Raw genomic sequence first — 144,179 nt, forward strand, 5'->3', positions numbered from 1 at the left:
GTCCCGGATCGACACAGCCATCCGTTTAGAAATGAAATGGTGGTTTCTCCCTGTCGATGGCGGCTCGGAGCGCGGCGTGCCGTGCGTCATTGTGGGCCATCCTTAAAGCGGTAGTAACACTCCGTAATCTCTGTGAAGCCCATAAAATTTTCACCGAAAGCCATGTGAATTTTCCGAATGGTTTCCAGCTACCTGTCTCTAACAGTTTCTGAAAAAATTCTGATGGAACAAAGCCCAAATCACTCCGCCATTTCCTCGCAATGAAAAAATGACGAGAGGGGTGGACCAGTGCTCACTCCAAGTCTGCCCACAGGCGAATGACGCAACCGATAGGCGTGAAAAAACTCACGCATGCGCACGAAGGTTCAAGCTTGGCTGACGTAAAAACATATGAATCAAATCCATATATTTTTTGCATAAAATAAAAAGGTCAGATACTTTTCTCACAGACCTCGTGTGTATATATACACACACACACACACCTCTGTAGGGATCCTTTTCCAATTAAAGAAAACTTACATTTTTATGCCTTCAGTGGCAACAAGAAGGTGTTTTCTGTGCATTTTTGTTATGCAGCTGTTTGGCAGGTGACCGTGTTCGCATTCTAAATCAATAATGGAACAATTAAAACAAGTGAAAGTGAAAAGATGAACCCCAAAACATTTAAAACAAAGCCCGGGTTGAACCCCCTCCCCCCGAGTTGTCCTGTTGTGCACATCTTGTACATGCTGTATATTAGACATTTTAATTGGCCTTCCCTGCCGGGCAGCAGGACCTGAGGCAGCTGAAGGGTGCAGCAAACCTTTTGAGCACCACGTGGTAGGCCTGTCGAAACTGGCGATTCATCACAGCGTAGAGCACAGGGTTGATGCAGCTGTTGAGCCAGGTGAGATTTGCACAGAACATGTGCAGGATGTGGGGGGCGCGGTTGTTCTTATCAGCTATGTTGAGCAATATGAATGGTACAAAGCAGAACATAAAACACAGGAAAACTGTAAAACACATGCGAGTCACACGCTGAAACTCTGTGTTATCCCCTGAGGCAGCAGAGTGGGAGGAGGCAGCTGCCTTATTTGGAGCAGAGTGGAAAGAAGGAGGGCGCTTGGTTGGTGAGGTATTTGTGTCTTTGGAAGGGTTCTGTGTACTTTCTGACGCCTGGGTTTTTACATGAGATGTTTCACAGGTGGTCCCACGCTGGTTTGGAGCTACATCCACCTGGCTGCTCATGTCAGCACTACGCGTGTCGGCCACACCAGATGCGATACCGCTGTCGTCTGTGCCTTGCACTGAAGAAGCAGGCTTGTTCTTGGATGATCGGCGGCTCAGTCGGTATCGGAGCAGAGCTCGTGATGCTGTCTGGACACGTTTGTAAATCAGGAGGTAGAATAAACCAACACAGCCCAGGCCGACGAAGAAGTAGAAAAACAGCAAGATGGTGGTGTACGGGCGGCCTCTGGTCCGGTGGAAGCTGCATGTGCACACCTGGGGCACAAAAACGTAGACATGCCAGAGTGGTCCAAAGCTGGCCAGGCCAAGTCCCCACGCTGATACCAGGAGGAAAACCAGCCCACAATTTGAGAAGACTTTGTTAAACAGAGTTCTTTTTGTAACCAGGACATACCGACCTGCTGCGATCAGGCAGAGGGTGATAATAGAGACAGAGTTAGAGAGGAAGAGGAGGAAGCCAAAGGCCCTGCACCAGCTCTCACCGGTACGCCACCTGAGGTGGAGGTAGTTGTCTACTGAGATGGGCTGCAGTATGGTACAGTACAGGAGATCGGCTACAGCCAGGTTGACAATCAACACATTGAAGCGTGTCCTCAGGCGTGGATCCAAAGCAAAAGCTAGGATGGTCATCAGGTTCCCCAAGGTTCCAGTGATGGTCACCGCACACCCCCACAGCACAGCAAAGTACCGGTAGCCAACCACAGAAGGGCTGTAGCAGGAGAAGAGGTCACCCTCTGTTTGGTTTGTGTAGTTCAGTAGCATTCTGTGAACTAACATGAGCACAGGTCATGAACATGCCCAAAACTATTCAAAGAATTGAATGAAGGAATTTGTCACACAGACTCAACAACAACAACAACAACAAAATCATAAAAAGGACAATTTAATAGTACACCTGTGGGCAGAAGTGAAAGCTTATAAACGCCCAACCCTTTTACCACAAAAGTAAAATGTACATACGCACACACACACACACACACATACATATATATATATATATAAGGTTGGGTAGGATTACTTTAAAATGTAATCAGATTACAAGTAATCCAAATGTATGTAGATACATATATGTAATCCACATGTATTCTTTCAAAGTAATCCTACCCAACCTTGTGTATGTATGTATATATACAGGGCCGTATATAGAAATGTCAAAGGGGGGGTTCAAATTCTTGAGTTGGGGGTCCAGTGGGCCGCAGGGCCCCCGGTGGGGTCGAGGGGCAATGCCGTCGTGGGGGGCTCAGAGGGGCGAAGCCCCCCGAAGCAGAAGCTTTTTGAGGATTTCGAGGGGTAAAAAGCTACATAAATTTCATTTGAAACCCAAAATGTATCATTTTAGGAAATACATTTTTATATACAAATAGTCCTTGCTTGGGATTGGATCAGTTGCCATAAGAACCACCCAGGAAGAACCAAGATAACATTAATGCAAACTTTATACCTGCCTGTCGGTTGCGAATGACGCAAAAACTCACGCATGCGCACGAAGGTTCAAGCTTGTCTGATGCAAGCGCACATGATTCAAATCCATATAGTTTTTGCAAAAAATAAAAAGGTCGGATAGTTTTCTAACAGACCTCATATTTAGCGGTGTTAATATTCACGTTTACATTATGAATATGTACGTATATGTACGTTATGTATTAAAATAGCGGTATTTAATTTGGCGACCTTGTTTAACTCGTGAAATTCGCATAATAAATCCCACGCGAATATTTGCACCTTTACAGTATTTGCAACAGGAAGGAGAAGCTCCCTTTATTTCTCAGCTTATACATACAAACATGTTTTTACAAACCAGACAAGTGTAATTGTGTGTCTACATGGGTATTTACAAGCCTACTAATCTGTTTGATATCAGAGGAGGATAGGGACCAGGGAGCAAAAATTCTCAACCCCCATGGGAAAAGTTTATCTAGCAGTTTCCCCTTTCATCACTTAAGGCATTACTCTGGCAGAGGAAATTGAAACTTGAGGGTGTGTGATAATAGCTGTGTAACAGTTAGTGCTTGTTGCTTATTATCAATGAAAAGAAAATACACAACGTTGATATCCAGATCAGAAAAAAATCATCAGAATTCTCGGGGGGGGGGGGGGGGGTGTTCGGTTGAACCCCCTGAACCCCCTCTATATACGGGCATGTATATATATATATATTCACAACAGCAAATGCTGCAAATGCTATAAAAAAAATCAAAACATAATCAGACAAACACAGTGCACAAAACCCCAAAAACAATCACAAAAATCTATAACCCTAGTTCATCAGATTATAACAAGTAATTATATTGTTCTTACAGAGCCTTTTAAAGCCAACTAAGGCACCAGATAATTTGATGTTATCAGGACAGTTATTCCAAATATTATACCCTTTAACAGAAATGCAGTGACTTTTTACAGTAGTTTGAATCTTTGACTTCTCAAATACTAACGTTCCTCTCAAACTGTAACTGGACTCCCTCAATTTAAACAGATCCTGCACATGTTGAGGAAGAAGTTTGTGACTTTATACGTGATTTGAAAGTCTAATAGAGCTATATGACAACACAAATGACATTGTGTGGCGTCTTAAATTCTAAAGTGGTGAAGAAGAGCTTTTAAAACTGCACGTGAGTGACCTTAATGGTACATGTATGACATCTCTTGATTGTGAAATGCCTTCCAGTATTGAGCAGCATTTATTTATTTTCAGAATATGAACTTCTCACATGAGTGAACTTTGCTTAGTCATTTGCAATGTAGCATTTAAAAAAAAACCTAAACCGTCCACTTTGAACAGGGCTGTTATAAATCCGGGCAGTATCAGAGAAGTTCCCACTTCCCTATTGCACAAATACATTTCACTGAAACAGATATGTGGTTTCCATCTAATCTGTGTTATTTCCCTTTCGTATGGCTAGCATACTGGCATAGTATGTTACTATGCTTTTTATCCTTTTAAATTCATTTTATTAGTAAAGAGAGCATGCCGCGGCCTCTACTTTAACTAAAATCTGCGTCTTTTAGTGAAGTTTAGGGCTAGCGGCCGGTGATCACCTTAGTAGTTCTTCTGTCTTTCTTGTTGCTTAATGCAGACAAATTACACTGTATTTGTTGTCTTTCTGATGCCTGATTCTGTTTTTTTCCCTCTGTTTGAGGTGCGGCTCCATCCATCCTGTGCACCGGCAACATTTCCTATATATTTGTTTTGTAAATTGTGTCTGTAGGATGGCCCAAACAGATGGTCACCCCTTTGAGTCTGGTCTGCTTGAGGTTTCTTCCTCAAATCATCAGAGGGAGTTTTTCCTTACCCTGCTTAAAAAAATAAATAAAAAAAAAGACTCATTGGATGACCTCAGTTCAAATACGTGCAGGATTTCCATCTAATAAATATATTTAATTTAATTTAATTTAATTAGCTTATAATGCGCCAAATCACAGCAAAAGCCGTCTCAAGGCGCCTTACATAAAACAAGTCAACATAAAATTGAATAAATAATTAAAAATGAATAAAAAATTCAAATACATAAATAAAAACAGAAGTAAAAGAATAAAACAAATAAAAATAAAAACTATCCATAAGAAAGAGAATAAAAATAGGTTTTGAGTCTTGACTTAAAAATGTCACAGACTCAGACTGCCTCACGGTCACAGGAAGACTGTTCCATAGGGTGGGTGCACGATACGAAAAGGCTCTTTGACCTGCTGACTTCTTCTTCACCCTGGGAACACAGAGAAGTCCCCCATCCTGCGACCGCAAAGCCCGGGCTGGCACGTAGAGTTCCACCAGATCAGCCAGATAAGATGGCGCCAGTCCATGAACAACCTTATAAGTCAATAACTAAATATATGTAGCCTCAACTCAAAAAAAGCACATCCATGCAAGATAATTTAATTTAATTTAGTTGGGACTACATATATTTATTAGTTGGAAATCCAATGCAACGAGTTAGTTTTGAGTGGTCGCCTGTGTGTTGCTCTGGGGTTTGGTAAGGTTAGACCTTATTTGTGTGAAGCTCCTTGAGGCGAATTTGTTGTGATTTGGCGCTATATAAATGAAAATAAATTGGAAAAAAAAAAATTAGAAATATTTTATGGCAACATTTTTAAATATGACACCAAATCCATTATTCTGCACATTTAGGATTGTTTGCAGTTTCATTTAAAATTAGTTTCCAGTAACTGTACAGTAACATTAAATGTGGTCATTTTATTAAACCTTTCAGCATACAAATGTATCTTATGTTTTAAAAATAGCTATGAAAGTTTGCAGCCTAAACTACCACATAAAGGTGATGAACAAAAACAAGCTGCATTTGCTAAGCAGCATAAAAAACCCCTCTGATCAGGCCTTCACTTTAAACAGGGTTAGGTTATGAATCAACAGGAACTGTTTCTGTTGGGCAGAGAAGTTGCCACTTCCCTTCACACAAACACATCTTACTGAAATCACATGTTGTTTCCATCTAATCCTTGTCATCAGGTCATTTTATATGCTATTTTATTGCAACATTTTTAAATATGAGAAATTATCCATTATTTTGCACATACTGTTTCCAGTAGTACCATTTAACCTTAAAAGGGGTCATTTTATATGACCTTTCAGGATACAAACATACCTAACCATCTATCCTAAAGATAGGTATGAAAGTTTACAGCCAAAAATATGGCATAGGCATGGAAGTGATGCATCCAAAGAATGACTCATTTATGCAGCTGTTGCTGTAAAAGGCAAGATGCTGCTGCTCATTATGTTCTGTTGAAGGAAGGAGGAGCAGAAGGTCAGATATGAGCTCCTGAAGTCTGAAACGAGCCATTTGAGGCCTAAAATTTCCTTATAGTGGGGCAACTTCTACATGCACAGACCGACCAGAGGCTTTGAAAACCAAGTCATGTCCCCTTTAAAATGCAATAGCTTGCTAGATAGACCACAACATGGTAATTCTAAAATGACAAATGCTTTCATCTTACAAAGCGCTATCCTGAAAATGGGCAGACAGCGGAGGCAATCTCTTTCATATCTTGATGCTCCAGACCAAACACAAAGTTTTGTCTATGTAACATGTTCGCCACATGCAGATGACATGCACATGATGCCAAATTAATGATGGATTTGGAGCAGGTGTGGTTTTAACTGTTTCCATGGAGAAGTATTCTAAATTGAAGAGGGAAATGATTACTTTGATGGTTTTTCAGTGCTTATGTTCCAAAACTCAAATAACAGCCGTACCGCAACAAAATCCTGAAGGATTTTTGTATGAATTTTGTATGTTTTAGTTATCAGTTTGACTATGCATGTCAACTGGTCTGAACTGGTTTTATCTGATCAGAAAGTCCAGCAAACAATGGAGTTAGGTTCCATCAGGTACCAAACAACTGTGATGAAGACAAGGGCAGGGTTCCCCTCGGTCTATGTGAGCCAATAAGGTTAGGTGTTGTGGGAATAAAACCCGCCCACTCTACTGCCTACATTGTTTTGTTTGTTTATTTATTATTATATATTTATTTATTAATAAAAACACTTGTCGGCCATGTTCGGGGTCTTTTAGAAGATGGAGCCCTTGGGGACCCTGGCCTGTTTTTGTCAGTGTGACTTTCAATAAATTCAAACTGAGGAATATGTCAGTTTTGTTCTTTGTGAGTGACAGTATTACAATAAGAACCGGGTAGGGTTAACAGAGAGAAGGGCTGTTTCCACACATAAATTTAAATGAAAAAATAATTATTTTCTGATTTTTTTTTTTTTTTTTTTAACAGCAGTTATGTTCTAAGATTCAAAAAACACTAGTGCGTTGCCTGTGGGGATCCATGGGCTTTAGATTGGATAGTGTTTATAAAATAGGTAGCTGACATTTTTCAAGGGTGGTAATAAATTATGTAAAATTTCTATAATGATTTGGAATGGAGTGTGAGTCCAGAATGTAATTATCAATGTCTATTGTTCGCTGTTGTTAGCTAAAATATCTCTAGTTTCTCCAAAAATATTAGCCCTATCAACATTCCATTTTGGCAGCGTTCATCCTCGACCCAAAATAGATACAGCTGCTTGCACAAGTACACTCAACAAAAATATAAACGCAACACTTTTGGTTTTGCTCCCATTTTGTATGAGATGAACTCAAAGATCTAAAACTTTTTCCACATACACAATATCACCATTTCCCTCAAATATTGTTCACAAACCAGTCGAAATCTGTGATAGTGAGCACTTATCCTTTGCTGAGATAATCCATCCCACCTCACAGGTGTGCCATACCAAGATGCTGATTAGACACCATGATTAGTGCACAGGTGTGCCTTAGACTGCCCACAATAAAAGGCCACTCTGAAAGGTGCAGTTTTATCACACAGCACAATGCCACAGATGTCGCAAGATTTGAGGGAGCGTGCAGTTGGCATGCTGACAGCAGGAATGTCAACCAGAGCTGTTGCTCGTGTATTGAATGTTCATGTCTCTACCATAACCCGTCTCCAAAGTCGTTTCAGAGAATTTGGCAGTACATCCAACCAGCCTCACAACCGCAGACCACGTGTAACCACACCAGCCCAGGACCTCCACATCCAGCATGTTCACCTCCAAGATCGTCTGAGACCAGCCACTCGGACAGCTGCTGAAACAATCGGTTTGCATAACCAAAGAATTTCTGCACAAACTGTCAGAAACCGTCTCAGGGAAGCTCATCTGCATGCTCGTCGTCCTCATCGGGGTCTCGACCTGACTCCAGTTTGTCGTCGTAACCGACTTGAGTGGGCAAATGCTCACATTCGCTGGCGTTTGGCACGTTGGAGAGGTGTTCTCTTCACGGATGATGCCAAGGAGATGTGTTGCACTGCATGAGGCAAATGGTGGTCACACCAGATACTGACTGGTATCCCCCCCCAATAAAACAAAACTGCACCTTTCAGAGTGGCCTTTTATTGTGGGCAGTCTAAGGCACACCTGTGCACTAATCATGGTGTCTAATCAGCATCTTGGTATGGCACACCTGTGAGGTGGGATGGATTATCTCAGCAAAGGAAAAGTGCTCACTATCACAGATTTCGACTGGTTTGTGAACAATATTTGAGGGAAATGGTGATATTGTGTATGTGGAAAAAGTTTTAGATCTTTGAGTTCATCTCATACAAAATGGGAGCAAAACCAAAAGTGTTGCGTTTATATTTTTGTTGAGTATATTTGGCCCCTTGGTATTTCATGCATTTTAATTTATTTATGCCATTTCATATACAAAAAGTAAATCAGGTTTCTCAATATAAAAATTTGGAAAATTATGTTCCTTAAACTCAAAGTGAAAACAAATCTCTACAGCCTGTTATAAATTAATAAAAAAATATAAAAGCCAAGATGATGGAAGGCATCAGTAATGGGCCCCTTTGGTATAATACCCGTACATAATCAGCTTTATTGCCAGTTTTCTTCAGACAAGTCAGGGGATGGATACATAAACATTTCCAAGTCACTGAATATGTCTTGTACTTTATTTACTGCAATTATGAAGAAATACAAACAGTATGACACTCTGTGGTAAATTTGCATAGAGTAGACAGCTCTCAAAAACTGAGTGAGTCTGCAAGAAAGAGAAGAGTGAGGAAAGCCACCAAGACACCCAGACAACCCAGAAGAAGTTACAGGCTTCTGTGGCTGATTGGAGAAATTGTGCACAGTGCAAGTTTTGCATTTTGTATCACCAGTTATACAGCTTCATGATGAAGTGGTACAGAGGAGGATTTTCGTTTAAAAAAAAAGACCTGAAAGTTCAGCTACAATTTGCCAGAAGGTACATCTGAGATGCAAGCCTAGATTTGATGTTTTGGTGGAAGAAAACTGATTTACTTTTTGTATTTGAAATGGCATAAATAAATTAAAATTCATGAAATACCAAGGGGTCAAAGCCACTGTAAGCATACCAAACAGCAAATGGCAGCTCTCCCCAGTTTGTCCATGTTCGAAGGTACACGCACACATGCATAAAGAGGCCACTTGGCTTTTAATATGTAGATGATTTACCACCTGTGCTGGAATGCTGTGAAGTCCAGAATGTAATGATCAACATCCATTGTTCACTGTTGTTAGATAATATCCCTATTTTCTCCAAAAATATTTGTCCTATCAACTTTCCGTTTTCACTGGGTTCAGCCTTGACTCAAAATACATAAGCTTATCAAACGGAAAATGTCAGCCAATGAGTTCAAACAGGTACAGTTAATACAGGTAAAGAGGGCAGAATAGGAGGGGTTCTTAAAGAAAAACTAACAGGTCTGTAAGAGGCAGAATTCTTGTTGGTTGGTAGGTGATCAAATACTTATTTCATGGAATAAAATGCAAATTGTTTAAAATAATCATACAGTGTGATTTTCTGAATTAGTTTTTTAGATGCTGTTTCTAATAGCTGGAGTGTACCTATGATAAAAAAAAATTACAGACCACTCCATTCTTTGTAGGTGGAGAAACTTGCAAAATCGACAGTGGATCAAATATTTATTTTCATCACATTTCATCACATAGTATAAACTCAATTAAAATGAGTGAATGGAATGCACTGGAAATACATCACCAACACTTAAATGCCCCAAATTTTAAATGCACTTAAAGGAACTGAGTTGTTATGACAACAATTCATTTTTTAGGTAATTTAATTAATGGAGATGAGTAACTATATACTTTTTCAAAGTTTGAGTTACATTTACTTAATTATTGTATTAAAATGGAGTGTTTGGTTTAACAGTGTGAGTAACAACTGAGCAAACTATTGAGCTGATTTATACATCAGTGAAAAATATTTAATATGGTTGAAATGTTGCATAAAGAGATTTAAAATAAAAGATTGGTAACAGCTTTAACTTTTAAAATGCAATGCAATTTAAGAACATAGCCAAGCTGAGTGGAGCAGTCAGTTTCTCACCTTCACGTTTGTTGTGGTGTGTCTCTTCATGGAGCTGGCACACTGAGCGTCTGTCTGGCTTCCTCCCGTCATTTCATTTTAAAGAGTCTCTGTTGCTTAACTACCACTCATGTTGTGACATGTACTGAAGTGGGAAGTTTCCAGCTCACGTCTTACTTAATTCCTTAACAAAATACTACTTTTCTTTTAAAAAAAAGTTGCTTTAAACCCCAATCTATATGTCAGTTATAATTCAACATAAAACTACCTGATAAAAATTTTTGTGACTTTTGTTCAGTATTTTTATTATATAATTATTTATTTTAAAATGATCACAGTACTAGAATATATCTGCAACTAAAGCATTGTTAATGTTATGTTTCATTGAATTTTGAATTAAAAGTGCATTAATTGAAGTCAGTGTCTGATAAGCACTATTCTGGATTAGGCCTAACCCTTTTATCACATTTCATAAATTTTATTTCAGCAAAATAAATAATAGGTTCAGTTCGGTCTGTGAGCATGCACCAGTGCTGTACGTCCATGCATTCCTCAGACTATGGAACTACCGTAAGTCCTAGATGGCAACCACCCAGGCAGACAATGGGTCCATCTCCACATCTTGAAGGTGACCATTTGCCTGTCACAGTCAGATGATGTGGGTAACTGACGGTCACTCACCATGCAAGTGATATTCCTCATCCGAAAATCTCTAGGTAACTGTTCATTTGACACGCAATCAGACATCTAGTCGTCACCTTGGTCACTGGTGTGTCCAAGTCTCAACAATACAAGATAGGAAACACCAGGACCCTAAAGACTCAGACTTTTGTTCTCGTCTTGTCAAAGATATCAGCATCGGCAAACACCTCTGTCCACCGCCCTTATGACTCCATAAGCTCTTCCCAGGTGTCTCTCGATCTCAAAGGCAAAGGACCCAGAGACGTGACTGTTCCTGGGACAAGTAAATGTCTCTTCAAGTTCAACACTTTCACCACATGCAGATACTCTTCTGATGACCAAGTCCAGGAAGTCATTAAAAACCTGGATCTTCATCTTGATCCAGGACAATCACCATATCGTCCATGTAGTCAAAGTCTGTAAACCTTCCCTCGCTAGCAAACACACCTAAGTCACTTGACTCCACAACCCTACCCAACACCCAGTCCATGCAAACACTGAACAGTGCTGGAGCGAGAACCAATAAAAAAACATCCACATAAGATTCAGCATTTACATCCATAAACTCTGTTTAATGATTTATGTCTGACTTTGCTTTTCTTTAACAATGAGAAAGCCCCAACATTTACTGCTCGTCTCTTTGTTTTAGAATCTACATATACAATTATATTACAATACACTTTTCCTAACAACATTTAATACAGTTGTAGACATTTTTATTGCAGCTGACAAGAAGAGTTAGCAGGACTGTTAAAAGTATTGCTACAGTTTCCACTTCCTAAAATTTTCCCACTAATGACTCACAAATTATGACATACATGAGATGACACCACAGTTTTCACAGGGCTACATACGTCAGGGCCAGGAAAGGCCGCAGTTAGGTCAGTTACGACATGTTTTGCCTTACTACGGGCCCACAGCAATTATATACTTCTTATATATATATAGATATATATATATATCTATATATATATATATATATATATATATATATATATATATATATATATATATAAGTATCCAACGAATGAAGCATTGGAGTTGTCATTTTCTGGCGAGGTGTTGTGAACGTTCTTGCGCATGCATGAATTTTTCCACCTGCAGAGCGCATCAGTCGTTAGGAATTATCCTTAGAGTGAACACATGTAGTGAGCACCTGTTGGATTCTCATTTACCATAGCATGAAGGAACATCTTGATCAAAGGTATTGCATCAAATTTGGCCAAAACCTTGGAGATACTCAAGCAGAAACTATTCACAAGATTCAGCAGGCTTTTGCTGATAGTTCCATGAGCACAATAGAGTGGTGTAACTACTTCAGTGGGGAACGAAGCACACTCCGATCAGCCAGCCACCAGCCGAAATAGCCAAGTGATTGTCAGAATACAGATTTTGGTCATGGATGACTGTCATGTCACCATCTAAGAATTGTGGACGAGGTGGGGATAAGATACAAGGTTCGGCACATTCCATTTTGACAGAGGATTTGGGCATGCAGAGACTCAGTAAAATTTGTGCCAAAGGTTCCACCGGCCGAGTAGAAGAATCCATTGGGAAGTCTCGCAGGGTATGGTGGAATGTGAAAACAGTGGCCCTGACTTCCTTGAACACCATCATCACTGGTGATGAGACAAGGGAACCCAGAAACCAAATGTCAGTCATCGTAATCCAACATCACAGAAGCCAAAGAATACACGGCAGGTGCACAGCAATGTCATGCAGACCATTTCCTTTGACTTCCGGGGGGGGATGCATCATGAGTTCAAGGTCCTATGTGACCTTCGTGATGCTGTGTGCCCTAAATTACTGGATCTGTGGGTGGCAAAACGTTGTCAGCTCCATTATGACAATGCAGCTGCCTATTTTGCTAAGCTGATTCAGGCTTTCTTTGCCAAATACAACACTCCTGTGATTCGTCAAGCTCCCTACTCTGCCGACATGGCTCGGATTTTTGGCTGTTACCCAAGATCGAAAAGAAACTATGAGGGTCTCGATTTGAGTTGTGAGAAGACTTCATGCAGAATGCGATGGCCCAGCTGGACACCATTCAAAAAGAGGCCTTCTAGAAATGCTTCCAACAATGGCAGAACTGCTGGGAGCAGTGTGTGCAATGCCAAGGAGACTACTTTGAAGGCGATTAGGGTTGGAGACCCCAGGTAATTAATTGTATTTTTCACTACCAGTGGTTTTGTGTGTGTATATATGTATGTATGTATGCGTATATATATTAGGGATGTCCTGATCCGATCACGTGATCGGAAATCTGGCCGATCACGTGGTTTCAGACTTGATCTAAATCGGACGTTGCATCCCGATCAGGAATCCCATATAGATTTTATTCTCATTATTTTGATCAGCGTTATTTCAGACTCATGATTGCAGATTAATGGGCCTTTCACGTGTCGGAAGCGACAGAGGCGTGAGATGCGTTGCTTTTTACGCTTCTGACGGGAGCGCGCATTGCCGCTTGTCGGCAGGCTGACGCGGTCAAAGTTCAACCCAATCTTTTTTCTTTTTTTTTAATTGAACAAAAGAAAAAACACAAGTTCACCCGGACATTCTCGCACACGCGTGCGGCTGAAATCGATTCCAGAGGAGAAAAGGGAACGAGAGTTGCACAGTGAATTTGGGAAGAAGAGATGGAATTGTAACCCGGACAGAGGTGGTGGGAGTTACGCGCGCAAAGTTTCTTTCGCAGAACTGCTGTTGGTGTGTTTACGTGCTCAGCCTGACGCCTCGATGGAATGACAAGAGGATGATGGACACTTTCCCACTGAAACTCTTGCTCAGTCATCCTTCCGTGCGCAGCAGGATCCGGTGCTGACCAAGTCCCCAGGACGACGATCTGTCATCTGATTAACAAAAAGAAAAAAACAAACAAATTGTCTTGTGATCGTTTGTCTGCAAAACGGAGTGAGAGATGGTGTAATATTTGTGTTTCAATATTATATATATATATATATATATATATATATATATATATATATATATATATATATATATATATATATATATATATATATATATATATATATATATATATATATATATAGGTGGGGTAAACCTAAAAACTGCCAGTGTATTGCAGGGCTGACAGACAAACTCATTCACAATCTCATTCATACCTACAGTGTGGGAGGAAGCTGGAGCACCCAGAGGGGACCCACTTGAACACAGGTAGAACATGCAAAGTCCATATGGAAAGGACCAAGTCAGAAGCAAACCTGAGACCTTCTTGCTGTAAGGCAACAGCGCTAACTCCCAAGCCACTGTGCTAATGAAAGTGGGTAAGATGAATGGCAGTCTAAATAAAATGTGGGGCACTCTGATGTAAAAGTAAAAAAAAAAAAAAAAAAAATATTAGTAGAATGAAGAAAAAGCCAAATGCCACTATGTTTGAACTCACCAGAGTCTTGACTGGGGCATCAAGAAAAAATGAAAACAGGTGTCTGTTATGCATATTAACAACTAATCAGGAGGTCATGTGACCTGCTGTCCTAACATACCAGTTAAGCTATCTCAAAAAATAAAATACTCACCACAAAGTGAACAGAAAATATATATATCACTATTTTGTCACCCCCATCCCTTTCTTCTATTATATGAGTGCCTTGGATTTTTTTTTTTTTTTTTTTTTTGTGGATAAATATTCATTTTATCCACTACCATTTTTAATGAGCTGGACAGTCATCGGGTAATTTAATTTCCGTTCTGAGTGAAACATTCTGAGTGAAACATCTAAAAATAGAGCCCTGGTTGAAAAATGTTGAACGTCCCCTTTAATCACCACTGAGAACTGAAGAATTTTGTTCATGTACTTTGTCATAGTAGTTTACTATTCTAAGAAAAAAAAAAAGTAAATTGCTATATTTATCTAATCATTTCATTTTTTAGAGTGCTGGGTATCATCAGATAAACTATGTTTGGGGTAAAATCTACTGTTTTATGGTTAGAAGTGAACAAAATTTAATTCCTTCCTTAAAAATGTGATGGTGCAACAGTAACTGTGTGTGTGTTAACACACACAGTTATTGCTGTGTTTTATGATGACTTCCTCTTTTGGACCCACAGCGATAAATACAGACCATAGAGGGCAACTTTCCGAATGTAGACACACTGGGCAGGAAACATTTGGTACACAAGTTTCACTTTGTCTAAAAAAACCCCATAAGTCATCAGTACTCAGATCCACTGTCCCAGCAGCAGTTTGGCATGTTAACATGACGCGCACATCCTCACCAACCCAATCAGCCAGCATGGTGTTCGTTTGTTTATTTGTTTTGGATAAAATAGTCACTCCTGATATGTAAGGAACGATCACAGGAAACAAATGAAAGAGGTAGGGTTTGACGCTGGATGGAGATATTCAGCCAGCCGTAGACTGTAGATCGATGTTCTTCTTGGAGTCGCTGTCGATTTCGTCTGATGATTGTGTTGAAATTGCACACAGTCTCCCGCAGATGTCTTCATCCACTGCTCATTCTCACCAAAACAGCAGAGGTCTGCAGCTACAGTGTGCACGAAGAGTGGCTACGGTGAAACACAATCTACAGATATACACTTTTTGTCCCAATAGTACACATTATTGCAGGTCGCCGCATCACAGTGTGCTTGTGGGTGTGTCCTCATTCTGTCTCCATCAGTACGGCGTGAAGAGGATTGGCCCACGCGTGGTGCGAATCGGTCCCGGGGCTGGCCTCAGCAGGTTGAGGGGTGTTCCCTGAAAGAGGTGGTGATGAGGGTGAGCATGGGAGGTGGGACCAGGGCCGCGTAAGGCCAGCTGATTGGAGGAGGCTGCAGCTGCCATGGCAGCAGCAACAGCCAGAGGGTTTGGTAAGAGTCCAGCCGCCAGAGATTTTGGAAATTCCTTTAAGTAAAATCAGAGGAGATTGTAAGAACATGTGAGAAGGACGTGTTAAAGTGAGAAAAGATAATGATGGTTCAGATAACTGAGGGTGGAACTAGACTTAATTTAATCACACTTTATTTTGAGCAATGCCTGTCTTTCTGTTTGTTCCCTTCTTCTCCCAAATCTTTTGACCGACTTCCCTCAAACTTGATGTATGTGGATGATGGTCAAGCCAAGAATTTCCAGTAAAGGGCTAGTTTGGGCAAACGTCAAAGCCACTGGGTCAAAGGTCTTTTGATTTTTCACTGCGATTTGCACCAGACAAACGTACATATGAAGGTACATTCTGGAATTGGCCAGGAGAAATTTGCCAAAGGCCAATCATTGGGGTCAAGGTCTGGTTGTTGGCTTACTCCTCCAGGACCTTATGCTGATTTCTACTAGACTTGGCACAGATTAGAACAAAACTGTTAGCTCCCCTTTGAAATTGACCATTTTCTTAAAAAAAAACAAAAATAAATAAATAAATAAAATAAAAAATAAAATCCCAAATGCTTTTTTAACAGAGCAAAGAATTTCCAACACAGCAGGTCTAAACATCCTAGTTTTATTTTGGGTGCTTACATTATTTTACTTTGCACACAGAAACAAAAATTATTTCACAAAAGCTAAAAACTACCAGGATCAAAATTATTAGCCTCTCTGATGTTAATAGTCAGTTGTGTGTCCTTTTTTTCTGGATAACAGCCTGCAGTCATTTGTTGTAGTTTTCAACACGTCTCCTGAGGAATCCCAGCACATTCTTCTTTGGTGAATCTCTCAAGTTCCTCTAGATTTGATGGTCTTCTGGCATGGACTTCGGTCTTCAGTTTACCTCATAGATTTTCAATGTGATTCAAGTCAGGGCTTTGTGCAGACCAGACGGTAATGTTCACTTTGGTCTTCTGGAGGTAGATCTTCACCAGGAGTAAGGGACACATATTTTGGGTTGTTGTCTTGTTGGAAGACAAAGTGACGCCCAGATCCAGTTTTGCTGTTGACTGCTTGAGGTTTTTCTTTCAAATCCTTCACATATCCTTGTTTCTTCATGATTCCTTCCACCTTGAGGTGATTCCCAGTTCCAGATGCATGAAGCATCTCCACAGCATAATACTCCCACCACTGTGTTTCACTGTGGGGTTGGTGTTCTTTGGGTTACACACCTCTCACTTCTTTCTCCAAACATAAGCAGCATCCCTATGGCTGTACTTTTGTCTAATCTGACCAAAGGAGACACTTCCATGATGCATAATCTTTCTCCAAGTTGTCTTTAGCATACTTCAGTCTGGCTAGAACGTGTTTGTTCTACAGAAGTGGAGTTTTTCTTGATCTGCACCCCCATAGTCCATTCCTGTCCAGGGCTCTAGTGATTGTCTTCTTTGAGACTGCAATTCCAGACTTGGCTAAGTCATTCACTAGTGTCTTGGCAGTTGTTCTGAGGTCTTTAGATCCATCTCTCACTAGTTTTTCTTTCAAGAGTCTTTGAAATCTTTCGCTTCCTACCTCTGCCAGGCTTGTTATGTACTGTGTGGCTCTTTGAATTTCTTAATGAGACGTCTCACTCCAATTCTTGATATTTGGAAGTGCTGTGATAACTGCTTCAACTGCTCTGTGAGCATCAACAGTTCTTTTTCTCAAGCTTAAACTGCTTTCTTTTGATGCTTTCTAAAGTGACAGCTCAAAACCTTACTGAAGTTTTTGTGCTCTGTGTACAATGGAAGATAACCCTCAGCTTTAACTTAATTTTACAAGCTTTGAGCATTACGAAGTTAAAGCACATCACTGCATAAGAGTGGTTTGTGCTATAGTTCAACAGAAAGGTCAGTTCTTAAGGGAGCTAATAAATTTGCCCCTTTTAGTTTTTGGTTTTTGTGAAATAATTGTTTGTGTGCAAAGTAAAATAATGTAAGCAAATAATAATACCAATGATAATATAATAATGTGTAATGTAACCAATCTAAAATAAAACTAGGATGTTTAGAAATGTGTTGAAAATTCCTTGCTCTGTTATGAAAGTACTTCTGAAAATTTAGAAGAAAATGTTCAATTCATAGGGGGCTAATAGTTTTGTCCTCATCTGTACGTTAATGAGGGGTGAACCCAAAATTGTCCTTAAAGTTCAATGGGAGTCTGTCAGATGTCCTCATGTAAATTCTTGGCTCTGTATAATTTGTAACTGCCCAGGACGAGATTTATTAGCTTCAAATGTGTGTCCATGGGGAAAACAAAGAAACAAACCCGAAACAAAACAAAACATAAAACAGTCTTTGGAACCACTGGCCTAAACAGTGACGAAATATGGAGAATATGTAGACAGACAAAGGCTAGATCTGTACCACAAAGTCTGTCCGCTTCTTGTGCCTACTGAGAAGAGGATTTGGTTTTCCTGCAACCCCATCACGATGTCTCCGGCTGGATATATGCTGAAAGGTAAAATGGGACAGGGTATAAGAAATGCTTTGACAATCGAAAGTACTTATTGAGCTTATTCTTCTACCAAGACCCAATAGCTGTTTGTCCATCAGCAGGATACTCAAGCAGTAATGACTAATGTGGTAAATAGCAGAGGTGGGATGAAATCACTGTCAACTCATCAATCTGCAAGTCCCAAGTCAAAGCTCAAGTCAGCTTGCAAACAATTGGTGGTCATTATGACTTGAGGCTTGACTTGGGACTTTGCTGATTCATGACTTGAGAGTGACTTGATGGTGACTTCGTCCCACCTCTGTTAATAGTGAAATTTTGTGGCTTGGTGGGTTTTCACTCAAATACATGTTGGTGAGATTTAAAGACACCCCCCCGCCCCATGTTCCATCAGGCCAGGTTTAGGAGCATGACTTGTTGCAGTGGATTGCCGCATTCATCATGCCATGATACTGACAGGGGCCTTCAACTGGCAATCACTCAGGGTGGAACAATGGTATAGTTCTATCTCCTAAAAGCAGCCGTCCATGTGCTTTAGCTAGGTGACGTATGGGCATTCCCTTTTCCTGGTTCAGGTGCTGAGTCCTGAACAGTGAGGCACCTGTGTGAGACAAATGCTCAGGGAAATGTGCCAGATGGCCATCTTGCCATGACTGATGTTCACTCACAATACAAGTAGTATTCCTCATCTGCCTCCCTATGTTATAGCTCATTTGAGACAAAGTCATTCCAGGTCCTCAAGGATTGTCCAGAGGGACCAAACACATTCAGCGGTCATCTCACTGATTAGTGACCAGCTCTCACAACTAAGACCAAGACTGGAAACACCAGACTTGGACCTTCATCCTCTTGCAAAAATGTATTAGCATGTCTGTACAACCCTGTCCAAAGACCTCATGACTACATAAGAACTTCCACAATGTCCCAACCTCATAAGCTGAGCTCCCTGAGACACAAATGTCACTGCTGAGATAAGAGAATCACTCACGTTCAATCACCTATGGACATGCTGATGGCTGAGTCTAGGAAGTCACTGAAAGCCTGGCTCTCAGTCTCAATCCAGCACAGATGCAAACCCACCCCTCCACAAACTTTCACTATGAATGAATGAATGAATTTATTTGGCACACAGACTCAACAATAACAAAAAACTCATACACAAGACAATTCCACAGTGACATATGTGACCAAAAGGGGGTGAGCAGAAGCAAAGCTTATAAACGCCCACCCTTTATTTACATACATACATATATACTCATCACTAAATCACATTCATAGGTTATTCAGATATCCTACAGAAAAAAAAAAACAGGCACAGTATTCTCATATATGGCACAGTGTTGGTTCCTCACCTGTTTAAGCTGTACCTCTGAGTTGACTCTAACATTGCAGATCTCACAGTGGAAGGTTCGTTCCTGAGTGTTGGGGTCAGATGTTTGATCACCTCCCTGCTCTGAGCTGGATTTTGGACCCAGACGTGGATATGCTTTAATAGGTCCCAATCCACTTCGTGCCTCCAGAATTGTTTTATGTTTGGTACCTGGAAGAAAGGATGTTTGTAATGTGCCGTTCTTGCCACTAAGTGTCAGTAACAGACTTTTTTTAGTTCCTCTAAAAGCAACTTAAGAGCAATGGTAGACTTTCTTGGAAACACCTATAATGCTACAGTGCAGTGTGTCAAGATTTCATCAGCAAAGTTTGGGTTTGGTCACCTTACCTTTATTATGTGCCTCCAGCTGTGAGAGAGAATTAACAGCTATTTTGCAGGAGGAGCAATAGAGAAGCTTTTTGGCTTTCTCCTCCTCCGACTCTCCTGAAGAAGGGCTTGGTGCTGGAGACGGAGTGTCAGGGAGGCTGGCCACGGCTGGATCTGCAGAAGGGACACTGAGGGCCGAGATTGGGGAGAAAGAGGCCGGCAAAGGTAAGTGGGGGCACTCAGCATCTGTTGACATCAGTGTGGGTGTTGGAAGTTGGATAGGGGTCAGAGGTGACTCATTAGCGATGATACAGGATTGCATGTCATCTGTAAACAGCAGGAAATTGGTTTATTATTTCAGCGGCCTGTTGGACACAATGTAACAGAAAATTTTCCACATAAATATACTGATCTTCAGCTTTTGTTGTTGCACGATTATAGAATTCACAGATTCTGCTCCTAACATGATCACAAACAGTTATTCAGACTATTTTAGAAGATCAGATTCTTATTTCTCTCAACAATGAACTTCTGATGTAAAATATTTGTATACAGTTCCAGACATAAGTTTGTCTGCCTGGATGGTAACCATCCAGGACCCAAGGTGGACCCAATGTGTGGTGGGTGCGTGACACCAATGCTTACTTACAAACCTGAACTGTGTCAGGTTTCAGCCCGGATCTGGGGTTTGGAGTCCCTTTTTGCCTCCGTTCTTTTACTCACCGACTGTCCTGGCTTTGATTTATTAGCTGTTTATTGTTGTCACGTGTTTATTCTCTGTTCTGTTTTCCTTTGTCACTTTGTTTCTTTGTCACTTTTCATACTTTGGCAATGGCTCAGTTCTGTTCTTGTTTGTTCAGTCTGTCTGTGTTTTTAATGTTTATCATTAGGTCGTCATTTGTTTATTTTGTTATTCTCTTTTCTGATATCATCTGTTGTGCTTTAGTATCGGGTTTTGTTAATCACTTAGTCTCTGTTTTACTTATAGTTTATTTCTTAGTCAGTTCCAGTTTAGTTTTGTCTTAGTGTTTATTTTCTTATTGTTCTCTGATCTGTTCCTATGTAGTTTTCTTCTGTACTTTTTATCTGATGGTTTGTGTTTCAGTTCTCATGTTCTTGCTCTGTTCAGGTCCTGGTCATAGTAGTATTGTATTCTGCCCTCTGGTTTTGATTTATGTGTTCTTTCTAGTCCTCATTCCATTTGTTTGTGTTCACTCCATGTCCCTGCACCTATCATTGTGTCTTTGTCTCTCACTCTGATTCTTTCTGTTTTGTGTTTCTATTCACTCAAGCTCTTGGCACCTGTTCTCATGTCTTTGTCTTTTTCATCACTCCACCTTGTGTAGTCCTTCCTCACTATCTTGCACCATGTATAAGTTTTGTCCTCCATGACTGGATTTTTGCCTAGCCCTGTTTCTGCTCCGCTGATTGATCACCTGTGTACCGTACCTGAGCCTGGATTAAAGACTATGATTTCTTTTACACTAAAGCCTAGTCTGGGATTCTGCATTGCGGGTCCAGCTGCTTCGGGTGCCTGGCACCCTCACATCATTACAAACTGGTCTTTCAAATTTCACAAAACAGACAAAATTTAATTCTTACTGAAATCCAAGCATTATAATGTCAGTTTTTTGCCTCCAGCAATGAAGTTGGGTAGAGGTTATGTTTTTGCCCTTGTTTGCTTGCTTGTTTCTTTGTTTGTGAACAGCCTGGAGCCCACAATTCAATTTTCAAGGTCACAGGTCAAATGTCAAAGTCAGGAAAATTCTTGGAAAATTCTCTATCCTTTAATGAACAAATTTTCAAAAATTCATAACTCTGTCAAAAAAGATCCAATTTCTTTCATATTTGAGAATCAGCTCTCGTCATGATTCATGTGCATCTATCTATCTCTTTATCTATCTATTAGAAGGGCATGCGTAGGATTAGTTAAGTCATTCATTCATTGAATAGGTATTCAAAATGCCTGTAAGTAAGTGTAACAACTACTGCGCATTCAACTCTGAAATTTTGGGTTCCGATCAGTTCAGGTAAAGACCACCGAATTTCCTATTTTGAGTCATATTGATGTCTGTTAAGCTGCAGAATGCCCGTAACATAAAATAAAGGCTGAGAGACCGATCAAGTTGCTTGTGAAGCCTTATTGGTCATGTAAAGTAGGCCTTTTGTTCGCATGTAGCTTATAAATCCTTGATGTTAAATTGCAAAGTTCTGGTGGCCTCTACGGCCACTGTTGCTTACACACACACACACACACACACACACACACACACACACACACACACACACACACACACACACACACACACACACACACACACACACACACACACACACACACACACACACACACAGTCCTGTTGCAGTGAGCAAATGTAATATCATCCAATCCATTGCAGAGCAACTCCACCTGTTATTTTGGTTAGTTTCAGTTCTGACTTTGCACACAACATTTGTCCTGAATTCAATGACAAATTTTCTCTCCCTGCAGGGAACAAAGCATGCACTGTGTGTTATTTCCTGTTTGTTTGTGTAGTTGCAGGTGATGCTCACCCTGCTTATTAAGGTTGGGTGAGGGGCTGGAGGGCAAAGGACCTGGTGGGGAGGGTGAAGCCGTCATAGGACTTTGTTGCTTGTCACGATTTTGGACTCGAGGTGTCTTTGACGTCTCGATCCCCTTCAGTCTTCGAGCATGGCGGTTCCCTTTGTAGTGGGCCTCAGCCTGGCTCTAGCAGGAAGATGAGACATTGGAGACTTTTACAGTGAATCATAGGTTTTAATGAGACTTTCTGCCAACGAACACTAATCCTACAATTGCTCACAAATTGTGAACTGGGAGCTGATAGTTTAGGGGGCTGCTGCCCCAATGAGATTGTCAGAGAAGATTATCTTCCAGAACGTTCTTGTCTCATTTTACGACTGCGGAAACGACGGCTGAGTTGATGATTGACTGAGTGGTGGGATTTTGACAGCTGTACTGAGTCCAAACAGAGAGTGCCCCTGGGCCTGTTCTTGAACTGCAGAGGATCAGTTTGAATTCAGCAACTTTAAAGTTACAGTGTGTATTATTTCAGCCCAGTCTCACTTTTTCGTGCTCCTGTCACAAAATGAGTTATATTTTCGTGATGTGTTTTTTTTTATTATTATTATTTTGCTATTTCTATCCATACCCCTAACCATAATTAGAATAAGAATTGATTTTATTGCCAAGTAAGTTCTCACACACAAGGAATTTGATCTGGTGTAAACAGATCTGAGGTTGCAGATTGCTGCAACCTCATTCTGTTGTCTATCAGGATTTTGTTTCTCTTCATATTTTTGCTTCTTGGACAATGGGAATTCATGCCTTCTCTTTTGAAAAGCAATATGTGTGAGCCTCCCTTTAACAAAAATGAGGGTTCTTGATCTTGTTAGGCTGCACTAGCAACCAGGTAACAGTGTAACATTACTCTGCAATATTTTCCTTCGGTGGGGGGCTCCCAACGTAGATATGAAAGGCTCATTCTAAGCTTATGACAACATATTGATTAGTTGTTTAGTGTAATTATACACTATTAAACAGATGGCTGTGAATGCTATATTCCATTTTTGCTAATAAAAACTCCTGAACCCTACACACTTTAGTTTTAAAATGCACTTGACAATGTATGGACATTCATGTAAGACCTGAACATGAGTTTACAGTTTTTATATAATGGCTGAGTGGATCCTTGTCATTTGATTGGTGCTTTGTATGTCACATGAAAAGGATTATTCGTTCCATTTAAGCCCCTGGCGCAAACGCAAAGCTGCGTATTGTGGCGTACTGTCTACGGCGAGTTGAGCAGCTCTACACCAAGTTTTTGATCCCTACTCAGCAGTATGCTGAGGACTATGTGTGTAGCACAGAAGAACTTAAACATGTCTCATTTTTTAGTGTGCAATTTGGTTCCATATATTTTGTACCATTGCATGCTGCGAACCCTGCCCACGCACACACTATTGGGGTGGCGTTTAGCTAAACATGGTGAAGTTTGTTTTGCGGACAGAGGACAATATAAGCAAGCTAATTGACGGTGCTAATTCTTCTAACACACACACACACACACACACACACACACACACACACACACACACACACACACACACACACACACACACACACACACACACACACACACACACACACACACACACAAAACAAATCCACTACGCAGTAAGCCACCTGGAGGCATGAAGACCTGTTAAGAGGATGAAGTTAGAATGGAAGCTGGAGAAATTTTTGATGTGATTTTTCACTGGACTGAGAAACTGCACAGTATTTTTTTTTTTTTTTTTTTTGAAGTACACAAAGTCAGTGCACGGCATCATGGACTACACTGTCGCAATTTTGGACTCCAATTTAAAATTCATGTTGGACTGTTAAGCACTAGTGGAACACCAAAATGTAAGTCCTTTTTCACTTGTTTATAAATTAATAAAATATCCAATGACAAGGATCTATTTTAGCTGTTATATAAAACAAATAATGAATGTTTTTTCATTCTTTCAATGGAACAAATATTTAATTCAGTGAAAGCTGGAACATACCATTCAACTCTGCTTTGCCTCATTGAATGGAACATTCCATCTTTCGGCTCATGAAATAGTCGTACTATTGAACTCATAAAGATTCATTTTTTGTATAATGTTGCAGTTTTCATGTAGGATACAATTATATAAATTTAGTCTGTTTCTCCAGGTCTCTGCCACTGTAACATTTCTGTTATTGCACATCCTGATAATCTTTTGTTGGAAATTTTGTTAAGCCTTGTCCGAATGACCATAGCAAATGGTTACCCCCCCCCCCCCCCCCCCAAGGGTGGTCTGCTTGAGGTTTATCCCTGTAAACAAAAGAAACAAAACAAAACCAATGAGGGAGTTTTTCTTTACCACTGTGCTCACTTATTGGGCTGTTCAAAATATTGCATTAGTGAGATCTGGAATTTTCAGACACGATGCTAATACAAACCATGTCAGAGTAGGGATACAATACAACGTTTTAACCATTAGACAGTGTCACATGACTTCAAAAAGACAGAGTGAGCCATTATAATACAAACATAGCTCCTGAAAACCTGAAATAATCTAATAATACAAGATGTGTGTGTGTGTGTGTGTGTCTGTGTTCATTACTTGCTCAACAGAAAATCTTATTTGAAATGTGCTAACAATAATATTCCAACAAAAATTAAATGTGTGAAAGCTAATCAGTTGTCAGTGATCACTCAGCCCTAACAATATTGCCAAATCCTGACTAAATACACCTCAGTGATCTTATAAATGAAAGTTGTATTTTTTAAAAGTGACCATACATACAATAATAATAATTAATAATAATAATAATAATAATAATTATTATTATTAATTATTATTACGTCTGCCAAGGACATAATAAAATCATTTGCTGCCTTTTAGCAGGATTATGTCAAAACTACTGCACAGATTTTGACGGAATTTTTACCACAGATACATATTGGGCCAAGAAAAAATCCATAAAATTTTCTAGGTGATCCAGATTTGTATTCTGGATCAAGATTTCACTTTATATAAGTTTTGAAGGATTACGTCAAAACCACTTCACAGATCCTCACCAAATTTGCACCACAGATTGATATTAGGGCATGGAAGACTCCACTGAATTTTGGAGGTGACCCGGTGTCAGACTGAACGGTCCGCTCCTAATAATCGGTTCGCCTTTTGCTTCTGTGCATGCGTCTTTTCAGACCACAGCAGCACGTCTGAAATGGAGTCTCTTCACCCAAAGCAATCAAAAGGATTAATGGGATTATTAGTCACCAGATGATAAAGGTAAAACCTCTTAAATCATTCTAAACTCTGCTTTAAGCAGAAATGTGGCTGTTTTAAGCAGAAACTCAATGAATTTCTGTGACACTTTGAAATGACTGACGCGCAGTGAATGCATCAGCTAGCAGCTCGTTTAGCCCCGGCGCTCTGATTACTTCCGCCACCTCTTATGATGAAATAATGTTGAATTTATGTGGCAATGATTGTTATACCAAAGCTTCAGATATCTGTTACTGAGATAGATGATGACTGGAGTGCTGTTTGAAGCAGAAACAAGGTGTTAATCTGTGAACCGCGGCATCGGGGGACCGATTTTTAGGACCATTCGGTCGGTGACACTGGATTGGCAGACATCAGAAATCTCAGATTGCTCTTGTTATTAATATTTATGGAATATATAGACATACAGGATGATTCCTATATACCCCCAAACTTTGTTTATGCGGATATATTTCTCTTCAAACATTTAGACATGTTAAGTTCCTTAAGTGTTATACACAGCACTATAATTGTGTAATTTTAACTTTGTTGAAATACCATGTAAATAACCGTGAAGCTACAGCACATGTTGGACGGGACCTTGGAGGCACAGTGGGGCTTTTATAAGCTGCAGGCCTTAACTACCACTGACAGTTTCTCATTCTGATTGGTGATGACAGAAAGGCAGATATAGTTCTGCCTGTGTAACCTTACGCTGTTGACCGCTGCTTCCCAAAGCCCCACGATTAGACATGAAGATGAAGCCTGACAAGTCTCTGAAGGAACAGCAGCAGCAAGCATGAAATAATCAGTCATCCTTCTTTGAGTCTTTGTGTGTGTTTCCTCTCCTTCTGTGTTGCTGCTGAGCTTTGACATGTTCACTTTCCCCACGACCTTCACTCCAGATCTTAAAGAAGTGACTTGATAGAGCGACACAGACAAGAGTTTCGGCATCAAATCAGTGGGGAAAAGTTGAAATGAATGAAGATAAAATGTAAATGATGCTCAAAGGAACAGGTGAAATGGACTGAGAGAAAGAGGTTCTGGGAAAAGGAGGATTAAGATATAGAAGCAGAGATGGGATTTAAGAGAGAGAAAACGAGAGCGAGACTGTTCCTGAAAGCCTTTTTCTCCCTAAGCCGGATGCACTTTGATGTTTTATCTATAAAGCAACAAAGGCACAGAAAGCAGAAAGAGTGGGTCTAGAAGCCAAAATCTACTGTAGGAGCCAGGAAGAGGAGGAGGACAGAGGGAGAACACAGACACCTGATGAGGAAAACCTGAGCAAACTAATCTGCCCGGAGCGATGCCTAAGACGGGACACGCTGTGGCCCTGAACAGGGGACCAGAAAGATAGAGGGTGAGACGGGGGAAAGAGAGACAGAGAGAGAGGTGTCCAGTGTGGTACTGCAGTGGTGACAATAGCTAATGCAGCATGACGTGACGTCAGCCTTGCAGCAGAGCTGAGCTCAATGCTGCCAAGCTAATCTGTCCTCTGTCGCCTGAAATGAATTGCAATAATTACAAAGCGTGAGTGCAGCCTGCCCATCGGTCCCTCTTGTGTGCCTGTCACATCGACACTCACACCTCTCACACATGCAGTTTGTTGATACTGTTGGTAGGCTTGGACCTGTAGGACACTCGATGAAGACTGTTTTTACCCCCCTGCTTTTGAAGTGCAGCTTGTGCCAGCCAGAGTAAGCCAAGAAGAGTCCCGTAAGCAGAGCAGTGCTTCATTATTAAAGAATGTCCACTGTGCTTTCAGCTCCCACTCGCTCATGTTACTGTGGAAAGTGCTGTAAAGCTGCAGTGGAGCAGATGCACGCTGCAGCACACAAGCCAAACAGGTGCCTCGGTTTACGGCCATCACGACGTGCAGCGTGTCAACCACAGACACGCACACAAACATTTGTGCACACATATGCACGCTTAGTGGACAGTTGGTGAACACGAATAAAAGGAATTGTGCACACATGGTTGCATCCTTTGCATACTGCTGGAGTTACAATATGCAACACTGCATCACTGTACTTTTAGGCAAGTGTTATATACAAACACACTCTTCATTTTATTAGGCAAACATCGCTACATCGTTGGACCCCCTTTTGCCTTCAGAACAGCCTTCGTGGCATAGATTCAACAAAGTGTTCAATAAAGTGTCCTCAGAGATGTTGGTCCATATTGACATGCAAGCATCACACAGTCACCCATTCAACCAGTCTGCACATTCTCCTCTGACACCAACAAGGCATTTTCGTCCACACTGCCACTCACTGGATCTTCTCTTTATTACACCATTCTCTGTAAACCATAGAGATGGTTGTGCATGAAAATCCTAGTAGATCAGCAGTTTCTGATATACTCAGATCAGCCTGTTTGGCACCAACAACCACGCCACGTTCAAAGTCACTTAAAGGTATAGTGTCACTGTTTTTTTTTTAAGATTTAGGTCCTAAAAATAATTTTCTTTGGCACCACTATAATTATATTCCTTAGCATTTACATAATGGGTCCATAATATGATATTGCCAGTATGATCAAAATTCATGCTGTCTGGAAATAATTTAGAATTTCAACCCCTGAGGGGGAGAAACTCAAGGGATCAGATGCTATGACCAACATTTGGTAGATTTGGAAGTGATTTACAAGAAATTTTATGGATGTTAATGCATTATGGGTCACAGGTAATCTCAAAATGTCACATATGCGCACACGTGCTTCCTCCTGTAGTTAGTCTGCATGATGATGATCAAGGAAAAGACAATATTCACTGTGGAATTCCCCCCCGAGTAAATATGTCCTCTTAATTAAAATGAGCTGTAATTTTGCAACTTGTTACAAAAATGAACCTACGTTATAATGCTTGGACTTCGGTAGGCTGCGCAACTTTTAATCCCCTTTCTTCCCCATTCTGATGCTCAGTTTGAACTTCAGCATGTTGTCTTCACCGCATCTAGATGACAAAATGGAGTGCTAAATGAGTTCTTGCCATATAATTGGCTGGTTAGCCATTTGTGGTAAGAAGCAATTGAACAGTTGTACCCAATAAACTGGCAGATGAGTGTGTGTGTGTGTATATACAGTAGTGTTCAGAATAATAGTAGTGCTATGTGACTAAAAAGATTAATCCAGGTTTTGAGTATATTTCTTATTGTTACATGGGAAACAAGTTACCAGTAGATTCAGTAGATTCTCACAAATCCAACAAGACCAAGCATTCATGATATGCACACTCTTAAGGCTATGAAATTGGGCTATTAGTAAAAAAAAAGTAGAAAAGGGGGTGTTCAAAATAATAGTAGCATCTGCTGTTGATGCTACAAACTCAAACCTATTATGTTCAAACTGCTTTTTTGGCAATCCTGTGAATCACTAAACTAGTATTTAGTTGTATAACCACAGTTTTTCATGATTTCTTCACATCTGCGAGGCATGGAGTCATCCAACTTGTGGCACCTTTCAGCTGTTATTCCACTCCAAGATTCTTTAACAGCATTCCACAATTCATTCACATTTCTTGGTTTTGCTTCAGAAACAGCTTTTTTGATGTCACCCCACAAGTTCTCAATTGGATTTAGGTCCGGGGATTGGGCAGGCCACTCCAAAACATTAATTTTGTTGGTTTTGAACCAAGATTTTGCTCTTTTACTAGTGTGCTTGGGGTCATTGTCTTGTTGAAACACCCATTTCAAGGGCATGTCCTCTTCAGCATAAGGCAACATGACCTCTTCAAGTATTTTGACATATCCAAACTGATCCATGATACCTGGTATGTGATATATAGGCCCAACACCATAGTAGGAGAAACATGCCATATCATGATGCTTGCACCACCATTCTTCACTGTCTTCACTGTGAACTGTGGCTTGAATTCAGAATTTGGGGGTCATCTCACAAACTGTCTATGGCCCTTGGACCCAAAAGGAACAATTTTACTCTCATCAGTCCACAAAATAGTCCTCCATTTCTCTTTAGGCCAGTTGATGTGTTCTTTGGCAAATTGTAACCTCTTCTGCACGTCTTTTATTTAACAGAGGGACTTTGCGGGGGATTCTTGCACATAAATTAGCTTCACACAGGCGTCTTCTAACTGTCACAGCACTTACAGGTAACTCCAGACTGTCTTTGATCATCCTGGAGCTGATGAGTGGGTGAGCCTTTGCCATTCTGGTTATTCTTCTATCCATTTTGATGGTTGTTTTCCATTTTCTTCCACGCGTCTCTGGTTTTTTTTGTCCATTTTAAAGCACTGGAGATCATTGTAGATGAACAGCCTATAATGTTTTGCACCTGCATATAAGTTTCCCCCTCTCCAATCAACTTTGTAATCAAACTACGCTGTTCATTTGAACAATGTCTTGAACGTCCCATTTTCCTCAGGCTTTCAAAGAGAAAAGCATGTTCAACAGGTGCTGGCTTCATCCTTAAATAGGGGACACCTGATTCACACCTGTTTGTTCCACAAAACTGACGAACTCACTGACTGAATGCCAAACTACTATTATTGTGAACACCCCCTTTTCTACTTTTTTTTTTACTAATAGACCAATTTCATAGCCTTAAGAGTGTGCATATCATGAATGCTTGGTCTTGTTGGATTTGTGAGAATCTACTGAATCTACTGGTAACTTGTTTCCCATGTAACAATAAGAAATATACTCAAAACCTGAATTCATCTTTTTAGTCACATAGCACTACTATTATTCTGAACACTGTAAGTCCCTTCGGCTGCTCCCTTGTTTGCACTCGGGGTCGCCACAGCAAATCCAAGGTGGATCTGCATGTTGAATTGGCACAGGTTTTACGCCGGATGCCCTTCCTGACGTAACTCCACATTACATGGAGAAATGTGGCAGGGGTGGGATTCTGAACACTACTGTATATATATATATATATACGAGGTCTATTAGAAAAGTATCCGACCTTATTATTTTTTTCAAAACCCATATGGATTTGAATCACGTGTGATTACATCAGACATGCTTGAACCCTCGTGGGCATGCAAGAGTTTTTTCACGCCTGTCGGTTACGTCATTTGCCTGTGGGCAGTCTTTGAGTGAGGAGTGGCCCACCCTCTCGTCGTTTTTTCATTGTTTAGGAATGGCTCAGAGACTGCTGCTTTGTTTGATCAAAATTTTTTCAAACCTGTAAGGCACAACTGAGTGGACACCATTCGATAAATTCAGCTGGTTTTCAGTAAAAATTTTAATGGCTGATGAGAGATTTTGGTCTGTAAGTGTCGCTTTAAGGACGGCCCACGGCGCCTGACGGCGATCTGTGCTCCGAGGCGGCGTCGTCTCGCTGTTTCAAGCTGAAAACTTCCACATTTCAGGCTCTGATCACCCAGGTCGTCGTCAGAGAACAGAGAAGTTTCAGAAGAAGTCGGCATGAGGAGTTTATCCAGACATTCCACTGTTAAAGGAGATTTTGTAATGAAAGAACGTGCAGCAGATTTGCATGTCGGGCCAGACCCGACCGCAGGGAGTCGCGACACCTTGGAAACCTTAACGGACAAGTTGGAACATGCCCAGCTGTTAAACAATTTCTCAGATACTCACTTGTTGAAAGCCATCAAAAGCCGCCTGAATTTTACAAATGGTTTTCAACACGGAGGTGTTTTTCCTGTCGCGGCGCAGACGGATTTGTGGCGTCATCACAGAACCGACTCGGCGAATTTGCCCGCACGTTCTTTCATTACAAAATCTCCTTTAACAGTGGAATGTCCGCATAAACTCCTCATGCCGACTTCTTCTGAAACTTCTCTGTTCTCTGATGACGACCTGTGTGAACAGAGCCTTAAATTAGGATGTTTTCAGCTTGAAACAGCCAGACGGACGCCACCTCCGACCGTGCCGCGCCAATCTGCTTTGTGAGCTGTCCTTAAAGCGAAAGAAACTCCACAATCTCTCATCAGCCATTAAACTTTTCACCGAGAACCAGCTGAATTTCTTGAATAGTGTCCACTCGGATATCCCTCACAGGTCCTGAAAAAATTTTGATAAAGCAACGCGCGCCGTCTCCAGTAGCATCTCAGACAAAGGATTTCAGCCGAGAGGGCTGGACCAGTGCTCACTCAAAGCCTGCACACAGGCGGATGATGTCACCGACACGCGTGAAAAAACTCACGCATGCGCACGAGGGTTCAAGCATGTCTGGTGTAATCGCACGTGATTCAAATCCATATAGTTTTTTTTTATAAAACTGCCGGTTAGTTTTCTAATAAACCTCATATATATATATATATATATATATATATATATATATATATATATATATATATATATATATATATATATATATATATAGTACATACATACAGTGAGGAAAATAAGTATTTGAACACCCTGTGGTTTTGCAAGTTCTCCCACTTAGAAATAATGGAGGGGTCTGAAATTTTCATCTTAGGTGCATGTCCACTGTGAGAGACATAATCTAAAAAAAAAAAAAAAATCCGGAAATCACAATGTATGATTTTTTAAAAATAATTTATTTGTATGTTACTTTTGCAAATAAGTATTTGAACACCTACCAACCAGCAAGAATTCTGGCTCACACAGACCTGTTAATTTTTCTTTAAGAAGCCCTCTTATTCTGCAGTCTTTACCTGAATTAATTGCACCTGTTTGAACTTGTTACCTGTATAAAAGATACCTGTTCACACACTCAGTCAATCACACTCCAACTTGTCCACCATAGCCAAGACCAAAGAGCTGTCTAAGGACACCAGGGACAAAACTGTAGACCTGCACAAGGCTGGGATGGACTACAGGACAACAGGTAAGCAGCTTGGTAGAAGACAACAACTGTTATGATTATTTATTAGAAAGTGGAAGAAACACAAGATGACTGTCAATCTCCCTCAGTCTGGGATTCCATGCAAGATCTCACTTTGTGGGGTAAGGATGATTCTGAGAAAGCTCAGAACTACACAGGAGGACCTGATCAATGACCTGAAGAGAGCTGGGACCACACTCACAAAGATTACATTTGTAACACATGATGCTGTCATGGTTTAAAATCCTGCAGGGCAGCAAGGTCCCCCTGTTCAAGCCTGCAAATGTCCAGGCCCGTTTGAAGTTCACCAGTGACCGTCTGGATGATCCAGAGGAGGCATGGAGAAGATCATGTGGTCAGATGAGACCAGAATAGAGCTTTTTGGAATCAACTCCACTTACCATATTTAGAGGATGAGAACACAAGAAAACCATCCCAACCGTGAAGCTTGGGGGTGGAAACATCATACTCTGGGAGTGCTCTTCTGCAAAGGGGAGAGGATGACTGCACCGTATTGAAGAGAGGATGGATGGGGTCATGTATTACGAGATTTTGGCAAACAACCTCCTTCCCCCAGTAAGAGCATTGAAGATGGGTCATGGCTGGGTCTTCCAGCATGACAATGACCCCAAACACACAGCCAGGGCAGCTAAGGAGGGGCTCCATAAGAAGCATTTCAAGGGCCTGGAGTGGCCTGGCCAGTCTCCAGACCTGAACTCAATAGAAAATCTTTGGAGGGAGCTGAAACTCCAAACCTGAAAGATCTAGAGAAGATCTGTATGGAGGAGTGGACCAAAATCCCTGCTGCAGTGTGTGCAAACCTGGTGAAAAACTACAGGAAACGTTTGACCTCTGTAATTGCAAACAAAGGCTACTGTACCAAATATTAACATTGATTTTCACAGGTGTTCAAATACTTATTTGCAGCAGTAAGATACAAATAAATTATTAAAAAATCATACGAGGTCTGTTAGAAAAGTATCCGACCTTTTTATTTTTTTCAAAAACCTGATGGATTTGAATCACGTGTGCTTGCATGAGCCAACCTTGAACCTTCGTGCGCATGCTTCCAATTGTGGAAGAGGTGGACATCAGCACTTTTTCGGTACATTCCACTGTGAAAGAAGATTTGCCATGAAAAGAGTTGCAGCGAAATTCATCGGCACGAAGCTGATGGCGCAGCAACAGCGCCTCCGTGATGAAGCCTCACAGGACATGTTGTGACATGCTCACCTCAGGTTCAGGTTCAGGTTCAGGTAACTTTATTTGTACCCATAGGTAGATTTGGCTTGCAGCAAACAGAAAACAGAAAAAAGGTGTCCATGTTAGTCAACACAACAACAACAACAATAAAAAACACTAAAAATACTAACAAAGAACATACACAAAACAAGTTAACAAACACCACCTCGTCCACAATTCGGAAGATTCAGACGGCTTTTGGTGGCTTTTCAGTTGTGTGACTATCCGAGAAATTGTGGACGAGCTGGGCATGTTACAACATGTCCTGTGAGGCTTCATCACGGGGGCGCTGTTGCTGCGCCATCAGCTTTGTGCCGATGAATTTCGCTGCAACTCTTTTCATGGCAAATCTTCTTTCACAGTGGAATGTACCAAAAAAGTGCTGACGTCCACCTCTTCCACAATTTCTCGGATAATCACACGATGGTCCCACATCACCACAGAGTTCACTTTGGAAATGATCCGGTCATTTCAGCATGTTGATGCCAACCGGAGTGTGGTCGTCTTTAAACCGGTTGTACCGTTCCTTAATCTGTGTGATGCCCAGAGGATCGTCACCGAAAGCCGTCTGAATAATCTGAATGGGTTCCACCTGGCTGTCGCCCAGTTTCTAGCAAAATTTGATGCAGTCGCGCTGCTCCAGTCGTTCCGCCAATTCCTTGCAAAGAAAAAATGACGAGAGACTATACCCATCCTCATACAAAGGCTGCTTACAAGCAAATGACGCAATCAATAGGTGTGAAAAAATCACACATGCGCATGAAGGTTCAAGGTTGGCTCATGCAAGCACACGTGATTCAAATCCATCAGGTTTTTGAAAAAAATAAAAAGGTCGGATACTTTTCTAACAGACCTCGCATATTGTGATTTCCTGATTTTTTTTTTTTAGATTATGTTACTGGGGCCTATTATACCTCCCTTTAGTGACAACTGTGAGAGAAAATAAAGCAGAAGTTGCGTGGAATGCTCCAACGAGGTGTTCTGTTTCACCAGGACAATGCTCTGGTCCACACGTCGGTCATTGCAGTGCCTGCCCGCCATGAATGTGGCCTCAAACTTGTTCTGCACCCAACTTGTTGTCCTGATTTGGCTCCTTTGGATCTGTTTCCCAACATGAAAAGGCATCTTGCCGGAGCTCACTGTAATACTGACAATGATGTCATATCTGGAGTGGATGTCTTCCCTGATCTCCACGATAAGAACTTCTATGAGAATGGTATTAAGGCATTGCAGTGACACTGGAAAAAGTGTGTGAACTCACACTGGGATTATGTTGAAAATAAAGCATTCCCTTAATTCAGTTGTGGTTCCTTCTTGGTCGGGCTCAAAACTTTTCAGTCACCCCTCATAAATGTGGTACTTAAAATTCTCTTTTGTATCATACGAGTATATTTAAAAAGACTGCACTTCCATTGCGCTCTCTCTCACTCACTCACTCACACACACACACACACACACACACACACACACACACACACACACACACACACACACACACAGGGAAACAGTAAAAGTGTCAGTGCCCCACTCACACCACATCAATCATGACAGCAGCTGGTTTTGGATGTCCACATTATGAGTTGTTTTTCAGCTATTGCTGCCTCTTTAATGACACACTAAAGTTTCAACACTTCCATCCTCTTATTTCAGTCCCTCATGTTAGTTTTCTGTATGTGCCAAAGAGTGATGACTAAAAATGTGCTTGATCAGCTGTAACGTGGGTTTATGGACAAGCTTGTGTTGCTAAATGCTCCTTTAATAAAAAGTCACATTAGGAACCGAACACACCTGTAATAAACAAATAAATAAAGAAATAATCACCAGACAATCTGTCATTCAAGCGGGAAATTTCTGTGTTTTCATCTTTCCCGAAATCAGATCCTTTTTATGTTCAGTCTTTAGGAATAATTCATTCATTCATTAATTTTGTATATCTGCTCACTTCAGTCAAGGACCACGGTCAGATATCTATTGATAGATCATATCTTTACACAGTATACTACACAAATACATGTCTCTGTTCTGAACATTTTGATATGTAACACATAGCAGTCCCATGTATATATAAAGCACCCAACGTACATGTATCTGCCTGGGTGTGTGTGTGTGTGTGTGTGTGTGTGTGTGTGTGTGTGTATCTGTCATCGGGGTGAATGTGAGGCATAATTGTAAAGCGCTTTGAGCGTCTGATTCAGATGGAAAAGTGCTATATAAATGCAGTCCATTTACCATTTACCATTTTATCTGCAGGGCCAACACATATATGGGTAAAGAGGTGGAATATTGGTGAGACTGTGACTTGGGCAGGACAAATGAAGTCTGAACACCAAGACGCTCAGCTAACAGGCTAACCTTGGTTTGGGTGTATATTACAACATATTTTCAGGGGCTGAGAGGTGGTTATAACAGTTGTACTTTGGTGCATTAAAAATTATGAACTGCTTATTTCTTCAGCAGTCGAAGATTAATGATCTAATGTCATGAAGCTGCTACAAATGCTAACACCATTAACATCCAAAATTCCATTGTGCGATAATTTAACTCGACACAAATACTGGCATACATGCATCTTAATTGATCCATTCGGGAAATTAACCACACAAGAAGACATACTATTACAAATATTTGTAATAAAATGTTTGAAAAAAGGATGGGCCTTTGCAACAGCAGCCTCTGATCAACCACAACGTCAACACACAAGCTGTCACTCAAAGCAGCCACACCCCTACTGTGTTAGGATAACTGGGCTTTATTGAATGTGATAATGAACATGATGATGATGATATGTCTCAAACATAATAAATAGATAATGTAAATTGTGTCACTGGTTTTGATCTTAGATGTATTTTGATCTAAGTTTTTTGATTTCTTCAACTTGCTTAAGCAGAGAACTGAGCATTTTCCACCATCTGTTTATTTTGTTCACGTGAGCAACCAGCTCGTCACGCTTCCTGTATACTCAGATTGGCAGTCGCTATGTCACAGTGTTTACAGAAATTAGACTTTTGGTCAATTTTGGCCCCTCCTAGCCGGTGGCAGAGTGACAGTTGCCTTGTCACTACAAAATGCCCACTCTGATTGAAACTGAATGGCAAGTTGCTTGTAGTTAATGTGACGGTAGGGTAACAGTTAATGTTACAGGACAGTAATAGTCGTGTAAAGTAAATGAACAGGATTACTCTGTCTGTCATCTAGCCTCCTACTTTCCTTTCTGGAGTGGCTAAAAGTGGAGCAGAGAAACTGTGAGCCATGTTCTCACCTGCTGCAGCTGCACAGTCAGTCACCAACTCTAACTTTGTTTCAGGTCATGATTTAATGTTCTCAGAGAGCTTCCCGGTCCTCCACAGTGTCTTTACAAGATGACTTTCCTTTAGCATGCAGTCTGAACTCTTTTCTGTGTTTTCATACCTCTGAATTGAAGCGTATTTGACAGACATTGCAGGAGATAATTGGCCGCTTTGTCTTCACTATGGGTGGACCAAAGGTGTGGGTCATCACAGCCTTCTGGACCAGGTCCATCTGATGAGAGAGGTCACATTAAGAATTAGAAGGTCCTGGCCTTAAATCACTTCATTCTGCACTTGCAGTGGGTGACAATGACCAGCAGGGTATTAAGGATAAGATCAGGTGAATGACTGACTGAGGTGAAGTAAAGTCTGATGATGGAAAGCAGTAAACGAGTGTGGAAAAAGTGAGAGAAGAGAAGGCAGATACAGACAGGAGGAAGTGTGTTTTCTCAGCAGCAGTCTGCGTCGGAGTTGTTAACAGTGATATCAAAAGAGTGGCTTCAGGACAACTCTGTGAATGTCCTTGAGTGGCCCAGCCAGAGCCCAGACCTGAATCCGATTGAACATCTCTGGAGAGATCTGAAAATGGCTGTGCATTGATGCTCCCCATCCAACCTGATGGAGCTTGAGAGGTGCTGCAAAGAGGAATGGGCAAAACTGCACAAAGATAGGTGCACCAAGTTTGTGGCATCATATTCAAGAAGACTTGAGACTATAATTTCTGCCAAAGGAGCATCGACAAAGTATTGAGCAAAGTGTGCAAATACTGTACGTGATTTCTTAGTTTTTTATTTTTAATAAATTTGCAAAAATTAAAAAACATTTGTTTTACCGCAAATGTTTCGTTTCTTCCATATAAATCAACCGTTTCTGCAGCACGGCTTTGCTTTGAACCTTGAACCAATCGAAGCAGTGATTCGCAGATCGAAGCAGTGCTTCGATCTGATGCTTTGTTGATTCAGTGTTTTATTTCGCTTAATCTTAATTTTTCCCCACTAAAACCCCAAATAGCATATGTCTGTGAGTAACATTTACCTTTTTATATTAATCTGACCTGTTATGGTCTTCTGAAACAGTTGATAGATGTATTTTATAACTTAAAAACGGGACCGATGCTAACGTGTTAGCATGTCTATGGCGTTTTCAATGTTGAAGTTAGCATTAAGCTGTTGCAGCTGTCAGCACATTTGTTTTCTGTATAATAATTCATGGCTCAGCATTTGTTGTCGTAAAAGAGTCAAATGTATTACAAATTGTAATATTTTATTCATTTATTTGTATTTATATATCAATAATAATAATAATAGAAACAACAGTAATAGTAATAATAACTAATAATGCCACAATACAGTTTTAGAGAAACGGACAAAAAGAATCTGATAAAACAAAACAGAAAAGATTAAACCAACTAACAATGAACATAAATAAATATAGAAATAACTGTTTCCTGTGAACACCTATTGACTCTTAAACCTCCACTTCATCCCTGTTTTATTAAGTTTAATGACAATTTGTTTCGGTCAAACCACATCTAAGCTGTGTTTTTACACAAGAAAAAAATAAAATGCAGTAAACTGCATATTTGTGTCTTTTTTCATGAAAATATCTTATTAAATATAACATATTACACTTTCGTCAGGCCTTTAAAATACTTTTGTGGACTCTTGCTGTAATATGTTGTCAGTGGTTGAGATCGTTGCTGTAGGTATCTAAACCTGATGGAAATCTCTTTGTGGTGTGTCGGTGATGTATGTATGTGCAAAATAAAACAAAACACTACTCCAGGTATATTTTTGACGAGAATATAACATAACTTTGTTACAAGGTCAAACGCTGATGTTGTGTGACAAAGGCCTTTTAATAACTCACTTAAGACGTCGCGCAGCACTCTCAGGCGGCGTCATCAGCCTGTTTCAAGCTGAAAACCTCCACATTTCAGGCTCTATTGATCCAGGACGTCGTGAGAGAACAGAGAAGTTTCAGAAGAAGTCGGTTTCAGCATTTTATCCGGATATTCCACTGTTAAAGGAGATTTCTTTAATGAAAGACGTGCGGACGGGTCCGCGCGTCGGCTCGCAGCTGCCGCGACGCTCCGCCACAGGAAAAACACCTCTGTTGGAAGCCTTAAGGACAAGTTGGAACATGTCCAGCTGTTAAACAATTTCTCATATACTCACTCCACTGAAAGCCATCAAAAGCCGCCTGGATTTTACAAATGGTTATCAACACGGAGGTGTTTTTCCTGTGCTGTCGCTCCGCGCCGGCTGCGTCCCGACGCGCGGACCCGTCCGCACGTCTTTCAGAGTCTTTCAGGAGTACCACGATCTCGCTGACGTCTTCAGCAAAGATCTGGCACTCACTTTTCCCCCACACCGTCCGTATGATTGCGCCATTGATTGATCCCGGGCGTTGAGTTCCCGTCCAGCAGGTTGTACTACCTCTCATGTCCAGAACGCGAATCAATGGAAACCTACATCTGGGACTCGTTAGCTGCCGGGCTGATCCGGAACTCCACCTCCACGATGGGTGCTGGTTTCTTTTTTGTGGGCAAGAAAGACGGCGGACTCCGTCCATGCATTGATTACAGAGGGCTGAACGAGATTACGGTTCGCAACCGATACCCGTTGCCCCTGTTGGATTCAGTGTTCACGCCCCTGCATGGAGCCAAAATTTTCACCAAACTAGATCTTAGGAATGCGTACCACCTGATTCGGATCCGGAAGGGAGACGAATGGAAGACGGCATTTAACACCCTGTTAGGTGACTTTGAGTACCTGGTCATGCCGTTTGGCCTCACCAACGCCCCCGCAACGTTCCAAGGTTTGGTAAATGATGTCTTGCGGGACTTCCTGCACCGATTCGTCTTTGTATACCTGGACAATATACTCATCTTTTCCCCAGATCCTGAGACTCATGTCAAGCATGTATGTCAGGTCCTGCAGCGGTTGTTGGAGAACCGGCTGTTTGTGAAGGGCGAGAAGTGCGAGTTCCACCGCACAACAAACAGTTTCTTTTTGGTTTTGGACATGGGCAAATATCACTGGTTTCAGACTAGCATGAAGGGTTGTTGTGGTAAATTTTCATGAAATGGTCTATACAGGAAGGGACTCAAATTGCAAAAGATAACTGGGGGTGAGTAGAAACACAACATCTCAGAACAATTATCAAACTAAAAGGAAAACTAACATGGAACTCAAAAGTGTACAGAGTCCAAACAGGAAAACAACATGACTAACAGAAGAGGACCCAGAACTGAAAAACAATGACCATAAACCGAAGGAAGCAGACAGGTGACAGATCACAAAGATAACCAACAAAAAGAACATGGCCAAACCACAACAGCTGTGTATGGTTTCTGGATGCACTGTATTACACGACACTCTATCTCGATGTGCACACACATCATAGATGACCCGTTCAGAGGGTTAACAGAACAAGCCATATTATTTCAGATATTTATAATCAAATGCTCAAATATGATGGGTCTTTACAGCAGCTGTAGCCACACAGTGTCAACACACGACAGGGAAAAATGTGTCAGTACACAAGCTGTCACTCACAGGGACCACACCCCTAATGTGCTTGGAGAACTGGGCTTTGTTGCATTGTGACTATGACAATGAACATGATGATGACCATCTCTGAAAGACAATAAATACATATTAAAATTATGTCACTGGATTTGACAGCACCCATGGCCAGTATTTACAGAATTTTTGTCAACCAGATCATTCTCTGCCTAATATAATATGTTCATTGCATCTGTTTATTTTTATAAATATTTTGCATTTTAATCAAGAGGTATTTCTGCTTGTATAACCTTAACGGACAAGTGTAAGTTCTCAGTGATGTGGTTTAACAGTGTCTGAATGAACCTAATTTACAGGCAGCAATGATATGGGAGGTGAGTTGCAAAAACCAAGATGATTTAATGTTCCAAAAGTGACAAACAGTCCAAACAAATGACATGGAAGGAACGTGGGTATAACACTCCAGGCCAAACACGACAAAGTTGAGCCAAACATGAAGGATGCAAGGATTGAACAAAACACACCAGCTAAATACAGCAGCTTAAAGGAGGTAACAATAGAATATCTTGGTACTTACAAAACATCAGAGAGAACAACGTGAAGAAACCAGCAAATAAACAGGGAAGAGGTGCTATTTAAATATCAAAACAACTAATGATCAAATGAACCACAGGTATGTGACAAAGTCAAGGGATAATCTAATAATAAAAAGGTGACTAGAAACTATACAGACATCTACAGGTAAGTAAAAGCAAAACATGACCATAAACTAAGAAGAAGAAAAACCACAAAACCAAATACAGAGCCGAAACTACAAGATGCAAAAACCAACATAGAACTCAAAAGTGAACAAAGTACAATAGTGGAAAAAAACTGACATGAGGACTAACACCAAAATAAGGAGCCAACAGTACTGAACTAACAACAACTAAACAATAACCAAAACTAAATCAAGAAAAAACAGCAGAAAACTAACGTGGAACTTGGAAGTGACTAAAGTGCGAACACACGGGGGACAAACCAGATAACCTGAGAAACAAATGATGACAATGACAACAAGACACAGAGACATGGACAGGGGACTGATCACAAAGACAAATGGAGAGACAGGCCGAGGACAAAGACAGAGGATGAACCACAAGGACAACACACACAAATGACAGGTGCAGAAGGGCACATGCTGAATGCAAACGGGTGCGGGCAGCAGACAATAAACACATAAGTGCATCTACAGAAACAAAGCAGAGGACTGACCAGAAAAGCATAAAGGCACAGACAGGGCTGAAAACGAACATACAACACTCAGATCCTTTGGCAGGAATCATCAGAGGGTGTGCTGGGAGTTGCCCTTATTAAGAAACCAAAGCATTCAGTGGTTTTATTCAGGCTCCCATCTCCTGCTTAGTTTGAGGATGTATGCTGACAAATTACAGTTTTTACACTCATGAGCTCCAGTCACCACAGCAGACTAATAACTGGTCTGAAACTTTTCACCATGGGTGAATATATTGTTAGAAGTATTTATAGACAAGCTGGATGTTTGCTCCTCTCTCTCTCAAACATGGCTCATCGTTATGTGTCTTCATTTGGGTTTTTCATATGGAGAACTGTGTGGGAAGAAAGACATTATGTATTGTATGATTAATGGACCAATGGTAACAAAAATGATTACATTTTAAAATGATTCATTAGGTATTTCAAGTCAACAAATTTTTATCAGTTGTTTCATCTTTCTTATTGTCACACCAATATCATTTGTTTCAGGTCATTTTTTTTTTTTATTTTAAAAATGCACATTTAAAAAAGTCTATTTCACGACTCAAAGGGCACTCAGACAAGCTTGGGGACCCAGGGACTGTGGCGCCTTTGCACAGGCTCCACAGTCCCCTTTAATTTATGTCAGGCCTCAGACCAAATTGCCATCCTTCACCCAGACGGATCACCCTTATCCAAAAATTACATTTGTGTCCAACAAGACCAGATTATTATCTGGATCTGGACCAAAGTGCACATTACTGGTTCCTGAGCACTTACTTTTGATCCTGACTGTTGACCTTTGAATTGGATTCCTTGTGTTTGAGCTTGATTGATGATTGATTCAAACAGAGGCTTGAGAACATGTGTTGCCATTTGTCTGTCTGTCTTGTTTTGATCTAATAATCAGGAACAAGTTCATTTGGATCACAGGGCAGATTCTGCCCTTTGATCTTGATTCTTGAATTAATCAGGTATCTTGGTTGCAGGGTCAGAGCAATCAGGATTAGAGTCTAAAGAACAAAAGCAAGAACCAGCCCTTGATCTCTGCCTGTCTGCCATCACCCAAGGCTGACCTCTCTACCAAATTCTACAAAAATCTTTACAATTAGTCATGGACATATTTTGGGCATAGCATAAATTAAACCAATCAGTCACCTGTCATCTATAAGTGGCATTTGTGTGTGTGCGTGCGTGGGTATGGCTTTGATCATGCCAAAACCGGAGAGAGCTGACATTTGCCATTTGGTATGCATATGTATTTTGGGTCAAGGATGAAAGCTGCAAAAACAGAAAATTGATAGGATTAATATTTTTGGACAAATTAGCAATTTTAACTAACCAGTAAACAATTGACATTGTGCTGCAATGTACCATGGGAGTTCGGAGTTTTGAAGTTTTAAATTGTTATTGTGGTTCATGTTAGTTTAACAGTGTTGTTTGTGTTATTGATTTCTTGTAGTTTTGAAGTTCAGGTGGTTTAGTCAGTTTAATTAAGTGTCATGTTGTTGTTACCATGAGTGAAAAGTGTATTGCTTTTGATATCTTCCACCAGGCTCGGAGTGATAATCTATGATTTTGGGCATTTGCCCGGTGGGCCGCTGCACGTTTAGACGTGCATGGGCCGGCCCACCCATATTTATAGAGATTATGGAAATACAGTGTTCTCGAACCGCGCGCTGCTGTCAAAACGAGGAAAGTCCGTGATCGGTGAAGCTACAGCATTTAATCGGAGCAGCTGCAGAACCACTTCCTGAATTTGTGTCAAAATAAAAGTTCTGTAGTGTTTCATACACGGCGCAGTCTTATTCTAGGTTTCAGTTTTGTTTCCGTTTGATCACACAACGGTGACTTACATTGAGCACAATGATTGACATGACCAACAGCCAATGACAATTGGAGAAGCATACAGGGTGGCCAATCAGATTGCAGGAAGAGCAGGTTGCCGCTCCCGCCCCTGTGAATGGATTGAGTCCTCGGCGCCTGGACTTCTCTCTGCTCTTTTACTGATTACAAGGTTGGAATCGTTTCCTTTATCTTAATTAACTGTGCTTTACTTTTGTTAATCTTTAAATGCAACAGCTACGGACTTCAGCTCCTGCTGTGTGAATCCTAGCAGTGGTTACACATTACCTCTCTCTCTCTCTGTCTCACTTTGGAGACACAAAAGCTTTTTCCCGCTTGTGTGCTTTTGCTTCCGTTTTGTCAGACCAGGCGCCAGAAAAAAAAAAAAAATTAAGGAGGCGATGAGTTTATCACAGGGGGCGGGGTCCTCCCCCCCAAAAAAAGTGCACACCGGAGGAGACGTGCGCTCCTGGAAAGCTCGTGTATTTACGCTACACCGTTGTGTAGACTAAGAGTGAAGAGTTTTGACAGTATTTTTTTAATTATTATTTGAACGTATAGACGCTCGGTCAAGTGATTTCCTGCATTCCACACAGAGCTGGTGTTCTGTCGAGATGAGGTGCGCCAACTTTCGACACTCTGAGCTGTGACGTACCTTCGCATTGTCCAATAGGAATGACGCGTCGGGCCAAAACATGGAAGACTCGTGGCAGAAACCACTGATCTCTACAAAATGGATTGGACCAATCCGATTGGTGCAGAAACCACTGATCTGTACAAAACATTAACGTGTGACAGGACTGCTCATTTATAGAGCAGTTTTCTGAAGAAAAATCATTGGAAATGTTTTTTTGTTGTTGTTACCTCAAAATTTCTGATTACTGTTAAAAAAAGTTTAGAACACTTGTATTTAAAATAGCTAAATAAATCAATAAATGGTTCTTTAGAAACCTTTCATCTGTAAATTAAAACCACCTGTTATTTCAGATTAGATAATTTCTTGTTTAACATAAGGAACCTCAGACATTTATTTTTAGACAAAATAACATGGAAACTTGTATATTTTTTGAAGTCTGGTAGATTATCTTATTTCAACCAGAAAAACAAACACTAAATAAATGTTTATTATAAATGCAAAGGAAATAATTTAACAATGACTGCAGTGTGATTGTAAAGCAGGATTTCTGTGACATAAACCTCATGATGTTTATATATATATATATATATATATATATATATATATATATATATATATATATATATATATAGTCATTTAAACTTGTAATTTCGTCAAAATATGTAATTGCCTTTAATGTTATCAGAACAGAGTCATTTCTAAAATATGAATTTGAGCACAATAAGTGGAGAGCTTCTACCTGTGCAAATGTCTTTTGACTTTGATTCGTGGACATTTTTAATGATCCGTTCATTTATTGTTAAAATATAAAATAAAACAGCTTTTTAAAAAATAATAAAATAGTTGCTGTTTAAAGAGCCTTTTATTTAGAAGCAGGTGATGTTCTGCTGGATGTTAAATACGTGATATTATTGAATAACTAATTTTGGCTCTCTGTTGGGACTGTTTACACAGAGACTGCTACCTGCTGCTTTGGACTTGAACTAACAGTCTTTTTCAAGACTTTTTTACTTTTTTACTTTTTTACCTTTTTACTTTTTTTTTTTTTTTTTACTTTTTTACTGTGCTCCAACGCCTAAGGAAGACCTCTAACGGTCGAAACATCGCGACGGAGCACTTTTTATCAGCTAACTTTCATCAGCGTTGGCAAGCTAACTAGCTTGCTAACGCTTTCGTTTTTACTTTTTTTATTTATTTATTTATTTTTTTTTTTATTTTTTTTTTTGGCACTGTTGTCGTGCGTTATCTGTGCTGCTCCACAGCGTGTTTAGTCGATTTTTATTTTATTTTAGCACCATTGTCGTGCGTTCGCTGTTGTCGTGCGTTGCCTGTGCTGCTTCATGGCCTGTTTGGTGCCTTGATTGGGGCACTCCTTCTGCTGAATCACCTCTAAATTATTTACACATTATTCACTTTGTGTGTTTTTAGGAATCCGCTAGGTTGCGTAGCTACTAGCTCTTAGCCGATTTAGCATGGCGGCTTCTCCTGTCTCTCCCGTACTTTTCTGCTCTGGGTGTGAAATGTTTAGTTATTCCTCGGCCTCCTTTAGCAGTAACGGTACTTGTAATAAGTGCAGCTTATTCGTAGCTTTGGAGGCCAGGCTGGGCGAATTGGAGACTCGGCTCTGCACCGTGGAAAATTCTACAGCTAGCCAGGCCCCTGTAGTCGGTGCGGACCAAGGTAGCTTAGCCGCCGTTAGTTCCCCCCTGGCAGATCCCGGGCAGTCGGGAAAGCAGGCTGACTGGGTGACTGTGAGGAGGAAGCGTAGCCCTAAACAGAAGCCCTGTGTACACCGCCAACCCGTTCACATCTCTAACCATTTTTCCCCACTCGACGATACACTCGCCGAGGATCAAACTCTGGTTATTGGCGACTCTGTTTTGAGAAATGTGAAGTTAGCGACACCAGCAACCATTGTCAATTGTCTTCCAGGGGCCAGAGCAGGCGACATCGAAGGACATTTGAAATTGCTGGCTAAGGCTAAGCGTAAATTTGGTAAGATTGTAATTCACGTCGGCAGTAATGACACTCGGTTACGCCAATCGGAGGTCACTAAAATTAACATTAAATCGGTGTGTACTTTGCAAAACAATGTCGGACTCTGTAGTTTTCTCTGGGCCCCTCCCCAATCGGACCGGGAGTGACATGTTTAGCCGCATGTTCTCCTTGAATTGCTGGCTGTCTGAGTGGTGTCCAAAAAATGAGGTGGGCTTCATGATAATTGGCAAAGCTTCTGGGGAAAACCTGGTCTTGTTAGGAGAGACGGCATCCATCCCACTTTAGATGGAGCAGCTCTCATTTCTAGAAATCTGGCCAATTTTCTTGGATCCTCCAAACTGTGACTGTCCAGCGTTGGGACCAGGAGGCAGAGCTGTGGTCTTATACACTCTCTGCAGCTTCTCTCACCCTGCCATCCCCTCATTACCCCATCCCCGTAGAGACGGTGCCTGCTCCCAGACCACCAATAACCAGCAAAAATCTATTTAAGCATAAAAATTCAAAAAGAAAAAATAATATAGCACCTTCAATTGCACCACAGACTAAAACAGTTAAATGTGGTCTATTAAACATTAGGTCTCTCTCTTCTAAGTCCCTGTTGGTAAATGATATAATAATTGATCAACGTATTGATTTATTCTGCCTAACAGAAACCTGGTTACAGCAGGATGATATGTTAGTTTAAATGAGTCAACACCCCCGAGTCACACTAACTGTCAGAATGCTCGTAGCACGGGCCGTGGCGGAGGATTAGCAGCAATCTTCCATTCCATCTTATTAATTAATCAAAAACCTAGACAGAGCTTTAATTCATTTGAAAGCTTGTCTCTTAGTCTTGTCCATCCAAATTGGAAGTCCCAAAAACCAGTTTATTTGTTATTATCTATCGTCCACCTGGTCATTACTGTGAGTTTCTCTGTGAATTTTCAGACCTTTGTCTGACTTAGTGCTTAGCTCAGATAAGATAATTATAGTGGGCGATTTTAACATCCACACAGATGCTGAGAATGACAGCCTCAACACTGCATTTAATCTATTATTAGACTCTATCGGCTTTGCTCAAAAAGTAAATGAGTCCACCCACCACTTTAATCATATCTTAGATCTTGTTCTGACTTATGGTATGGAAATAGAAGACTTAACAGTATTCCCTGAAAATCCCTTCTGTCTGATCATTTTTTAATAACATTTACATTTACTCTGATGGACTACCCTGCAGTGGGGAATAAGTTTCATTACACTAGAAGTCTTTCAGAAAGCGCTGTAACTAGGTTAAGGATATGATTCCTTCTTTATGTTCTCTAATGTCATATACCAACACAGAGCAGAGTAGCTACCTAAACTCTGTAAGGGAGTTAGAGTATCTCGTCAATAGTTTACATCCTCTTTGAGACAACTTGGATGCTGTAGCTCCTCTGAAAAAGAGAGCTTTAAATCAGAAGTGTCTGACTCCGTGGTATAACTCACAAACTCGTAGCTTAAAGCAGATAACCCGTAAGTTGGAGAGGAAATGGCGTCTCACTAATTTAGAAGATCTCACTTAGCCTGGAAAAAGAGTTTGTTGCTCTATAAAAAAGCCCTCCGTAAAGCTAGGACATCTTTCTACTCATCACTAATTGAAGAAAATAAGAATAACCTCAGGTTTCTTTCAGCACTGTAGCCAGGCTGACAAGGAGTCAGAGCTCTATTGAGCTGAGTATTCCATAACTTTAACTAGTGATGACTTCATGACTTCTTGCTAACAAAATTTTGACTATTAGAGAAAAATTACTCATAACCATCCCAAAGATGTATCGTTATCTTTGGCTGCTTTCAGTGATGCCGGTATTTGGTTAGACTCTTTCTCTCCGATTGTTCTGTCTGAGTTATTTTCATTAGTTACTTCATCAAACCATCAACATGTTTATTAGACCCCATTCCTGCCAGGGCTGCTCAAGGAAGTCCTACCATTATTTAATGCTCAATCTTAATATGATCAATCTATCTTGTTAGTTGGTTATGTACCACAGGCCTTTAAGGTGGCAGTAATTAAACCATTACTTAAAAAGCCATCACTTGACCCAGCTATCTTAACTAATTATAGGCCAATCTCCAACCTTCCTTTTCTCTCAAGATTCTTGAGAGGGTAGTTGTAAAACAGCTAACTGATCACCTGCAGAGGAATGGTCTATTTGAAGAGTTTCAGTCAGGTTTTAGAATTCATCATAGTACAGAAACAGCATTAGTGAAGGTTACAAATGATCTTCTTATGGCTTCGGACAGTGGACTTATCTCTGTGCTTGTTCTGTTGGACCTCAGTGCTGCTTTTGATACTGTTGACCATAAAATTTTATTACAGAGATTAGAGCATGTCATAGGTATTAAAGGCACTGCGCTGCAGTGGTTTGAATCATATTTGTCTAATAGATTACAGTTTGTTCATGTAAATGGGGAATCTTCTTAACAGACTAAAGTTAATTATGGAGTTCCACAAGGTTCTGTGCTAGGACCAATTTTAGTCACTTTATACATGCTTCCCTTAGGCAGTATTATTAGACGGTATTGCTTAAATTTTCATTGTTACGCAGATGATACCCAGCTTTATCTATCCATGAAGCCAGAGGATACACACCAATTAGCTAAACTGCAGGATTGTCTTACAGACATAAAGACATGGATGACCTCTAATTTCCTGCTTTTAAACTCAGATAAAACTGAAGTTATTGTACTTGGCCCCACAAATCTTAGAAGCATGGTGTCTAACCAGATCGTTACTCTGGATGGCATTTCCCTGATCTCTAGTAATACTGTGAGAAATCTTGGGGTCATTTTTGATCAGGATATGTCATTCAAAGCGCATATTAAACAAATATGTAGGACTGCCTTTATGCATTTACGCAATATCTCTAAAATCAGAAAGGTCTTGTCTCAGAGTGATGCTGAAAAACGAATTCATGCATTTATTTCCTCTAGGCTGGACTATTGTAATTCATTATTATCAGGTTGTCCTAAAAGTTCCCTAAAAAGCCTTCAGTTGGTTCAGAATGCTGCAGCTAGAGTACTGACGGGGACTAGCAGGAGAGAGCATATCTCACCCGTGTTGGCCTCTCTTCATTGGCTTCCTGTTAATTCTAGAATAGAATTTAAAATTCTTCTTCTTACTTATAAGGTTTTGAATAATCAGGTCCCATCTTATCTTAGGGACCTCGTAGTACCATATTACCCCATTAGAGCGCTTCGCTCTCAGACTGCGGGCTTACTTGTAGTTCCTAGGGTTTGTAAGCGTAGAATGGGAGGCAGAGCCTTCAGCTTTCAGGCTCCTTTCCTGTGGAACCAGCTCCCAATTCAGATCAGGGAGACAGATACCCTCTCTACTTTTAAGATTAGGCTTAAAACTTTCCTTTTCGCTAAGGCTTATAGTTAGGGCTGGATCGGGTGACCCTGGACCATCCCTTGGTTATGCTGCTTTAGACGTAGATTGTGGGGGGGTTCCCATGATGCACTGTTTCTTTCTCTTTTTGCTCCGTATGCATCACTCTGCATTTAATCATTAGTGATCGATCTCTGCCCCCCTTCATGGCATGTCTTTTTCCTGGTTTTTTCCCTCAGCCCCCAACCAGTCTCAGCAGAAGACTGCCCCCTCCCTGAGCCTGGTTCTGCTGGAGGTTTCTTCCTGTTAAAAGGGAGTTTTTCCTTCCCACTGTTGCCAAGTGCTTGCTCATAGGGGGTCGTTTTGACCGTTGGGGTTTTTCATAATTATTGTATGGTCTTGCCTTACAATATGGAGCGCCTTGGGGCAACTGTTTGTTGTGATTTGGCGCTATATAAAAAAAAAAGTTAAGTTAAGTTAAGTTTTTTTTTTGATAACTCTAACATCCGAGGGGGTGAGGTTGATGACGTGAGGGGCGTCGCCCCCAAACACCCCCTCGAGGCGCCGGGTCCGCGTTTTGTACTATGATCAAGGTGAAATGACAGTGAAAGTGTGTGTTTAGGTGTGTGTTCATGGTGTTTAGGTGTATAGTATTTGTTCATTGGGGGTTCGGTATGGACGGGTGGGTGTGCGTATTTGGGGGTGGATTCGTTCGGCCAATAGTGGGCTGGTCCAGAGGAAAAATGCCAGGGCCGAAATTTGTTCCCAGTCCGACCCTGTCTTCCACCACCCTAGGGGAGGTGCTGATCTAGTGGTTAAGCATTGGGCTTGAGACCAGAGGATCCTTGGTTCAAATCCCAGCCTGACCGGAAAAACACTAAGGGCCCTTGGGCAAGGTCCTTAATCCCCTAGTTGCTCCCGGTGTCCTGAGAGCAAACCGTCCTGTCCCAGTGTGTAGTGGGCGCCTTGCATGGCAGCAGCCTGACATCGGGGTGAATGTGAGGCATTGATGTGTAAAGCGCTTTGGGCGTCTGATGCGGATGGAAAAGCGCTATGTAAATGCAGTCCATTTACCCTCTCTGTTTGTGCATGTGTAAAAATTAAAAGTACCTCCTTGCAGCAGAATGCAAAAAAAAAAAAAAAAAAAAAGCTCTACGTGCGTGAGATTGGGGACAGCTGATATTTGCCATTTTGGTATGCTTATGTATTTTGGGTCAAGGATGAATGACACCAAAACAGAATGTTGGTAGGACTAATGTTTTGAAACGACTGATATTAGCTCACATTGCTAATTACATTCTGGACTAAAATGCCATTCCAGCAGGGGGTGGTAAATCATTTTTATAATAAAAACGTGTGCATGATTTTATTTAGTAAGTTTAATGTAAGTACATAATATAATTGTAAATACATTAAAAATACATGGATGACACAAGAAAGTGAAAACAATTATTTCCATTGAGGTCCATTTAAAAATCAAATGACAAAATAGAAGTAATAATAATAATAATAATAATAATAATAATAATAATAATACTGGTGTGTATATGATAACAGGAAACAAAAGGGTTGAGTTGCTCTTCTAATAATTGTTGAGGTCTAAGGTTCTAAAAACATTCTGCTCTCACACACCATTCCCACTCATTATACAAGCTTTGCTTAATTTATTACCATCCTTGAAAAATGTCACCTACCTATTTTAGAAACAGTACCCAATCTAGAGCCCGTGGATCCCCATGCGCAACATGCTAGTTCCCTTTAAGAACAGCAGCAACCAATGCACTGTTGTTTCAATGGTGGACTCAAGTGAGAGGTTTTCTGGTGAATTAATGAATTAGCATCAGCGGGTCAAAATATACGAGCAGACAGAAACCACCCATGCCTATACAAGCAGAGTGTACATGCATTGTGAACCCACCTGTGTAAGGAAGTAGTCCTGTATAGGCTATGAGTGCCATGGTCTGCCACTGTCTGCCTCTCTCCTTTCGTTTTTTTTAACTTTGTTTATTTTGTGAGATTTTCCCCCAGATGACGCACTCACAGTCAAGGAACACCTGCTGCTCATCACCGCCACACACCTGACGTGCACGAGCGGCTCATCAGCAGCGGGTTACTTAAACCTAGGCTTTCAGCTTATTGACTGCTGGATTCTTGGTGGTTTTCCATGCCATGAGGCCAGATTCTTCCAGGAACATCCCAGAGCTTCTCTGAGATTCCATGACAATGACCCCATCTTTCCTGCTGCTTCCATGCACTCAGTCATTGGAGCTTTCTGCAGCTCATTTCAAGGTAACCTGGCCACTGTAATTCCCGTATTAGAGCTCGTTGATGTTTTTGGTGTTTCCACACACTTTCCTATGTGGCTCCCGTTCCACTCTCTGCACGACGTCACTTTGGAACTCTCCAGCTCTCAGCTACAGAGCGCATAGCTCTACCACACTTCAGTTAAGTTCCTGTTTGTGACTGTGCATGACCAAGAACTGTTTCCAAGAACTAATTCCATGAACTGTATGAGCTCTGGTGCAGAACAGCTAAGAACTTTCCAAGTTGTTTCTGAAGTCAAGTCCTGCTTAATTGGAACTGCATCACAAGATGCTCAGCACCCGACCTCTGAAGATATTCATGAACTGTGAACGATTCCTGAACGGCAAACCTTATTTCCAGAACTGTGGACATTCCTGTTAAACCTTCAGTGAACTACTTATGGTTAAAGACTTCAATGTTATGAGTACAATCACCCCTCCGTCCTCCGAGTTCCTGTTCTCTTCTCTGTGCATTCCACCTGGCCCCGGATCCAGAACCATATACTCCAGGATTTCAGTGCTCTTACAAGACTGGCTCAGGAACGTGCAGCTCTCTAATTTCCACCGCAACAGGCGGGCCCTGTCTTGCCTCATTAGGCCGTATAACCAGCACAGCATTATTTAATTTGTTTATTTAAATAAATCTCTTTCATTCACAACCTAACCATAACAGAAGAATCCGGCACTCAATAGGCTGAAAGCCTGGGTTTAAGTAACCCGCTGCCGATGAGCCGCTCATGTACGTCAGGTGTGTGGCGATGATGAGCAGCAGGTGTTTCTCGGCTCTGAGTGCTCCATCTGGGGTAAAAAACTCACAAACTAAATAAGGTTAAAAAAAGGAAAGGAGAGAGGCAGACCATGACACTGAGGGCTACATAGGACTTGGTGTTGGTGCTTATCTCAAGATTCCATAGCGATGAGACACCAGTCCTACACAGGTAACTTCCCCAGTTGGTACCCATTTACATCTGGGTGGACTGAGACAATACAGATTAAATGTCTTGTCCTTGGACACAAACAGGTAGCATGAGTAAGGGCCCTTCACACATAACACAATTAAAGCCGGCTAGTGCACGAAGGAGGAATTGCATGCCATTCATGAAAAATCGGAGCTGCCTCCAATGCCTTGTACACCTGTCTCTAAATTATTAAATTATTCTTGACACTTAGCACAAAAACAGTGAACAGATGATCACTTTAGAGCTGGATGTGAAATTTGTCTAAGGGCCCCCATGAGGGTGGCATTGCAAAAAGCAACACACATGTGGTGTGCATATGTGTATCGCACATGTGCGCATGTGTCATGTTCCCCTCACAACACATGTAGTGTGCCGAGGGGTGGGGGGGAACTTGCATAAAAAACACACAGTCGGCTGCAGCGGCAGCATACAGCGCACGTCAGCAGGCTGCTCCATGTACCCCTGGTGCCATGCAGCAGGTGATCTAAATGTCACGTGTGTCCGGCCCGACACACCTGTCCGACAGAGAACGTGCGCTGCAGGACTATGACAATATGACAAGCCAACAGTGCCATAAATACGGCACTTTCAGTCACATATCACCAAAAATACGCCGTAACAAATACCGTTTTTTTTTCAGTTATTACAGCGCTTTTTAAACATAGTTTTAAAAACATAAGAGACTTTTGTTTTTAAAACTATGTTTTTTAATATTTTTAAAACTATACTAAAATCAACAAGGAGATGATTTACATTCATCTCCTTGTTGATTTTAGCCATTTTACGCTCCTAAAATAAGACAGTGATTGTAGTGCAGTGGTAAAGTTTCTGTCTGTTAATCAGAGCTTTTGTAAATTGCACATTCGAATCCCGTGAGTCGCATTTATTTTTCAAATAATCAGGGTTATTTAACCACAGGATTCTGTATTGCATCCCCTTTTATTTATTATTTATGTCAACCCAGTGATATTCACTAATTTTACAGCTGGTTTTTATTTTATTTTTCTCCACATCAGCGATGTGGTGCAACACATTCCAGCTGCTCACACTGTGTTCGTGTACATGCATGATGGTTCATGGTTTCTCATTTTGTGTTTGGGTCATGGATTTTCTTCCAGTTTCTGCATCTTTCATGTTATGTACAACCCCCAATTCCAATGCAATTGGGGCGTTGTGTAAAATGCAAATAAAAAGAGAATTCGATTTGCAAATCCTCTTCAACCTATATTCATTTGAATACACCACAAAGACAAGATATTCAGTGTTCAAACTAATAAACTTTATGGTTTTTGTGCAAATATTTGCTCATTTTGAAATGGATGCCTGCAACACGTTTCAAAAAAGCTGGGACAGTGGTATGTTTACCACTGTGTTACATCACCTTTCCTTCTAACAACAGTCAATAAGCGTTTGGGAACTGAGGACACTAATTGTTGAAGCTTTGTAGGTGGAATTGTTTCCCATTTTTGCTTGATGTAGGACTTCAGTTGTTCAACAGTCCAGGGAAGCAGTTGTCGTATTTTATGCTTCATAATGCGCCACACATTTTCAATCAGCGACAGGTCTGGACTGCATGGAGGCCAGTCTAGTACCCGCACTCTTTTACTATGAAGCCACGCTGTTGTAACACGTGCAGAATGTGGCTTGGCATTGTTTTGCTGAAATAAGCGGGGATGTCCCTGAAAAAGATGTTGCTTGGATGGCAGCATATGTTGCTCCAAAACCTGGATGTACCTGGATTGCTGGTGCCATCACAGATAGGTAAGTTGGCCATGCCATGGTCACTAACACACCCTCATACCATCACAGATGCTGGCTTTTGAACTTTGCGCTGGTAACAATCTGGATGGTCTTTTTCCTCTTTTGTCCAGAGGACACAACATCCATGATTTCCAAAAACAATTTGAAATGTGGACTCATCAGACCACAGCACACTTTTCCCCTTTGCGTCTGTCCATTTCAAATGAGCTCGGGATCAGAGAAGGTGGCAGCATTTCTGGGTGTATGGCTTTCGCTTTGCATGGTAGAGTTTTAACTTGCACTTGTAGATGTAGCGACAAACTGTGTTAACTGACAATGGTTTTCTGAAGTGTTCCTGAGCCCACACTGTAAGATCCTTTACACAATGATGTTTTTAATGCAGCCGCCTGAGGGATTAAAGGTCACGGGCATTCAGTGTTGGTTTTCAGCCTTGCCGCTTACATGTAGAAAGTTGAGATGAGATATACTTTATTGATCTCACAGTGGAGAAATTATGTTTACACTCCAGTTACCTCAGACAGCAATTAGTTCACAATTATTACTTCTTTACCGTAATAATGGCACACATTAGAATTAAGGACAGCACATACACATTTGACAGTTCTCCAGATTCTCTGAATCTTCTGATTATATTATGAACTGTAGATGATGGAATCCCTTATTTCTGTTGTGTGTTGGGGGGTGTGGCTGGATATTTTGGTGTTCTTTTCTTTTCTTTGCTCTTCAGGTGGCATGGAAACTGATTTGTCTGTGGAGAAGGTGCTGGCTGAAGAGTCCTCACCCTCATCAACATCATGTGTAGCACCTGTGACGGGTGCTCACATGCAACCTTAAAGACTTTCAGCTGAAGCAGATAATTGGATGGCGTTCTGCATTTAAGTCATGTGTGATTCAAGCAGAACTGCCGGGAACTCGACCTTGTGATGTTCGTTTGTGAGACGCTGAGGACCACGCCTGTGTTTGACACATCGAGCCCGTGAAGCAAGGAAGGGTGAGGACACATGCTGTCAGCACACATTAAAGGTAATTAAGTGTTTGACTAATTGTTGATAGTAACTTGGTGTTTTGTTACACAGTATACTTGAATTTTGATGAGAATTGTGCAGCTTGCTTCTCACTGCTGTGGCGTGCGGATAAGTGATCCTCCACCTGTTATGAGAAGCTGCTCATTTGCATAAAGTTAAAAAAGATACAGACCTGAATGTGTTGCTGATAGCGTGTGTCTTTTGAAAGATATTGTTGTAACTGCTGACTTACCTCACCTCTTCTTTGCTTCACAGAGAGTCAGTTTGTCGTGTCCACCTGGGGGGGGGTGTTTGGCGTTGGTAGTGCGGTCCAGGAGCGCCAGGCTTTGATCCCTTGAGGGCGCTGGAGAGAGTGCCAACAGTCACTCCACCAGAAGACGCTATTTTTGTTTTTACACTTTTTATGCACAGCGGGGTTTGTAATAAATATATTGTTTTTGGAACCGCTTTTCTGGTTATTTGTAGCGCTGGGTTCTGTCTGACGCAGGTCCGCTCCTCAACCCGCGTCGACACATAACAATTTCCTTGCAATTGAATGTTGAGAAACATTGTTCTTAAACTGTTGGACTCTTCTTTTTCACGCAGTTTGTTCACCAATGGTGATCTTCACCCACATCATTTGATTGTGAACTGGCTGAGCCTTTTGGGGTATCGCTCCCTTTTTCTAACAATCCTGCACCTCACCTGTTTCCAATTCGGTGATCTTTGAGCATTCTCAACTTTTGCCCAGTCTTTTGCAACAAAAAACAACACAGTTTATCAGTGTTGAACATTAATATCATTTCTGTCTTTGTCTACCTGTTATAATGTCATTGTGCAGGTGTGGACGAGGTAGTCTGGCTGTGTTCTGACACTGCTGACCACGCCTCTTTCCCTCCTGACTGTGTCTGATTATGGCAATATTTGCCGTTTCGGCCTGGTTCCTGCATATTCTTGCTATGTGTGACGGGGGCTTTAAATTCTAGCAAGATGGAGATGATGGTCCACAGGCCCTGTAGATATCACTTTTATCTTGCAACATTAACCTTGGACTTGTGGTGTAATTCACACAGTGATAAAGTGAAAAATCTCACACTGTCCTTTGACCTACACTAATTAAAACTGCTTTTTTTTGCCTCTGTGTTCTTGCGAAGATTCAACCTGTCTGAGGCAGATGCAGAGACACTGATTCATGCCTTTGTCTCTTCTATATTGGATTACTGTAACATGCTGTTCCAGTATAACACATGTCCAGATGGGCAAAAATGCCACTATTAGAGTGCTGACTAAGAAAAGAAAGTTTGATCATATTACTTCAATTCTGGCCTCCCTCCACTGGCTTCCTGTCCCTGTGAGATCACATTTTAACCCCATTAACGCCTGAATTCATTTCGCTGTATATAAAAAAAGTTTTGTGTGTGTTTTTGCATTTAAGTAGATGGTAAATAATGTTGAGATTATTCATTTCACTTTTGCACAAAAAATAAATAGTAATTTTGGTTTTTTTGGTAATAATTTATGTTATAATGTTATAATAATAATACTGGTATGTTGCAAATTTGCGACAGCAGGCATACTGGTCAGTTTGGTATGTTGCATATTTGAGTCAAATATTGTAGCATATATGCGACAACAGGCGTTAAGGGGGTTTTGTTACTAACATACAAAATCCTTCATGGACTATAGTCCGTGGGCTACCATAGGCTACCGTGCACCCCCCCCCCCCCCCCCCCCAGGACTCAGCACCACTACATTTTTTTGATGCTTTGGGACCTCTAGAATAAGAATTTCAAACGTTCCCATGAATAAACTCAATCCCGATAGTGGTTTGGCGGCTGTTTTTAAAGGAACCCTGAGGAAACTGACTACGACAAAAAATAGCAATTCTGGCATAAAACTTGTCCAGTAGACATACCTCTGTGCATGGTATTGGCCCCCAAACCCATTTTTAGGCTAGGAAAGATATTGTAGGTTGGGTTTAGAAAGTCAATATATGGCAGCCATCTTGGATTTCAAAATGGCTGCCTTAAAAAAGTATCAAGTCTAATATTTTCACTTTGAAATATGTTCTTGGTGCCTAACATTAGGTTTTCATGTATGTTAAGCTGATTGTGTGCATATGAATATATCTGGTCAGCAGCCATTTTGAATTTTAAAATAGCTGTCAATAAAACTATATTTATTTAAAGTAGTATATACTACATTAAAGATTTCCAGTTGAAGATTTATGACTTCAGAAATGGGATAATGTCATTCTCTGGTTTTAAAGTGCTATTTATTGCAAAGTTATATGTTCCAAATACAATGAAAATAGTAATGGTGTTCTAAGTATTGTGTTTGATCATCAGGAACTAATACCTTGGAATTTTGAATGACTTATATCAAAAACACCTATTGTTAACACTTATGTTTATAGTACATGTTAATGATATCCTTACTTTCTGGCATCATAAATGAGTAACTGCATAAAACATGCTCATTCACCAAGGTTATAATATAACTTTTAAATTGAAAGATGCTACAATAACATATTACTTACAAAGCAATATCTATTAAGTATACCAAATAATATCTCTCTGATATCAAAGTTGTTGTTGAAACAAAAATAGTTCAAGTTCTAGAGTTTGTTACACTTTAAAATGTCAGGCATCCAAACAACTGAACATACTAGCAATGCTGTTCAAAAGCACAAAAAGTTTCACAAACAAACAGTTAGCCATGAGCTGGTTAGCTCAACATTTAATCATCACTGTCTGAACATGCAAGGTCATCTGGTAGTCCTGTCTCATCCTCAGATTCATCACTCTCACTATCTAGTGTCTCTACAACATCTATAAGCGATGGTGGGAGGATGTCATCTTCAGTCCATAATGGTTCTAGTGAATTGTCTGAAAAAACATATATGACATCAACTTAACATATTTACACTATATTACAGGTATTAAAATGAACTTTGCATATGCACATTATATTGGGTTTCTTGATAACCAGTTTAAGACTAACATCCATATTTTTGCTATATATGCACATTATATTGCAATTTGACATAGATTAGTTTACCTCTCATTGTCCAGCCATGTCCCTCAGTTGGTGGGGGGACCTCAAGGAAGCACTCATGGGACCTCTTCCAGATTCCAACTTGATAATTCACACACCGAATGTGTTGCTCCAGAGTACTCTTGCATGGAGGGAGGCAGGACAGGTCAATAGTTTTGGAGAAATCCAGCTTGTCATTTTGAGCACCACACTTCTCCTTTACCATTTGGTACCGTAGATCATTGACATTGGTGATTCTAGGTCTGCCATAGATCACACAGGTCAACTTTTCCATTTCCTCAAGCATCCTGTCTGTAACATCCCAACTGTCACCAAGTAGAGATAGAACATTGCAGTACTTTGGGTACCTTTGCAAAGCCTTCAGGGGGTTGATCTTGCCAAGTCCCTTAAATGCAGATGTACAGTCTGCACCTGTAAAAGCATGCATGGCCAACAGTGCAGTACAGTACTCTGGAGAATACCTTTGCGACAATTCAGTCACATTTATCAGGTGCTTGTTATCCCCAACTCCAGTGTCAAAGAGAATGGTTGCTTTCTTGATTAGTGTGCTCACATACTACAAGAGCAGAAAGAAGATGTCTGTGTCAGGGCTCTTTACTGTGATGTACTGATATCCTTCTCTTTCTCCGTGCAAGCTCTCTAGTGTCTGTCTCCTCTTGGTTAGATTTCATCTCTGGAATCTCCCTCCTGCTCACTTTCTGGCCATCCTCTGATGCAAACTCAATTGCTGTACCTTCACATACAAGAACCACCTTGCGGTTATGGAATCGAGGTGCAAGGGCATCATCATACCAGACATTTTCAAGAAGGTTTATAAGCTGCATCTTATTCTCCTCATTGCTGAGAAACTCTTTCCACATGGCTGGTTTCTTAGTATTCTCCCCCTTTATGACCCCCCTTTTATGGCTGCCATATATTGACTTTCTACACCCAACCAACAATATCTTTCCTAGCCTAAAAATGGATTGGGGGCCAATACCATGCACAGAGGTATGTCTACTGGACAAGATTTATGCCAGAATTGCTATTTTTTATTGTAATCAGTTTCCTGAGGGTTACTTTAAAAACAGCCGCCAAACCACTATCGGGATTGAGTTTATTCATGGGAACGTTTGAACTTCTTATTCTAGAGGTCCCAAAGCATCAAAAAAATGTAGTGGCGCTGAGTCCTGGGGGGGGGGGGGGTACGGTAGCCTATGGTGCCCACGGACTACTAGCACCTCCCTGTCGGGCTGATCTAATTAAACTTATACAAGGTCTATTAGAAAGTACGGACCTTATTATTTTTTTTTCAAAACCACTATGGATTTGAATCACGTGTGATTACATCAGACCATGCTGAACCCTCGTGGGCATGCGAGAGTTTTTTCACGCCTGTCGGTTACGTCATTCGCCTGTGGGCAGTCTTGAGTGAGGAGTCGCCACCCTCTCGTGTTTTTTCATTGTTTAGGAATGGCTCAGAGACTGCTGCTTTGTTTGATCAAAATTTTTTCAAAACTGTAAGGCACAACTGAGTGGACACCATTCGATAAATTCAGCTGGTTTTCGGTAAAAATTTTAATGGCTGATGAGAGATTTTGGTCTGGTAGTGTCGCTGTAAGGACGGCCCACGGCGCCTGACGGCGATCTGCGCTTCAACGTGGCAGCGTCTCCCGTTTCAAGTTGAAAACTTCCACATTTCAGGCTCTGTTGACCCAGGAAGTCGTCAGAGAACAGAGAACTTTCAGAAAAGTCGGCATGAGGAGTTTATTCGGACATTCCATTGTTAACGGACATTCTGTAATGAAAGAACGTGCGGGCAGAGTCGCATGTCGGGCCGGACCCGGACCGCGGTGGGTTCGCGGACAGGAAAAAACACCTCCGTTGGAAACCTTAACGGGCAAGTTGGAACATGCCCAAGCTGTTAAACAATTTCTCAGTTACTCACTTTTTGAAAGCCATCAAAAGCCGCCTGAATTTTACAAATTGTTTTCAACACAGAGGTGTTTTTCCTGTCGCGGCGCACACAGATTCACCGAGTCGTCACGGAAACGACTCGGCGAATTTGCTCGCACGTCTTTCATTACAAAATGTCCTTAAACAGTGGAATGTCCGCATAAAGTCCTCATGCCGGCCTCTTCTGAATCTTCTCTGTTCTCTCAAGACGTCCTGGGTGAATTAAGCCTTAAATTAGGATGTTTTCAGGTTAAAACAGGCCGACGGCGGCGCCTGGAAGTGCTTCAGGACGTCCTGCTCCGTGGGAAGTCCTTACAGCGACAGAAACACCCCATAATCTCTCATCAGCCGTTAAACTTTCACCGAAAACCAGCTTAATTTCTCGAATAGTGTCCACTCGGATATTCCTCACAGGTCCAGAAAAATTTTTGATAAAGCAACGCGCGCCGTCTGGAGCAGCGTGTGAAACAAAGGAATTCAGCCGAGAGGGCGGGACCACATCTCACTCAAGGCCTGCCCACAGGGAAATGACATCACCGACACGCGTGAAAAACTCACACATGCGCACGAAGGTTCAAGCATGATTGGTGTAATCGCACGTCATTCAAATCCATATAGTTAAAAAAAAAAGGGTCGTTTATTACCTAATAGACCTCGTATACCTGACTTGACATTAGTTTTGTTTCTTTTTGTTTGCCCTGTCTTAACAGTGTGAGCCTCATTCTGATCCTCAGCACTAGACTTTAGTGCTTATTGTACATCATGGAGTAGTGCATTCAGACAGAAGCCTGTGATATGAAATTTATAAATACCTCTGTAATTATATTCTGTAGACATTCCATGGAAAGTTTTCTCCCCACACCAGAACTTCACTGGTGTTAATCCACAGTGATTTGAGCATGTTTTCTGTGTCCTTTAGGTCCTTGGAGTCTTGGTCGGTCGTTCACTCTAAATATGAACTGTCACTCAGCTGCAACCTTCTCTCACTGGGCCGCAGTAGTGTTGTACATTTATTGTTATTTATTGAGCAGTCAGGGCGATGAGGACCGATGTGGCCTAAATCAATATCCTCAATGAAGCGATAAGAATCATAAAGTTGTGAATAGATTGTTTCCCCTTGAGAATAGTGAGTGTGTGTGACTGTCTCGAGTGCATCCGTGTTTGTTACTGTGGTGACCTTCATGTAAAACCCAATCTTGAAATAAAAGCAAAGTGCTGACTGTACAGAGAACACGGCGTGTGCCTCTTATACAGTTGATTTGACTGTAACTCATTTACTGCAATAAATACTTGTTCAGACATTTTTGTTCAATTATGCTGGAACTCACATTGCTGAATAAAAAGTAAGTATCTGCCAACTTATCATTTTCGGTTACAGTGTATTTGGAAAGTATTCATAGCGCTTCACTTTTTCCATATTTTATGTTACAGCCTTATTCCAAAGTAGAATAAATAAATTTTTTCCCCTCAAAATTCTACTCAATGACAACATGAAAAAGTTTTTTTTAATTATTGCAAATTTATTAAAAATAAAAAACTAAGAAATCACATGTGCATAAGCATTTATAGCCTTTGCTCAATACATTGTTGATACACCTTTAGCACCAATTACAGCCTCAAGTTTTCTTGAATATGATGCCACAAGCTTGGCGCACCTATCTTTGGCCAGTTTTGCCCATTTATCTTTGCAGCACCTGTCAAGCTCCATCAGTTTGGATGGGGAGCGTCAGTGCACAGCCATTTTCAGATCTCTCCAGAGATGTTCAATCGGTTTCAGGTCTGGGCTCTGGCTTGGTCACTCAAGGACATTCATAGAGTTGTCCTGAAGCCACTTCTTTGATATGTTGGCTGTGTGCTTAGGGCCCATTCACACATAGTACGAATAAGTACAAATCAGGGCGAATAACAGCGGAACAGCGTGTATGAGCGAACCACGAAAACAGCAAGCCGATGGGCAGGCGTGAATGATGCCATTGCAAAGGATTCGTGCACACGGGAATACATTGTAAAGCTGCTGTGAGAAAAAAATGAATAAAAAATACATGCGATGGTTTCGTGCATGCGGGAACACAGTGTGAGCAGTTGCAGCATGTGTAACCACATCGTGCAGCTGCTGTGAAAAAAGTTTTAAAATACAGGCCAACCACAGGATTCAAACCTGCAATTTCCAAAAGCTCTGATTGCCAGCCAGAAACGTTACCACTGAGCTACCATCGCTGTCCTGTAAAAGGTGTGGGAAAATGGCTGATATCAAGGACATGGACGTATTTTAAAAAAATAAATAAAACCACACCCCATATAAAAACACCACATTTTATTGAATCCCTCTTATCAAGCGGACAATACAAGTATGATCCATCTGTTACTCTGTAGATGACCCATGGTCACAGACATATAGTCATGAAATAACATGAATGAGAAGCAGGGCGCGCTTATCATGTCTACCTCTGCTGGCGGTGTGTTCAGCCGGGCCCCTTGTGCATGCCCTGCCTGACACACGTCTTGTGGACGGCACGCTGCAGGACAGCCACAGAGCTCATGTGGGTGGCATGACATTCAGATTGCCCGCTGCGTGTTATGATCTGACGCTCCGTTTCACCTGTGCACGCATGCGTGTGCTCGCTGCAGCACATTGCAACAGCGATATATGTTTTTATGTATGACCACGTGAGGACAGCAAGCAGACACACAGTTCATGTCCGTCCAAATGGTATGTGTTCCCTGGCAGTGACGTCCAGAACCAGAGATCTCAACAGCTGCTCCTGTCAGCGGACACACCCTCTGTCAGTTCAGCGCACACACCAACATTTCACTGTGTCTGTTTGCAAAGCCACACTCGTGGGGGCAGTTAGACAAATTTCACATCCAGCTCAAAAGTGATTGTCTGCTCACTGTTGTCGTGCTAATACTGTCGTGCCACACATTTTCTAAGTACCAAGCGAGCGATGTTAGATGTTTGTGTGTGTCAGTTGGAATTTGGCAGACACCTGCCAAATTCACCTGTTCAATTGGCTCTCACAGCACACACTCTGTCTTTCGGCCGCTGGTATGCACAAATAGTTGTAGCAACAGGTATACGAGGCGTTGGAGGCAGCTACAATTTTACACGTATTGCATGTGATTCCTGCTTCATGCGCAATTCAACCACATTCGTACTATGTGTGATTGGGCCCTTAGGGTCATTGTCCTGCTGAAAGATGATCCGTCACCCCAGTCTGAGATCAAGAGCGCTCTGGGGCAGGTCTTCATCCAGGACGTCTCTGTACATTGCTGCATTAATCTTTCCCTCAATCCTGACTAGTCTCCCAGTTCCTGCCTCTGAAAAACATCTCCACAGCATGATGCTGCCACCACCATGCTTCACTGCAGCAATGGTGCCTGATTTCCTCCAAACATGAAGACTTCAATCTTTGTCTCATCACACCAGAGAATTTTGTTTCTCATGGTCTGAGAGTCCTTCAGGTCCCTTTTGGAAAACTCCAGGTGGGCTGCCATGTGCCTTTTACTAAGGAGAGGCTTCCATCTGACCACTCTATCATACAGGCCAGATTGGTGGATTGCTGCAGAGATGGTTGCCCTTCTAGAAGATTCTCCTCTCTCCACAGAGGAATGCTGGAGCTCTGACAGATTGACCATTGGGTTCTTGGTCACCTCTCTGACTAATGCCCGTCTCTCCCGATCATGCAGTTTAGACGAGCAGCCGGCTCTAACAAGAGTCCTGATGGATCTGAAAGTCTTACATTTACAGATTTTTGGATGATGGAGGCCACTGTGCTCATTAGGACCTTCAAAGCAGTAAAAGTGTTTCTGTACCCTTCCCCAGATTTGTGCCTTTAGAGACAATCCTGTCATGGAGGTCTACAGACAGTTCCTTTGACTTCATGACTGGATTGTGCTCTGACATGCACTGTCAACTGTGGGACCTGATATGTAGACACGTGTGTGCCTTTCCAATTCATGTCCAATCCACTGAATTTACCCCTGGTGGACTCCAATTAAAATGTAGAAACATCTTAACAATGATCAGTCGAAAGAAGATGCACCTGAGCTCAAGTTTGGGGGAGGTGATGGTCTACTGGTTAAGGTGTTGGGCTTGAGACCAGAAGATCATGGGTTCAAATCCCCGCCTGACTGGAAAATCACTAAGGGTCCTTGGGCAAGGCCTTTAATCCCCTATTGCTCCCGGTGTGTAGTGAGCGCCTTGTATGGCAGCACCCTGACATCAGGGTGAATGTGAGGCATAATTGTAAAGCGCTTTGAACGTCTGATACAGATGGAAAAGCGCTATATAAATGCAGTCCATTTAAGTTTGAGTTTCATGGCAAAGGCTCTGAATACTTGTCATTATGGGGTATTGTGTGTAGAATTTTGATGGAAAAAATTTATTTAATCCATTTTGGAATAAGGCTGTAACATAACAAAATCTGGTAAAAATGAAGTACTGTGAATACTTTCCAGCTGCCCTGTAAGAATCTACATGTTGATTAAACAATGCACCCCAACCTCAGGTATATGTCGATACCAAATCTGTCATGTGTTAAGTGGAACAAGATGGAAATAAAGCATTCCTGCTTGCACACATGTGCACTCAGTATGAGTGAGCACTCACTGTACTGAAGTTACGGAACAGGCTGACGCTGGCTGGGTGAGGAGACTCCAGGGGAAACTGGAGGAAGGGCTTCAGGTCCAGTGGTGCTGGTATGACTGGTGGGCTCCTGAGGAAAGCAGGGACCGGCCCCAGTCGGTTTATGCCTCTTGTGTAGGTACAAAGAAAATGACCTTGATGGGAGAGAGAACAAGAGGGACTGGTTGTAAACAAATGCATTCTATGTTTTTATCTTGCACCCTAGTATTTTTATTTAGAATTTTTTTTAGATGGTTTTGAACAGCCGCTTTTACTGTTTTTTCTTAACTAACATTGTCTTATGTTTATTGCTTTCATTTAACTATTTGAATAACTTTTATTTAACTAACATGGTTTTATAATTCTACACGTGGATGTTTCTGCAATGTGATCAGTATCATGATATACATAGACGTATATGTTCAAAATAACTGTGCATTTATTACCTCCGCCAAGGAGGTTATGTTTTCGGTCTCGTCCGTTTGTTTGTTGGTTGGTTAGTTGCGTTGTTAGCAGGATTACTCAAAAAATCCTCAATGGATTTCAATGAAATTTTTACCAGGGGTATATCTTGGCCTAACGTAGAAGTCATTAAATTTTGGTAATGATCCGGAACACGATCCGGATCCAGTAATTTTTTTTAAGGATTCTTTATCATTACAGGATAGGGCCAATTTCAACATTTTTGCATCTAACTTCATGAAGACAGGTCACAAAGGCTGAACAAAAATTAAGTTACGACACAACAATAATTTAACATTTGTTTCTCCTCATTGAATAAACGCGAATCAATGGAGACCTACATCCGGGACTCGTTAGCTGCCGGGTTGATCCGGAACTCCACCTCCCCGATGGGTGCTGGTTTCTTTTTTGTGGGCAAGAAGGACGGCGGACTCCGTCCATGCATTGATTACAGAGGGCTGAACGAGATCACGGTTCGCAACCGATACCCGTTACCTCTGTTGGATTCAGTGTTCACGCCCCTGCATGGAGCCCAAATTTTTACAAAATTGGATCTTAGGAATGCTTATCACCTGGTTCGGATCCGGGAGGGAGACGAGTGGAAGACGGCATTTAACACCCCGTTAGGTCACTTTGAGTACCTGGTCATGCCGTTCGGCCTCACCAATGCGCCCGCGACGTTCCAAGCATTGGTTAATGACGTCTTGCGGGACTTCCTGCATCGGTTTGTCTTCGTATATCTAGACGATATACTCATCTTTTCTCCGGATCCTGAGACCCATGTTAAGCATGTACGTCAGGTCCTACAGCGGTTGTTGGAGAACCGGCTGTTTGTGAAGGGCGAGAAGTGTGAGTTCCACCGCACTTCTTTGTCCTTCTTGGGGTTCATAATCTCCTCCAACTCCGTCGCCCCTGATCCGGCCAAGGTTGCGGCGGTGAGAGATTGGCCCCAACCAACGAACCGTAGGAAACTACAACAGTTCCTCGGTTTTGCAAATTTTTACCGGAGGTTCATCAAGGGCTACAGTCAGGTAGTTAGCCCCCTGACAGCCCTGACCTCCACAAAAGTCCCCTTCACCTGGTCGGATCGGTGCGAAGCCGCATTTAGGGAGTTGAAACGCCGGTTCTCGACTGCACCGGTTCTGGTGTAGCCCGATCCCAAGCGCCAGTTTGTTGTTGAAGTGGATGCCTCTGACTCAGGGATAGGAGCCGTGCTATCCCAGAGCAGGGAGTCCGACAAGGTTCTCCATCCATGTGCCTACTTTTCCCGCAGGTTGACCCCAGCTGAACGGAACTATGACGTCGGCAATCGGGAACTTCTTGCGGTGAAGGAGGCTCTTGAAGAGTGGAGACACCTGTTGGAGGGAGCATCGGTACCATTTACAGTTTTCACGGACCATCGGAACCTGGAGTACATCCGGACCGTGAAGCGTCTGAACCCCAGGCAAGCCCGCTGGTCGCTGTTCTTCGGGCGTTTTGACTTCCGGATCACCTACCGCCCCGGGACAAAGAACCAACGATCTGATGCCCTGTCCCGGGTGCACGAAGAGGAAGTCAAGACCGAGCTGTCGGATCCCCCTGAAACCATCATCCCCGAGTCCACTGTCGTGGCCGCCCTTACCTGGGACATGGAGAAGACCGTCCGGGAGGCCCTGACACGGAGCCCGGACCCGGGGACCGGTCCGAAGAACAAACTGTACGTCCCACCAGAGGCCAGGGCTGCGGTCCTTGACTTCTGTCACGGTTCCAAGCTCGCCTGTCACCCAGGGGTGCGAAGAACCGTGGCAGTGGTCCGGCAGCGCTTCTGGTGGGCGTCTATGGAAGCCGACGTCCGGGAGTATGTCCAGGCCTGCACCACCTGCGCCAGGGGCAAAGCTGACCATCACAAGGCCCAAGGCCTCCTCCAGCCTCTGCCAGTGCCTCGTCACCCCTGGTCTCATATCGGCCTGGACTTTGTCACGGGCCTCCCACCGTCCCAGGGAAACACCACCATCCTAACGATAGTGGACCGGTTCTCCAAGGCGGCCCACTTCGTGGCCCTCCTGAAGCTCCCGATGGCCCAGGAGACTGCAGACCTCCTGGTCCACCACGTCGTGCGTCTGCATGGGATTCCATCAGACATTGTCTCGGATCGTGGTCCTCAGTTCTCCTCCCAGGTCTGGCGCAGTTTCTGTAGGGAACTGGGGGCCACCGTCAGTCTCTCGTCTGGGTACCACCCCCAGACGAACGGGCAGGCAGAGCGGACAAACCAGGAACTGGAGCAGGCCCTCCGTTGCGTGACCTCCGCGCACCCGACGGCCTGGAGTGACCATCTGGCCTGGATCGAGTACGCTCATAACAGCCAAGTCTCGTCTGCCACCGGCCTCTCCCCATTTGAAGTGTGTTTGGGGTACCAGCCACCATTGTTCCCGCTAGTGGAGGGAGAGGTCGGGGTGCCCTCGGTCCAGGCCCATCTGAGAAGGTGCCGTCGGGTGTGGCGTACCGCCCGCTCTGCCCTGCTCAAAGCCCGGATGAGGGCCAAGAACCATGCAGACCGCCGGCGTGCCCCGGCCCCTGCGTACCAGCCTGGGCAGGAGGTTTGGCTTTCCACAAAGGACATTCCCCTGCAAGTGGAATCCCAAAAGTTGAAGGACAGATACATCGGACCTTTCCCCATCCTCAAGGTCCTCAGTCCAGCCGCAGTGAAGCTGAAGCTGCCAGCTTCACTGCGGATCCACCCGGTTTTCCATGTGTCCCACATCAAACCTCACCACGTGTCACCCCTCTGTACCCCCGGACCGGCACCACCTCCTGCCCGGATCATCGACGGGGAGCCGGCTTGGACCGTGCGCCGGCTCCTGGACGTCCGTCGGAAGGGCCGGGGGTTCCAGTATTTGGTGGACTGGGAGGGGTATTGACCCGGAGAACGCTCCTGGGTGAAGAGGAGCTTCATCCTGGACCCGGCCCTCCTGGCCGACTTCTACCGGCGGCACCCGGACAAGCCTGGTCGGGTGCCAGGAGGCACCCGTTGAGGGGGGGGTCCTGTTGTGTGGGCCGCCGAAGAGGAGGTACTGCTGGCCCACCACCACAAGATGACGCCCTGCTTGAAGTGCGGGCTTCAAGCACGAGAGGGCGTCGGCTTTGCTGGAGGTGACAGCTGTCAACAATCAACACAAGCTGTCACCCATCATCACCACTACAAAGACCGGACTGCAACTCCACCTCCTCGCCGAGAAATCAACTACCATTCAGGTAATTTCTCTGCTGCCTGACACTGTGTGTGTTTAACCTGAACTTCTATTTGCAGCCGTTTTCCTGGAGTGTTTCCTTATCTGGAGGATTGGCGTTTGGTGTGACAGCGACGGCTTCGCCTCACACCCCAACTCAGATAAGTGGTTGACCAGGAGCTGCACGAGTGTGTGTGATTGGAGGTGGAGGTTTTCCCTCCTTTACTTAAGACAGACTGTGGATTACTGAGTGTGTGAACTCACACTCATCTGGACTGTCTTTGTTCTCTGCCAGCAGTACCGGGTCTGACTGCTGAAGACAGCGGCCACCTGGGGCGCAGGGCTTGGCGGCTCCGGTGTTCTTCAGCTCCGTTGGTGGTGGAAGCTGTGTGGGGATCCAGCTCTTCTCTCTCCAGGCGTCTTCTATCGTCGAGCCTGCCCACACGTCACCTGGTGTATGATTGACAGTCACCATATTGTTATTGTCTGTACGTTGTTGTGCGATTCACAACATTAAATTGTTACTTTTTGGCTTATCCATTGTCCGTTCATTAACGCCCCCTGTTGTGGGTCCGTGTCACGACACTTTCACAACACTAAGATAGGAGTTCCTGTCAACTCCTTGCCCAGAGTTGCTCTCAGACACCTCTTGCCAGGATATTTTAGGCTATTAGGAGCTCTTTGAGAGGACTTTGAGTTGCTTCTCGGATACAGGCCCTCCCTGATCATTTGTCCTTCTGTGACACAAGTTTTTAATTTTTGTTACCTGTCCTCCTTAAACATATCTAATGTCCTTGTGCTTCAGGTTGTGTTGTTGGTTCTCGTCCCACCCATGGCTTTCTCCGGTATCTCTGTCCTGTAGCTTAGCAGTGGTGAATGATGCACTTTAACATTTGTCTGTGATGGGCAGGAGAGCTACAGTAAGCTCCAAGTCTCACAGCTGGAATACTGCAGATATCTGCCTTCTCTCTCTCTCTCTCTCTCTCTCTCTCTCTCTCTCTCTCTCTCTCTCTCTCTCTCTCTCTCTCTCTCTCAAACACACACAAACCATGCCACATTTTCTATCCCCATTTTCATGGTATTCTGCCTGGCTGTTTCTATAGTCCTCATCTGTACTCATTCCATGACAGTCCTTCTGGCTGTTTTGTTCTTCCTCCTCCTCTTTCTTCTCCTCTTCAGCTTCTTGCTTCCTCTCACTTCTTGTCTTTAGCATAAAACCAGCAGAGTGCTTCAGGCCCGCAAAGAGAATTTGTGTAATCATTTCTCCTGAGATTATGTGCAATCTTCAGCCTTTATTGCTGCTGCTTTGTGATGACTACTTTGTTTAGTTACATGTGAAAAGAAAAACTGGTCACTTGTCTAAATGAGGGGGAGAAAAAGCTATTTTTGGTAGCAGCAGAGGAGGCTCCTTTCTGTGGCGGCACGGGAGCCGTAACCAGTGTGCTGTTAGGATCAGAAATAAATGGAGGGGAAAGTCTCTGCTGCTGGTGTTCCTCAGACTGTTTTAGGCGCTAGGAAGCTTTATGTGTGAGCTGAAGCTCAGCTGTGTGAGCACAAGGACAGTTGTAAGAAAACTAAACACATGCGTGCTGACAGTAAAACATACATAAAACCAGCCATTCACATAAACAGCCCCTTAAACCAACCACAGAAACTTAATTTAATTCATTTCATTTATATAGTGCCAAATCACAACAAAATTGCCTCAAGGCGCTTCACACAAATAAGGTCTAACCTTACCAACTCCTAGATCAAGCACATGGGCAACAGTGATATGAGGAAGAAACCGCAAGCAGACCCACGGGTGACCCACTGCTTGGGCCATGCTACCAACACAATTGACAATAGAAATGTAGAGGAAATTTTGGGAGTCCATGCTGGTGTCCAGAATGGGAGGCCTGCAGAAGAAGACATCCACTCCCATCTCTGGATGGAGCCGCACCCCAAACAGAGAGAAAAAAAACAGAATCAGGCAGCAGAAAAACAACAAATACAGTATAATCTGTCAGCATTAAGCAACAAGAAAAACAGAATAAATACTAAGGTGATCACCGGCCACTAGCCCTAAGCTTCACTAAAAGACCCAGACTTTAGATAAAATTGAGACCGTGATCCACTCCATTTCCTAATGAAATTCATTTAAAAGGGTAAAAAGCATATTAACATACTATGCCAGTATCCTAGTCATACGAAAGGGAAAATAAGTGCTTATTAAGTCTGGACTCGAAAGTCTCTACAGAATCTGACTGTTTTATTGATGCAGGGAGATCATTCCACAGAACAGGGGCACGATAAGAGAAAGCTCTGTGACCCACAGACTTTTTATTCATCCTAGGGACACAAAGTAGTGTTGCACTCTGAGAATTCAGAGCCTGGACGTAAGGTTTAATTAGGTCAATTAAGTAGGGAGGTGCCAGTCCGTGAATAATTTTATAGATTTGTTGTAGAATCTTAAAATTTGATCTCACAGGGACAGGAAGCCAGTGAAGGGATGCCAAAATGGGTGTAATGTGGTCAAACTTTCTGCTTCCTGTCAGAAGTCTGGAAACATGGAATATATTTTGTGCCACAGAGTCAAACAATGATTAATGACATGAAATATGTAAAAATCATTCACCACATGATGGAACCGCCTTGGTCCCTGGATAGCAACCACTCAAGCAGACGACTCTTGAAAGTAATCTGCCTCAGCCGAGTCACATATTCAAGTCACCTTGTTCTTGTCGAGCCGCTCAAAACTGAAGCACTTGTGTGCTGGATTATGAACATAGAAGAGTGCCACATGGCCAAAATGTCGTAGCTGGCATTCCCTCACTATTCAAGTCATAATCCTCATCTGAGTCTCCCTACGTAACTACTTGTTTGACACAAAGACAAACCAAGGATCCTCCAGAGACACCGATTACCAAAGACAACTAGTCATCGCCTTTGCTCAGGTCAGGTCTGGGAACATTCACTGGACCTTGGGTCATGGATTGGCAACCCCCAGCCAGACAACTGGTTACCAGAGGTCACTAGTGAGCATCCAACCAGCACCAGGACCCTACACACTTGGACCTTGGTTCTCCAAAGAGATCAGCATTACCAAAGATCTTGGTTCAGCAAACTTATGACTCTGTAAGCTCCTTCCAAGCATCTCCCAGTCTCAAAGGCAGAAGACCCAGAGTCATCAATGTTACTGCCAAGAGAAATGAACATTTCTGCAAGTTGAACCCTTTCTGTGCATACAGACACACTTCTGACGGCCGGGTCCAGAAAATCACTTAAAGCCCGAATCTTAGTCACGATCTAAAAATCATCCACCTCAAATAACAAACAGCAACATACAAAAACATCACAATGTCTAATAGTAATGCATTGAGTAAGACATCAATGAAAACACATCAAATAATGAAAGAACTGCCATCAGACAATAAACACCTCATAAGTTAAATCGTAATAGTAATAACATCATCATCATCACATAAGAAAAAACAATACAATTTTCAATGTCCTCTAAGATAATAATATAGGTTTTAGTTACAGTCATCTGGGAGTGTTCAAATATCTGTTTTTGGTCTTCAGCTCAAAGAAAGGCTGATGGAAGGTTAATATTTGTTGAAGTGGGTAGAACAGGGTGTCCATTAAGGCTCAGTACATTCAATCCCAGTCACTCCTGTCTGTGTATTAAAGTGTGCTTGAGCTGAACGCCACACTGATCTTAGGTCAGCACCATACTGGAAGCTCTTGGCATTTGTGCAGGAATGTGAATGTAAGTCACTTCAGGTAAACTTGCAAAACCAAGTAGTACATGAATGTCAGTAAATTGTCTTACAGCGTGATGACTGTTTACCAGCGTTCATGCTCTTTGAAGCCCATTAAATTTACTGAATGATACAAAGATACAAGTGCATATGTATTCTAACTCTCACATCCATAATTCCAGTCTGTCTTTGATACATTCTCACAGATTCATATACTCAACAAACATATAAATACCTTTTTTTTTTTTTTTTGCTCTAATTTTTCAGGAGTTGAATTTGAAGATGGAAGACTTCTCTGCATACAAAAGTTTTATTTCCCTTGAATTTTGGTAAATTTGTTAAAATCCACATTAATGGGCCCTTCATCATAACCCACCTGGGACGTGTGGCATATCTAGATGTCCATTAAACAGGATGATTATTGCACCGATGTCCCTTGGACTGGACACAGTAAATGCTCACTTCAAAATGTGCAGTTGATCTTGAAAAATGACATTTATGAAGTGAAGAAACATGATGTGGTGTTCTGGTCTGGTGTGGAGGATACACATGGTTTATTGTTGTCAGGCTAGTTGGAAACTACATTGGAGGCAGTTTATGGTGGTGAAGTGAGCACTCAGTTCATGGGCGTCAGCTCTGGTGGGCATTCCTGCCATCAGCATGCCAGAACAAAACCTCCCTCAAAATGACATCCAGAGACATCTGTGTTTTAAAAAAACTGCACATTTTAGAGTGGCCTTTTCTTGTGACATGTCCAAGACACATCACTGCAAATAATCATGGCCTTTGAAAATGGAAGGACTGTGTATAAATATGGTTGCAATTCCAAAATGTTTAACGTGTTATTTTTTTCTCCCATTTTTGCCCAGTGCTCATACAAACATTTAGAATGGCTACTGTGAGCTTGAAAGTCAAATGTGAGGTCATAATTGTTTAACTCAAACAGTTTGGAGCATTTATGCATTAAATGTGATGGAAGGGTTGCATATTAACCCAGAAATAAGTGGTTCAATTTTGGACCAAATTGATCAAAAGTCAAGGTCACACAGAACCACATACTTTGATGTCACTAAACAATCCTCATGGATTGATTTCACATATGTAACATGCAGGCGTTGTGTTTTTGCTATTTTTGTTTTATTAAGTAAAAGTGTTTATAAAAAAAAAAAATCTTTTTTTTTGCTGTATCTTTTTGCAATCTTTTAACAAATATCCTCAAGTTATCTTGTCACATCTAGTTCTTCCGAGTGGGCATAATGATGTTGATCCAACGTTGCATTCTGACATTGAATCAGCATATAAAATGTGCTGGATTTAATTTAAGCAGGTACCACTGAGATCAAGATAAATGGTAAATGGACTGCATTTATATAGCGCTTTTCCATCTGCATCAGATGCTCAAAGCGCTTTACAGTTATGCCTCACATTCACCCCGATGTCAGGGTGCTGCCATACAAGGCGCTCACTGCACACCGGGAGCAATAGGGCCTTGCCCAAGGGCGCTTAGTGATTTTCCAGTCAGGCAGGGATTTGAACCCATGATCTTCTGGACTCAAGCCCAACACCTTAACCACTAGACCATCACCTCCCCTAAGATGTCTTTTACAAGGGAGACCTGGACCTTTATAAAGTTTCCAATTCACCTAACCTGCATGTCTTTGGATGTGAGAAGAAGCCGGCGCACCCGGAGAGAACCCATGCAAACACGGGGAGAACGCGCAAACTCCATACAGAAAGGCCACAGGTGGAAATGGATCCCATGACCTTCTTGCTGTGACGCAATAGTGCTAACCACCAAGCCACTCTGCTGATTTGAAAAATGGATCAATGTAGAAATCCTAACATAGGCTCAACATAGATACTCAGACTGCAGGCTTACTTGTAGTTCCTAGGGTTTTTAAGAGTAGAATGGGAGGCAGAGCGTTCAGCTTTCAGGCTCCTCTCCTGTGGAACCAGCTCCCAATTCGGATCAGGGAGACAGACACCCTCTCTACTTTTAAGATTAAGCTTAAAACTTTCCTTTTTGAAAAAGCTTATAGTTAGGGCTGGATCAGGTGACCCTGAACCATCCCTTAGTTATGCTGCTATAGACTTAGACTGCTGGGGGGTTTCCCATGATGCACTGAGTGTTTCTTTTTATTCACCTCTTTTTGCTCTGTATGCACCACTCTGCATTTAATCATTAGTGATTGATCTCTGCTCCCCTCCACAGCATGTCTTTTTCCTGATTCTCTCCCCTCAGTCCCAACCAGTCCCAGCAGAAGACTGCCCCTCGCTGAGCCTGGTTCTGCTGGAGGTTTCTTCCTGTTAAAAAGGAAGTTTTCCTTCCCACTGTCACCAAGTGCTTGCTCATAGGGGGTCGTTTTGACCGTTGAGGTTTTTCTGTAATTATTGTATGGCTTTTGCCTTACAATATAAAGCGCCTTGGGGCGACTGTTTGTTGTGATTTGGCGCTATATAAATAAAATTGATTTGATACTCACCGTAGATATTCAATATAATATTCAGTTTATTGTAATAAATGCTAAAATCACAACTAACACATCTGCCGCTTTGTGTAAATAAATAAATATGCTTCCTATGGGTTTGTGACAGAAATTAAAAAGATCAAAATACTCATGAGGAACCAAACCACATTTCAATGTCGTATCAATGCCATATTCTGATGTTGTTACAACATCAGGAGACAGATTCTGGAGCGATGTTAATATCATGTTGATTGCAGTCCAAATGTAATATAACCAAAAAACAATGGCGATGCAACGTTGCCGTGCCTGCTGGGTTCATGTTTGAGAGGTATTAGATGTTGTGCAAAGATTTTTTTTATTTTATTTCAGAGTTTAAAATGCTAAAGTAAATACAGTTTCATTATGAAGGCAGAATATGTACTATATCAGATGTAAAGTAACTGTAAAATGTCAAAAAGTACATTTTAAAAAACTGCAAAAATATCAAAATGTGGGAGAAAATTGTACAGACTGTGTGAGATGTCTAAATAGTCTTTATTTTTTGGTCAGTTAACATATAACTGACACATTTCTTCTCATTTCAGCCTAAAAGCCAAAACGTGGTGCTCTTATTAATACGTGTGTCTTTGTGCAGACGCTCACAGAGAGAAGTACTTAAAGGTGACACAGTGTTTGTATCTGCTGCATCCTCCAGCAGCACGATGCAGTGGGAGCTGCAGCATTCCCTGACCTACCTTTGTCCTGAGTGATTTACAGTGACATCAGAACAGCCAGACTCTTCACCAGCGACCACGCAGCAGACACATCAATGATTGGACACATTGTAGAGAAACTTAAAGTGTTACAGTGCTGCCAAACTCCATAAATTCACCCCTCGCAATCGTTTCTCCTCCACTAAAAAGCGTTGTCTGGCTTCAGCCATTGCTCGCATCTTACTGCCTTTTTGTTCTAATGCAAATGTTTTGGCGAGAAAAAGATCAATGCCTGTGTAATGGCTTATTGAATTGTTGTGTAGATTGTGTGTTTGAGAGAGAGGTGTAGAGAAGAGAAGACACAAAGAAAACAGACGACTGCAGACACAATCTCCATGTCGCACCAGATCTTCCAAACCTGTCAAGCACACAATGACACACACACACACGCACACACACACACACACACACACACACACACACACACACACACACACACACACACACACACACACACACACACACACACACACACACACACACACACACACACACACACACACACACACACACACATCAAGGTGCTGTGACTGAGGCCTCTCAAATTGGCAATTCATTCAACCAATTTAGGTTTAATGATCACGAAGGTAATGTCAATGTCAGCGGTGTTGCTGGAGCCTCTCAGTATTCACCGTCTGTCGGCATCATTGTGCTCCATGATGGGATTTGACGGGAAGAAGGGGGGCAACCGTTTGGCTCGGGGGTGGGGCTACGTGCTGTCTGCCTGAATGAAGTCTGATGAGAGGCAAAAATACAGCCACAAAAAGAAAAAAAAAAGGTAAAACAAGAGCAATCAGAAATTTCTAACAATCCGGATCCGGATCACCTCTAAAATTCATTGAAGTCTTCCATGCCCTAATATCTATCTGTGGTGCAAATTTGGTAAGAATCCGTGAAGTAGTTTTGATGTAATCCTTCATATAAAGTGATATCTTGATTCAGAATCCACATTTGGATCCGGATCACCTCCACAATGTAATGGAGTCTTCCATGGCCTAATATGTATGCGTGAAGAAAATCTGGTGAGAATCCATGAAGTAGTTTTGGCATAATCCTCCAAAGCCTGCATTAAGTGAAACTTGATCCAGAATCTGGATCCGGATCCAGATCAACTCCAAAATTTAATGGAGTCTTCCATGGCCTAATATGTATCTGTGTTGAAAATTCCATCAAAATCCGTGCAGTCTTTTTGATGTAACCCTGCTAACAGTAATACTTCAAAGCCTATATAAAATGAAACTTGATCCAGAATTTGGATCCAGATTCGAATCCGGATCACCTCCACAATTTAATGGAGTCTTCCATGGCCTAATATGTATCGGTGGTGAAAATCTTGGCAAATCGGTGCAGTAGTTTACAGTAATAGACAGACAGACCAATAAATAAATAAATAAACACTGATGATGTTATTATGTCTGTCAAGGACTTAATAACAAAAGAAAGAAGGTGCTCTTTGGCCCAGAACCTTCAGCTCTGCACTCAGACAGTCAACCCAGTTGCACACGTGGATCTAAATGTAATGCTGTGTGACTCTGAAATGAACTTTTGTGTCACATTAGCCAACCTCCCATGACAAAAAAAAAAACAAAAACAAAAAAACAAAAAACAAAACAGACACACATGCACACTCACTGCTGCCTCTATAGATGCCTTAGCCATTGGTATTTGTTTATTTACAAAACCATTCTGGGTACGACTCATTTGTATGTCTTCTCTTTGCACAAGGACCACAAGGACACCTGGACGTCACAATCTCCTCTCTATTGATGCTTTGCACTTTGTTGTCCCCAAAGTAAGAACTGATCTGGGCAAGAAGGCCTTTAGGTTTTCAGGAACTAATGTTTTAAAGGAATTACAAATGGAATTTTAACTTCAAGTCCTGGTAACAGTGAATGACTTTAAGGCTCTGGTGAAATTGTTGTAGTTTATGTGAGCAAGTTTTAATGTTGTTAATTTTATTCTGCTGTTTAGTATTTTTAATGTTGCCATGTCAGTCTGTCCCAGTGCCACATAAGGACAGACAAACGAAACAAATTAAACTAATTATTTTTTTGATTCAAATAAATATACAGAATCTATTTATGGAAAGAGAAGGTGGCTATAATTTGGGAAGAGAATTGAACTTTAAAACGAACTAGTTAGAGAAGAATGTGCATATCAATCTGTGGGGTGGATTTGTGGAACACTTTGGAGCTGCAGCTCAAACAGAGCACCAATATAAATCATTTTAAAATAATGTACAAAAAAAATCTATCTTAAGTGGTTACAGTGTTCACTAAAGTATTGAAAATGGTAAAAAAAAATTGATGTGTACCAGTACTGGTGATTCATTGTGATGGTTTTCGTATTACTGTTCGTAGCCTGACAAAAATGTTTTATTTTAATATTGACACAGTATAAATAGGTTAGGCCATTTAAAAGTTAGATAGCTTCAGTCTTGACCTTTTTCACTCAACTACATGTTTTTTTCAGTATATATAGTATTTTCTGGATTTTCCTTTTTTGTTTGATTTTATCTATTCATTCATTTATTTTCTGTTATTGCATGAGTTTGATGATTGAAATAAATAAAATAAATCAAATCAAATGCATTCACACCTGCACACACACCTCCTGTTGTGATATGTCTCTGTTAGTGTCCCTTTAAGTATTATTATGTTCTGGATGTGCAATTTTGTATGTGAATCCTGCCAGTTCTGTTTTGTCTTTCTGTTGCACTCCCACATTGGTTTGAGTCCCTCTTTAGTTTTCTGTTCATCATGGTCAGTGTTTAGAATTCACTATGCATTGCTGATCTTATGCTGTGCTCATCTAGTATTTGTTTTGCACACATTTGAGTCCCACATTAGTTTGCTGCTTTAATTGCTGTTTTTTTTTCTTATGATTGTTTTCTGCAGTTTCTTTATCCAACTCTCACGTTTAATTTTGCATCTTGCATTATGTTTTTTTTTTTTTTTAGTACACTGTTACTTTGTGACTTTGGTTATGTTCTTTTCCCCACTCACCTTCCTTTTGAGGCCTGTTTAGTTCAGCCACCCTGATTGCTTCTGTCTCCTTAGTTATGCACACCTGTCCTCAGTTACATGCACCTGTGTTTAATTAGTTCATTTAGTATTTAAACCTTGTCATGGCCTTTGTCACTTGCTGGCTCATTCTCACTTCTACTCATGCTTTGTGAATATTGTTGGAACAGTTTTTGATCTGCCTGTGTTACCCTGTTTGCTTATACAGTTTATTGTATGATTCCCCTCTGTGTATTTTGTCACCTGCTCCATTCCATTACCTCCAGTTCGTAGTTTCTACTTTGGGAAATTTGGATTAATATTTTTGTTAGGGAATTCACAGAGTGGTTTTTGGTATGTGTGCTTTTCACCTGTGTGGACAATAAATCACCTGTGGATTTTTTCAGTGACTCTCTTTGCACTCTTTGGACTTAAACCAAACTAAAATATGTTCCCTAAAATATTCAAGATGGTGTTCAAAATGGCCACCAAAATAGATTTTCCCAATTAAAACACATTAAAAATAACCCATAAAGGATTTAATTTTCACTTTCTGAGAAATTTTCTTTTAGGTAATAACTAATACTTTTGTTCAAAATTTTATTTACTAGTTTTAAATTCAAAATGACATGCCACATAGCCATGAAAATAATTTTCCCTCATTAAAATAAATTAATACAACCTACAGGGTTCTAGCAAGAACCATTTTAGTGCCGGGTAAATTATGTGATCACAGCTCATAGCTTTGAAGCTATGGGTTTTATACCACTAAAACATTCTTGTCAAGCCTTATTTTGACTAATTTTGGGTGTTTTTAGATGCATTGAACACAAGAATAATAAACAAAAAATGATATTTATGTTGTAATATTTGTAATATCAAAGTTATTTTTTGGATGTTTCTGTCAGTGTTTAAGTTAATAAATTAAATAACATTGAAAATGTTAAAAACACAATATTTAATGGACATAGCATTTACTCTCCTTCAAAAATGACACACAGTAGTTTTTAATCCAGTGAAACAGGCAGTTTTTTCTGTCATCCTGACAGTTTTTTTTTTCAACAATTTCAGTGGGATTTCATTACTTTTTCTTTTTAAACAATATAACACCTAATTGTCAAACCTGCTGTTTTAAATGGAAAAACTCTGAGTCAGTTTTCACTTTCCTCTTTCAGTGACACTGTGCCCCTTTTCTGTCTCGATCTCTCCCTCTCTGATCTCTCTCTTGTGTGCTGTTTTCAAACTCAGAGCTTTTTGGAAACATGAAGCCTTTCAACTGTATAATAAACTAAATTTCTGAATGTATCTTCAGACACAGATACAGAAAGCCCTCTGGATTAATGTAAGACTTTTATGGTGGGGTTCTTTTTTTTTCTTCAGCTCAGAGCAGAGACGTTGTTTCCAGCTGCTCCCGTTCACAGCTCTGTGGCCACAGAACGCGCTGACTCGCTGATCTCTGCTGTTTGCGATTTGATATGAAGAAAATGAGAAATATATTTCTTATTACTTTAATTATTGGTTTAAAATTGCAAAAGTATGATGCTATAAGCTTGAAATACAATTGAATTGGTACATTTTCAGCAACATTTCAGTTCATTTTTCAGAAATTCTGTGCTGGGCACACAGCCAATTTGAACCCAAGAGCCAGGCTGAAATTTGCAGTACTGGTCGGGGCTGCCCACCGTGGATAGAACCCTGACAACCTATAAGTTACCTAATGAAAAAAATATTACATGAGAAGAATGTTTTTGGTCATAACAAATACATTTGTACCTCAATAATTCAATTCACTAGTTTTTAATTCAATGTGGTGTCCAAAATAGCTGTCAAATGACTGTTTTTCATTTTGTGACCCTGCTGTGGAATGATCTCCCTGCATCAAAAAACAGTCAGATTTTATGTCCAGACTTTAAGATGCACTTATTTTACCGTTCATATGGCTAACATACTAGCATAGTATGTTGCTATGCGTTTTGCCCTTTTAAATTAATTTTCTTATTAAACGGATCGGGCAGCGGCCTCAACCTTACCTAAAGGCTGGGTCTTATAGTGAAGCTTAGGCTAGGGGCCAGCGATCACCTTATTATTTCTTCAGTTTTTCTTGTTGCTTAATGCTGACAAATTATACTGTATTTGTTGTCTTTCTGCTGCCTGATTCTGTTTTTTTTTTTCTCTCTGTTTGAAGTGTGGCTCCATCCAGAGATGGGAGTGGATGTTTTTCTTCTGGAGGACTCCCATCTTGTGCACCAGCATGATCTCCCCAAACTTCCTGTATAATTTCCTGTATTGTTTATTGTGTTTGTAGCATGGCCCAAGCAGAGGGTCACCACTTTGAGTCTGGTCTGCTTGAGGTTTCTTCCTGAAATCGTTAGAGGGTGTTTTCCTTACCACTGTTGCCTGTGTGCTTGCTCTTGGGGTTGGTAAGGTTAGACCTTACTTGTGTGAAGTGCCTTGAGGCAATTTTGTTGTGATTTGGTTCTATATAAATGAAAATAAACTGAAATTAAAATGCATCATAGCAATAAGTGACAGAATAATAAGAGGAAATAATTTTTGGAGGTTATTTTAGGTGCTTTCTTGAATTTCTGACTTGAGAACAGATTTTATTTTTGGTGACATCCTGATTGTGTTTTGGGGAAGTCAGTGGAACCTAAAAAAGTTGGTTTTGCAAACACTTGGAAGGAAACATGTGAACACCACTACTAAAAGGAACGGAAGAGAATTCATGTTGGTTCAATTAACACAGAAGATTTAACTGATTCTTCAGTTCTTACCAGACTATTTAATCAGGACCTGTTTAATGTATAAAAATTCTGTAGTTTTGAGACCAATGAAAAAAATGCAATAATATAGTTTGGGGGAAATATACTTAATTGTTCTTTTATGAGAAAAATGATACATATAGTGTAGTTCCTCTGTCGTCATCATTTAATGTGTTGTATTTTAAGATGTAAATAGTGTGTTGATGATATCATCATCATCAACATCATTATCATTTTCTGCTGCTTATCCGGGTCACAGCGGCAGCACACCATGCAGCTCATCCCACACTTCCCCGTCCTTGGCCAAGTCCTGCAACTCTTCCTGGGGGATCCCAAGGCATTTCCAAGCCACCTGGGAAACATAATCCCTTCAGCGTGTCCTGGGTTTTCCCCAGGGCCTCCTCCCAGTTGGACATGCCTGGAAGACCTGCCTAGGGAGACAACAAGGTGGCATCCTCACCAGATGCCTCCACCTCAGCTGGCTCCTTTCGATGCAAAGAAGCAGCGACTCAACTGCATGTCCCTCCCGGATTCGAAGAAGAGTCGCTGTCAGACTCTAAGGACACACTAAGTCTTGCCCCTCCCTGGCTCGCCATCTTATCGTGATTGGAGTGTGTGTGCTCCACTGATTCTGGGAGCTGTGTTGTCTGAAGCATCAGCTCCTGGTAGGTTTGCTCCTTAACAAATTTGTCCCAGGTGAGGAGACAAAGGGCGAACCAACTGACAGACCCTTTATGACAGACTCACGTGGGGATGGAGTCACCTCATCTGGATTAGAGAAATGGGAGCCTCCTGTTGGAAAAGTGTAGGAACACGGACCCACAACAGGGGGCGCAAATGAACGGACAATGGAGTAAGTCAAAATAACAACGCTTTACTGTTGTGAATGTGCACAACGAATACAACCAATCACGGAAATGAACAACAGTCAATTCACAAAAGTGTCGTGTGGGCAGGCTCGAAGATAGGAGACGCCTCTCCAAGGTAAGACCGGAACCACACGGCTTCCTCCGCCACAGGACCCCGGGAATACTGGAACCGCCAAGTCCCGAACTCCCAGGTGGCCACTGCCTCCGCGTGTCGGACCTGGTACTGCTGGCGAGGAACAAAGAACAGTTAGATGGGGGCGCGTTTGCACCCAGGACTCCGAACAGCAGGGAAGTTACCTCCACCTCTCGTTGGAACAGTAATCCACAAACTAGCACAATCCAAAAAGATACACTCCGTTAGCTTCGATACGTTACCTCTCCGGTAGAAACGATATCTCGGCAATGAGGTGGAGGTGCCGTCCTGCTGATATACCCCACTGATGATTGCCGTCAGCTGTCGCAAGTGATGGGTGACAGCTGTCACCGTAGCTGCTCCCGTGATGTAATTTAGTATTTTTTGTAATTATTTCGACTTTCAACTATTTTTGTTACTGTTTTTCCTAATATTACAAACATAAGGACCTGATGAAAAATAAATCATTATTCTGTAAGGATGACATGAAGTAATAATAATAATAATAATAATAATAATAAACTTTTTCTTGTTCCAGCTCTCAGCTTTTCTTCTTTTTGTCACTGTAAAATAATTTTTGGTTGAAACATACAGCTTAGTCTTTAACTGTGTGTGTGTGTGTGTGTGTTTTTTAATTCTTGCTCCATATGTTGTAGCTGCATTGCACCTGTGTTTGAGGTTGCACCCTTTAAAGTTCTGCTTGTGTTGACGTTGTCATCGCTGCACAGTGAGCTGGCTCTGTGTTGGTGTCGGGTTGTGCTACGGTGAAGGCCTGACCAAGAAATCCAATTTACTGCAGGTCAGCTTAGCCTCAAGTCTAAAGAGAACTATTTCGATCTAAGCAGGGGCCAGCCAACAACACACACATGTAACTGCTCACACACGCGCACGTGCACAAACCTTTGTAGTGTGAGTGAATGATGCCCTCTAAGTGTTGCCATACACTGCAGGCTCAGCCCTGATTAATGTTCTGTCAGTCTGGACAGTAAAAGAAAGCACGTGGTGAGTAGGAGAGCCGCTGAAGGAGAACACGCTTGATTTCAGCCTCCACTTTGTTTTAATGATAGATGCTGTGTGCCCCAGTGCCAGGCTTAAATGCCGCTTTCCAGAGAGCTCACACTGAACATTACAGCCACAACTCGTCCTTCTGCAGCTCTGATTTCACACAGCATTTGTAATTAATTGTTGTGTGGGCCGCTGAAGAGGAGGTACTGCTGGCCCACCACCACCAGAGGGCACCCGGCCTGGAGTGCGGGCTCCAGGCACAAGAGGGCGCTGCCGCCTCACAGGAGCCGCCGGGGTGACAGCTGTCACTCATCACCTATGACAGCTGTCACCAATCATCTGATCTTCATCTGTATATCAGCAGGACGACATCTCCACCTCTTTACCGAGATATCGCTATTCTTAGGAGGTAACGAGCTCAGCCGATTGACTTATCTTTCTGACAGCAGAATATTGTTGCTTTGTGTTTTTGACAGCAGAGTGAGTACTTGCAGCTGGAGACCGAGTTGGACTTTTCTCCTACCTGTTGATAAGTAACCATACTCCTGCATTTACCAGCTTTTTTTGATGAGAGGTGGAGGTGGATTTTCCCACCATACGTGTTGCTGGGTGTAAACCCACCTACATCTAACTGTTTTTGTTCCTCGCCAGCAGTACCAGATCCGACAAGCGGAGGCAGTGACCACCTGGGAGTTCGGGACTTGGCGGCTCCAGTATTCCCGGGGTTCGGTAGCGGAGGAAATCGTGTGGTTCCGGTTCTGCTTTGGACAGACGTCTCTTATCTTCGAGCCTGCCCACATGACACGTTCTGTACATTGACTTCATTGCATACTATTGTGATCTGCCGTGTTTGTTGTGCTCATTCACAACAGTAAAGTGTTGTTATTTGACTTCCTCCATTGTCCGTTCATTTGCGCCCCCTGTTGTGGGTCCGTGTTCCTACACTTTCACAACAGGATATCTCGGCCAGCGTCATGGACCCCGAGGGGCGTCACCCGGCTGTTGAACGGCCAATGGAAGAGCAGGGCGCACAGGCGTCTGCAGGAGGCATGATCGGTGAGTTGCAGCGAATCCTCACCGCTTTTACTGCTCGGTTGGATCTAATGACTGCACAGGTGGAAGCGCGCCCCCAGGGCGCTGCTGCGGCTCCCCCTCCTGTCGATCCTGTGCGCAACAGTGACGTTCCACAGGTCGTTCAACGACCCCTCCCACCTTCCCCTGAAGCATACATAAGCCCTCCAGAGCCGTACGGGGGTTGTGTGGAGACGTGCGCGGACTTTCTTATGCAGTGTTTCGCTCGTCTTCGCACAACGTCCCGTCATGTACGCGACTGATGCTAGTAAGATAGCTTATGTGATTAATCTGCTTCGCGGTGAGGCACGCGCTTGGGCTACAGCGCTCTGGGAACAAAATTCATGGCTCCTTCTGACATACGATGGGTTTGTGAGGGAGTTCAGAACAGTGTTCGATCACCCAAATAGAGGAGAGACCGCTTCAGCCGTGCTGCTGTTAATGAGACAGGGGCGCCGGAGTGCAGCTGCTTATGCAGTCGACTTCCGCATCGCGGCTGCGAGGTCCGGCTGGAATAGCACTGCCCTCCGTGCCGCCTTCGTAAACGGACTGTCGTTGGTCCTGAAGGAGCACCTGGTGGCTAAGGACGAACCGCGGGATTTAGACGGGCTTATCGATCTCGTTATATGGCTAGACAATCGGCTAGAAGAACGCCGTCGGGAACGAGACGAAGGGCGTGGCCGGGCACGCGCCGTCCCTCCTCCTTCCGGTTCCGACCGCGTTCCGCCCTCCCCACGCTCCACGGCCTCTACGCTCCGTGTGGTTACAGCTCCCCCTGCTGACGAAGCTATGGACACGAGCAGGGCCACATTTAGGCCACCAGATAGACAAAGGAGGCTGGTCCGCGGAGCGTGCTTTGTTTGTGGCTCGATAGAGCATCAAGTGAGAGACTGCCCCGAGCGGTTAAACACCAACGCCCGCCCCTAGAAACTGGGCTAAGGGTGGGCCAAGACATTCACGTGGGACATACCCATATTGCCACACGACTCCCAGTTACGATCCTTTATGGGGATTTAACCCTTCAGGCCCCAGCACTGGTGGACACGGGCTCTGAAGGGAATCTGCTAGACAGCAGATGGGCCAGGGAGGCAGCGCTCCCTCTAGTGGCGCTTACTTCGCCAGTGCAGGTGCGGGCACTAGATGGCTCCCTACTCCCTCTAATCACACACAAGACACCACCAGTAACTCTGGTGGTGTCAGGAAACCACCGGGAGGAGATCGAGTTTTTTGTGACTCCTTCCTCCTCCCGCGTGATTCTCGGGTTCCCCTGGATGTTAAAACACAATCCCCGGATCGATTGGCCGTCCGGGGTAGTGGTTCAGTGGAGCGAAACCTGCCATCAGGTATGTTTAGGTTCCTCGGTTCCTCCCGGTTCCCAGGCTAGGGAGGAGATCAGAGTCCCGCCCAATCTAGCGACGGTGCCGGTGGAGTACCATGACCTTATGGATGTGTTCAGTAAGGATCTGGCGCTCACCCTTCCCCCGCACCGTCCGTACGATTGTGCCATTGATTTGGTTGCAGGCTGTACAACCTCTCACGACCTGAGCGCGAATCAATGGAGACCTACATCCGGGACTCTTTAGCTGCCGGGCTGATCCGGAATTCCACCTCCCCGATGGGTGCAGGTTTCTTTTTTGTGGGAAAAAAAGATGGCGGGCTCCGTCCATGCATTGATTACAGGGGGCTGAACGAAATCACGGTTCGTAACCGATACCCGTTGCCCTTGTTGGATTCAGTGTTCACGCCCCTGCATGGAGCCCAAATATTCACTAAGCTGGATCTTAGAAATGCGTATCACCTGGTTCGGATCCGGAAGGGAGACGAGTGGAAGACGGCATTCAACACCCCGTTAGGTCACTTTGAGTACCTGGTCATGCCGTTCGGCCTTACAAACGCCCCTGCGACGTTCCAAGCATTAGTTAATGATGTCTTGCGGGATTTCCTGCACCGATTCGTCTTCGTATATCTGGACGATATACTCATCTTTTCTCCGGATCCTGAGACCCATGTACGTCAGGTCCTGCAGCGGTTGTTGGAGAACCGGCTGTTTGTGAAGGGCGAGAAGTGTGAGTTTCACCGCACTTCTTTGTCCTTCCTGGGCTTTATCATCTCCCCCAACTCCGTCGCTCCTGATCCGGCCAAGGTTGCGGCGGTGAGAGACTGGCCCCAACCAACAAGCCGTAGGAAGCTGCAACAGTTCCTCGGCTTTGCAAATTTTTACAGGAGGTTCATTAAGGGCTACAGTCAGGTAGTTAGCCCCCTGACAGCCCTGACCTCTCCAAAAGTCCCCTTCACCTGGTCGGATCGGTGCGATGCCGCGTTCAAGGAGTTGAAACGGCGCTTCTCGTCTGCACCCGTTCTGGTGCAGCCCGATCCTAGTCGCCAGTTTGTGGTTGAAGTGGACGCCCCGGACTCTGGGATAGGAGCTGTGCTTTCCCAGAGCGGAGAGACCGATAAGGTTCTTCACCCGTGTGCCTACTTTTCCCGCAGGTTGACCCCGGCAGAACAGAACTATGACGTCGGCAATCGAGAACTCCTTGCGGTGAAAGAGGCTCTTGAAGAGTGGAGACATCTGTTGGAGGGAACGTCCGTGCCATTCACGGTTTTCACTGACCACCGGAACCTGGAGTATATCAGGACCGCCAAGCGGCTGAACCCCAGGCAAGGCCGCTGGTCACTGTTCTTCGGCTGTTTTGACTTCCGGATCACCTACCGCCCCGGGACCAAAAACCAGAGATCGGATGCCTTGTCCCGGGTGCATGAAGACGAAGTCAAAACTGGGTTGTCGGATCCACCGGAACCTATCATCCCGGAGTCTGCTATCGTGGCCACCCTCACCTGGGACGTGGAGAAGACCGTCCGGGAGGCCCTGGCACGGAGCCCGGACCCCGGAACCGGGCCGAAGAACAAACTTTACGTCCCACCAGAAGCCAGGGCTGCAGTCTTGGACTTCTGTCACAGCTCCAAGTTCTCCTGTCATCCTGGGGTGCGGAGAACTGTGGCAGTTGTCCGGCAGCGCTTCTGGTGGGCGTCCCTGGAGGCCGACGTCCGGGATTATATCCAGGCCTGCACCACCTGCGCCGGGGGCAAGGCCAACCACCGCAGGGCACCGGGACTGCTCCAGCCGCTGCCTGTGCCTCATCGCCCCTGGTCCCACATCGACCTGGATTTTGTCACGGGCCTCCCGCCGTCCCAGGGCAACACCACCATCCTCACAATAGTGGACCGGTTCTCCAAGGCGGCCCACTTCGTGGCCCTCCCGAAGCTCCCGACGGCCCAGGAGACAGCAGACCTCCTGGTTCACCACGTCGTCCGGCTGCATGGGATTCCAACAGACATCGTCTCCGATCGCGGCCACGGTGAGTCTCTTGTCTGGGTACCACCCTCAGACCAACGGGCAGGCAGAACGGGCCAATCAGGAATTGGAACAGGCCCTGCGCTGCGTGACGGCAGCGCACCCGGCGGCCTGGAGTACCCATTTGGCCTGGATCGAGTACGCCCATAACAGCCAGGTGTCTTCTGCCACCGGCCTCTCCCCTTTTGAGGTGTGTCTGGGGTACCAGCCCCCGTTGTTTCCGGTGGTGGAGGGAGAGGTCGGTGTGCCCTCGGTCCAGGCCCACCTGCGGAAGTGCCGTCGGGTGTGGCGCTCCGCCCGTTCTGCCTTGCTGAAGGCCCGGACGAGGGCAAAAGCCCATGCAGACCGCCGGCGGTCCCCGGCCCCTGCCTACCAGCCAGGGCAGGAGGTGTGGTTATCAACAAAGGACATTCCCCTCCAAGTGGACTCCCCTAAACTGCAGGACCGTTACATCGGTCCCTTCAAGATACTCAAGGTCATCAGTCCAGCCGCAGTGAGGCTTCAGCTTCCAGCCTCACTGCGGATCCATCCGGTTTTCCATGTGTCCCGTGTAAAACCGCATCACACCTCACCCCTCTGTGCTCCTGGACCGGCACCGCCTCCTGCCCGGATCGTCGATGGAGAGCCGGCTTGGACTGTGCGCCGGCTCTTGGATGTCCGTCGGATGGGCCGGGGCTTCCAGTATTTGGTGGACTGGGAGGGGTACGGACCGGAAGAATGCTCCTGGGTGAAGAGGAGCTTCATCCTGGACCCGGCCCTCCTGGCCGATTTCTACCGCCGCCACCCGGACAAGCCTGGTCGGGCGCCAGGAGGCGCCCGTTGAGGGGGGGGGGTCCTGTTGTGTGGGCCGCTGAAGAGGAGGTACTGCTGGCCCACCACCACCAGAGGGCACCCGGCCTGGAGTGTGGGCTCCAGGCACAAGAGGGCGCTGCCGCCTCACAGGAGCCGTCGGGGTGACAGCTGTCACTCATCACCTATGACAGCTGTCACCAATCATCTGATCTTCATCTGTATATCAGCAGGACGACATCTCCACCTCTTTGCCGAGATATCGCTATTCTTAGGAGGTAACGAGCTCAGCCGATTGACTTATCTTTCTGACAGCAGAATATTGTTGCTTTGTGTTTTTGACAGCAGAGTGAGTGCTTGCAGCTGGAGACCGAGTTGGACTTTTCTCCTACCTGTTGATAAGTAACCATACTCCTGCATTTACCAGCTTTTTTTGATGAGAGGTGGAGGTGGATTTTCCCACCATACGTGTTGCTGGATGTAAACCCACCTACATCTAACTGTTTTTGTTCCTCGCCAGCAGTACCAGATCCGACAAGCGGAGGCAGTGACCACCTGGGAGTTCGGGACTTGGCGGCTCCAGTATTCCCGGGGTTCGGTGGCGGAGGAAATCGTGTGGTTCCGGTTCTGCTTTGGACAGACGTCTCTTATCTTCGAGCCTGCCCACATGACACGTTCTGTACATTGACTTCATTGCATACTATTGTGACCTGCCGTGTTTGTTGTGCTCATTCACAACAGTAAAGTGTTGTTATTTGACTTCCTCCATTGTCCGTTCATTTGCGCCCCCTGTTGTGGGTCCGTGTTCCTACACTTTCACAACATTAATAGCCTCTTCCACACACGTTACATTAAAATTATTAAAAACAAGAGCAATTAGAGATTTCCGACATCTGCCAATCCGGATCACCTCCAAAATTTAATGAAGTCTTCCATGGCCTAATATGTATCTGTGGTACAAATTTGGTGAGAATCAGCGAAGTAGTTTTGACGCAATCCTTCAAAGCCTATATAAAGTGAAACTTGATCTGGATCCAGATCACCTCCAAAATTTAATGGAGTCTTCCATGGCCTAATATCTCTGTGGTGAAAATTTTGTCAAAATCTGTGTAGTAATTTTGACATAATCCTTCAAAGCCTATATAAAGTGAAACTTGATCCAGAATCCGGATCCAGATCACCTCCAAAATTTAATGGAGTCTTTCATGGCCTAATATCTAACTGTGGTGAAAATTTGGTGAGAATCTGTGAAGTAGTTTTGATGTAATCCTTCAAAGCCTATATAATGTGAAAGCTTGATCCAGATCACCTCCAAAATTTTATGGAATCTTCCATAGCCTAATATCTATCTGTGGTGAAACGTTCGGCAAAATCCGTGTAGTAGTTTTGACGTAATCCTGCTAACAGACAGACAAATAAACGCAGGTGATTTTATTGCGTCCTTGACATAATCATTTTGTGAAGACTGTATTAAGTTGTTTTTATCTGTGTTGAGTTTCCTCATGAGATATTCTCTCTGTGTGTCAAACTGTGTCATATTTAATGGAATGATGAAAAAGTGAAGAACATGTGATCTGAAAGCATTTTGGACATGAAGAGCAAAGAGGAGCTCGGTAACAAATAACGACTGAGGGGCTGTTTTGAGCTCAAGGTGACCAGAGCCGCGTTAACCTTCAGGTCTAATGTGCAGAAGCACTGCCATCTGTTAACTCGAGGGAGGAAGCACCACAGCATGACTGTGTGACAATTCTTAAAGTAACATTAAAAAAAAAAAAACACTCCAGGGCGGTGAAGTGAGAGTTAACTTTAGTTGTCACGTGCAAAATGTCACATGTGCATGAACAAATTTGAGGTATTTGCTCTTCCTGCTGTCCTCAGGGGATGTCTGGATGTCATGTCTGACTTTAACACAGAATAATCTTCGAACACGGCTGTGGGTTCAAGCTTCTTTTAGGGAGGAGTTTTACAAATGGCACCTTGAAAAATCTAATGTTTTAGTAGGTTTTATGCAGTATAATCTGGTTTTAGGGGTCTGTTCTGGCTTGACACACTGCTGAATTCCTGTAAAAATGCTGTCTGAAGTCCCGAGTGAACAATTTTCATACACAGTAAAATCATCCACATTATTTCACTCTGCCTAGTTACATCCGCCAAGGACGCAATAAAATCATCAGCATTTATTTATTTATTTGTCTGTCTGTCTGTTAGCAGGATTAAGTCAAAACTACGGCACGGATTTTGATGAAATTTTCACCACAGATATACATATTAGGCAATGGAAGACTCCATTAAATTTAAGAGGTGATCCGAATCCTGGATCAAGCTTTCACATTATATAGGCTTTGAAGGATTACGTCAAAACTACTTCACGGATTCTCACCAAATTTGCACCACAGATAGATATTAGGCCATGGAAGATTCCACGGAATTTTGTGGTGTTCCGGATCCAGATTTGTAGACGTCAGAAATCACTGATTGCTCTTGTTCTAAACTTAACACTGTTCCTGAGTTCTCAGTAATGTTAAATGTTTAATCCTTTGCTTCTTTCAGACACTTGCAGTGTTACACATAAAAGTTTATTTTCAACACTGTATGGATTTATAACTGTTTGGGCATTTTTAAAATTGGAATACCACAAAAGGTCTTGTTTGGGCATTCAACCCATAACCTTCTGGTTATAGCACCATCATTGAAAACTCTCAAAAATTCCTTTTTGTAATTTCTTACTCAACTTATGGACAGTAAAATGGACAAAAATAAAATCTTCAAGGAGGGAAATTACACACAGAGAGTATAATTATACTGGAAACTATGCACTAAACTCTGGCCAGCCACTGCTGCGATTCTGTAAATATGGAGGGTTTTTAAATTTATTTTAACTTTTAATTAACCTTTTTGTGGTTGATGTAAAGAATGACTCACGTGTGATCATGAGTTGCAGCTCTGTGGGTCGAGTACACTGAAATAAATTTAAAGTGCATGTCTCTGGTAATGTCAAATAAGCTGACTATTCTGAATCAATAAAGAAGTAAGAAAATATTTATGCATTGTGTTTTATTTATTTATTTTGCCATATGCCCTGAGAAATTAAGTCATAAACATGGGGAAGCCCTCAGAAATGTGAATGTGTGAGGAATGTGGACTACTGGTGAGGGAACACCCACTCAGACCCGTACATTGAACCTTATGGGAAAACTTGAATTTTTTTGCAGCTTCAAATCTTTTTGGGTTTTTTGTTGGGGGGGGACTTTGCCTCTGAATATGTCAAAATGGAGAACAATTGTGTTTTGAGAGAATGCAGCAACAGCTTATGATCTCTAAAATCAGTTTATTAGGTGGACAGTTTTCCCAAAAATAACATTTTGAGGAGGAAAGTGGGAGCTTTTTAAAATAGTAATAATAATAATATTTCTTTTATTGATAAGGCACTTTACACTTTACAAAACAGTTCTTAAAAGCATGGATAAAACATACATTAAAAGAAAGTAGTAGTCCCCTAAATTAATTTTTAAGGGCCTCTCGGACAGACTGCAGAAATGAAACCGAGCACAGCATGAGAATGGTCTGCAAAAACATGGGTCTAACCATGGATTCTATCCTTTACCAAGTCTGTTGCCTCTCCTGAAAGCGTGGAACCGGCCATGTTTGTGGTTTGAGCTGCTGTGTCATACCACGTTAAGCTAAGTTGCTGCGTGCAGGACATTGGCGAGTCTCGCTGAGGAAGCCGAATCTTTGATCATGGAGAGTCGGAGAGAATGTCATGCAAGTGACAACGGTGATTGCTGTTAACAGGAGAGCCTTGGCATGAACCAGCTTCCAGACGACTGTGTTATCAGGGTGTATACTGTGGACTGCCGTGCACCATGCTAATTGCTACGATGAGCCAGCGAGTCTGGTGGAGGAATGCAGTTTACTGTGGACAAATTACAGTTCCACACAGTGGAACAATAATTCTACATCACTGTGTGTGCAAACACAGCATAAGTAAAATCGGCGATGTGCCTTTCAGTGTATGTTGTTGTTATTAATATTATTGAGACATATGTGATTTTTTTTTTTTAACATGCCACGGGTTACAAAGAGGCGGAGAGAGATGACAGGAGACAATATGTTCATTGAAAAATACAATAATTTGATTTGAAAGCCAAATTAAAGCCATCATATTACATTTGTAGACAAAAAGCAACTAGGTTTCACTGTGTGTACTGGCGTAAGTCACAAAGTGGACTCTAGCTGGATACAAGAGGAGTGACTTTCAGCCAGATACAAGTCAGTTCCAAAATTTACGTAATGATTCCGGATCAAAATGGATGTGAACCTGATGTGCATTTTTCAGATACACTCAGACTGATTTTTACTTTTTTAAGCTATATCAGGGCCCACACAAGTTGAAGAGTTGCGAGACATGATATATATATATATATATATATATATATATATATATATATATATATATATATATATATATATATATTTTTTAAGACAGTGTTGACTGGAGTGAGATATGTCCTTTTAAATAGCTCATTCATTGTATATTTTGTTGGAAAAATTAAAGCCAGAAATATAAGGAACAAGGTAAGGTCGACACCTTAATGGTGACTTAAGGTATGATTTGGCATTGTATAAATAAATTAAATTGAATTGAATTTTAAAACTAAAACCTTGAAGAGATTCAAATTAAGATTATTTCCATAAGTGATAAAAATTGTGAAAATCTGTTCATGAATTAGTCATAAAATCATCATCACCTTTTTGTCATAAAGGAACAAATGTCTTTTCTGTTGCTTCTCTCAGACATCTTTTGTGAAGTGCTGCAGCATCATAAACCTGTCCACTAATTTTTCTTCTCATGATGTGGTCACGATGTAGCACGGCTCAGTTCAAACAGTGAACCTTGCAGCATGAAAGCACACTGAGCGCAGTGAGATCCATTAAGAGACGCACCGTGTCAACATGATCGGCAGCCCTGCCCCACATTATTATTCTGTTTGTCCAACCATCTGCACACCTGCTGGGGGCCACAAGAGCACATGGCACACAGAGAGCCAAAGGAAACCTGAGAGTGCAACACACAAGAGCACATGTGCAAAAGGGAACGCACACATGTACAACAATGGCTTTAGATGCACAGCCAGGTGCATTTAATGACTGCATTCAATGATTGCCTCAAAATATGTTCACTTTTTTGAGATACAAATAATATGGGAAAAAGTTGGAGACAAATAGTAACTCGATCAAAAGCGCTCAGAGAGCACAGTGACACCACACCCGCATTTCAAGCACCAGCCATGGAAACAAAATGTTTCACAGGCTTTTAAACAGTCAGCATCTCTAACAATATAAAATGTCTGAACTCATTTCCATAAAATTAGTCATCTGCCTGTTTATTAACATGGGGCCGGAAATCTAACTTTGATTGCTGACCTTGTTTGTTGGCCGATCCAAACTAAAATGAAATCACTTCTTGTACAGGTCCAATCAACCTGCCAAATTTGATCACAATCAGAGGCATGACATACCATGCTAACATGCAAACATAGTGCAAGACCAAGATAATCACAACAGAATACGCCTCCTCATTAAAATGAGCCTGGAGCCACATTTAGTTAAAAATGTAGTCAACTCTGATTTTCCCACTAAATTTCAGAAAGATGCATTCATGTCTTTTTAATATATCCTGTATGTCATGGCAGGACCCCAATGCAGTGAAGAACAATGTTGGACAGTAAAACTGTCATCATCATCGTCGTCTTCTTCTCCCAGCTGCTCCTGTTAGAGGTCATCACAGCAGATCAATTGCTTCCATCTCATCCTGTCCTCTGTATCTTCCTCCGTCACACCAACCACCTGCATGTCCTCCCTCAGCACATCCATAAACCTCCACTCTGGCCTCCCTCTTCTCCTCCTGCCTGGTGGCTCCATCCTCACCATCCTTCTCCCTATATACCCTGAGTTCCTCCTCTGCACATGTCCAAACATTCTCAGTCTCACCTCTATAACTTTATCTCCAAATTGTCCCACCTGAGCTGTTCCTCTGCTATGTTCATTCCTTGTTCAAAAACCAGATAGGCAACGTTAACTCAGGATGCATGGCAGACAAAAATAGATAGTCAAGAACCTGGCTCAGGTTTGGTTCACAGTTAATGAGCCCAAAAACACTCCTCAGGGTCTTTGAGCGGAGAGACACAAAAAAATTAGTCCAAAGGCAGGCAAAATTCAGCAACCAGAGTGTTGTTAACACTACCAGTCTATCAAAGGGTTGGACAGTAGATTTGTCCAAAACACAGAATACCTTTAATAACTAGGAGATCTCATACCACAGTGGCCCTATGATAGGCTAACCAGCTGTCAGGATTCACATCAAGGTCTGGTAATGAGGAGTCCAAGAAACACTGCAACATCACAAAACAAGAGGCAAAAACAGAGGTCCAGAAATATAAGAGGTTTGATACATGGAGTTAGAAAAACAGACACAAAGAACGCAAGAAAGCAGGGTGGTACCTAATGCAATCTGGTGACTAGGAGACATTTTCACTGAGCATTTAAATAAATGCCAATCAGTTAGCTCTTAGACATGGTAGTCCTCAAAACTAAGACAGACGGATCATCAAAAAAACAAACAAACAAACAAAAAAACAAAAAACAAAGCACTCCATGTAAACCACTGACTAAAAAATGGAACTGGAATAACCCAGAGAGGATGTGATATGAACAAAGTCATGGAAGCATAACTGGAGCCAAAAACAAGCAAACAAAAAGAAATGGGGGGAAAAACATGGCTGCTGACAAATGGACAGAATGATAGACAAAAAATGTATTTGAAACTGACTTATGATAAGATTTCTTTGCATCCTTCATAGTAACAAAACATGCTATATGTGCCACTATTTGTGAGTCACATCTGATCCACAGAACAAAGTTTGAGACCTCCTTTACGTTTTTTTTTTTTTACAAAAAGGGGCATTTTGGGCTTTGGCTGACATGTGCTGCAATTAGTGCTCTTTTGATTTGTTTTTAATTCCGTAGAAAGAAATGAGAAGGTATATTTTTGGAGTTAACTGGAGCCTGAAGTGTGCACTTTTAAAAGCCACATGTGATGTTACAGAGGCTAAAATAGATGTGTTCTGTATAACTTCAACACAACATAACAGACAACACCGATACATTTTGTGTTTCACACTCGGAGGCATTCCTCCTTGAGCTGACGCTGTAATTGTAGATGTTGAAAGCAGCTTGGGTTAACACATTTTCAGGCTTCAGACAAACATATGAAGTGATGTGCAGTTTTCTGCTTTTCAAATGTCAGTCTTTTCCATCCCTCACTGCATTGCCTGAATTTAAAGGTCATGTTGTTTATCCGGGACAACATGCACCTGTGATTCTTTTGGAGAATGTGAATGTGCAGACACATTCTCTTGCAGCTGCACTGCAAATGCACATTTATTGATTAACCTCAAACATTTGCTTGTTTTAAGTTGGATAATAGTGCCTGTGGGCACAAAGACAGTAAGAGCTATGGGAATGAACCCAGTGACCTCGACCTTCACCTAAATAAGTGACCACTGGCTTACTTTACCAGAGCAAATCTGGAAGGCTGTGTGCCAGGATCTGTGTGCCACATTTGCACCAAATTGGGTTGAAAATCAGTTTGCTTAACTTTGACATTTTCCTACATGAAATCTTTAAGGACAGTTATGGAGTCAGCCTTCGTTGACATACCAAGCTTGGTAGAAATCAGAAACAGGGCCAACAAACAGACTATGACCCCACTGATTGATATTTGGCAAATTTGACCTTGGTGGAAAAATTCCAAAATCCACCTCCATACGAGTACCAGGTTTGGTGCAAATCAAAGTGAAAATCTGAAATTTTGAACTCTGATCATAATGATCTTGACCCTGATAACTGACTTTTGGCAAATTTGGCCTCACTTGGAGAATTCCAAACCTACCTCCATATGTGTGCCATGTTTGGTGCAAATCAGAATAATAATAATAATAATAATAATAATATAATAATAATAAAAACTAAACAAAATTTTGGCCCCAGTGATCGACCTTTGGCAAATTTGATCTTACTGGGTAATTCCCAAACCCACTCCTCCTATGTATGCTAACTTGCAAATCAGAGTGAATAACTTAAATTTTTAACTTTGACCATAATTTGGTGTTTCACCATTTCCCATAATGCCCCTGGCGGCCGCCTACACTTCCCAGAATGCACTGTGGTGCCAGCAGAGTTCCGCTGTCTCACAGCGCATGTAAACAATGGCAAAGCAAGGATGTGGATGGCACCGATTCAGCAAGTTCACGAGCGATTACGATGACACATTCTCTCAAGTTCAGAGGGTTATCTAGAGGAGGTGTAGCACCTGCAAGGTTGGGTAGGATTACTTTGAAAAGTAATCAGAATACACTACGTAACAAATTTTTATTTTTATTTTGTTCCTGGGTACACAGTATGTTTTCCTAGCCTGTTATGCCTTAAATAAATAGAAAATAGCTGTTATTCCACAGAAACTTTGCTTCTGTGATCAGGACAATGATACTTTGAAATTTGTCTGTTTTCAAGAATATTCTCGATTCGCCTTCACTACTACTGAGTAGTCTTCTAGAATATTCTTTAACTGCTAGAACTGTCCAGAATTTTCTAGAAGTTTCCAGAATTATCTAGAAATTTCAAGAAACTTTTAGAACTTTATAGAACGTTAAAAAAAATAAAATCAAAGTTTGTGTTGAATGTAGTCATTTTTCCATAGACTTTAGACATAAGCAGTTGAAATATAACACTTAGAAGCCAGGAACAAAATTGTGTTACATAGTGTTATAAGTAATCCAAATGTATGTACATACATACATGTAATCCATGTATTCTTTCAAAGTAATCCTACCCAACCTTGAGCACCTGTGATAAACTTCTGCTGTGCGGCGATGTTGTCTTGTTGTGCACGCTTCATGGGGTGTGTTACCATTGTGCCCTACACCGGAACTCTGCTGAAACAATCTCTTGCGTGAGTCACAGGCCGCCAGACGGCACGAGATTTCACAACTGTGAATGATGTTAACCCCAGTGATTGTCTTTTATAAATTTGATCCTGCTTGGGCAATTCCACAACCCACCCACATATGTGCACCAAATTTGGTGGACATACGAGTGTGTGTGTCATGGGGGGTATCAATATTGAATCCTTTGACCCCAATGACCTTGACCTTTGTCAACACAATTCAATTTATTTTCTATTTCATTTCCATTTATTTTATTTATATAGCACCAGTTTACAACATAAGTTGCCCCGAGACACAAGGGTAAGGTCCCTCTGGTAGGTTTTGAGGAAGAAACCTCAAGCCTGCCAGGTTCAGGGGGGTGACCAACTGCTCAGGCAATCCTAGCAATAACAAAGATCAAATAAACAGAGTAGAACAAAGAATGATCAAACATGCAAACAAAAAATAAAACAGAAAATCAGATTCTCATTCTTCAGCAAATTCATCTAAAATCTTCAAAAAACAAAAAACCTTGAAGGTAAATTCTGTGGTCAGCCTTCATCCACACGCCAGGTTTGGTGGAAATCTGACATACGTAGGTCCTGGGAGTAGAAGGTGAACAGACACTGCTCTTATTACACTCTTGTGTATTGTAGAAAAAGAAGCGTGGTCCAATTTTGTAAATAAGCTTGAAATTATTTAAAAAAAAAATCACACTTTACCAAACTGTGCTGAGCACTGCTCTGCTTCAGATCATTTATTTCACACTCCGCTGCTGACTGGGTTGACATTTTTGAAGATTCCCTATCATTAAAAGAAGGAAACGCAGTATTTAGGTGGTGCTGGAGGTGAGCGGAGTCACGGGGAGACGACAGCATGAGGAATGAGACAGGACAGTGATGACAAAACATTTCCATTGTGTAGCTTTCACTGACTATTTTGGGCTCAAAAACTAATACAGTATCTCAGCCAGCTTGGTGTGATGCTGCTGCAATCACGTATCAGTTTATCTAGTTTGTCTGATACACAAGGATCAGGTAGGGATTGTCGAGAGCTAAACATCATGGGCAAAGCCGAGCAAGACGCCAAAGCGAGCAAACAAAAATAAAGTTGTCAAATATTTAATCAGCACATGCACACTTATCAATCAATCAATCAATCAATCAATTTTATTTATATAGCACCAAATCACAACAAACAGTTGCCCCAAGGCGCTTTATATTGTAAGGCAAGGCCATACAATAATTACGTAAAAACCCCAACGGTCAAAACGACCCCCTGTGAGCAAGCACTTGGCTACAGTGGGAAGGAAAAACTCCCTTTTAACAGGAAGAAACCTCCAGCAGAACCAGGCTCAGGGAGGGGCAGTCTTCTGCTGGGACTGGTTGGGGCTGAGGGAGAGAACCAGGAAAAAGACATGCTGTGGAGGGGTGCAGAGATCAATCACTAATGATTAAATGCAGAGTGGTGCATACAGAGCAAAAAGAGAAAGAAACACTCAGTGCATCATGGGAACACCCCAGCAGTCTAAGTCTATAGCAGCATAACTAAGGGATGGTTCAGGGTCACCTGATCCAGCCCTAACTATAAGCTTTAGCAAAAAGGAAAGTTTTAAGCCTAATCTTAAAAGTAGAGAGGGTGTCTGTCTCCCTGATCTGAATTGGGAGCTGGTTCCACAGGAGAGGAGCCTGAAAGCTGAAGGCTCTGCCTCCCATTCTACTCTTACAAACCCTAGGAACTACAAGTAAGCCTGCAGTCTGAGAGCGAAGCGCTCTATTGGGGTGATATGGTACTATGAGGTCCCTAAGATAAGATGGGACCTGATTATTCAAAACCTTATAAGTAAGAAGAAGAATTTTAAATTCTATTCTAGAATTAACAGGAAGCCAATGAAGAGAGGCCTTATGCACCCACGGAGCAGAAGTCACTCTCATTAACACAAATTTATCACTGAATGAGCATCACTTAACTGAAAAATCATAAAGGGAAAACCATTTGAACTAAAGGAGCACTCAGAGGACAGACCTCTGCCAAGGCTGGTAGTTCTATGTATGATGTGTTTTCGCGCTCTATTTGTTACTGCAGTATTTAGCCCCCACCTCATACGAGGTCTATTAGAAAAGTATCCAACCTTATTATTTTTTTTAAAAACCATATGGATTTGAATCACTTGTGATTGCGTCAGACAAGCTTGAACCCTCGTGCGCATGCGTGAGTTTTTTTCATGCCTGTCGGTTGCGTCATTCGCGGCGCGCGGTGGAGCCGCTCCTCTTTCCATGACAAAAACTCCTGTAACAGTGAAATGTGCCGTTCATTTTTAAACTGGACGCTGTCTTGATCCGGTATGTCCTCTGACTAGCACAGGAATTGTGAAAAGACGTGGACATCAGCACTTTTTTGGCACATTAAGACAGACGTGCGGAGGAGTTCCGCGCGTCGCGGCGGAGCTGCATGGTGCAAAGAAACGCCGTGATGAAGCCTCACAGGACATGTTTGGGCATGTCCAGCTCATGCACAATCACATTCGGATATTCACACGACTGGAAAGCAACCGGAATCCGTCTGAAATCCACCTGAAAGCCGTCCTGTGAGACGAACACGGAGGTGGTTTTGTGCCGCGTAATGAACGGCTCCGTGGCGCGTTCCTCCGCTTCTTTTTCCATGAAAAAAACTCCTGTAACGGTGGAATGTGCCGAAAAAGTGCTGACGTCCACATCTTCTGCCTTTTTGTGAAAGTCAGACGAGGTCCCGGATCAACAAAGTTTTCACGTTGGAAATTATCTGGTTGTTCCAGTGGGTGTCAGCCTGTCGATGGGGGCTGGGAGCGCGCCACGCTCTCAGGAGTTGTGGGCAGTCCTTAAAGTGGCAGTAACACTCCGTAATCTGTTTAATCCCCATAAAATCGTCCCTGAAAGCCATATAAATTTTTCGAATGGTGTCCACCTGGAGGTCTCTCACAGTTTCTGGAAAAAAATTGATGCAGCAAAGCTCCAAATCGTTCAGACATTTATTCGCAATAAAAAAACGACGAGAGGGGTGGACCACACCTCACTCAAAGCCTGCTCACAGGTGAATGACGCAACCGACAGGCATGAAAAAACTCACGCATGCGCACGAGGGTTCAGGCTTGTCTGACACAATCACACGTGATTCAAATCCATATGGGTTTTTAAAAAAATAATAAGGTCGGATACTTTTCTAATAGACCTCGTACACATGGTTCACCGGACGATGACAACAACAATCTATCAATCTACCCTATCCTGCCATGATAAAAAACACAAGCCCTTGTGCCACACATCGCCGTACCAGCCACACCACTGAACCTTCCTGAGTCCTCCACAGAAAAATGGTTTATCTCCACCTTCCAAAAGCAGACATCTACCTCTCTATGTTTCACTGTGATACATAGGTGTCCCCTTGGACTTAAACATTTTCCACTGCTGGGATCCTCAGCACTGAGGCACCTGTGTGATGGATCATGCTCAGAGAAATGTCCCACATGGCCAAAATGCCTTAGCTGATGTTCCTTGCCATACAATGGATACTCTTCATCTCCGTCTTCCTCTGCAGCTGCTCATCGGACACAAAGTCATTCTAGCAGTGACCAGAGAGTCCCAGTTTCAACCACATCCAGTCGTTGCTTTAGGTCACTGCTTCACATCCAAGTCTCACAACCACACATTAAAGCTCGTATCTCACTGGGCTGTGACAGCCTGCCAACAGCATCCGCGAGGACATTTGTGCAGTTTGGTGTGAGGTTCTCAGCCGTTCAGCATCCCCTCGCCTCAGTCGTGGGATGACGGCCATGCATCATTTGATTTTTGAACAAACCAAAAAAATCACCACGATAAACTTACTCATCAAATCGTCAGGTGGCACCTTGAACCCCTCACCAGGTAGTCTCTACAACTCAGAACGTGCACACAACTTGTGAGAGGTTGACACACACTTTTTTTTTTTTTTTAAATATGATAGGAAAAGAACAGTGCTTCTAGAAGTGACTGAACACTCCAGCAGCCTCCGGCCGCCAAGCTCTGCAGCCGGCCGGCACCCACTCGATGTGCACACACACACTGGGCTGGATGCAAGAGCTGCACAAACAGATTCGTTGTGTTTATTGATTTATTTATTTTTCTGAAGACATAAGTGGATTTACGTTTAATGCTATTGGTCGGTGCATGCCTGATGTGTGTTCATGGGCTGGACACATCCTGTGGGCCATGGGCAACCTGCACAAACTGGATTCATTTTGTTTTTATTTTTTTTAGTTATTTATTACTTTGAGGACAGAAGTGGATTTAAGTTTAATGCTCCTGGTAGGTGCACACCTGACGTGCATGGGTGGACAGCATACTAGACATCATCTTTGTGTTGAATGGGTACTACACCAGCATGCCGCATTTATTTATTTATTTTTATTGGAGCAGTTCCAGAAGATCACAGAGCCTGTGCGTGCATGGAGCAGCACTTCGAGCGCATCACAGTGCTCCGCCAGTAGAGGATTCGATGGTTGTTTGTGGGAGGAGGCGACAGTCACCATTTGGGACAATAATATTGAACTACAGGACCTCCTGGACACCTTCTATAAGTCCATGAGTGGCTTTCCATACGTTTCTTGTATTTTTAATTATTGTTTTATTTATGTATTTTTTCTTCACAGCCAGATTGGCAACAAGTGCCAATCTGGCTGAGAATGCAAATTACTATGGAGCCATTCGTGGAAAAGTGTCCGACATCCAGGAAGTAAGTAAATTTCCGGGCAGTGTAAATGAAAGATCCATGACAATCACAAACCCAGACAGTCTGATCCCTACCTCATCTTCTCAAGAGCAACAATCAGGGAATCCATTGATTCTGCAAATATCACAATGTCATCCTCAAAGTCAAGGTCAGTAAACCTTTCCTCGCCATCTAAGCCACTGGACTCCAAAACCTTACTCATCACCCAGTCCATGCAAGTGCTGAACACAGTAGGAGTCAAAACACCTTGCTGATGAGATCTAGCTTTCCCTGGAAAGAAGTCTATGTGTTCCCTCATCACAGCACTCACAGTAGCTCTGACCACACCAAGAAAGTGAAAGAAAAGAAAGAAAAAACATGGCTGACTTTTGAGCCTAATGTACTTGAAAATTTAATGGGTTTGTCTTTGGCATATGCTGTGTCTCTCCACCAAGTTTAATGAAAACTGGCCTGGTAGTGAAGTGAAGGAGTTCAAGTACCTCGGGGTCTTGTTCACGAATGAGGGGACGATGGAGCGTGATTGGCCGGCGAATCTCCGCAGAAGGGGCGGTGTTGCATTTGCTGTATCATACTGTTGTGACGAAAAGGGAGCTGAGCCAAAAGCAAAGCTCTTGATCTACTGGTCAATCCTCATTCCTACTCTCACCTATGGTCATGAGGGTTGGGTCATGACTGAAAGAACTACATTGCAGGTGCAAGCGGCCGAAATGGGCTTCCTCAGGAGGGTGGCTGGTATCCCCTTAGAAATAGGGTGAGAAGCTCGGTCATCTGTGGGGAGCTCAGAGTAGAGCTGCTGCTCCTTCGCGTTGAACGGAGCCAGCTGAGGTGCCTCCCTAGGGAGGTGTTCCAGGCACGTCTATCTGGGAGGAGACCCCGGGGAAGACCCAGGACTGGGTGGAGAGATTATAGCTCCACACTGGCCTGGGAATGCCTCAAGATCCCCCAGTCAGAGGTGGTCAATATGGCCCGGAAAAGGAAAGTTTGGGGTCACCTGTTGGAGCTGTTGCCCCTGCGACCTGATCCTGGATAAGCGGTTGAAGATGAGTGAGTGACTTAGTGGCCAGGTAGTTTTTACATAATCCAAACAAACCAACAGGTCCAAAAACATTACAGCACAGGTGGACGTGATTAATGAGTTCTGATACGACAGAAAGGATTCAAGTTTGTATCTGAGCCATGGTGCAAAGTGTCCTTTCTTGCAGGAAAATTAAAAAAAAAAAAACAGCTTTGACAATTTATTGTCTCTGCCTCTTTACACACATCTGCCCTCAAATTCTTTTTCAGCCAGATTTGACCTTTTTGACCAAAAAATTTGTTAAATCAAAAATCAAAGTGGTGCTGATCAAATCGTTACTTCACGGTAGAGTTAATTAATTCAAGTAAAAATATCTGTATTTTGTTATCCAAACTACAATTATATAATCCATTTACCTTACTAGACTAATTCTACATGAATATGTTGTTTATTCTATTAAATAATAGTAAATACATTAAGCAGATGCTTCTGTCCCCTGCCTGCTCTAATTAAAGTGCTAAATGGTCTGGACAGAATGCAATATAACTACTGTCAGGATGTGTCAAATCTAATCTGTTGTCCTGTCCTTATTTAAAGCTGTAGTATGCAGGATTTAGCCTAATCTAATGGTAAGATTGCAGATTGCATTACACCATCAACAGTCATAATCTTTGTTTCCTTTTGTGTTTTTACTTGTTTGGTAATGGAGATTCATGCTTCCTTGCCTTGTGATAAGTAATATGCATCAATCAATCAATCAATCAATTTTTTTATATAGCGCCAAATCACAACAAACAGTTGCCCCAAGGCGCTTTATATTGTAAGGCAAGGCCATACAATAATTATGTAAAACCCCAACGGTCAAAACGACCCCCTGTGAGCAAGCACTTGGCTACAGTGGGAAGGAAAAACTCCCTTTTAACAGGAAGAAACCTCCAGCAGAACCAGGCTCAGGGAGGGGCAGTCTTCTGCTGGGACTGGTTGGGGCTGAGGGAGAGAACCAGGAAAAAGACATGCTGTGGAGGGGAGCAGAGATCGATCACTAATTATTAAATGCAGAGTGGTGCATACAGAGCAAAAAGAGAAAGAAACAGTGCATCATGGGAACCCCCCAGCAGTCTACGTCTATAGCAGCATAACTAAGGGATGGTTTAGGGTCACCTGATCCAGCCCTAACTATAAGCTTTAGCAAAAAGGAAAGTTTTAAGCCTAATCTTAAAAGTAGAGAGGGTGTCTGTCTCCCTGATCTGAATTGGGAGCTGGTTCCACAGGAGAGGAGCCTGAAAGCTGAAGGCTCTGCCTCCCATTCTACTCTTACAAACCCTAGGAACTACAAGTAAGCCTGCAGTCTGAGAGCGAAGCGCTCTATTGGGGTGATATGGTACTACGAGGTCCCTAAGATAAGATGGGACCTGATTATTCAAAACCTTATAAGTAAGAAGAAGAATTTTAAATTCTATTCTAGAATTAACAGGAAGCCAATGAAGAGAGGCCAATATGGGTGAGATATGCTCTCTCCTTCTAGTCCCCGTCAGTACTCTAGCTGCAGCATTTTGAATTAACTGAAGGCTTTTTAGGGAACTTTTAGGACAACCTGATAATAATGAATTACAATAGTCCAGCCTAGAGGAAATAAATGCATGAATTAGTTTTTCAGCATCACTCTGAGACAAGACCTTTCTGATTTTAGAGATATTGCGTAAATGCAAAAAAGCAGTCCTACATATTTGTTTAATATGCGCTTTGAATGACATATCCTGATCAAAAATGACTCCAAGATTTCTCACAGTATTACTAGAGGTCAGGGTAATGCCATCCAGAGTAAGGATCTGGTTAGACACCATGTTTCTAAGATTTGTGGGGCCAAGTACAATAACTTCAGTTTTATCTGAGTTTAAAAGCAGGAAATTAGAGGTCATCCATGTCTTTATGTCTGTAAGACAATCCTGCAGTTTAGCTAATTGGTGTGTGTCCTCTGGCTTCATGGATAGATAAAGCTGGGTATCATCTGCGTAACAATGAAAATTTAAGCAATACCGTCTAATAATACTGCCTAAGGGAAGCATGTATAAAGTGAATAAAATTGGTCCTAGCACAGAACCTTGTGGAACTCCATAATTAACTTTAGTCTGTGAAGAAGATTCCCCATTTACATGAACAAATTGTAATCTATTAGACAAATATGATTCAAACCACCGCAGCGCAGTGCCTTTAATACCTATGGCATGCTCTAATCTCTGTAATAAAATTTTATGGTCAACAGTATCAAAAGCAGCACTGAGGTCTAACAGAACAAGCACAGAGATGAGTCCACTGTCCGAGGCCATAAGAAGATCATTTGTAACCTTCACTAATGCTGTTTCTGTACTATGATGAATTCTAAAACCTGACTGAAACTCTTCAAATAGACCATTCCTCTGCAGATGATCAGTTAGCTGTTTTACAACTACCCTTTCAAGAATTTTTGAGAGAAAAGGAAGGTTGGAGATTGGCCTATAATTAGCTAAGATAGCTGGGTCAAGTGATGGCTTTTTAAGTAATGGTTTAATTACTGCCACCTTAAAAGCCTGTGGTACATAGCCAACTAACAAAGATAGATTGATCATATTTAAGACCGAAGCATTAAATAATGGTAGGGCTTCCTTGAGCAGCCTGGTAGGAATGGGGTCTAATAAACATGTTGATGGTTTGGATGAAGTAACTAATGAAAATAACTCAGACAGAACAATCAGAGAGAAAGAGTCTAACCAAATACCGGCATCACTGAAAGCAGCCAAAGATAACGATATGTCTTTGGGATGGTTATGAGTAATTTTTTCTCTAATAGTTACAATTTTGTTAGCAAAGAAAGTCATGAAGTCATTACTAGTTAAAGTTAATGGAATACTCAGCTCAATAGAGCTCTGACTCTTTGTCAGCCTGGCTACAGTGCTGAAAAGAAACCTGGGGTTGTTCTTATTTTCTTCAATTAGTGATGAGTAGAAAGATGTCCTAGCTTTATGGAGGGCTTTTTTATAGAGCAACAGACTCTTTTTCCAGGCTAAGTGAAGATCTTCTAAATTAGTGAGATGCCATTTCCTCTCCAACTTACGGGTTATCTGCTTTAAGCTACGAGTTTGTGAGTTATACCACGGAGTCAGACACTTCTGATTTAAAGCTCTTTTTCAGAGGAGCTACAGCATCTAAAGTTGTCTTCAATGAGGATGTAAAACTATTGACGAGATACTCTATCTCCCTTACAGAGTTTAGGTAGCTACTCTGCACTGTGTTGGTATATGGCATTAGAGAACATAAAGAAGGAATCATATCCTTAAACCTAGTTACAGCGCTTTCTGAAAGACTTCTAGTGTAATGAAACTTATTCCCCACTGCTGGGTAGTCCATCAGAGTAAATGTAAATGTTATTAAGAAATGATCAGACAGAAGGGAGTTTTCAGGGAATACTGTTAAGTCTTCTATTTCCATACCATAAGTCAGAACAAGATCTAAGATATGATTAAAGTGGTGGGTGGACTCATTTACTTTTTGAGCAAAGCCAATAGAGTCTAATAATAGATTAAATGCAGTGTTGAGGCTGTCATTCTCAGCATCTGTGTGGATGTTAATATCGCCCACTATAATTATCTTATCTGAGCTAAGCACTAAGTCAGACAAAAGGTCTGAAAATTCACAGAGAAACTCACAGTAACGACCAGGTGGACGATAGATAATAACAAATAAAACTGGTTTTTGGGACTTCCAATTTGGATGGACAAGACTAAGAGACACGTTTTCAAATGAATTAAAGCTCTGTCTGGGTTTTTGATTAATTAATAAGCTGGAATGGAAGATTGCTGCTAATCCTCCGCCCCGGCCCATGCTACGAGCATTCTGACAGTTAGTATGACTCGGGGGTGTTGACTCATTTAAACTAACATATTCATCCTGCTGTAACCAGGTTTCTGTTAGGCAGAATAAATCAATATGTTGATCAATTATTATATCATTTACCAACAGGGACTTAGAAGAGAGAGACCTAATGTTTAATAGACCACATTTAACTGTTTTAGTCTGTGGTGCAGTTGAAGGTGCTATATTATTTTTTTCTTTTTGAATTTTTATGCTTAAATAGATTTTTGCTGGTTATTGGTGGTCTGGGAGCAGGCACCGTCTCTACGGGGATGGGGTAATGAGGGGATGGCAGGGGGAGAGAAGCTGCAGAGAGGTGTGTAAGACTACAACTCTGCTTCCTGGTCCCAACCCTGGATAGTCACAGTTTGGAGGATTTAAGAAAATTGGCCAGATTTCTAGAAATGAGAGCTGCTCCATCCAAAGTGGGATGGATGCCGTCTCTCCTAACAAGACCAGGTTTTCCCCAGAAGCTTTGCCAATTATCTATGAAGCCCACCTCATTTTTTGGACACCACTCAGACAGCCAGCAATTCAAGGAGAACATGCGGCTAAACATGTCACTCCCGGTCCGATTGGGGAGGGGCCCAGAGAAAACTACAGAGTCCGACATTGTTTTTGCAAAGTTACACACCGATTTAATGTTAATTTTAGTGACCTCCGATTGGCGTAACCGGGTGTCATTACTGCCGACGTGAATTACAATCTTACCAAATTTACGCTTAGCCTTAGCCAGCAGTTTCAAATTTCCTTCAATGTCGCCTGCTCTGGCCCCCGGAAGACAATTGACTATGGTTGCTGGTGTCGCTAACTTCACATTTCTCAAAACAGAGTCGCCAATAACCAGAGTTTGATCCTCGGTGGGTGTGTCGCCGAGTGGGGAAAAACGGTTAGAAATGTGAATGGGTTGGCGGTGTACACGGGGCTTCTGTTTAGGGCTACGCTTCCTCCTCACAGTCACCCAGTCGGCCTGCTTTCCCGGCTGCTCGGGATCTGCCAGGGGGGAACTAACGGCGGCTAAGCTACCTTGGTCCGCACCGACTACAGGGGCCTGGCTAGCTGTAGAATTTTCCACGGTGCGGAGCCGAGTCTCCAATTCGCCCAGCCTGGCCTCCAAAGCTACGAATAAGCTACACTTATTACAAGTACCGTTACTGCTAAAGGAGGCCGAGGAATAACTAAACATTTCACACCCAGAGCAGAAAAGTGCGGGAGAGACAGGAGAAGCCGCCATGCTAAATCGGCTAAGAGCTAGTAGCTACGCTAAGCTAGCGGATTCCTAAAAACACGCAAAGTGAATAATGTGTAAATAATTTAGAGGTGATTCAGCAGAAGGAGTGCTTTAGTTAAGGCACGTAAAGATTACACTGGGAAACAAATCGTAATCTAGATAACTAGATCAATCTAACTGCGCAGATTAAACAGCTAACAGATACAGAAAAACACCGCTGTGCTCCGGAACAGGAAGTGATACAATACCGCATGATCATCCATTTATAAAAAAAATGATGGTTCTCATTTTTTAATTTTTTTTAGCCTTCACAAGTAACCAATAGACAGCATTTAAGGGAGCAACTATCGAGTCCTCTTCTTCAATCATCTGGCTGCACTGCAAAATGGAAAAAATAGAGTAGGTATGTCCCTTTGGGGTTACAGTATCAACATGGCGGCCTCCATGAGGGGGTCCTCTCTTATGCAGATGTGAAGTGCTCATTCTAAGCTTTTTACATGTAATTATACATTATTGAACAGATGGCTTTATAGAAAGGCTGAGTGGATCCTTATCATTTGATTGGTGGCTTGTATGTCATGTGACATGGATTATTTGTACCATTTACCACTGTGTGTTCATTTACCATGCAATAGTATACAAATAATGAATGTTTATGAATTCAATGGTACGAATATTTTATAAGGTGAAAGGCTTTCACCTCATAAAATATTTGTTCCACTGAAAGAATGTAAAAACATTCATTATTTATTTTATATAACAGCTAAAATAGATCCTTGTCATTTTATTAATTTATAAACAACAGAAAAGAGACTTACATTTTGGTGTTCCACTGCTGCTAAAGTCCAAATTGCGACATGTAGTCCAGTGATGCTGTGCACTGACTTTGGACTTCCATAAAAAAAGAAAAAAAGACTTTGTGTAGTTCCTCATTCCAGCCAAAAATCATGTCAGCTTTTCATCTGAACACTTCTTCATGCATCCAGATTGCTTACGGTGGAGTGGATTGTGTGTGTGTGTGTGTGTGTGTTACAAGAATTAGCAGCGCCAGTTAGCTCAATCAAATCATTGTCTCGGTAGAGTCGTTGCCCCCGCACGCATGCACACACAAGCACAACAGGGTCGGTGATTGTGTGCACATGTACTATCAAAAAAAGACTGTGTACATACTGCAGCAAAAAAAAAAAAAAAAATCACATCAGAAATTAATCCAGCTTTTCATTCTAACTTCCTGCCAACAGCCTCCAGACAGCGCAGTGGATTTGTTTTGTGTGTGTGTTCACATGTACAGAGTGCAATGGTACCAAACATATGGAACCAAATTTGCACTCTTAATGGAACCAAACTACACTCTAAATGCAATGCAACACAAATGGGATGAATAATCCATGTCATATGACATACAAAGCACCAATCAAATGACAAGGATCCACTCAGCCGTTATATAATTCTTTTTAAATTTGCAATTTTGGTGCTATATGAAATATGCTATTGCATGCCCAAACCGCCGTGTATGTTCACACTACACCATAAGACGTCTGGAGGCATGAAGAGCTGTTAGAATGAAGAGGATGAAGTTAGGATGAAAAGCTTTACAAATTTCTGATGTGACTTTTCACTGGAGTGAGAAAAGCAGACGGCATTCTGTAATGAAATCGGCAACACATTGGCATCACGGACTACATCGTCAGAATTGTTTTTGCAAGTTGACTGAGAACAATTTTGGACTCCTATTTAAAGTTTGTGTTGGGCTGTTGACATCAAAGCACCAGTGATGCACACCAAAATGTAAGTCCCTTTTCTGTTTATAAATGAATAAAATATATAATATATTTTTGGCGTTATAGCAACAAATAATCTGCATGAATTATTCGTACCATTGAAAGAATGAAAAAACATTCATTATTTGTACAATAGACACTATATCTCACATCTGCTAATACACACCTCTGAATTCTACACACTGTAGCTTCAAGGAACAGGTTTGTAAAAAGCTGTGTGTGCGTGCACATTCTTGTCTACCCCTCTGAGTGGATTCTGTGTGTAAAAGTTGTGTTGGAGACCTTAGTGAAATGTAGAGTTGTTGACTTGTGAGAAGCTTGATGGCATCAAGAATGAACAGCGTGCAGTCCTGCGCCATATCAAGGAGAGGTACAGTAAAGGACGGTCTACTGGTAACGAGAAATGCATTGAAGAGACCTGGAGCAGAGTAATGTGCCAGCAAAAGTTCGTACCACAGAGGAACCACGACTCTGACAGATCATGAAGGCGCCATTACTAATCAACTGCATCAAAAACACTGAAAAGCTTACAGAGTCTTTCTTACCCAAGATCATCCTGTCTCCTTCCACTCTCAAGTTCCTTTTTCCTGCACAGCTGTTTGTTTCCTCGATCAGTTATAGAGGTGACTCAAACCTTCAGCGCCCACCTTTGTGGCTTTCAAAGGTCAGCACCAGTACGGGGTAAAAAAGACGTCCAACATGCCAGCCTTCACTCTGCATCCCTATGATGTTTCCCTTCAGCTCTTTTCCTTGTCACACATCAAGGGCTTTTTTCAGATCTCCACACACAGCCAGATGTTGCAGCAGGAGAAGCGCAGCAGTTCTGACTGCAACAAAACATGCACTCAAAGAATTGTGCAAAGAAGCCTGTAATTTATTCACTGCTACATGTTCACCCTCAGTGGAAGGAAGAGCAGAACAAACGCACAGAGGATCCAGCTTTGGATGGAGCCTCTGCTCTCTGGAGGAACCTCTGCACCACAGCATGCCTCTCTCTCTCTCTCTCTCTCTCTCTCTCTCTCTCTCTCTCTCTCTCTCTCTCTCTCTCTCTCTCTCCCCTCAGTTTTTGGGGTTGGGTATAACCTAAATTGCTGTGTTCTGATTGGCTGGATGCCCATCCACTGAGAGAAGGCAGTTTTTCTCAGGGTGTTTGAATTGGGAGGCAGAGTGACAGTTCTGCTGTCGTTTGTCCTCTCTCCTTTGCTCGGTCGCTCGTTCATTTTATTGGCTTTATTTTTTTTCTCTCTCTCTCACATCTCTCCTTATCTTACTCCGTATTCGCTGCTCCATCATTCACGCCGATATCTCTAGAACCTCATGATCTACCTTCAGAATGTCCTCTGGCTGTGGGTTCTACACTCTGGCTCATAGGTATTTGGACACAGACACAGGTTTTTGTACATTTTGCTTATGTGCACCACCACAGTGATTGAAGTGTAGACTTCCAGCTTTAATATTATTTTCACCATTAAGGTGAAAATGATTAACACATTTTACACACATTTCCTCCATTTACAGAGGACAAGTGCCCAGGTCTCATAGCTATACAGTAAGATGGGAAGGACCAGGACTCTTTATCAATGTCACCAAACACCAATACAAGAACAATAAATAAACCAAACACTTGAGAAACACAAAATTGAAAAAGTTTTAGATCTTTGAGTTCATCTCATACAAAATGGGAGCAAAACCAAAAGTGTTGCGTTTATATTTTTGTTGAGTGTATATATATATATATATATATATATATATATATATATATATATATATATATATATATATATATATATATTTTTTTTTTTTTTTTTTTTTTTTTTTAGTGAAGCCAATGCCTTAAAGAATATATATGTATATCAACCCAATCTCACACCATTTTGTAATGGCATCACAAAATGGTGTGAGATGGGTTGTTTTAACCATACTTCCATGACTATTAAGTTATGTCTTCAAGAAAAATTGAGCATATCTTTAGTTGTGGCAGGCCTGAAGCCAAGTTCAACCCACATCAGCTCATATGTTTTCAATTAGCACATTCATTGTACAGCTCCCTTTTTAATTGCCACACCTGGTATACAGTGCCCTCCAAAAGTATTGGAACACTTAGTATTTCACATATTTTAATTTGTTTATGCCATTTCAAATACAAAATCACAAATTTCTAAAATTATCTTCCTTAAATTCAAACTCAAAGCAAATCTTTACAACTTGATATAATTTAATTAAAAATCTAAAAGCCAAGATGATGGGTTGCAAAAGTAATGGAACGCTTTGGTATAATACAGTTGAAGGTGCTATATTATTTTTTCTTTTTGAATTTTTATGCTTAAATAGATTTTTGCTGGTTATTGGTGGTCTGGGAGCTGGCACTGTCTCTACGGGGATGGGGTAATGAGGGGATGGCAGGGGGAGAGAAGCTGCAGAGAGGTGTGTAAGACTACAACTCTGCTTCCTGGTCCCAACCCTGGATAGTCACAGTTTGGAGGATTTAAGAAAATTGGCCAGATTTCTAGAAATGAGAGCTGCTCCATCCAAAGTGGGATGGATGCCGTCTCTCCTAACAAGACCAGGTTTTCCCCAGAAGCTTTGCCAATTATCTATGAAGCCCACCTCATTTTTTGGACACCACTCAGACAGCCAGCAATTCAAGGAGAACATGCGGCTAAACATGTCACTCCCGGTCCGATTGGGGAGGGGCCCAGAGAAAACTACAGAGTCCGACATTGTTTTTGCAAAGTTACACACCGATTTAATGTTAATTTTAGTGACCTCCGATTGGCGTAACCGGGTGTCATTACTGCCGACGTGAATTACAATCTTACCAAATTTACGCTTAGCCTTAGCCAGCAGTTTCAAATTTCCTTCAATGTCGCCTGCTCTGGCCCCCGGAAGACAATTGACTATGGTTGCTGGTGTCGCTAACTTCACATTTCTCAAAACAGAGTCGCCAATAACCAGAGTTTGATCCTCGGTGGGTGTGTCGCCGAGTGGGGAAAAACGGTTAGAAATGTGAATGGGTTGGCGGTGTACACGGGGCTTCTGTTTAGGGCTACGCTTCCTCCTCACAGTCACCCAGTCGGCCTGCTTTCCCGGCTGCTCGGGATCTGCCAGGGGGGAACTAACGGCGGCTAAGCTACCTTGGTCCGCACCGACTACAGGGGCCTGGCTAGCTGTAGAATTTTCCACGGTGCGGAGCCGAGTCTCCAATTCGCCCAGCCTGGCCTCCAAAGCTACGAATAAGCTACACTTATTACAAGTACCGTTACTGCTAAAGGAGGCCGAGGAATAACTAAACATTTCACACCCAGAGCAGAAAAGTGCGGGAGAGACAGGAGAAGCCGCCATGCTAAATCGGCTAAGAGCTAGTAGCTATGCTAAGCTAGCGGATTCCTAAAAACACGCAAAGTGAATAATGTGTAAATAATTTAGAGGTGATTCAGCAGAAGGAGTGCTTTAGTTAAGGCACGTAAAGATTACACTGGGAAACAAATCGTAATCTAGATAACTAGATCAATCTAACTGCGCAGATTAAACAGCTAACAGATACAGAAAAAACACCGCTGTGCTCCGGAACAGGAAGTGATACAATACCGCATGATCATCCATTTATAAAAAAAATGATGGTTCTCATTTTTTAATTTTTTTTAGCCTTCACAAGTAACCAATAGACAGCATTTAAGGGAGCAACTATCGAGTCCTCTTCTTCAATCATCTGGCTGCACTGCAAAATGGAAAAATAGAGTAGGTATGTCCCTTTGGGGTTACAGTATCAACATGGCGGCCTCCATGAGGGGGTCCTCTCTTATGCAGATGTGAAGTGCTCATTCTAAGCTTTTTACATGTAATTATACATTATTGAACAGATGGCTTTATAGAAAGGCTGAGTGGATCCTTATCATTTGATTGGTGGCTTGTATGTCATGTGACATGGATTATTTGTACCATTTACCACTGTGTGTTCATTTACCATGCAATAGTATACAAATAATGAATGTTTATGAATTCAATGGTACGAATATTTTATAAGGTGAAAGGCTTTCACCTCATAAAATATTTGTTCCACTGAAAGAATGTAAAAACATTCATTATTTATTTTATATAACAGCTAAAATAGATCCTTGTCATTTTATTAATTTATAAACAACAGAAAAGAGACTTACATTTTGGTGTTCCACTGCTGCTAAAGTCCAAATTGCGACATGTAGTCCAGTGATGCTGTGCACTGACTTTGGACTTCCATAAAAAAAGAAAAAAAGACTTTGTGTAGTTCCTCATTCCAGCCAAAAATCATGTCAGCTTTTCATCTGAACACTTCTTCATGCATCCAGATGGCTTACGGTGGAGTGGATTGTGTGTGTGTGTGTGTGTGTGTTACAAGAATTAGCAGCGCCAGTTAGCTCAATCAAATCATTGTCTCGGTAGAGTCGTTGCCCCCGCACGCATGCACACACAAGCACAACAGGGTCGGTGATTGTGTGCACATGTACTATCAAAAAAAGACTGTGTACATACTGCAGCAAAAAAAAAAAAAAAAAAAAAAATCACATCAGAAATTAATCCAGCTTTCATTCTAACTTCCTGCCAACAGCCTCCAGACAGTGCAGTGGATTTGTTTTGTGTGTGTGTTCACATGTACAGAGTGCAATGGTACCAAACATATGGAACCAAATTTGCACTCTTAATGGAACCAAACTACACTCTAAATGCAATGCAACACAAATGGGATGAATAATCCATGTCATATGACATACAAAGCACCAATCAAATGACAAGGATCCACTCAGCCGTTATATAATTCTTTTTAAATTTGCAATTTTGGTGCTATATGAAATATGCTATTGCATGCCCAAACCACCGTGTATGCTCACACTACACCATAAGCCGTCTGGAGGCATGAAGAGCTGTTAGAATGAAGAGGATGAAGTTAGGATGAAAAGCTTTACAAATTTCTGATGTGACTTTTCACTGGAGTGAGAAAAGCAGACGGCATTCTGTAATGAAATCGGCAACACATTGGCATCACGGACTACATCGTCAGAATTGTTTTTGCAAGTTGACTGAGAACAATTTTGGACTCCTATTTAAAGTTTGTGTTGGGCTGTTGACATCAAAGCACCAGTGATGCACACCAAAATGTAAGTCCCTTTTCTGTTTATAAATGAATAAAATATATAATATATTTTTGGCGTTATAGCAACAAATAATCTGCATGAATTATTCGTACCATTGAAAGAATGAAAAAACATTCATTATTTGTACAATAGACACTATATCTCACATCTGCTAATACACACCTCTGAATTCTACACACTGTAGCTTCAAGGAACAGGTTTGTAAAAAGCTGTGTGTGCGTGCACATTCTTGTCTACCCCTCTGAGTGGATTCTGTGTGTAAAAGTTGTGTTGGAGACCTTAGTGAAATGTAGAGTTGTTGACTTGTGAGAAGCTTGATGGCATTAAGAATGAACAGCGTGCAGTCCTGCGCCATATCAAGGAGAGGTACAGTAAAGGACGGTCTACTGGTAACGAGAAATGCATTGAAGAGACCTGAGGCAGAGTAATGTGCCAGCAAAAGTTCGTACCACAGAGGAACCACGACTCTGACAGATCATGAAGGCACCATTACTAATCAACTGCATCAAAAACACTGAAAAGCTTACAGAGTCTTTCTTACCCAAGATCATCCTGTCTCCTTCCACTCTCAAGTTCCTTTTTCCTGCACAGCTGTTTGTTTCCTCGATCAGTTATAGAGGTGACTCAAACCTTCAGCGCCCACCTTTGTGGCTTTCAAAGGTCAGCACCAGTACGGGGTAAAAAAGACGTCCAACATGCCAGCCTTCACTCTGCATCCCTATGATGTTTCCCTTCAGCTCTTTTCCTTGTCACACATCAAGGGCTTTTTTCAGATCTCCACACACAGCCAGATGTTGCAGCAGGAGAAGCGCAGCAGTTCTGACTGCAACAAAACATGCACTCAAAGAATTGTGCAAAGAAGCCTGTAATTTATTCACTGCTACATGTTCACCCTCAGTGGAAGGAAGAGCAGAACAAACGCACAGAGGATCCAGCTTTGGATGGAGCCTCTGCTCTCTGGAGGAACCTCTGCACCACAGCATGCCTCTCTCTCTCTCTCTCTCTCTCTCTCTCTCTCTCTCTCTCTCTCTCTCTCTCTCTCTCTCTCTCCCCTCAGTTTTTGGGGTTGGGTATAACCTAAATTGCTGTGTTCTGATTGGCTGGATGCCCATCCACTGAGAGAAGGCAGTTTTTCTCAGGGTGTTTGAATTGGGAGGCAGAGTGACAGTTCTGCTGTCGTTTGTCCTCTCTCCTTTGCTCGGTCGCTCGTTCATTTTATTGGCTTTATTTTTTTTCTCTCTCTCTCACATCTCTCCTTATCTTACTCCGTATTCGCTGCTCCATCATTCACGCCGATATCTCTAGAACCTCATGATCTACCTTCAGAATGTCCTCTGGCTGTGGGTTCTACACTCTGGCTCATAGGTATTTGGACACAGACACAGGTTTTTGTACATTTTGCTTATGTGCACCACCACAGTGATTGAAGTGTAGACTTCCAGCTTTAATATTATTTTCACCATTAAGGTGAAAATGATTAACACATTTTACACACATTTCCTCCATTTACAGAGGACAAGTGCCCAGGTCTCATAGCTATACAGTAAGATGGGAAGGACCAGGACTCTTTATCAATGTCACCAAACACCAATACAAGAACAATAAATAAACCAAACACTTGAGAAACACAAAATTGAAAAAGTTTTAGATCTTTGAGTTCATCTCATACAAAATGGGAGCAAAACCAAAAGTGTTGCGTTTATATTTTTGTTGAGTGTATATATATATATATATATATATATATATATATATATATATATATATATATATATATATTTTTTTTTTTTTTTTTTAGTGAAGCCAATGCCTTAAAGAATATATATGTATATCAACCCAATCTCACACCATTTTGTAATGGCATCACAAAATGGTGTGAGATGGGTTGTTTTAACCATACTTCCATGACTATTAAGTTATGTCTTCAAGAAAAATTGAGCATATCTTTAGTTGTGGCAGGCCTGAAGCCAAGTTCAACCCACATCAGCTCATATGTTTTCAATTAGCACATTCATTGTACAGCTCCCTTTTTAATTGCCATACCTGGTATACAGTGCCCTCCAAAAGTATTGGAACACTTAGTATTTCACATATTTTAATTTGTTTATGCCATTTCAAATACAAAATCACAAATTTCTAAAATTATCTTCCTTAAATTCAAACTCAAAGCAAATCTTTACAACTTGATATAATTTAATTAAAAATCTAAAAGCCAAGATGATGGGTTGCATAAGTAATGGAACGCTTTGGTATAATACAGTTGAAGGTGCTATATTATTTTTTCTTTTTGAATTTTTATGCTTAAATAGATTTTTGCTGGTTATTGGTGGTCTGGGAGCTGGCACTGTCTCTACGGGGATGGGGTAATGAGGGGATGGCAGGGGGAGAGAAGCTGCAGAGAGGTGTGTAAGACTACAACTCTGCTTCCTGGTCCCAACCCTGGATAGTCACAGTTTGGAGGATTTAAGAAAATTGGCCAGATTTCTAGAAATGAGAGCTGCTCCATCCAAAGTGGGATGGATGCCGTCTCTCCTAACAAGACCAGGTTTTCCCCAGAAGCTTTGCCAATTATCTATGAAGCCCACCTCATTTTTTGGACACCACTCAGACAGCCAGCAATTCAAGGAGAACATGCGGCTAAACATGTCACTCCTGGTCCGATTGGGGAGGGGCCCAGAGAAAACTACAGAGTCCGACATTGTTTTTGCAAAGTTACACACCGATTTAATGTTAATTTTAGTGACCTCCGATTGGCGTAACCGGGTGTCATTACTGCCGACGTGAATTACAATCTTACCAAATTTACGCTTAGCCTTAGCCAGCAGTTTCAAATTTCCTTCAATGTCGCCTGCTCTGGCCCCCGGAAGACAATTGACTATGGTTGCTGGTGTCGCTAACTTCACATTTCTCAAAACAGAGTCGCCAATAACCAGAGTTTGATCCTCGGTGGGTGTGTCGCCGAGTGGGGAAAAACGGTTAGAAATGTGAATGGGTTGGCGGTGTACACGGGGCTTCTGTTTAGGGCTACGCTTCCTCCTCACAGTCACCCAGTCGGCCTGCTTTCCCGGCTGCTCGGGATCTGCCAGGGGGGAACTAACGGCGGCTAAGCTACCTTGGTCCGCACCGACTACAGGGGCCTGGCTAGCTGTAGAATTTTCCACGGTGCGGAGCCGAGTCTCCAATTCGCCCAGCCTGGCCTCCAAAGCTACGAATAAGCTACACTTATTACAAGTACCGTTACTGCTAAAGGAGGCCGAGGAATAACTAAACATTTCACACCCAGAGCAGAAAAGTGCGGGAGAGACAGGAGAAGCCGCCATGCTAAATCGGCTAAGAGCTAGTAGCTACGCTAAGCTAGCGGATTCCTAAAAACACGCAAAGTGAATAATGTGTAAATAATTTAGAGGTGATTCAGCAGAAGGAGTGCTTTAGTTAAGGCACGTAAAGATTACACTGGGAAACAAATCGTAATCTAGATAACTAGATCAATCTAACTGCGCAGATTAAACAGCTAACAGATACAGAAAAACACCGCTGTGCTCCGGAACAGGAAGTGATACAATACCGCATGATCATCCATTTATAAAAAAAATGATGGTTCTCATTTTTTAATTTTTTTTAGCCTTCACAAGTAACCAATAGACAGCATTTAAGGGAGCAACTATCGAGTCCTCTTCTTCAATCATCTGGCTGCACTGCAAAATGGAAAAAATAGAGTAGGTATGTCCCTTTGGGGTTACAGTATCAACATGGCGGCCTCCATGAGGGGGTCCTCTCTTATGCAGATGTGAAGTGCTCATTCTAAGCTTTTTACATGTAATTATACATTATTGAACAGATGGCTTTATAGAAAGGCTGAGTGGATCCTTATCATTTGATTGGTGGCTTGTATGTCATGTGACATGGATTATTTGTACCATTTACCACTGTGTGTTCATTTACCATGCAATAGTATACAAATAATGAATGTTTATGAATTCAATGGTATGAATATTTTATAAGGTGAAAGGCTTTCACCTCATAAAATATTTGTTCCACTGAAAGAATGTAAAAACATTCATTATTTATTTTATATAACAGCTAAAATAGATCCTTGTCATTTTATTAATTTATAAACAACAGAAAAGAGACTTACATTTTGGTGTTCCACTGCTGCTAAAGTCCAAATTGCGACATGTAGTCCAGTGATGCTGTGCACTGACTTTGGACTTCCATAAAAAAAGAAAAAAAGACTTTGTGTAGTTCCTCATTCCAGCCAAAAATCATGTCAGCTTTTCATCTGAACACTTCTTCATGCATCCAGATGGCTTACGGTGGAGTGGATTGTGTGTGTGTGTTACAAGAATTAGCAGCGCCAGTTAGCTCAATCAAATCATTGTCTCGGTAGAGTCGTTGCCCCCGCACGCATGCACACACAAGCACAACAGGGTCGGTGATTGTGTGCACATGTACTATCAAAAAAAGACTGTGTACATACTGCAGCAAAAAAAAAAAAAAAAAAAAATCACATCAGAAATTAATCCAGCTTTTCATTCTAACTTCCTGCCAACAGCCTCCAGACAGTGCAGTGGATTTGTTTTGTGTGTGTGTTCACATGTACAGAGTGCAATGGTACCAAACATATGGAACCAAATTTGCACTCTTAATGGAACCAAACTACACTCTAAATGCAATGCAACACAAATGGGATGAATAATCCATGTCATATGACATACAAAGCACCAATCAAATGACAAGGATCCACTCAGCCGTTATATAATTCTTTTTAAATTTGCAATTTTGGTGCTATATGAAATATGCTATTGCATGCCCAAACCACCGTGTATGCTCACACTACACCATAAGCCGTCTGGAGGCATGAAGAGCTGTTAGAATGAAGAGGATGAAGTTAGGATGAAAAGCTTTACAAATTTCTGATGTGACTTTTCACTGGAGTGAGAAAAGCAGACGGCATTCTGTAATGAAATCGGCAACACATTGGCATCACGGACTACATCGTCAGAATTGTTTTTGCAAGTTGACTGAGAACAATTTTGGACTCCTATTTAAAGTTTGTGTTGGGCTGTTGACATCAAAGCACCAGTGATGCACACCAAAATGTAAGTCCCTTTTCTGTTTATAAATGAATAAAATATATAATATATTTTTGGCGTTATAGCAACAAATAATCTGCATGAATTATTCGTACCATTGAAAGAATGAAAAAACATTCATTATTTGTACAATAGACACTATATCTCACATCTGCTAATACACACCTCTGAATTCTACACACTGTAGCTTCAAGGAACAGGTTTGTAAAAAGCTGTGTGTGCGTGCACATTCTTGTCTACCCCTCTGAGTGGATTCTGTGTGTAAAAGTTGTGTTGGAGACCTTAGTGAAATGTAGAGTTGTTGACTTGTGAGAAGCTTGATGGCATTAAGAATGAACAGCGTGCAGTCCTGCGCCATATCAAGGAGAGGTACAGTAAAGGACGGTCTACTGGTAACGAGAAATGCATTGAAGAGACCTGGAGCAGAGTAATGTGCCAGCAAAAGTTCGTACCACAGAGGAACCACGACTCTGACAGATCATGAAGGCGCCATTACTAATCAACTGCATCAAAAACACTGAAAAGCTTACAGAGTCTTTCTTACCCAAGATCATCCTGTCTCCTTCCACTCTCAAGTTCCTTTTTCCTGCACAGCTGTTTGTTTCCTCGATCAGTTATAGAGGTGACTCAAACCTTCAGCGCCCACCTTTGTGGCTTTCAAAGGTCAGCACCAGTACGGGGTAAAAAAGACGTCCAACATGCCAGCCTTCACTCTGCATCCCTATGATGTTTCCCTTCAGCTCTTTTCCTTGTCACACATCAAGGGCTTTTTTCAGATCTCCACACACAGCCAGATGTTGCAGCAGGAGAAGCGCAGCAGTTCTGACTGCAACAAAACATGCACTCAAAGAATTGTGCAAAGAAGCCTGTAATTTATTCACTGCTACATGTTCACCCTCAGTGGAAGGAAGAGCAGAACAAACGCACAGAGGATCCAGCTTTGGATGGAGCCTCTGCTCTCTGGAGGAACCTCTGCACCACAGCATGCCTCTCTCTCTCTCTCTCTCTCTCTCTCTCTCTCTCTCTCTCTCTCTCTCTCTCTCTCTCTCTCTCTCTCTCTCTCTCCCCTCAGTTTTTGGGGTTGGGTATAACCTAAATTGCTGTGTTCTGATTGGCTGGATGCCCATCCACTGAGAGAAGGCAGTTTTTCTCAGGGTGTTTGAATTGGGAGGCAGAGTGACAGTTCTGCTGTCGTTTGTCCTCTCTCCTTTGCTCGGTCGCTCGTTCATTTTATTGGCTTTATTTTTTTCTCTCTCTCTCACATCTCTCCTTATCTTACTCCGTATTCGCTGCTCCATCATTCACGCCGATATCTCTAGAACCTCATGATCTACCTTCAGAATGTCCTCTGGCTGTGGGTTCTACACTCTGGCTCATAGGTATTTGGACACAGACACAGGTTTTTGTACATTTTGCTTATGTGCACCACCACAGTGATTGAAGTGTAGACTTCCAGCTTTAATATTATTTTCACCATTAAGGTGAAAATGATTAACACATTTTACACACATTTCCTCCATTTACAGAGGACAAGTGCCCAGGTCTCATAGCTATACAGTAAGATGGGAAGGACCAGGACTCTTTATCAGTGTCACCAAACACCAATACAAGAACAATAAATAAACCAAACACTTGAGAAACACAAAATTGAAAATACGCACCCTACATTAGCAACTCAGTGCAACAATATTCAGTACATGTACAGCGTGTCAGGACTGGACTTTTGGAGCGTTTGTGGGGTTTTGCTGTCTTTTGTTTTTTGATTGAGGTTTGTGTTACTGCTTTCTCTTGTCTTTTGCTTGGGTGTCTGGTGTTGGGCGGTTCCTCCTGTTTTCCACAGCCTGTTCTGGATCTTTTTTCCACACCTGTCTCCTGCTCATCACTCCCTGTATTTAAGCCTCTCTTTTCCCTCTTTGCTTTGCCAGATCATTGTGCTTCACTGCCTTTGTTTGGAGCCTTTGCTCAGTGTTTTGACTTGTAGTTGCCCTGCCGTGTTTCTGAACTTCCTTGTGTACCGAACCTTGCTGGTGATTTCAGTAAGCCCTTTTGAGTGTCCAGCATTTGTGTCCAGCCATGTCGGGTTAACCTGTTACAGCATGAAAGAATATGTCTAAATTTAACTTGAGACAGAAGCTTTCAACACACCTATGATAACTCTTAAGCTTTTTAAAATAACAGTTGATCAAATCCATACAAAGTCCTTCTGTGCATCACATTACCTTGAAGCTGTAATGGGTGAAGCAGCAGACAAAAGTTGTCTTCTGTTCAGTGTGTCCAGTCACATACGCTTGTAACTTCTTCAGTGTTATCATTGGTGTCTTCGAAACTTCCCTCACTAGTCTGCTTCATCTACTATCACTCTGTTGTTGAAGTGTGCCTGCTTTAAACAAAATGACCATGGAGTTCCATGCTATTTCTATATATTTCTGATTGTCTAATTTATATGAACTGATGATTTAGTTGTGAAACTTTTCTTGTATTGAGTTTTAATTTGGGGCCTGTATTTGCAACATATTACCACTCCAAAACAGCATCTGGCAACATTTTTTTTTTTAAATTTAGGAAGGTCTTGCAGTCCTCTAAAGCTGTTTGTTTTTTAAAAAGCTGCTGTTGTATTGTTTTTTTGTGTGTGTGTGTTTGTGTGTATAACTGTTTGGAAAGTGCCACCAGAATTTCACTGCAGAAATACAATGACAATAAACATCTATTCTACATGGAATAACTGCAGTTACAGGTTGTTTACATCATTGTTGGTTTTTTTTGTAGCAGATTAATAAGCCATACATCCATTGATTTTTCTATGCCCGCTTACTCCAGTTAAGGGTCACGGGGTGCTGGAGCCTATCCCATCAATCATAGGGTGTCAGGCAGGGTACACCCTGGACAGGAGACCAGTCTATTGCAGGGTCACATATAGACAGATAAACTCATTCACACCCGCACACACACCTATGGTACATAGTGCAAATTTGGTCGATGTGCGCATGAAGCAGGAATTGTATGCAAAACGTGTAAAATTGTAGCTGCCTCCACTGCCTCGTACACCTGTTGCTACAACTGCGCACACCAGCGGCTGAAAAACGGAGTGTGCGCTGTGCAAGCCCATCCAGCTGACCTGAAAGTTCAGCTACAATTTACCAGAAGGCACAACTGAGATGCAAGCCTAGATTTGATGTTTTGGTGAAAGAAAATCATCCTCTATACCACTATATCATGAAGCTGTATAACTGGGGATACAAAATGCAAAACATGCACTAGACGTATTCAGTGACTTGCAAATGTACATGTATCCATCCCCTGACTTGTCTGAAGAAAACTGCCAATAAAACTGATTATTTACAGGTATTATACCAAAGCGTTCCATTACTTATGCAACCCATCATCTTGGCTTTTAGATTTTTAATTAAATTATATCAAGTTGTAAAGATTTGCTTTGAGTTTGAATTTAAGGAAGATAATTTTAGAAATTTGTAATTTTGTATTTGAAATGGCATAAACAAATTAAAATATGTGAAATACTAAGTGTTCCAATACTTTTGGAGGGCACTGTATACCAGGTGTGGCAATTAAAAAGGGAGCTGTACAATGAATGTGCTAATTGAAAACATATGAGCTGATGTGGGTTGAACTTGGCTTCAGGCCTGCCACAACTAAAGATATGCTCAATTTTTCTTGAAGACATAACTTAATAGTCATGGAAGTATGGTTAAAACAACCCATCTCACACCATTTTGTGATGCCATTACAAAATGGTGTGAGATTGGGTTGATATACATATATATTCTTTAAGGCATTGGCTTCACTAAAAAAAAAAAAAAAATATATATATATATATATATATATATATATATATATATATATATATATATATACACTCAACAAAAATATAAACGCAACACTTCTGGTTTTGCTCCCATTTTGTATGAGATGGACTCAAAGATCTAAAACTTTTTCCACATACACAATATCACCATTTCCCTCAAATATTGTTCACAAACCAGTCTAAATCTGTGATAGTGAGCACTTCTCCTTTGCTGAGATAATCCATCCCACCTCACAGGTGTGCCATATCAAGATGCTGATTAGACACCATGATTAGTGCACAGGTGTGCCTTAGACTGCCCACAATAAAAGGCCACTCTGAAAGGTGCAGTTTTATCACACAGCACAATGCCACAGATGTCGCAAGATTTGAGGGAGCGTGTAACTGGCATGCTGACAGCAGGAATGTCAACCAGAGCTGTTGCTCGTGTATTGAATGTTCATTTCTCTACCATAAGCGTCTCCAAAGGCGTTTCAGAGAATTTGGCAATACATCCAACCAGCCTCACAACCACAGACCACTTGTAACCACACCAGCCCAGGACCTCCACATCCAGCATGTTCACCTCCAAGATCGTCTGAGACCAGCCACTCAGACAGCTGCTGGGTTAGGTTAACACAAACTGACTGGGAATGAAAGTAGAAGGTGAAGAAGTGTGGAAGTTGTGGGAAAACAGTGGGATGAAAGAGGAGGCTGACAGCTGTTTGACAGGCTGTGGAACAGAATGCTGAATGAGCTCAAAACCCAGACGCATGGTGTGTGCATGTCTGTACCAACAATTACCCAAATGTTACAGTAAAACATTGTGACTACTCTATACTGAAGATTTCATCAGACTGTTTCCATGTTGTGTCCAGTGACTTTGGGCCTTCACCTCTGATGCTCTGACACTCTTCTTATAGAAAATAATTAGAGAAGCAAACTAATATATGTGTGTGTGTGTGTGTGTGTGTGTGTGTGTGTGTGTGTGTGTGTGTGTGTGTGTGTGTGTGTGTGTGTGTGTGTGTGTGTGTGTGTGTGTGTGTGTGTGTGTGTGTGTGTGTGTGTGTTTAGCCCTGTCTTTGTGTGTGAGAGGTTGGATTTCCTCATTAGTAGAGTCGGACTGAATAATGCAGACAGGTGTATTGTTGTAGCCAAGGGGCCAGGTGCTAATGTGGCTGTCTGAGGGTGAGGGCCAGACGCAGCATGACTTTAATGGATGTCACGATGGAACACTGAAACCAGACCTCCGGACTCAGGTAACAGGCATGTTTCCTGCAGAGGTGTACACTAAAGGTTTAAGCTTCCCACTTACTGGACTGTTCGAGTGGACCGTGCCACTGGTTGTCAAAGAAAAAACCCAGCGTTTGTGTTAAAGTTAGATTTGAAAGAATAACTGGAACATGTTCTTACAATTCAATTATATGCACACAAAAAAACTACAAGCACGCATTCACAGATTGGTCCAAAAACAAAACAAACTAGAGCACTGTGCTTGTATAGAGCGCAACCCTCCGCCAACACTAGTCCTGTTAGAAGTGACTTTTCATAAGCTAAAAAAATAATACAAAATATAGATCAAAAGGGCTTTTCAATGTTAAAATCATCCATCCATCCATCCATCCATTTTCTTCCGCTTTATCCGGAGTCAGGTCGTGGGGGCAGCAGCTCAAGCAAAGCCGCCCAGACGTCCCGATCCACACACACCTCCCCCAGCTCCTCCAGGGGAACCCCAAGGCGTTCCCAAGCCATCCGAGAGATGTAGTCCCTCCAGCGTGTCCTGGGTCTTCCCCGGGGCCTCCTCCCAATGGGACGTGCCCGGAACACCTCTCCAGCGAGGCGTCAAGGGGGCATCCGGAAAAGATGCCCGAGCCACCTCAACTGACTCCTTTCGACGTGGAGGAGCAGCGGCTCGACTCCAAGCTCCTCCCGAGTGACCGAGCTCCTCATCCTATCTCTAAGGGAGCGCCCAGCCACCCTGCGGAGGAAAGTCATCTCGGCCGCTTGGACTTTCGGTCATGAGCCAAATTTCATGATCATAGATGAGGATTGGAACGTAGATTGATCGGTAAATCGAGAGCTTTGCTCCCCTGCTCAGCTCTCTCTTCACCACGACGGTCCGATACAGTGACCGCATCACTGCAGATGCTCCACCGATCCGTCTGTCAATCTCACGCTCCATCCGCCCCTCTCTCGTGAACAAGACTCCGAGATACTTAAACTCTTATGCTTGAGGCAAGGACACTCCACCGACCTGAAGAGGGCAAAGCACCATTTTCCGGTCGAGAACCATGGCCTCGGATTTGGAGGTGCTGATTTTTATCCCGGACGCTTCACACTCGGCTGCAAACCGCTCCAGTGCACGTCGAAGGTCCTGATTTGACGAAGCCAACAGAACCACATCGTCTACAAACAGCAGAGATGAGATTCTGTGGTACTTTAATCTAATAGAAAATTTGTGGGGTGACATCAAAACTGCTGTTTCTGAGCCAAAACCAATAAATCCAGAGGAATTGTAGTCCAATTGTCCCGGGCTGGAATACTTGTTCACAGCTGCCAGATGTTGGTTGACTCAATGCAACACAGATGAGAAGCAGTTCTCAGAAACAGTGGTTATACAACTAAATATTACTTCAGTGATTTCACAGGAAAGCTAAATTTTCAAGCATTTTTCAGTTTATAGAGTAAATGTTTGAGTTTGTCAAGAAAAATACAGACACTGCTTTTTTTTTGACAGCTTAATATACTATTTTTTGCACTCTGTGTAAAATAATAACAAAATTTATCATTTTTTTCTTCATGTTTTAATTTGCAATAGAATGTGCAGTGTTCCCAGTGCATTAGCGTGTATGGAAATAAAAGCTATTATAAGGATTTTGAGCTTTACTCACTTTTTTGACCCTGACCTCCAGTAATACTGTGAGAAATCTTGGAGTCATTTTTGATCAGGATATGTCCTTCAATGCGCATATTAAGCAAATATGTAGGACTGCTTTTTTGCATTTGCGCAATATCTCTAAAATTAGAAAGGTCTTGTCTCAGAGTGATGCTGAAAAGCTAATTCATGCATTTATTTCTTCTAGGCTGGACTATTGTAATTCATTATTATCAGGTTGTCCTAAAAGTTCCCTGAAAAGCCTTCAGTTAATTCAAAATGCTGCAGCTAGAGTGCTGACAGGGACTAGAAGGAGAGAGCATATTTCACCCATATTGGCTTCTCTTCATTGGCTCCCTGTTAATTCCAGAATAGAATTTAAAATTCTTATTCTTACTTATAAGGTTTTGAATAATCAGGTCCCATCTTATCTTAGGGACCTGTTAGTACCATATCACCCCAATAGAGCGCTTCGCTCTCAGACTGCAGGCTTACTTGTAGTTCCTAGGGTTTGTAAGAGTAGAATGGGAGGCAGAGCCTTCAGCTTTCAGGCTCCTCTCCTGTGGAACCAGCTCCCAATTCAGATCAGGGAGACAGACACCCTCTCTACTTTTAAGATTAGGCTTAAAACTTTCCTTTTTGCTAAAGCTTATAGTTAGGGCTGGATCAGGTGACCCTGAACCATCCCTTAGTTATGCAGCTATAGATATAGACTGCTGGGGGGTTCCCATGATGCACTGAGTGTTTCTTTCTCTTTTTGCTCTGTATGCACCACTCTGCATTTAATCATTAGTGATTGATCTCTGCTGTCTTCCACAGCATGTCTTTTTCCTGATTCTCTCCCCTCAGTCCCAACCAGTCCCAGCAGAAGACTGCCCCTCGCTGAGCCTGGTTCTGATGGAGGTTTCTTCCTGTTAAAAGGGAGTTTTTCCTTCCCACTGTCACCAAGTGCTTGCTCATAGGGGGTCGTTTTGACCGTTGGGGTTTTACATAATTATTGTATGGCCTTGCCTTACAATATAAAGCGCCTTGGGGCAACTGTTTGTTGTGATTTGGCGCTATATAAATAAAATTGATTTGATTTTTAAAACAGACTGCTGTTATTTTGAACACAACTGTATTTATCTATGACAGCCAACAGTAAATGTGTCTTTACATCATGTGGAACACAATGTCAGTATTTCCAAAAGAATCTGTATCAGACAGAAGGACCTACAAATACAATACGACCTGAAGGTTGAAGGGCAGATAGCTGTTGTAATCTGAATGTGTTCTTGATACACCTTCATATAATTTTTTTCAAGCTGCCCCAGGAAGCCGTGAGTGAGTGTGACAGGTTTGTTAAAGTCTGATTGTTAACTGTTTTCTTCGTGTTTAATGAAATCTTCGTTTGATGAGTAACACCAGTGAAACAGCTTCAAGCCTGGTTTAACCCTTTTTTCTCATTAACCTTTAAATCAGGCAACCAATAGAAGGAATTTAAGACTTATGATTAGTCTCTCATAACTATCTGCCATGTTGTAGTTTGCTTACACCATCATGATCGTAAATATTTGGACAATGCCAAAATGTTTCTACGCACCACTGCAATGGTGTCCGAATGGAACAATAACAGCATTTTAAAATGGATGAATTGTGTATAAAAATGCCTGTATTTCCCCAATAATTAATGTGACATTTCTGTTAAACTCCTTGAATTAAAGCTGAGAGTCAACCCTCCAAGCACATCTTGATTGTTTAATTTCATATCCATTGTGGTGGTGTACAGAGGCAAAAAGACAAAACCAATGTCACTGTCCAAATGCTTATGGATCGGACTGTACAAAGGCCTGAATAACTGGTTAACCAAGCAGTCTGCAAATCCTTTTGAAGATTTGCTCCTTTTATTCAGGCTGGTGGTGAGGGGAGCCAGGAAAATGTTTTTAAAGGACAGAAAGGCACACATTCATACAGACAGATGTGGAGGGTACATTTGTCAGGTTGGGTGAAGAAAAGACATAAATACATAGTGACTTTGTGCAATTGTAACAACTGGGGAAAATAATAAAGTTAACCAGGTCAGGAGACACACACTTTAAAGACTGGAGGCTCAAGATGTGAATGTAATAGCACAGTGTAAATTGTTTTTCTGCAGCCTGTGGGTCAGACTCTTCAGTTGTGTGAAGCTGAATGAAGCTGAGGTCAGACACAGCAACAGTCCTTTCTGTGTGGAGTTTGTGTGTTGCCCCTGCGTTTGAGCAGGTTCCCTCCAGGTGTTCTGGCTTCCTCCCACTTCCAAAGACATGCAGGTTAAAGTGTCGGTGACACCAAAAAAAAAAAGTGCAGAAATAATTAATAAAAATGATAATGTTGATATTTAAAAAAAATCCTGAACAATAAAAGTCGATGGTAAGTGCACAGGGGAAGGATAAACAACAGCTGTCTGAAGACTGCGCTCTATTTCAGCCCTCATCCATGGCCACACTGCTGCTACGTCATCACGAGAACAGGACCTGCTGATTCAAGCCCAAATCAATTGTAAACAAGGCGGAGGTCGAGCTATTTTTGGACAATTTTTTTTAACTAGTGTGGAGCTTTTTTTTTTTTAAAGTCCAGTCTGAGGGTTTTTCTGAAGCAGCTGTGGAGGACACAGCCTTATTGTTTTGTGCCTTATTTAGACCGCAATGAGGTTAAACCTTCAGTCTGACAACAGTGACGATATTGGCAGAGTTCACAACACAGAACGGTGATTATTAAATAAATAAATAAATAAATAAATAAATAAATAATGCAGGCAATTTTGGCATGCAGGAAATGATAAACTTTTTTCCCAGCTCTGTGGTCAAAATCAACTGAAACAGGTACATTCATTTCAAATCTGAAAAATGACATGAGGGACTGAAAATATCAGCTATTTTTAAAATGAATCTTGTTTCCTTCTTGAATACAGTTAGTATACTGTACATTAGTAGCGTGATAAACATGCTATTATTAATATTATAACCATTCCTACAAGAGGTAAATAATATAATCTTACCTGTCCGTTTCAGTGAGGTCATCTTTAGTCTGATGAAAACATCCACCTTTACAAAACGACATCTGAAAATAATTTAATTCCTTATGTCCTGGCTGAAGAAAAGTCCATTTGTCACACGGGAGTTTGGTTCCAGGTTACAGCTCCAGCTGTAATCGGTTAATTGCGGCTGATGGATCGAGTCTCTGCTGTGTATGAATCCTTCTCTTGTTCCACCGTAAGCCGCTTTGTGCCGCCAGTTGAAAGACTCCTAGTCCCTCATCTGCTCATAACGTCTCAGTCAGCACGCAACAAAATTATCCCATGATCCACAAAACAATCAAATAAAATAAAATAACGTGAAAATATTAATATTTTTGCCTCCGTGTTGAGTGGAGAAGCCGTAGACACCGTGCTCATCAATATGTTTTTCCACCTACCAATCAAAAGGATTTTGTCAGTGAGAATTAACCATTCTGGCACCGAAAACACCGTGCAACTCCGAACCGAACCACTCGGTGAAAATGGGGCAGTCAGTAGCCTATAAAAATCCATAAATTAATCCATAGCACATGGATTGGCACTTCAGTGAGTACCAACTGCAAATTTGTCATTTGCGTGTTTGATCACTAATTCGTGTCTCCAACTACCTTCCAACAGTCATCCCCAGTGAGATACTGGCCTAACACCTTGGTAAATTATTCATGTATGCTGATGACCTGGCCATTCTCTCACCAAGCAGTGCTGGCTTCCAACAGTTATTGAATATATGTTCTAAGTATGAGGTTGAATATGATAAATACAGCCCCAATTCCAATGAATTTGGGACGTTGTGTAAAATGTAAATAAAAACAGAATACAATGATTTGCAAATCCTCTTCAACCTATATTCAATTGAATACACAACAAAGACAAGATATTTAATGTTCAAACTGATAAACTTTATTGTTTTTGTGCAAATATTTGCTCATTGTGAAATGGATGCCTGCAGAATGTTTCAAAAAAGCTGGGACAGTGGTATGTTTACCACTGTGTTACATCACCTTTCCTTCTAACAACACTCACTAAGCGTTTGGGAACTGAGGACACTAATTGTTGAAGCTTCATAGGTGGAATTCTTTCCCATTCTTGCTTGATGTAGGACTTCAGTTGTTCAACAGTCTGGGGTATCCCTTGTCGTATTTTGCGCTTCATAATGTGCCACACATTTTCAATGGGTGACAGGTCTGGACTGCAGGCAGGCCAGTCTAGTACCTGCACTCTTTTACTACGAAGCCACGCTGTTGTAACACGTGCAGAATGTGGCTTGGCATTGTCTTGCTGAAATAAGCAGGGACGTCCCTGAAAAAAACATTGCTTGGATGGCAGCATGTGTTGCTCCAAAACCTGGATGTAACTTTCAGCATTGATGGTGCCATCACAGATATGTAAGTTGCCCATGCCATGGGCATCACAGATGCTGGCTTTTGAACTTTGCACTGGTAACAATCTGGATGGTCTTTTTCCTCTTTTGTCCGGAGGACATGACATCCATGATTTCCAAAAACAATATGAAATGTGGACTCATCAGACCACAGCACACTTCCACTTTGCATCTGTCCTTTTCAAATGAGCTCGGGCCCAGAGGAGGTGGTGGCGTTTCTGGATGTTGTTGATGTATGGCTTTCGTTTTGCATGGTAGAGTTTTAACTTGCACTTGAAGATGTAGCGACAAACTGTGTTAACTGACGATGGTTTTCTGAAGTGTTCTTGAGCCCACGCAGTAAGATCCTTTACACAATGATGTCGGTTTTTAGTGCAGTGCCGCCTGAGGGATCGAAGGTCACGGGCATTCAAAGTTGATTTTTGGTCTTGCTGCTTACGTGTAGAAACTTCTCCAGATTCTCTGAATCTTCTGATTATATCATGGACTGTAGATGATGGAATCCCTAAATTCCTTGCAAGTGAACATTGAGAAACATTGTTCTTAAACTGTTGGACTATTTTTTTTTCATGCAGTTGTTCACAAAGTGGTGACCCTCACCCCATCTTTGCTTGTGAACGGCTGACCTTTGGGGAAACTCCTTTTATACCCAATCATGACACTCACCTGTTTCCAATTAGGTGTTCTTTGAGCATTCATCAACTTTCCCAGTCTTTTGTTGCCCCATCCCAGCTTTTTTGAAACATGTTGCAGGTATCCATTTCAAAATGAGCAAATACACTCAACAAAAATATAAACGCAGCACTTTTGGTTTTGCTCTCATTTTGTATGAGATGAACTCAAAGATCTAAAACTTTTTCCACATACACAATATCACCATTTCTCTCAAATATTGTTCACAAACCAGTCTAAATCTGTGATAGTGAGCACTTCTCCTTTGCTGAGATAATCCATCTCACTCACAGGTGTGCCATACCAAGATGCTGATTAGACACCATTATTAGTGCACAGGTGTGCCTTAGACTGCCCACAATAAAAGGCCACTCTGAAAGGTGCAGTTTTATCACACAGCACAATGCCACAGATGTCGTAAGATTTGAGGGAGAGTGCAATTGGCATGCTGACAGCAGGAATGTCAACCAGAGCTATTGCTCGTGTATTGAATGTTCATTTCTCTACCATAAGCCGTCTCCAAAGGCGTTTCAGAGAATTTGGCAGTACATCCAACCAGCCTCACAACCGCAGACCACGTGTAACCACACCAGCCCAGGACCTCCACATCCAGCATGTTCACCTCCAAGATCGTCTGAGACCAGTCACTCGGACAGCTGCTGGAACAATCGGTTTGCATAACCAAAGAATTTCTGCACAAACTGTCAGAAACCGTCTCAGGGAAGCTCATCTGCATGCTCGTCGTCCTCATCGGGGTCTCGACCTGACTCCAGTTCGTCGTCGTAACCGACTTGAGTGGGCAAATGCTCACATTCGCTTGTGTTTGGCACGTTGGAGAGGCGTTCTCTTCACGGATGATGCGAAGGAGATGTGTTGCACTGCATGAGGCAAATGGTGGTCACACCAGATACTGACTGGTATCCCCCCCCAATAAAACAAAACTGCACCTTTCAGAGTGGCCTTTTATTGTGGGCAGTCTAAGGCACACCTGTGCACTAATCATGGTATCTAATCAGCATCTTGATATGGCACACCTGTGAGTGAGATGGATTATCTCAGCAAAGGAGAAGTGCTCACTATCACAGATTTAGACTGGTTTGTGAACAATATTTGAGGGAAATGATGATATTGTGTATGTGGAAAAAGTTTTAGATCTTTGAGTTCATCTCATACAAAATGGGAGCAAAACCAAAAGTGTTGCGTTTATATTTTTGTTGAGTATATTTGCACAAAAACAATGAAGTTTATCAGTTTGAACATTAAATATCTTGTCTTTGTCGTGTATTCAATTGAATATAGGTTGAAGATGATTTGCAAATCATTGTATTCTGTTTTTATTTACATTTTAAACAACGTCCCAACTTCATTGGAATTTGGGTTGTAATATCTAATTATAACTCACGGTGAAATCGGGAAGAAGTGACATTTGCTGTTTGGTATGCTTATGTATTTTGGGTCAAGGATGAACACTGTGAAAACGGAAGAGAAATTGCTCTGCACTGAAACTCCGTATCCAACCTGATTTTGAGAGGTGCTGCAAAGAGTAATGGGCAAAACTGCCCAAAGATCGGTGCACCAAACTTGTGACATCATATTCAAGAAGACGAGTCGATAATTGCCGCCAACGGGTGGTGCATCAACAAAGTATTTAGTAAAGGGTGTGAATATTTATATAAATGTGGTTTCTTAGTTTTTAATTTTTAATAAATTATTGTTAAATTACTTGCAAAAAAAAAAAAAAAATTGTTTCAAGTTGTCATTATGGGATGTGTTGTGAGTAGAATTTTGAGGGGAGGGGAGATGAATTTACTTACTTAAAATGTGGAATAACTAAAGCGCTATGAATACTTTCCTGGATGCACAGTACCCACAGATGGTGGTGTTTACTGCAACTACACATATGGGAGTATGTAATCCAATATTCAAGCAGGACTGTGACATGTGGGGGTCTGTGTAGGAGCTGTTTGAGATCTGGAATGTGCCTATGGGATAACAGGTCATCGTGGTCACAACAACTGTGACGGCGTGAAAACACTGATTTGAGAGAATTGTAGTCCATTTTACTGGGACTCTGCTCTTCACCTCTTTTTGTCTTTGGAACTATCAGTCATTGTGGTAGCTGGACTCAATATGTCGCTTATATATGGTCACTTAGATGCAATATTTCTCTCTGCATGTGTGACAATTTCTACTTGTGCTTTTGTTTTATATATAGTTGTTTTTGCTTTTGTTAGTATGTATGACCTTTGCAGATGGTCACTCCACTGTTTCTGGCCTAGTTTCTTCCTATAATTAAAGAAAAAAGTAACACCTGAGGGAGTTTTCCACAATTCCCTGTGTGCTTGCTCAGGAGGTGGATAGTTTTAAATCTTATTACTTCAGTGTCACGCCTTGGTGCAGCTTATGTTGTGAACTGATCTAATGAAAGCAAAAACAAGTTTTGGATGCCAGGAACACAAATATGCAGGTGTAAGTCCAAAGTGCTGTTTTAATGTTCTTGCTGGTGCTGGCATGAAGATGATTCATCAGAGAGAAGCCTCCAAAGCCTCATGTATATCTGTCACTCACGCTTTACTTCTGCAGAGAATATTGCAATAATGAGAAGATCCTGGCTTATGCATGCCTCAGTTTGTTACAGTGATCAAAGGAGGCATGCCCAGAGTCCTGGGAGCTTTAGCGTTGCTCAGTAGTGACGTATGCAGGCTTACCTGAGCCCCACATTGGTTGACTGTGTTCTTCAAGATGCTCACAATGATCCAGAGTCGCCTCCGTCCACTCGAGATTCCAAGGGTCAATATGTCAGCCAAAATAAAGTCACAGAGAGGTGCCATCCCCTTTGAGGGGAGTACATAAAGCTGTTGTCACCTTGCTGTGGAGAGATAAATAAAGCAGCAGTTGGTTGCAGAGTGAAGAAGTGCTCGGTGCAGGCGGTCACAGTGTGTGTGCATCAAACAGCAAGCTTCAGATCCTTCTCACAGACTCTCTCTCTTTCTTCTTTTCACAATCCTTTGCACTCCTCTCTGCCTCTTTGTTTCTATGAGGAATTTTTTTTTTTTTCTTCAGTCTTTCCTCCTCATGCCTTCGCCACCTTACTGGGAGCGACTTGTACAAGTGTGAAAGATTCCAGAGGCTAATTCTACTTCTGAGGATGGGGAACCTAATATGTGAGGACAACTGTGGAAGGAGGGAGAAGACTGGAAAAGGATAAAGAGGGGCAGGACACAGCAGTGGCTGGTGGATCAGACGGAACAAGGTATGTGTGCTATTGACGAGGGGAGCCGCGAGTCATTGGAACTTGAGAGACGTTGAGGAAAGACACAAAATATTGACATGGTGACGTGAGGGGAAATATGATTGGCAGCAAAAAAAACAGATGGCTTGCAGGCAGATATGTTGCTTTTGCTTTTGTTTGATTTGGAAACGGGTTCTCACTGAAATGGCACTACCTGACCGGTTTTTCATCTGATAAAGTGGATAAAACACTCTGCAGCTTTATGAACATCCAAACTGTGTCTGGAATATTGCTCAGTAGCAGAAAAAACAACTCCCTGATGCTCCACGTCCTATCACAGCAGTTAGACTGTCCCTTTAAAAAGTGATTCAGCCAAAATCAGCCATTCCCAAACTGAAAATCCTCTGGGGCCCACCAAAGCTTTACCATTTTGATCAACACGTGAGTCTAAAAGAGCAGAAGGCTCCCAGTTCAAGAACACCCCTGCCCATTCTCCATGTGATGTAGAGTCTCATCAGGAAAGGCATCCGGTGTAAAACTTGTGCCAAATCTTCCTTGGCTCATGCTTCACACCTGGAGTGGGTTTCATGATAACAGGCTTGGTTGATTCTTGCATAATCCTCAGACAAACCAACAAATAGTAACAAAAACAAAACCTCCTTGGTATAGATAGCAAAATAAAAAAGTGTTTCTATCTTTGAATGGAAGATGGTGTTATGAGAAAAACACTGCTGTAAAATATAGATAGATAATGTATTATGGTGCCATTAAAAAGTACAACAGATTTTCTAGCACAGTGGCTTTTTCCTTTTTGGTACAGGGTCTTTCTGTTCGAGGACCAGTCTAGCTTGTTGTCCAGGTGCACTCCTAAGTATCTGTAAGTCTGACTCTGCACCACCTCAATGTCTTTTCCTTGGATGTTAATTGGCCGGAGGCGACGCTTCATGTCAGGTCAAGTCAGAGAACATGAGTTGGTGCCACATGATGCTGCATCCACCACACCACAGAACCACTTTGCAGAACTGGCCTGTCTCATCAGTGGTATAGACAATCTCTTGGGGTAGACAACAACTCATAGGAGGCACCCCAAATAAGGGGAGACATTGTCTGTGATGCCAACCAATACCACATGAAACTTTATGAGATCATGCAGCTGTAGCCACCAATGTGTAAGAATGCGTGCCCTGCCCATTAGTCTGCAAACATTGATACAATAATCTAGCTCGGGCCAGACTCTCTGCAGCATGATCGAGGAGTGCACAGAAATTCTGTAGGTGAGAATAGAAAGTTTTTGAGTTAATGTATGTAGCTGAGGAAATGCTACCTGCTGCTACCCTGTTGGACCACTTTCCCAGACAGACTGATTCCTCAGTGACAGGACTGAATGACACTCTCTTATGTAATACAACGTTTTAATAGTCTTTTATTTTAGTGACCTGTAAATTACTTTTGTTAGGGCCCCTTCACACACAACAGGATTGAGGCCGAATGGTGCACGAAGGAGGATTTGAATGGCACTTGTCAAATTTCAGAGCCACCTCGAACACCTCGTACAGCAGTCGCCACAACCATTTGGCCACAGCACATGCACTATACATTTGCGTGTTGCTCATGCTGGAAGCCCATTTGGATGGTGGGCACGATGAGGTCACACTGCCATCTCATCGTGCTCGCAACATTTGCACAACATGTCGTATGCAGGTTGGACATACTGTGCCACAGTCGAGGGGCTTTCGAAATCATTGTCCATGTCGAACGCTGGCCAAATGGCTTGATTGAGGCAGCCTTAACACCAGCGGCCGATTGACGGCAAAAGCCAGATGAGTGGCCAATCGACCCACCCTTGGTCGGAGTCGGCCACAGTCCAGGTGCCAGCCACGAACATGGAGCTCTCCACAATTTCTCTTATACTCACTGGGCTGGTAAGCATTGAAAGCCAAGATAGGCATGTCCCAACTTGTCCCCTGGCACTCAGAAACGGAGGTGTTCCGTTGTCTCGCTCAATCAGTGAATCGGTCCTGCTGCGCGAAGCCCCCGTGTGGCTTTCCATGATAAAATCTCTTGTTAAAAGTGAAATCTACCGGAAAATGGCTGATGTCCAGCTCTTGTGATAACCAGAGAAATTGCAGACGACAGTCCCGGCTCCACACAGCCATCCGTTTAGAAATTATGTGGTGTTTTCTGCCTCTCGATGGCGGCTCATAGCGCTGCACGCTGTGCGCCATTGTGTGCAGTCCTTAAAGCTGTAGTAATAGTCCTTATTCTCTGTGAAGCCTGTAAAATTTTCACCGAAAGCCAGATAAATTTTTCGAATGGTTTCCAGCTGCTTGTCTCTAACAGTTTCTGAAAAAATTCTGATGGAAAAAAAGCCCAAATCATTCCGCCATTTCCTGATAATGAAAATCCGACGAGGGGGCTGGCTGGACCACTCCTCCCACAAGGCGTGCTCACAGGCGAATGACTCAACCGACAGGCGTGGAAAAACTCACGCATGCGCACGAAGGTTCAAGCTTGGCTGACGTAAAAACATATGAATCAAATCCATAAGGTTTTTGAAAAAAAATAATAAGGTCGGATACTTTTCTAATAGACCTTGTATACATATTAACAGTCTAGTCCTGTGTATTAAATCTGTTTACAGGACGCAACAATGGAGTAACTGTGTTAACCCCCAAAACATGAAAATTGTGAAATATATATATATATACATAACACAGCTGTGCACTCAGGTGGGAACTTCCAAACAGTTTAACATTTATCTGGGTCTTGATGCCTCAGTGGTGCTCCACTGAAAGCTTTTGATCCAGCTTCACTGCGTTTTCTCCTCTCTCAACCAGCTTAGGCTCCTCTGAAATGACCAGTCTGAGTCCATACAGGCCAGTGGACTGCAACATGCTGCTGGTTTTACCTGAAGCCCTCAAAGGACGATGTGATGGCTGGACAACTGGGCCAGAGCAACAAGGAGCCTAGTGAGTGAAGCCACCAAGCCACCAGGACAGCTCTGGAGGAGTTATAGGCTTTGTGTCTGATTTTGGGGAAAATGCATCACGCAACTGTGTGTTGCACAACCAGTCTCAGCTTTGTGGTGGAGTGAAACAGAAAGATTTTCATACAACAAATAGACCAAATCAAGGCTTGAGTCTCCCACGTGGATTCTGGAAAACTGTAGCTGAAGATTCACATAATCTGTTTAAGGAGTCCTCCTTTGTGACCAAGCATGTTGTGAAGTATGCCTCAGGTACAGACATTCTGAACATGCAGCATTCTTCCAATTTATGTGTGGGATTTTTTTTTTTTTTTTTAGAGTTGGACTTTTTTCCCTATTATTCTCACCAGGATTTTTTAACAGCATATGGGGGAACTTAACGGTGCATAGCCACACGACGAGCGTTGCAGGTGTGAGTATTGTAGGATGGTCCAGCTCAACACCCCCCCCATACACACACACACAGAAAAAATTTTAATTTATAACCCTTTCACACACTATTTCCTGCATTTTGAGGACCACTTTGTGTTGCTAACTGGGATGTTAAATAATGTGCGACATCCTTTACAAAGGAAAACAACAACAACAAAAAAACCCTTATGCTGGTTAAATCACAGCATAGGGGCTGCCTATGCTCAACTGCACTGGCGAGAACCCTGTTATCATCATCATCATCATCTTAATGAAAATACACTCAACAAAAATATAAATGCAACACTTTTGGTTTTGCTTCCATTTTGTATGAGATGAACTCAAAGATCTAAAACTTTTTCCACATACACAATATCACCATTTCCCTCAAATATTGTTCACAAACCAGTCTAAATCTGTGATAGTGAGCACTTCTCCTTTGCTGAGATAATCCATCCCACCTCACAGGTGTGCCATATCAAGATGCTGATTAGACACCATGATTAGTGCACAGGTGTGCCTTAGACTGCCCACAATAAAAGGCCACTCTGAAAGGTGCAGTTTTATCACACAACACAATGCCACAGATGTCGCAAGATTTGAGGGAGCGTGCAATTGGCATGCTGACAGCAGGAATGTCAACCAGAGCTGTTGCTCGTGTATTGAATGTTCATTTCTCTACCATAAGCCGTCTCCAAAGGCATTTCAGAGAATTTGGCAGTACATCCAACCAGCCTCACAACCGCAGACCACGTGTAACCACACCAGCCCAGGACCTCCACATCCAGCATGTTCACCTCCAAGATCGTCTGAGACCAGCCACTCGGACAGCTGCTGAAACAATCGGTTTGCATAACCAGAGAATTTCTGCACAAACTGTCAGAAACCGTCTCAGGGAAGCTCATCTGCATGCTTGTCGTCCTCATCGGGGTCTTGACCTGACTCCAGTTCGTCGTCGTAACCGACTTGAGTGGGCAAATGCTCACATTCGCTGGCGTTTGGCACGTTGGAGAGGTGTTCTATTCACGGATGAATCCCGGTTCACACTGTCCAGGGCAGATGGCAGACAGCGTGTGTGGCGTCGTGTGGGTGAGCGGTTTTCTGATGTCAGTGTTGTGGATCGAGTGGCCCATGGTGGCGGTGGGGTTATGGTATGGGCAGGCGTCTGTTATGGACAAAGAACACAGGTGCATTTTATTGATGGCATTTTGAATGCACAGAGATACCGTGACGAGATCCTGAGGCCCATTGTTGTGCCATACATCCAAGAACATCACCTCATGTTGCAGCAGGATAATGCACGGCCCCATGTTGCAAGGATCTGTACACAATTCTTGGAAGCTGAAAATGTCCCAGTTCTTGCATGGCCGGCATACTCACCGGACATGTCACCCATTGAGCATGTTTGGGATGCTCTGGACCGGCGTATACGACAGCGTGTACCAGTTCCTGCCAATATCCAGCAACTTCGCACAGCCATTGAAGAGGAGTGGACCAACATTCCACAGGCCACAATTGACAACCTGACCAATCTATGCGAAGGAGATGTGTTGCACTGCATGAGGCAAATGGTGGTCACACCAGATACTGACTGGTATCCCCCCCCAATAAAACAAAACTGCACCTTTCAGAGTGGCCTTTTATTGTGGGCAGTCTAAGGCACACCTGTGCACTAATCATGGTGTCTAATCAGCATCTTGATATGGCACACCTGTGAGGTGGGATTGATTATCTCAGCAAAGGAGAAGTGCTCACTATCACAGATTTAGACTGGTTTGTGAACAATATTTGAGGGAAATGGTGATATTGTGTATGTGGAAAAAGTTTTAGATCTTTGAGTTCATCTCGTACAAAATGGGAGCAAAACCAAAAGTGTTGCGTTTATATTTTTGTTGAGTGTATATCAAATTGGCAAACAGAATTTTCAATAAGGGCATCCTTGCCTGTCTGTATGGTGTGTGTGTGTGTGGGGGGGGGGGGGGGGGGGCCTTACTTGATATTAATTGGCTAGTGTTAAGTACCTCAAATGTTAACTTTACGGAGCTAGCTTTAAACTGTAACATAAGGCAAAAGCTATAAACTAGCTAAGGTTAGCATCCATAGACACTTGACAAATCTAATTCAGAACCCTTGAGGGGAAGAACTTAAAGTGTATTAAATCAGCTAAATAGCTACTTACAATAACCTTTGACAGTATCCCTTCTTATGAGCCACACACTGGACCGCAGATTTAAATGAGCCATTTCTATGATGAGAGTGAGGCAGGCAGACAACACGTTCAGCTAACGTTAGGACACGTTATGGTCCACTTTAGAGGTGTTGGAAATCACATTACAAAGTTCTTTCGGGCATGAATATTGAAAATACAGTATATTGTTATATTTAGGATTGCAGGTAAAAAGCCTATATAAATATTTTGAAATCCCACCTCCCCCAAAGCTATTTTTGACCTCTTTTAGGGGGTCCAAGAATAATTGTGAGTGCACCATGTAATTCAAATACAGTCGTACCTGACTTCTACTCTTAACTGCAGAGCTGGTTGAAGTGTTTTTTGTCTTCACCAGGTACTTTGTACACTCTGATACTATTCTGACACCACAAGCTGGACTATTCTGATACATTCCAGGACAACGTCAGCATTTTTAAAGCTGGGATAATTTATCTAAACTTTTAGATACTTGTGTGTAACAGTGATAAGTCACATGAAGAGTTTCACAGTGCATAAGATCTGACAACACTCTTGGCCATCTAGTCCAACCCTCTGTTTATCCAGTGGAGCAGGTGCTTCTGGATGTCATCACTGTTATGTTATTTTCAGTTAATTCCATAGTGCAAAAGCAGCAAATCTCATGAGTAAAATTCAGGAGCAGGTGGCCATCTTTAAAATCTAAACCCCCAGCACTCAGGGATTCCTACATGGTTCAAATCGACATTTAATGAATCTCCTAACTGATAGTTGAAATAGCTTGGATGATGACTTACATGAAGTCCACGGGTGGTTCTGAGGTAATTACAAATACGATACTTTGTGAGGCCTGGATGCAGCTTTACCACTGCCACTCAAGGTGTAAATTAAGATTGGATGTCACAAATGTGCTTGCATGTGTTGGTTCCGAGAGGTAGCAGCGTATTAAGTGGAGGAGGAGGTGGCGAGCAGGAGGTGAGATTGACGCATGGCGCAAAGTCGAGTAAATGTCAGTCTAATTCTGATATGTTGAAAGGAATGAAAGTCACTTCTCCTTTAGCTTTGTGCACAAGTTTGTTTAGAGGATATGGTGAACAAATGTGGGTTAAACAGTGCCTAGCAACACTACAAAAATAGATGGGATTCAGGGCAAAAGTGATTGTTAGAAAATTAATTTGTAGGGGGGAAAAAAAAACAAATTTGCAATTCTGCAAAAACAGCCAAAGCATTTGTGCCACTGTCTCTCCAAGTGTCATTTCTAAGATTAAAATGTTTGTATAAATTAGATTATATTCCATGCTTCATTTGCTAAATATGTGCATATATACTCACATGCCAACACCTTCTGGCAGTGTGCCACACAGGGGTTAGCTTAGGGGACAGTGAGAAGGACAGCAAAGTGGAGCAGTAAGCACATTTCACCACAAGGATACAGTTACACACACACTCCTCCAGTGCTCAGGGTCACTGTGTTGTCTCTATGCCACACTTGCTGTGTCTCTGCAGTAAACCTTTCACAACAACACTCGTCAGTAAGTGCAGCAAAGCAGTGTGGGACATTACATTCACGTCTGTGCTCTATATATATCAAACTTCATGTGCATTGACATTCTCCTCCCACATGGTGCAGTTTGCATTAATGTAACGAGTAATTCAGCCACTAAAAATAAAAAAGTATCGCTCACTGCAAACATGCAGTTTTATGGCCAACTGTTAGAAATTCTGCCAAACTGGTGTCATGCAGCAATTTTTCAGTGTTTGTAAGAAGGTCAAGTACACAATGAATAAATGTGGAAATTTACATGGAAGCATATTTAGTGTACAGTGTTTTTTAGGGTAAGAAAATATGTCTGAAAATCTGATTATTTATTGATTTGTTGCTATCATTATGTACAGATGTGAGGTCATGACTGTAGCGTTGATTAGATTTTCATATAATCCAAACTTGTTTCTTTAATTAAACTTTGACATTTAAATCTGGTTTGGGTTAAACATCGTCAGTGTTCTACAGTTTGGGAGTATGACTATTGAAAATTGCTTTCTATAAGCAAAATTTAAGATTCTGTGACATATGAAAGTTCAGTAAGTTATATCTTATACGTTATATTCCAATTCTAAGGTGGAACTATGCCAGTATACAAAGGTATATCTAAATATCTAAAAGGGAGTAAAATAGGAGAGTAGAAAAGAGTAGAGTAGAACCACTTACGTGCCTGGTCTTGAGAACCACGGATGGTAGGTTAAAAAGCTTTTTTATCCCATGGGAACTCTCCCTACCCATCCAAGCAGATAAAGAAAAAGGTATATATAATATAATAAGTAATAAGACATAAGAAGGATAAGACATCACAGGAGAAGATTGTTATAAAACACAAATGAACCAACTATTTTATAAGCTACAATGAACATTGCTAAGGCCGGCTAGATAAGCTAACGTATAACTAATATATAACTAAGGTATAACTAATTATACCCCACTCCTCCAATATTTACTTAAATATAATAATATTAAAAACTGGGGAACAAGAAAAAGTAAAGCATGTAGAAATGTATATGGAGACATAAGTACATATACGAGGTCTGTCCATAAAGTATCATACCTTTTTATTTTTTTCAAAAACTATATGGATTTGAATCACGTGTAATTACATCAGACAAGCTTGAACCTTGGTGCGCATGCGTGAGTTTTTTCATGCCTGTCGGTTATGTCATTCGCCTGTGAACACGCCTTGTGGGAGGAGTGATCCAACCCCCTCGGCTGATTTTCATTCTCAGCAAACAGCTGAGCTACTGTGGCTTTGTTCCATGAAATGTTTTTCAGAAACTCTACCAGACAACCAGCTGGAAACCATTTCAAAGATTCGGTTGGCTTTCGGTGAAAATTTTAAGGGCTTGGCAGAGATTAGGGACTGTTACTACAGCTTTAAGGATGCCCCACAATGGCGCATGGTGCGCCGCCCTCCGAGCTGCGACGATGAGGCA

At 42.2% G+C, this 144,179-nt stretch overlaps 2 protein-coding genes across 4 annotated transcripts; both read right to left on the bottom strand.

Annotated features, from left to right (window-relative positions):
• Positions 1 to 379: 379 nt before the first annotated feature.
• Positions 380 to 10,186, bottom strand: gpr84 (G protein-coupled receptor 84). Of its 2 annotated transcripts, none has more exons than XM_034166690.1 (2): positions 10,110 to 10,186; positions 380 to 1,990 (listed from the first exon to the last, which is right to left on the bottom strand). In XM_034166690.1, the coding sequence occupies exon 2, from the start codon at positions 1,987 to 1,989 to the stop codon at positions 745 to 747; it is 1,245 nt and encodes a 414-aa protein (XP_034022581.1). In that variant the 5' UTR covers position 1,990; positions 10,110 to 10,186; the 3' UTR covers positions 380 to 744. The 2 variants fall into 2 exon arrangements, with proteins under 2 accessions (XP_034022581.1, XP_034022580.1); XM_034166689.1 differs by having other exon boundaries at positions 380 to 1,997; positions 10,110 to 10,174.
• A 5,149-nt stretch (positions 10,187 to 15,335) lies between these two features.
• On the bottom strand, positions 15,336 to 111,418 carry LOC117507009 (zinc finger protein 385A-like). Of its 2 annotated transcripts, none has more exons than XM_034166692.1 (8): positions 110,946 to 111,418; positions 65,127 to 65,271; positions 37,007 to 37,117; positions 22,331 to 22,505; positions 19,799 to 20,104; positions 19,434 to 19,621; positions 17,994 to 18,080; positions 15,336 to 15,636 (listed from the first exon to the last, which is right to left on the bottom strand). In XM_034166692.1, exons 3-8 carry the CDS (start codon positions 37,115 to 37,117, stop codon positions 15,409 to 15,411), a joined length of 1,095 nt encoding a protein of 364 aa, XP_034022583.1. In that variant the 5' UTR covers positions 65,127 to 65,271; positions 110,946 to 111,418; the 3' UTR covers positions 15,336 to 15,408. The 2 variants fall into 2 exon arrangements, with proteins under 2 accessions (XP_034022583.1, XP_034022582.1); XM_034166691.1 differs by having other exon boundaries at positions 65,127 to 65,296.
• Between the last annotated feature and the right edge of the window lie 32,761 nt (positions 111,419 to 144,179).

The sequence above is a fragment of the Thalassophryne amazonica genome, chromosome 3 (assembly GCF_902500255.1).
Source record: "Thalassophryne amazonica chromosome 3, fThaAma1.1, whole genome shotgun sequence".
Classification (NCBI taxonomy): Eukaryota; Metazoa; Chordata; class Actinopteri; order Batrachoidiformes; family Batrachoididae; genus Thalassophryne; species Thalassophryne amazonica.

Excerpts from the sequence above, each read along its gene's own strand:
- gpr84 (XM_034166690.1), bottom strand. The coding sequence starts at position 1,989 with ATGCTACTGAACTACACAAACCAAACAGAGGGTGACCTCTTCTCCTGC.
- LOC117507009 (XM_034166691.1), bottom strand. Across the intron at positions 20,105-22,330 it reads ACCCAACCTTAATAAGCAGG|ATGACATGCAATCCTGTATC; the intron begins GTGAGCATCACC and ends TGCTGTTTACAG. Across the intron at positions 15,637-17,993 it reads AGAAGCGGACAGACTTTGTG|GAATTTCCAAAATCTCTGGC; the intron begins GTACAGATCTAG and ends TTTTACTTAAAG.